Source organism: Nyctereutes procyonoides, unplaced genomic scaffold (genome assembly GCF_905146905.1).
Source record: "Nyctereutes procyonoides isolate TBG_1078 unplaced genomic scaffold, NYPRO_anot_genome, whole genome shotgun sequence".
NCBI lineage: Eukaryota > Metazoa > Chordata > Mammalia > Carnivora > Canidae > Nyctereutes > Nyctereutes procyonoides.
In genome coordinates, this window is record NW_026575041.1 from 11,285,968 (window position 1) to 11,430,146 (window position 144,179).

Below are 144,179 nucleotides of genomic sequence, written 5' to 3' on the forward strand. Positions count from 1 at the left end.
TTTCTACTTGTATCTCTTTAACATCTTTTTCACTTCTCTTTTTGTTTCCTTAACATAATGTGGCATATATCACTCGAGGTAGAGGCCTCAACTTGTAGATGACTAGAATAATGAGTAAGAAAGAGCACGGCATTTAAAGACTGTGTGGCTTGGGGTGCCTGGCTGGCTCAGTTGGTTAGATGTCTGCCTCTGGCTCAGGTCACGATCCCGGAGTTCTGGGATTGGGCTTTGTCTCGGGTTCCCCGTTTGGCGGGGAGCCTGCTTCTCCCTCTCCTGCCTGCTACACCCTCTGCTTGTGCTTGCTCTGTCAAATAAATAAAAGAAAAAAAAATAAAAATAAAAGAGCGTGTCTTATCTGCTGTATAGCCCTGGCAACTTCAGTTGTGTGAAGTTACAACTGTGTGACATTAACTTCTTGTAGCTTGTTTTTTCAGCTGTCAAATAGGGGATAATACCACCCACTTAAGGGGACTGCTGTGGAAAAACAAACAGAAAAACAGTGCGTTGATATTTATTATTTAGCATATTCCCTCTTGTATACTCACTGGCTATTATTATTCAACAAAATGACAATCACTAAGTTCAGTGTTGGTGAACACTGCTTTTTCCATTGCCTCATTTTTTTCTTTTAATTAAGAAAAACTGCATACTTTTAAATATACATGCATCTAAATTCTTACAGATTGACAAAATGGGAATTATAAAATTTGATTTGTTTTTCAAACACGAAGTTTATACCGACTCCTGACTAGTCCTTATATAACTAGTCTAGTTTGTCACCAAATACAATTTACTGAATTTAAGTGAATCATAAAAAAATAAAACATCTCTTCACTTTATGTAATATAAGATGGGTTTCTAAAAAGCAGGGATAAACTGGCTTTTGTCAATCAAAAAAATAAGTATATGTAATATGCAGAGCTCAAGACATAGCAACTCGAAGATTTCATACCGAGTGTCATACAGTTGCACTAGGGCACACATTAAAGTTTATTGTTTTAAGTCACTGCCAAAAAACCCAATCTCTATATATGGTACGTTGCCTTTAAAATCCAAATAATTTTGTTATAACAAGATTTTATTTCTATGAAAAGGTAATTGTGCAGTAGTTACCAGGAAAGCTGAATACAATAACATGTAGGCTTGGGAACAGTTTTTAAATTTGCAGCAGACATCAAAGAAATTCTATATGACATACATTTGTTCAAGCAAACACAAGAAAACTGGGTCAGTTTCTATGAACTATTAAAAGGATAAAGATAAAAGGCTTTTTTTTCCCCTCAAATCAGGTTTTGAAAGACAGCTTTTCAACATAATAAAGACACACAAATACAAACCTAAAACACCTCTTCCCATTCTAAAATATTTATTTTTAGTCCATATGTACTTTGAATAATCTTGTATTAAGTATTTGCTGCAACATTCACGGTCAGAGTGTATCCTGGAGTAGTGTTCTAAGAAGCCCACAGCAGCAGTAATAGGAGCATTGCAGTTTCTCTACTTCCATATTCTGTAAAATCCCAGTGCGATTGCCAGGCAAGTAAACACGGAGGCTGTGAAAAGAAGCCATATTATGAGCAACACATTTGAGATTATTTTGCGGAGACAAACACAATATTGTCATCTTCAAATTAAACGAGCAAAAAAACAAAGGAAATCCAACCAATTCTCTACCTTAGATGTTTTATCCCCAGGAAATTACGCTAAGGATGAAGTATATCCTTTAGAACAGGATTAATACCAATTCTTAAAAGCTTCCTGTATCTTAAACCAGAATAAGGATGACCATTTACAAGTTAAGTTAGAATCCATAAACAATGCTTAAAGTCATTAACATTAGCAATGACTAATTATGAAATCAATTCTAGATCTGATAAGTGGAAAAACCTTATTTGTATTAAAAAATGTAGTTAAGCTAGTAAAACAGACATGCATATCATCCATGAGAAGAAAGCTTTAATTGCCTTTTCAGCACATTTAAAATTTTCATGATTATAAAAAATTTATAAATGAAATTTTAATCAAAATCCTCTAAAAAATAATAGAAGAAAAGGCAGAACAAGTACCAGGCTTTTAATGTAGTTAATATGCCACCTACTCTGTTAGATTCTGGATAAAAAACTTTTTTGTTCTCTTTTTAAGAAGCTGAATCTGGGTGAGGCTTTTAGGGACTCTTTAGTTTCTAGTTTAAATAGCCTCAACTTTTAAACTAGAGACTCAGAGATGAATGGCAAACCTTTATGACGAAAGATGCAAGAAACAGCCTACTCTAATTCAAATACATAAATCTAGTTACACATTATCCCATTTGATCCTAATAACTAATTGAAATCTGGTTAATGGCAAGGTCATTTCCTTAATTTTTTTTCACTTAATTTTAACAAGTGGGATTAGGTCTAAGACACAGACAGGGAGGTTGGACATTTGAGGAAAAATAACACAAGTTTTTTGTCAATCATACATTCATCCATTTGATCCTGATAATATTAACCATGTTCCAGGGCAGTGTCCTGAGCAACTATACATTACCTTATTTAACCACAATTAAAACCACGTAAGATTGGTGATATTATCCCACTGTATAGATAAGGCAACAAGCCCAAAGTTATAAATTGCTGGCAAGTGGTAGAAGGACTCGACATATGTACTTGAGTCCAGTTATTGTTTAAAAACCATCTTGTTAATCTTATTTATTCCTCACCATCTGAAGGCTTTAATCTGATTTGTCATTTCTTGAGCCACAGAGGGCTGTGTAGGTGATTCTTGTTAACCCAAACAGCTGATGAAGTGAGTCTTAGATCACTAAATGAACACTTATTTCTTGTGAGGAAGGATGCATTTCATTCCTTTATAGAATTTACAACACAATGATTAAGTGTCTCATTTCTGCACTTGATCTTAGCCAAAAGGCAGAGAAGCGGTAAGTTTCTCATTTCTGTTGTTCACTGTTACTATGTCTTGGTGTTATTTTGCTATTCAAACTGCTTTCACATTTGCTGTTTATCGTCTATGACCTGTTGAGGACAATCCCTACAATAGGATGCTCAGGTGAGCAGGTACCTGGTACCCCTTAAGTACTCTGTAATGTTAGCTTATTACTTTGTTTAGAACAGAATGTGCCACATTGACTATAGAGATCAAGGGGACCTGCCATTATCTTACAGCTCTTATCTCCTTGGCAACAATGATCTGGGTCAAAGGGTGGTTGGTGTCGGACTCAAAATGGGCCTTCCCTGGGATGTTCTGAATTGGAAAAAAGGTAAGCGGTAATTTTTCTTGGTGAAATTGTAATGATAGGAGTCTGGAAGCTACTAGTAGCCATGTTTCCAATGTAGGGAGAAAGCTGGCGTAAGAGAATGAGGCAGATATTCAGAGACAATATACATAGTAAATTGGGATTCCAATTATACCTGAGGTCAAGCTATACCTCTACCCTTCCTTAATTCAATATGCAAACTAATTTTTTTATACCTTAGCTACTTCAAGTTGGATGTATGATCATTGAAAGTAAGAGTCCTGACTGATACATGCTAGAAAACCAAATAACCCAACTGCTTACAATTTCTAAATTGTAAATCTAAACCCTTTTATAAGGGTTTCTTCTCTAAGGGAAAAATCCAAGATCTTGAATGCTACGGGTTTATTAGTATCTTTTTTTCATTTTCTCTACTTCTTGATTGAATTCAGTTATGTGAAAAAGTGAAGTATTACCGTTTTATTGACATCACAGGTATCCTACACCCAATGGATCCACTTATGTTACCTTTCACTGAGATTATGGGATTTTAATTTCCTAAAAGGCTTAACAGTAAAAGTGGCAATAACATGTATTTGAAGGATAAAGTAGAAGAAAGAAAATGCTTTAGAATGGCTGGTTCCAAATCCTCAGTGAAAAAAGTAAAGGAAGGTACTCAGAAAAAGTATTTTTGTAAACAATGACTTGTTAATATCTTTTGTCACAGCCACTAAATCTTTTCAAGTCTGCCTAGTTCACCAACTACTGAAAGAAAGCTTTCTGGAGACCACTGCCACCTTCAAACTGAGAGCAAAAGGGACTTTATTTTTTGTTTTTAAAGATTATTTATTTATTTATTTGAGAGAGAGAGAGAGAGAGAGGCAGAGACACAGGCAGAGGCAGAAGCAGGCTCCATGCAGGGAGCCTGACGTGGGAATCGATCCTGGGACTCCAGGATCAGGCCTTGGGCTGAAGGCGGCACTAAACCGCTGAGCCAGCCACCGGGGCTGCCCCAAAAGGGACTTTAACTGAGATACTGATCTAATTTTTTTTTTTAATTTTTATTTATTTATGATAGTCACAGAGAGAGAGAGAGAGAGAGAGAGAGGCAGAGACATAGGCAGAGGGAGAAGCAGGCTCCATGCACTGGGAGCCCGATGTAGGATTCGATCCCGGGTCTCCAGGATCGCACCCTGGGCCAAAGGCAGGCGCCAAACGGCTGCGCCACCCAGGGATCCCAGATACTGATCTACATAAACATTCTAGAGGAAGCTGAGTGGAATCTGAAGCTCCTCCTAACCTCAGTTGCTCTGAGATATATTTTGAAAGTGAGAATGAACACTGCAAACTGGGCTATTTTGTAATTTCCCCTGAGTGTCAGCAGTGAACTGAAGATTTCTGGTTCCACAGACTTTGCTAGAATAGTGGTTTTCAAAACTTACTTTAAATTTATCTTTTTTTTTTTTTTTTTTATTTATTTATGACAGTCACAGAGAGAGAGAGAGAGAGAGGCAGAGACACAGGCAGAGACACAGGCAGAGGGAGAAGCAGGCTCCATGCACCGGGAGCCTGACATGGGATTCGATCCCGGGTCTCCAAGATCGCACCCTGGGCCAAAGACAGGCGCCAAACCACTGCGCCACCCAGGGATCCCTCAAAACTTACTTTAGCCTTAGAATTCTTTTTCAAATGAATCTTCAACAGAAGTTCAGTATTTTAAAAAGAAAATATTTTAGGGACGCCTGGGTGGCTCAGTGGTTAAGCGTCTGTCTTCTGCTCAGGGCTTGATCCCTCAAGTTCCACGTTGAGTTCCCCACAGGGAGCCTGCTTCTCCCTCTGCCTGAGTCTCTGCCTCTCTCTCTCATGAATAAATAAATAAAATCTTTAATCAAAAATATTTTAGAAGATTCAAGTTGAAGAGAGGAAGGGAGGTACGTACCAGCTGAGGCTGGGGGCTCCACCTTCATTCTTCCTGTTGTCACCTCAACAGAATTAGAGGCTGCCCAGAGAACTAGTTATGGTGTATAGATCAGCAGTTTTATTTTGGATGACAATTCAGTAATATAAACAATTTTAAATGTGTGTATCTCTTGGATTCCCGATTTCAGATGTTCATAAACAATGATATAGTACTACTTAGCATTAGGGCACAAAGATCTTTGTGTTTTGGGTACAACACTATTTATTTATTTATTTTTAAAAGATTTTATTTATTTATTCATGAGAGAGAGAGAAAAGCAGGCTCCATGCAGGGAGCCTAATGCGGGGCTTGATTCCAGGAATCCAGGATAACGCCCTGGGCCAAAGGCAGGGGCTAAACCACTAAGCCACCCAGGCATCCCTACAACACTGTTTCTAATGAGAAATTGGGCAGCACAATGTTTGTTAATAGAGGTCTGGAAAAATAAATTATGGCATTTTCATACAGTGGAATACTCTACTTTCTAGCAAAAAAATACATATGAATTGATATGCAAAGATAAAACATTAGGTTAAATCTGGAAAAAGTTGTAGCCTGTACAATACAATCTAGTTAATTATTTTTAATAATCTGCAATATTTATATACAGAAGAAAAAGCCTAGAAAGACTATACTCTAATAGTAAAACACATTTTTTTATACAAAGGAAAAGTTACTATGAAAGTAGGACATTCTTCTCACTCCTTTGGGCCCTGTAACTGGGTCAGGTTACATGGCACTTGAGCTCAGTATGTGACAATCTAATTTTTGGGTGTCTAATATTTGTGCTCAGCTGGATTCAAGGTAGAAGGTGGTTTTCCCCCTATGCTTGCTATCACTTTTGCCTTTACTTAAAGTCTACTCAAATAGGAAGAACATAGGAATAAAAGTAAAATTTTCATTTTTTTTTTCCATTGTGGAACAACCAATCTATCTTTGCATCATTCTGCACTTTTTTTTTTTTAAGATTTTATTTGAGAGAGAGAAGGAGCAGAGGGAGAGGGAGAAACAGACTCCCTGCTGAGCAGTGAGCCCGATGCGATGCGGACCGGACCCTAAGATCACAACTGTAGCCCAAGGCAGATGCTCAACCACTGAGCCATCCAGACGCCCCTGTACTTGTTTTTCTATATTTGATATCCATACGCTTTTCCTATGAGTAGGTTGCAGTTTCCCGTTAAACTTCTATCCTACACTGCCTATAAAACTCCATTCTTCCAGCGCTGTGATAATGGAAACATGTCCTAGCTCTTTTTTTTTTCTTTTGTGCTCCATGGTTACCCTGGGAGATAGGAGCCAAAAGATCTGAATATAAACGACAGCAATTACTTTCTCTGACAAACACTGTGTTGAAAAGGAAAATCACAGGCCCCAAAGGTGTCACTTAGGCTGAGTCCCCAAACTGGGGCCTAATACCTAATCTGATTGTACTTTAAACCTTAACGTGGTCATACCTAGACATAGAGTCGGCCACATGGGTCCTCTCTATCCCCCAAAAGAAGATGAAGTAATCTGCATAAGACTCCCTGCTCTTCCACTAAGGGAAAGTGACTTTGCCTGGAACAATCCTTTTCTTTTGCTAATAACTTACTTGCCCCATCCTCCTTTTCACCTTCCATTTTGGTTTACTCAGTTTTGTTTTTTAAAAAGAAAGATTTGGTGGCGGCAATGAGATCTGAAGTCTCTTGGCATCTGGGGACAATGAGCAACACAGGTGTGGCACCCTATAAAGGCTGAGAGTTCAAGGTCTGTCTTCCCATTTGAGGGCCTCTGGTAAGTCTCCCTCAGTTTCAGCTCTGCTTTTTGTGTTCAAGCTATCCATCTGACTGGCTTTCCAGCCCAGGGTTAATGAGTCAGTCTAACAAAGGAGGCTCTAATGGAGTCCCAGTCCTTAGCCTTTGGTTCCGTCTACAGTTCGACATTGGAATCCTTCCCCCATTTCCTGTTTACATGCCCCAGTTACTGGGGCTTACTGGTTTAGTTCTTTCCTCATTTCTAGTCCATAGTCCCTGAGTGAAGTCTGCTTGAGTCCAGTTTGGGAACTGCTGGTAGTATGCATGGCTTTCTGTTGAATAGTCTACAGTGATATATTTTGGTTATTGCTGGTGTGTTGAGGTGAGTGTTTGTCTTGTTTTGTGTAAATAAAGGCTACTACCTAGTGGGGATCTTGGAGACTGAAAAGGTGCCAAAATTGGTGGCTGAGGTTGACAGGAGCTATCAGCGTGCTTGACACCTAGCCCAAAGATTGCTGTGTTTGGATGAGATGGAATGGGGTAAGTTGATAGGTCATTGCCAACTTCAAGAAAACTTCTATTTAACGAGGCACACTGGTAAACACGTACAACCCCCAATGCAGAGGCAAGTCCCTCTTAGGTATTAGTTTGGCTCTGAGAAATCCAAAGGCCTAGCTAATGCAGTGAGATTCTTTATGTTCACAGAGTTGAGCATGCCACCTTCTGGCACACTTGCTTATTTTATGTCTAAAAACTATAGTCCTAGAAGTTGCCAATAACTCGCAAGATGGCAAAATTTTGCTGAAATCAATGTGGGATCACAATGGCGATTATGGGGAACATTCCAATTAGACAACATTCATTTAAGAAGTATACCTGAAAGCAAGGGTTCCCGAATTAGACAGAACCGGATACATGTTTTAATTGGCAAGCAGAAGCCTCCAAAAGGTTCCCAAATTCATTAAGTTTCATTAAGATTTACAACAAAAAGCTAATGAAAAAGAGAAAAGGAATCTAAAACAAGACTAATTAAAAAACATGCCTTAACTCCTGCTGTTCCTATCCTTTGAGTATTCATCCCAGTGATCCTCTGTTTAGTTAGTGGAAGGCTAAATTGCCTTTCCACTCTAAAGACAGTGTTAGGGGAGTTACCTTTAAAAGTTAAGACCACCCGAGGTTACAGAGGATCCCCTTCAGGTATCTTTCCCCCTCCTTGATAGAAGGCCAAAAACTAAGGGCCACAGGAAAGAATTTCTTAAACTGAGGGAAGATCTTCAAGAGTTTTTGTAAATTACCTCCTTTTTTTTTGATATATTCCAAAGGATTTGTTAAACACATCAGGCTTATCTGACATGCAAATTATATGGAAAGCTTTGTCAAATAATACTAAGCTGCCTTTACATTTGTGAGATGAAGCAAATGTGGAAGAAGGCTATTCTGCTTCTGCAAAAATGGCCCCTCACTGCCAGACTTCTGTCATCATTTTGAGAGGGAAATACAATTTCATATTGCCACTTCCTTTCTCAATCTAGACTCATTGATTACTGATCCTTTCTCTTCTGGGAAAAGCTGTTTCCTTCTTGCTTTGTATTTTTACATTCTAAATATGGCTTGGCTTCCTGCCCTGGGACTTGCAGGTTGTTGGTTCTTCCTTTTACCATATGTGGGAGTGACTCTCCACCTTGTGAAGATGGTATCATTTTACACCCTCCTTGAGGATGCCTCCCACCTCTTGGGCCCATGAAGTGCTTTAATGCTGCCAGAAATACTGTTTGTCCGAGCTGAAAGCTAACAGGATTTAATGACTCAATAATCAACAACTTAACTAAACTGAAAGCTGATATTGAGAGCTTGATAGGAATATTTTTAGGCCTTCTCCCCTTGGCTATATGTCCAGAGAGAAAGAAAACATTCTCACAGATGGATGGATGAGTTTGTCAGTTCTTTGCTGTCATTGTGGTGGCAGCCCAGTTCTCTGAGGAATTAAAAATAGCTGTCCTGTTTTACCCATCTAGTCTTTATAGGACCAGAACTGTGGTTCCAATATCGATTCAAAGATCATCAATCTTTTTTACCATCTCCTCCCCCTAACCGTCCCTTTTAATTTCTGCATCTGTATTTAATTATGTCTACATGTGTATTGTAATTATGTTATTTCTTACATCTGGATAGTATTACTAAAAGTAACTTATAAAAGAGCTCTATTTAGTTGGTTTCAGGGCAAGCACTTATAAAAATTGTGGATTCTGAAATTCTCAGAAAGATAAAAACTGGGGCACCTAGGTGGCTCAGTTAAGTGTCTGCCTTCGGCTCAGGTCATGACCTCAGGGTCTTGGTACTGAGCCCCACATTGGGCTCCTGGCTCAGCAGGGAGTCTCCTTCTCCCTCTGCCCCCTGCTCCTGCTCTTTCTCTTGCTCTGTCTCAAATAAATAAAACTTAAAGAAAAAAAAAAACTAGCCCAAATATTTTTCAAGTTCATGTGATTTGGAGAAATATTTGATATGAAAGCTAGTTTAAGACTGATGGTTTACAAGACATGTTTATGTCTTTAGACTTATCAGCATTATATATAAAACTTTTATTCTTCCTGAGTTTACTAGCCAAATAAGTTTACATTTCTTCTATGATCTATGAATAAAAATAATAGTTTAGGATAATGGCTGACTTTGCCTAAAGTTTTAATGAAGTTTTCATAAATAACTTAAATATAATTTTAAAGAACAAGTAGAGTAAAACTTTAAAAAGTTTCTCCAAATCTTTCTTTTTTTTAAGTTTCTCCAAATCTTTTTGGTAATTTGAAACCTTAAAATTTAGCTAATAAGTTAAATCCATTAAATATCTAGATTATTTTTAAATAAGACAAAATACTAAAACATTAATTACTAAAACATAGGTTTACTATGGTTTACATAGGTTTTACATAGGACTACTTTTGGTTTACTACTACAGGGAAACTAAAAAAAACATTTGGATATTAAAGCTACATTAGAAAATTTTAAAAGGTATATAATTCAAAAAATTTTGAAATGTATTCATGAATTTTCAAATTTAAAACTGGTATATTTACAATTGCTTACTTAGTTTTCACTGGAAATTAAGGTTTCTAAGGGTTAAGAATTCCAATTAATATATGTAATTAATGTTACCAAAAATAAGGGAAACATTTCCCTATGCCAGGAAAGTAGGATGTGTTTTCGTAAAAACAAAAACATGAAAAATGGAGATTATCTTTTGTTGAGGGGAAAGAGTAATCTTGTCCTAAAGTGAGGCTGGTTTTCTAAAGAGGAAAAAACAGACAAAATCAGAATGTAGGCAAAAAAAACTGTAAAAAGTTTGCGGATAAGGAACCTTAAATTTAATTAAAGTTTTAGTATCAAAAGTCACCTAGTACAAAATTAGAAATTGGTATTCCCTCTAAAAAGGACAAAGTTTTCTTAGACTGTTAATTTGCTTTTGATAAGACACTAAATTTCTTTACCTTTCATATTTGAATTTCATAATGATTTGTGATCCTGTCCAGCAAGTGCTTTAAAACCCTTTTCCTGGTACTTTGACATTTCTCCAAATCAAATTCTAAATGAAGACTTTTTGATATATTCCAAAGGATTTGTTAAACCAGTCAGGCTTATCTGACATGCAAATTACATGGAAAGCTTTGTCAAATAATACTAAGCTGCCTTTACATTTGTGAGATGAAGCAAATGTGGAGGAAGCCTATTCTGCTTCTGCAAAAATGGCCCCTCACTGCCAGACTTTTGTCATCCTAAGGTCCTTTTAACATGGCAACAGTGTGCTCCCGAATCAGAAAAATTAAGATGCGATCTGTAAGCAGTGGCTGTAAATAAGAGTCACACTATCGGAAAACCTAAGACAGCAGCTTGGTTCTTCCTGGCTCTCTGACAAACCCCATTTTCTGTTTTTCTTTTTTTTTTTTTAATACCTTCACCCACCATAGTACGTTTAAGGTGATTCAAATTATGAATAGACTTCAGTGTGAAGACTTGTGTAAAACTACAAAAACAGACTACCAGCAAGGCCTGACCTGTTTGGTCCATAATCCTGGAAAAATTGTTCCCAGAGGCTTCAGACCTCCTTCAATACCTGCTGCCAGACTTCAGCTATCATTTTTGTACGGGTTATCAGTGTTCTCTTATATGCATTTTCTGGAGCCTTTTCCAGCTGCGAGGCTTATGCCTCACAGTGAAAAAAAATGTAGAAAATATTTCTCATCGGAGTATACACCTTCCATGGTCTCTTCTGTAGTGATCAATGCTCTAGGTTAAACCCACTTCATTGTGCATATCTTAAGAGCTTATGAAAATCTTGCAAATTCTTGGAATTCTATTAGTATACAACCTTCCATTGATTCACTGTTGTCTCATGCTGGTATGACAAGCTATAGGAAGTTTCTAATGTCTTAATGTCAAGCCTGTTGTCAACAGATTCAAGAAGACCTCCTAGATCCTAATTCAAAGGAAACTGTCAGTCACAATCTGTAGTCTGGTGACTAGGTATTCTACAGACATCACCAGGGGAAGACAGCCTTGAGCCCTGGTGGAAGAGACCTTCCTTACCAAGTACTCCTGGCCACGGACACTGCTGCAAAACTAGAAGATGCTGGAGACCCCAAAATCAAATTGACGGTAAAGAGAAGTAGCTGACATCCAGGTAGAATGCTTCTGCCCAGGATGACATATCAAGACTTCACATTCCAAGTAAACATAAAAGCTTTTTCCTCTTTTCCTTTACTCTGTATTGGCCTGGGAAGAAATACACACTCACCTGTATCTCTCAGGCCACTGCTAATGTGGGGTAACCTCTGGAATTGAGACAACCTTTTACTTCAGGGCAGGAGAAAATCTAACTGTGCCTTTAACTTTTCATAAGCAAAATAAGGTATTTCATTGTTTCGACTCCACTAAATTTAAAGGATTTATGCCAGGATGCTTTTCTAATTCAGGATTCACTTCCTTTGGGCAGATCTCTATTTCCTGGTTTACGAATAAATGTAAATGAGGCTATGATCAATAACTTCTTAATTCTTAAATTATTACAAAATCTACTGCTAAAGAAATAGCAGCCCAACAAAGATCTTTAGATTCTGTAACCAAACTTGTCCTTGATAATAGAATAGCTTTTGATTATCTTTTAGCTGAGCAAAGCTGTGTCTGTGATGTGGTGAACATTTGCTGTGCCTAGGTTAACACTTCTGGGTAAATTGAAACTCAGTTACAGAAGATCAAAGAACAGGGATCCCTGGGTGGCACAGTGGTTTAGCGCCTGCCTTTGGCCCAGGGCGCGATCCTGGAGACCCGGGATCGAGTCCTACGTCGGGCTCCCGGTGCATGGAGCCTGCTTATCCCTCTGCCTGTGTCTCTGCCTCGCTCTCTCTGTCTCTGTGTGACTATCATAAATAAAAAAAAAAAACAAAACAAAAAAAAAACAAACAAAGAACAGGTTGCTTGGCTTAAAAAGGTGATTCCTTCTAGAGTCTCTGACTTAACGTGATTTTGACTAGTGCTTAGTGATTCTTGGTAAATTTGGTAGTAGAGTACTCCTTGGTTACCGATCTATTTCATCCTTTGTTTTCCTGTGTCTCTTATGTCATTTGTCATACCTGAAGTAAAAACTCTTGCTAAGGAACACATCTTGGAAGCCAAACCCACAAAATTGGTGGGCATGAGTTTGGCACTTGAAAGCTGTTAAGCACTTGCCATACCTAGCTCAAAGACTGCCATGTTAAGATAAGTTGGTCACGAATAGGCTAGGTTCACACAGGTCACTTGTCAACTTCAAGAAAATTTCTGGGCAGTAAGTACACTGTAAAACACACAATCCTCACAATCCACACCATAACCTCCCAGGTATTACGGTAGCTCCAAGAGACCCAAGGCTTAGCCACAAGAAAAAACTGGATGATTGTTTTCCTTTTGTCTTATTTTATGTCCTAAGAGCTTAGCTTTATGACCACTGAGAATATTCTTTTTATTCTACTACCCAGAGGGTGCACTTACCAGGGTACACCTTGATGACCAGTAGAATAGATGGGCTCTGAGTCTCTCTCTCCAGCCAAGCTCTCAGCAGACTTTTTTTTATGAGAGGTCCCAGGCCATAGGGACCTTTGTTGCTTGTTAGTGCTGGAAAGTCCCATTCCTAAGTGGCACTTGGCTCGTGTCACAGATTAGTGGGTTTGTGACAGGAGGAGTCTCACATTTTTGTGGGCGATTAGAGACACTGTTTTCATTGCATTATCCTTACAACCTATGCAATGAAGACTTTGCTTCCTTAGATTAATTTTGGGAGTAAACTTTTGGATCACGAGGGCTACATTATCTACACTCTTCTCTGGATGCCTCTTGTAGCTTTGGTTAAGCCATTTAAAAGGCTTTGATTTGAGTTACTACTGATAGATCTTATTTGTCAATGCCTAGACAATGGATCCTTTAAATTGATTATATTTTAAAAATATCTATTTTATAGAGAGCTCACAATTGTATTACTATAATAGCTATCACCTTAGGGACTCTCCTGATAAGATGAAGAGAAATCAGACTTCAGACAAAAAATCAATATCCACATCCAACATTAAATGCCCCTTCTTAACTGCTTGTTTTAACTTCCATTTCCCTATAGGATTCACAGAGAACTCTGGCCTAATGTCTAGGTTAAAAGTTGCTAATAGCCTAATGTCTAGGTTAAAAGTTGCTAATAAATGCTGAAACCAGACAATGAATGTTAACAAAAGGACACAAGACTGGCAGTCAGGCTCTCTCTGCTTCTATCTTCCAGGGGCTCTAATCCAGGGTCTGTTAGCTTCAGGCATTCCTATGTAATTCCTTTACAAGCAGATCTTAACCCTTAAATCATTTACATTCCTTTACAAGCAGATCTTAAACCATCTGCCACAACAGGAATCATGTTCCCTGGACAGCAGAAAATATTTTATAAAGCCCCTTTACCCCTACTTATAGAAGACTACCAAATTTAGAGAAGAATTAAAAAGATTAGTGACTATTCACAGCCCCCGCTTCAGAGAAGAACAATGACCAAAACTTCTCCTGGACCTTCCTACAAATGGTTTGCAAAAGGCCAATAGTCAGGGACTAACAGAAAAACCAAGGTTGAACTGTACACCCCCCAAAAAAGGATTTTGTTAAAGTTCTTTCTTCCTTTCTTTTTTCCTTCCTTTCCTTTCTTTCTTTCAAGATTTTATTTATACATGAGAATACACAGAGAGAGGAGCGAGAGAGACAGACACACAGGCAGAGGGAGAAGCAGGCTCCATGTAGGGAGCCTGATGTGGGACTCAATCCCGATCCTGGGTCTCCAGGATCATGCCCTGGGCTGAAGGTGGCACTAAACCGCTGAGCCACCCGGGCTGCCCTGTTATAGTGCTTTAGAAAGATTTTACAAAGGCATACAACTTTTGATCCCAGTTTTAATTAAAAATCTGATATAGGGGATCCCTGGGTGGCTCAGCGGTTTAGCACCTGCCTTCAGCCCAGGGCGTGATCCTAGAGTCCCAGGATTGAGTCCCACATCGGGCTCTCCTCATGAAACCTGCTTCTCCTCCCCGTGCCTGTGTCTCTGCCTTTCTCTTATTGTCTCTCACGAATAAATAAAATCTTTAAAAATAAATAAATAGGGATCCCTGGGTGGCGCAGCGGTTTGGCGCCTGCCTTTGGCCCAGGGCGTGATCCTGGAGACCCAGGATCGAATCCCACGTCGGGCTCCCGGTGCATGGAGCCTGCTTCTCCCTCTGCCTGTGTCTCTGCGCCTCTCTCTCTGTCTCCCTCTGTGACTATCATAAATAAATAAAAAAAAAATTAAAAAAAAAAAATTAAAAAAATAAATAAATAAAAAAAATCAGATATAAAGCAAATTTAGTTAGCAAAAAAAGGCCAAGCCCTTGATATTCAGGCCATAATCCAATTCTGTGGGAATTAGTAACAACTGTCTTTATCTTACAAATCTCTCTAAAACTAGAAATCCAACTCTAGAAAAAAATCAAAGCCCACCTATACCTCTCACAATGTCTGTAGATATTATAAAAGATCAGAATATTGGGACAAAATTGTCCTGCACTTAAGAAAATTTGTTTTGCATTCTTTCACTGTCCCTTGAAATTATCATGTCTTCAAAATGTAAATACAGCCCACAATTGCCTGTGACTGAAAATTAAAAATGCATATTTCTAAAATGGCTATGGTGCCCAGATTCTGGCACCTTCAATAACAAGCAGATAGGTCTATCTCCACCTTAGAGAAAACTTGGATAATCTCTCCATATCTTTGGGATGTAAATTTTCTACCCCCATCATCTCTAGGACATAAGAGCTATTCTTTGAGATATAAATATTAGAAGTATCTGAACAAGTATGAGTAAAAACAAAAGTATAAGAGTTTTATTTGCATCTTGTCTGTATATTTGTCTATATACTAGACGGTAATACTAAAATTTTAAAAGCTCTATTTTATTTGGTTTGAAGGCAAGTGCTTGTAAGGACTGGGTATTCTAAAACTCAGAAAGCTAGAAACTAACCCAAATATTTTTCAAGTTCATTTGATTATTTAGTATTAAAGCTAATTTAAAGATGTTGGTTAAAGACATGTCTGTTATGCAAGAGTTAAATAAGCTCATGTTACCTCCTTTGCAAAACTTATCAGAAAATAAACTTAGCACAGTGGTTGACTTTACTGCCTCATGAAGTTTTGTGGGTAGTCTAAACATGATTGTTAAAAAGTAAATAACATAAAAAAAGGTTTGTATATAAAGTTTTTTTTTTTTAAAGATTTTATTTATTCATGAGAGAGAGAGAGAGAGGCAGAGACACAGGCAGAGGGAGAAGCAGGCTCCCTACAGAGAGCCTGATGTGGGACTCAATCCCGGGACTCCAGGATCACGCCCTGCCCCAAAGGCAGGCGCTAAACCGCGGAGCCACCCAGGGATCCCCATTGTATGTAAAGTTTTAATTGCTTCCAAAATCTTTGGTAACCTGAGACTTCAGAAACTTCACTGTTTTGCTAAATTAAATAATGAATTAAGTGTATCTAGATTACTTAATGAATTTATCTTATGTCTAGTGCTTAATTTGGAAATTCTCTACTTTTATCTTATTACAGAGAAACTTTTGTGGTTTACTACAAAACAAGAAATTATGTTTCTAGAAATTATGAAATATATTCACAAAACACTTCACAATTGCTTACTACTTAGTTTTCACTAGAAATTAAAATTTCTAAGACTTAAGGAAAGTAATAAATGTAATTAAGACAGATGGAAATAAGGGAAACAACTCTGTATGTAGGGAAGAGTAAGATAGGTATTTTGGGTAAGAGATTGTACACTAAAACTGCAGCCAATGTTGGCCATCTCTGACCTGAGGTCTCAAGTGACCTCAAGGAGAAATCAAACAGGTAGAAGCAGAAGACTAGTTAAGCAATATTTTCAAATCAGATATGATAGAAACATATTAGGATGACCTAAGGGTCTTTATGGAAATCAATAAACCTTAATTTTAAGGACCGTAACAGGTTATACAGAATTCCTTACAAACACATAGACACCCTACCTTTTGTATCTATAATGTGGAAGGACTCTCCCAGGCTATAGCCCTCAGTAAGACCAAAAAAAAAAAAAAAGCATTTACTAACCTACTTTGGTTTTTTTTTTCAGATTGACAAAATACAGTTTTGCTGAGGGAAAATAAAATAATTTTGTCCTAAAGTGAGGGTGATTATTTAAAAGAGGGAAAATTTAGGACAAAATCTGAATGTAAAGAAGTTGTAGGTTCATGGAACAATAATTTTCTTTTTTTTTTTTTTTTGAATTTTTATTTATTTATGATAGTCACACAGAGAGAGAAAGAGAGGCAGAGACACAGGCAGAGGGAGAAGCAGGCTCCATGCACAATAATTTTCGACAAGAATTTTATGTGTGGTCAGTACTGGCGAAGATGTGGATGAATGTAAATAAGTAAATAAGTTTGTTTTCTCTTTGTTAAAAGGACAGAATTTTCTTAAACCATTGGTCTGCTCTAATAAGAATTTATAAACAAAGCCTTTCTTTACATTTAAAGCACAGATGACAGATTCTTTGGCTAAGTCATAATATAAAAAGCTACATTTTGCTCACAATGATGGAACCATTTTTATTTGCCTTTGAAATATTTTATTGTCATTTTGGTTAAATAATTAAATACTATTTCATAATAATTTGTGATCCTATTTAATCAAATGTTCAAACTTTTAAAATATATTTTGATATATTTCAAAAAATCAAATTCTGAAGTTTTTGGACCATAATCTAAAATTTAAAAGATTTTGTGAGAATTTGGTATAAGTCTTATCATGTTACTATTTCACTCTGATACTAATTAATGCAAATGTCTTCAGTGAGACTCAAGATCATAAAACTGAACCAGGTAAGAATTTCTGAACTAGTTAAAAAAACAGATTCAAGCAGAACAAGAATTAAAAAATCAGACTGAATGGAGAATTATTTTTATAACTTTGAAACACTGTTTTAAAATGTTTTTTTTTTTCCAGATTCTTAGGCTGATTTACAGCAATCAAACATTTTTCTTTTTCTCTTTATCCTATCCCTCCAGCATTCAGAAACCCAGTGAGTGTTCTATTTTCAAGGAAGTATGTTTGCATAATTTAAATAACAGTATATTCTCCTTGTAACAGGACACAATGGGAAAATTGGTAGTAGTATTAAGGCTTTTTAGACAGATTTACATAGACTCAGATGGGACCAGACAGTGTTAAGGACTTCTTTGAAGCCTATAAAGCCCCCTTGGAAATATTAGCCTAACATTGCCTACAGAGTTCCCAGCAGCTTTACCAGATAAGTAATGAAGATTTCTTGAGAAGAATTCACCCAAATATATAGGTACTTCAGGTGAAGTCTGATGGCAAGTAGTTGGCTTGGCCTCTAGCTTTGTTAACCTGGAAATTCCTTATGAATAGCTCCAGCATAGCAGGTTTAAAGAGCCTATATGGTCAACTGCTATTCCTGCTGCACTTATGTAACTTAATCAAACCAAGTTCTTTTGAAACTAAACTTATTTTGCAAACCAAGTAGTGTCAACTTGGCTATCTTTGGTAGAAACACAGATTATAGAAAGAAAAACACACTTGTGTTGGGCTGGCGAGAGGGGCACCCAAAATGGCGGACATCTCAAATTGGTCAAAATGGCTGATCTTCCCGCCAAAGCAGCAATGACCACCACATCATCTCCAGTAAATCGAAGCCTAGACAAGAAACCGAAACTTTCCATCCAGGACTTTCCAGCCAGGGACCACCCCCATCATCTGTACTATCCCCACCCCCAGCCAATCACCTAGGGACACGGTGTTCCCTTGCCTAATTTGGCAAGGGACCCACCCGGATCCGGACCCAATAAGGCTTAAACACCCCCACACTCCCCAACCCCGGTGCGACTTCTGTAACTTGGGCCACCTCTCCGAGTCACAGAACCTTGCCTGGGTGCGGTCCCCATTAAAACACTCTCGAACCTACTGCCTGGCTCTGCCGGTTTTTTTTTTTTTTTTTTTTTATTTCTCTGCCATTCATTTTGGAAAAAACCTAACAACTTGTATATTAGATTTTAATACTGTTCATCAAAAACTAGACTAGATCTGAATTATCTCTAGTTTCCTCCAGTGCCTGGCTACAACTCTCTAAACTAGCATTTTTTAATTTTTTCTCCTACCTTTCTCCCTTGGAATCATTTGAGACCTAAAACTGCCCCTTTCCCTGAAGGCTTGCCAACCAAATAAAAACTTGATGTAACCTTCAGAAGAATCACATTACCTCACATCTAGACAACCTTCATGTCTGTTTTAGGGGCCTCTCAAAAGATCAGACACATTTAATTATAAACCAGTAAAATCTGTGAGACTGTCACTGCTTGCTCCCACTCTAGCTGAAGATGATTTCAGCTTGACACCAACAAGTGACAACTGGCTACCCTCAGAACTCAAAAAATATTGATCCAGTCATTAACCATTGTTTTGTTTCTATCAGAACGAAACATCTGATTACTCATTTAATTAAATCATAGACCTAACTTTGAGAATATACCCACATGCATCATGACCTCCTAAAGAGTTTAACTGAGCTGATCTACTGCCAGTACTAACAGACTGGTTCAACAAGATGGAAAAATCTATCAACACTCAACTTTAAATGTGTGAAACTTCAGGGAAGTGCCAAGGGCAGGCTGCCCTAAGATGGGCCACTTAGCCCATGAACATTTCTTTGAGTTAAAAGCAATTAAAGGGGATCCCTGGGTGGCGCAGTGGTTTAGCGCCTGCCTTTGGCCCAGGGCGCGATCCTGGAGACCCGGGATCGAATCCCACGTCGGGCTCCCGGTGCATGGAGCCTGCTTCTCCCTCTGCCTGTGTCTCTGCCTCTCTTTCTCTCTCGCTCACTCTCTCTCTGTGACTATCATAAATAAAAAAAAAAAAAAAAATTTAAAAGAAATTAAAACCCAGCAGATTGAGGAAAAGCTCATTACATCCCCCATTAACTGCCTAAGTTTACATTTACAGAAAGGAAAGCCTATATCATGACAGAGCTATTAACTGAGATTCCTCTTTACCTAAGACTTATTTGCGTAACCGCAACTTTTATTTTCCAAATGGCTGTCCTTCCTTTTGTATCCACAGACCCCCTACCCTCCTTTCCTTAGCTCAGGATATCATATAAGCCTCATGTTGCCTGAATATCTTTGAAATTTCATATTTGTTTTCTCTTGTTAATCTGTCTCATGTCAATTTCCTAGTCCAGCCAGAAAGGCAGAGGACATTCTTTCTCCCCGATAATACCAGAGAAAAGAACAAAATAGCGGTAACTGAGAGTAGCACTAAAGCCTTAAATTTTGATCACATTTTTCAGGTAAGCTGAGATTGATCAGGGAGGTGTGGGAGGGGGAATGTTAAACCAAAGGCCCAAAATGGTGTCACTCAGGCTTAAACTTTCCCAGAAATGTAGTCTTAACTGATTAGTCGGGCATTGTCCCAATAGGGATAATGGGTCTGCCACATGGCCCTCTCCCTTCCCCCAGAGGGTAATCTGTACAACACTCCCTGTTTTTATCCTTATAGGAAAGTGACCTTGTTTAGAACAATCCTTTTCTTCTGCTAGTAACTTTCTTGCCCACCCTCCTTCCTATAAAAACCTTCCTGCATCAAGCTTCCATTCCCTCTACTTGCTAGATAAAAGGCTGCCCAAATCATTTTAAAAAGCCAGTTAGATCTTCAGATTAACTTAACCGAATTTTAACAAGATACCGAATTACCTTACCTGCAAGGTAACGAATTGTCTCAAGCTTGTTAGACTCCATCAGTGTTTTCAAAGAAGCAATTTCAGTGTCAATTTTATTACTGGTCTCAGAAATAATACTTCTGGTTTGGGTATCCTGCAGTAAATAAGAATGAGACCAATTTGGTTCCTGTGTATTATGGACACAAACATTTACATTAGAAACCTTTATTTATGGGCTAACTTTGTAATGCCGAAGTCTTAACTGGGGAAAGAGTAATGCACAGTGATAGAAAAAGCATATGAACATTACACACTGACAAAATATTCCTTCTACTTTTGATATGTGGAGATCCTTTCTTAGTATTCGTTTCTTTGGATTATCATATTTTGGGTACAGTCTACTAAAAGCCTCATAGTAAGAAATTTGAGACCTAAAATATAATTAACTAGGAAAGGAACTAGAACTATGAACACTTTTTTTTTTTTTGTAAAGATTTTATTTATTCATGACAGAGAGAGAGAAAGGCAGAGACACAGGCAGAGGGAGAAGCAGGCTCCATGCAAGGAGCCTGACGCAGGACTCGATCCCAGGACTCCAGGATCATTCCCTGGGCCATAGGCAGGCGCCAAACTGCTGAGTCACCCAGGGATCCCCTATGAACACTTTTATGTGTATAAAATCCTTAGGACATCACAGTTAAAACTTCTGCACAATTATTAAAAAAAAAACATTTATAATGTCAACTGGCACCAATATGAAAGGGAATGGCAGAAATGCTTTTGTTGGGTAAACACCAAATGCTATGTGTATAGGGGATAAGGGGTAGGAAGAGAGCTAAGATGGTACATGGAGCTCAGAAATTAGCTCTGAGAGAATTTGATTTTTATCTGGCCAAGAGGAGAAGAGAACAGAATACTTGGAAAGACAAATGAGACATTCCCTTCTATTTAATTATAATTAACAAAGAGTGATGTCTCACAGCACCTGGGTGGTACAGTCAATTAAGCTACTGACCCTTGGTTTTGGCTCAGGTCCTGATCTAAGGGGTCGTGAAATTGAGCCCTGCCTCTGGCTCTCAGCTCAGCATAGAGTCTGCTTAAGACTCCCTCCCTGGGATGCCCGGGTGGCTCAGTGGTTGAGCACCTATGGCCCAGGGCATGATCCTGGAGACCCGGGATCGGTCCCGTGTCGGGCTCCCTGCATGGAGCCTGCTTCTCCCTCTGCCTGTGTCTCTGCCTCTCTTTCTCTGTGTCTTTCATGAATAAATAAATAAATAAAATCTTAAAAAAAAAAAAAAGACCCTCCCTCCCTCTCCTTCTATCTCTCCCTGGCTTGTGTTCTCTCACTCTAAAATAAATAAATCTTTAAAAAAAAAAAAAAAAGGTGATGTCTCTTCTGTTAGAACATAGACCAAATCACTTTTAAGAAAAGTAAGCGGAGTCAAAAGCTGGGTTTTACTCAAGCCACAGAGATTAAACAATGATTACAATTCAGGATTAGGAGGAGATAAAACAGTTGTGGAGTACGAAGTTTAGAATCCAGGTTCACATTCCAGCTTCACCACTTAGTAGTTCTGTGACTCCAACCTCCCTGGGCCTTATTTCCAAATTGGTAAATGGGAATTAAGAGGGCCTACTTTAGAGGCTGATAAGGAGAATTAATAGAAGTAAAGCAAATAAAACAGTATCTTATATATAATAAGCACTTAATAATTATTTACTGTTAGTTTAAAAAACTTTAACGTATGTAACTGAAACTCTGCCCTCATTTAAACACTAATGGTGAATCCTTTTCTTTCAAAAAATAGTTATTTTGTATATAAAAATAATTAAGTTATAAAATATGTTACTTGGAAAGCTTGTTGCTGACAGAGATGACAATTCAGGTACCACACATAAGAGCAGTTACACAGGGCATGAGAGTGGTATAAGAGAAATTTTTACATACTAGTTTACCTTTCTGGTAAATTCTGTGGTTGCTTCCATAAGTTTCTTTTCTTGATCTGTAAACTAAAGGATATAATGAAGCAGGTTAAAAAAAAAATTTTAAAAAGGTGGGGCACCTGGGTGGCTAGGTCAGTTAAGTCTCTGACTCTTGGTTTTAGCTCAGGTCATGATCTTGGACTTGTGGGATCAAGCCCCATGTTGGGCTCTGGGTTCCGTACTTCATGGAGTTGGCTTAGGATTCTCCCTCTCCCTCTGATCCTCCCCCTGCTCACACTTTTTCTCCCCCAAATAAATAAATAAATCTTAAAAAAAAGAAAATAAAAAAGACTAGAAGGAATTAAAAAGAAGTAAGTTACCAAGAAAGCACATTACCATATCAGTTACTCTGCTCCTTTCTAGGTTGATGTCCAGTTTATTGTCTGCTCTAATTTGACTGGTTTCATTCTTTAAAGAAAATAAAAATATTAAAAAAGCAATCTCATGTTTAGAAATTAATAAACTATTTGAAAGTGAGAAAAAAACTTACTATCAGTTGCTGCTTAACTTGTTCCAATTCAGTTTTCATTTTCTAGGTATAAGAAAAATCACATTCAATTGCCATTTATACCAAATACCTACAGCATGATTTATTCAATAAATCTGAAACCTTGCAGTAGTAAAAGCCAGACAACCTCTACAGATTTCTAATCAAACATTAACTAAAACTAGACAAAAAAGGAAATAATATTTCATCATATTCAGAAAATACTTCATCATATTCAGAAATTATGGACAGTAAAAAAAGTATTTGTTCTAGTTTTATTTTATCTATTTATTCTACTTTTAAACCATGACTGATGTTCTAAATTTAAAAATATTTAAGCTAGCGAACAAAATTCCAACTGAAATACAGAAAATTTTCTTTTAACTGACAAAAAATTAGCACAGAATCATTTAAAATGGAAAATGTCACATTGCTTTAAATTCTGAGAACATATAAAATGTACAAGAAATTTTATATAACATTTAGACAGCTCAAAGATTTTCCCTTCCACATGATTTTTACATGTGTAAGGCACAACTCTTAACTCTGGTCAAGAAACTATGATTTATACATAGAAACATTAGTATGGTTAAGCATGTGTATACTTTGACCTAAAAACTTGGTAACTGAATGACCACATAAAATCATTATTTTATTAGGAATAAATTAAAACTTGTATCACCTGATTCTCTGCTCTTAGATTTGCAAATTCACTTTTCTCTAGGATTACCATGTCTTTCCTGATGGAGTCCAAATGAGACATTAGTTGTTGTACTGTTATTTCCTGGAAAACAAAATAACCTAGTGATCTGGAATGGCATTATCTCACACAGAATTGTTTTCACGTAATGTAAAAGAATCTGTTGTTATGCTACAAAATATAATCTTGCTTAGCTAACTAAACAAAACCAAACCATATGAAACCTGTATATCAAAATAAAGAGGTTCCAATCCAAGGTTGCCACATACGAGGACCCTGAACTCTACACCTATTTATAAAGCATTTCCTCCTAAACAACAACACTGGGCTAACTGAACAGCTTCTGCACAGCAAAACATATACCACATACAGAAAGGCAAGAGAGAGAGACAGTCACGAAGGGAACCCCCAATCCCGACAGAACTACAGTGGAAAGAGACTGTGCTGAATGACCATGAACAGATTTGTCTGCCCTGGGGATACAGAAAAAATGATGAGATTTTAAAGGGTAACTAGAATATAAAAGATCCAGCCCCAGAACTCTGCCAAACACTGTGGGAGCTGCTGCAATTCTCTGGTTCTCAGGCGCTGGTCAGCATCACTGTTTATCTTCCCCCTCCACCTTGAGAGCACAGATGGGAGCAGGGTCTGGGAACCATAGCTGTCCTACCATCTCAACGAGCACTAGGTCCCTAGCCCAAACCAACACAGTGTCTATGAAAGTAGCTCCAGTGTAACACACCAGAATATCCATGGTCAGTTTTCAAACAGCTAACTCACTGACATAGGTGCAAAGCACCCTAGAGTAATCCAGGCCCCCACCACTTCACCTCCAGATAACTTGCCAGGACACCCCCAGCTCAGAGCAGCCCAGGACCTACCAAATTAGCTCACCTACACAAAGGGTCTGGGGAAGCCCTGGCTTGCACTCATTTCACCATCAGCTGTTCTCCCATGGTACCCTCTGTGTGGAAAGTCCCTAACCCACTCTGGCCCATATTCATTTAAGATGAAGCTGTTCTGCCAGGGCACTAGCTCCATGGAGGGCTCCAAGACTGCCCAGAATGAAACCTCTTCAACTTCAGCTGTCTTACCAGGCAAGTACCCTGGGATTGCCTCCAGACAAAACCCACTATAGCACCAGCTGTCTGGCCTGGGTGCAGTCTACATGGAGAGCTATCAGATTATCCCAGTCTGTACCCACTTTGGCTCTGTATATCCCACCAAAGTGGCCCTACCATGAAGTGCCCCAGGACCCAAGCCCACAACATCCACATAGTCAGAAAGCCAGCTCAAGTCAACAGACACACATTCTCCACAAAGGACGATTAGATACAATATCATTCTACTTTTAAAAAGTAGTTGTTGCACATAATTAACAGAAACAAACAAGGTAAAGCAAGAAGGAACAAAGTAATCTGTTTCAAACGAAGCCAAAACCTCAGAAACCTAATTAAAATGGAAATAAGAAACATGCCTGACAAATAGTTAAAAATTATGGACATAAAGCCCATGGGACTGGACAGTAGAGTGAATAAACTCGATGAGAACTTGAACAAAAATACAAAATTAAAAAGAACCAATCAGATTTGAAGAACACAATAAATGAAATGAAAAATAAACTGAAGGGAATCAAGACATTAGAGGATGGAAAACAAGAGATCAGCAATATGGAAAAGAGGGTAATGGAAAGCACCCAAAGCGAACAGTAAAAAGAAAAAAAAAAAGAGGGGAGAGGTTAAGGGATCTCTTGGACAATTATCAAGTGAAAAAACATTTGCATTATAAGCATCCCACAAGAAGAAGGGGAGGGGGCCAGATGAGTTATCTGAAGAAATAATAGATGAAAACCTCCCTTACCTGGGGAAGGAAAGAGACATCTAGGTTCAAGAAGTGCAGAGAAGTACTAATTAAGATGAATCCAAGAACTCCACAGCACAAAATAATTAAAATGCCAAAGATTAAAAATAAAGAAGTTTAAAACCAGAGAGAAGCAATGAGTTATACATACAAAGGAAATCCAATACTATCAGCTGATTTCCCTGCAAAAACTATATAGGCAGGAAGGGAACAGTATGACATTTTCAAAGTGCTTAATGTTGTAAAAACTTAGAACCTAAATATCCTACCCAGCAAGGTTATCATTCAGAATTGATGAGTTTTCCAGACAAACAAAAGTTTAAAAAGTTCATCACCATTAGAGGTGATTTCTCTTATTTACAAGAAATAATGAAATGACTTTTTTTTTTTTTGAGGAAAAGAGGTCCAAATTAGAAGAAAATTATAAAATGAAAAACTTTCATGAATAAAAGCGAACATTAAGGTAGTTCAGCAAACACTTATAAAGTGAGTTTGAAGACTTAAAAGACAGAAGTAGTAGTCAGTTATATCTAAAAATCAGCTAAAGGGACTCGCAGATTAAAAAGATATAAAATAGGCAGCCCAGGTGGCTTAGCGGTCTAGCGCCGTCTTCAGCGTGGTCCTGGAGACCCGGGATCAAGTCCCATGTCAGGCTCCCTACACGGAGCCTGCTTCTCCTTCTGCCTCTCTCTCTCTCTCTCGAATAAATTAAATCTTTTAAAAAAAGATATAAAATATAACAACACACACAGAAAATGTGCGGGGGAGGGGGAATAAATGAATTTCTTTAAGCATGTGTTTGAACTTAAGTGACAATCAACTTAATATAAGACTGCTAAGGTCTTAGGATGTCATATGGGAACCATACGGCAACCACAAACCTAAAATCTGTAATAGATACACACAGAAAACAAAGCTAAGCAGAATACTAAAGTGACTGATCACAAGGAATGAGAGCAAGAGACCAAGAGAGGCATGGAGAAGAACTATAAGAGTGACAAAATGGCAAAAAGAACATATATGTCAATAATTAAATGAAATGGTCTAAGTGTTCTAATCAAAAGATATAGGGTGACAGACTAGATTAAAAAAAAAAAAAAAAGACCCATCACAGGGCACCTGGGTGGCTCAGTGGTTGAATGTCTGCCTTCGGCTCAGGTGGCGATCCTGGGGCTCTGGGATTGAGTTCCAGCATCAGGCTCCATACAGGAAGCCTCCTTCTCCCTCTGCCTATGTCTCTGCCTCTGTGTAGCTCTCATGAATAAAGTCTTTAAAAAAAAAAAAAAGACTCATCTATGTGCAGTTTAGGAGAGACTTATCTCAGTACTAAAGAAACATACAGACTGAAAGTGAAGGGATGGAAAAAGATACACTATGCAAACTGACATGGTGGGGGTAAAAAAAGCAAGCCTGGGTAGCAATAATTAAATCAATAAAAACTGACTTTAAAACAAAGACTGTAACAAGAGACAAAAAGGGGCATTAAATGATAATAAAGGGATCAATCCAACATGAGGATATAACAATTATAAATCTCTGTGCACCTGACACTGCAACACTAATAATAAAGCAAATGTTAATAGATAAAGGGAGAGATTGACAGTAATACAATCCTGGGAGACTTTAATACCCCTCTTACGGCAATGGGTAGATTATACAGAATAAAAATAAGAAAACAATGGTCTTTCAAACAACATATTAAACCAAATAGACTTAAAAGATATGTATAGAACATTCCACCTCCAAAAAATAGATTATACATTGTTTTCAAGGGAGCACATAACATTCTCTAGAACAGATCACATGTTAGGCCACAAAACAACTCTTACTAAATTTAGTAAGACTGAAATCATACCAAGTAATCTTTTCCAACCACAACAGTATAAAACTAGAAATAAAATGCAAGAATAAAAGTGGAAGAAACAAACACATGGAGGTTAACAACATGCTATGAAACAACCAATGGGTCAATGAAATCAAAGACGAAATAAAAAAATTCATGGAGACAAATGAAAATGAAACACAATGGTTCAAAATCTTTGGGACACAGTGAAGGCGATTATAAGGAGGAGATGCATAGTGAAACAAGCCTACCTCAATAAACAAGAAAAATTTCAAATAAATAACCTAACTCTACATCTCAAGGAACTAGAAAAAGGGCAGAATAAACCCAAAGGGGTAGAAGGAAGAAACTAATAAAGATGAAAGTACAAATAAAGGACACTAAAAAAACCAAAAGAAAAATAATAATAAAACCAAGCGCTGGTTCTTTGAAAAGATAACAAAAGTGATACATTTTTAGCCAGACTCATTAAGAAAAAAAAGAGGAAGGACACAAGTAAAATCAAAAACAAAAGTGGGGGGGATCCCTGGGTGGCGCAGCGGTTTGGCGCCTGCCTTTGGCCCAGGGCGCGATCCTGGAGACCCGGATCGAATCCCACATCGGGCTCCCGGTGCATGGAGCCTGCTTCTCCCTCTGCCTGTGTCTCTGCCTCTCTCTCTCTCTCTGTGACTATCATAAATAAATAAAAATTTAAAAAAAAAAAGTGGGGAAATAACAATCGACATCACAGAAATACAAAAGATTAGAACAGAATACTATAAAATTATATGTCAGCAAAGGGGACAACCTAGAATAAATATATATATTCCTAGAAATATACAAACTTTCAAAACTGAGTAAGAAATAGAAAATCTGAACAGACTTAAATTACTAGGAATGAAATCGAACTGATAATCAAAAAACTCCCAGCAAAGTCCAGGGCCAGTTAGATTCACAGGTGAATTCTAAGAGTTAATACTTGTTCTCCTCAAAATATTTCAAAAAGTAAGAGGACAGAAAACTTCCAAATCCATTCTATGTGGCCAGCATTACCCTGTTATCGAAACCGAAGACATTACAAAGAAAACAACAAGCCTGTATTTCTGATAAGCGCAGATGCAGAATTATTAAAAAATACTGACAAGCTGAATTCAACAATCCATTAAGAGGATCATTTACCATGATCATGTCTGATTTACTCCTGGGATGCAGGGATGGTTCAGTATTCACACACCAATTGATGTGGTATATCACATTAACAAGAGGAAAGGTAAAAACCATATGATCATCTTAACAGATGTAAAGAAAAGCATTTGACAAACAGCATCTGTTCATGATAAAAACTCTCAATAAAGTGGGTGCAGGGGGAACATACCTCAACATAAAAAAGCCATGTACGACAACCCCACAGCTAATGTCAGACTTAATGGTGAGTAATAGAAAGCTTTTCCTCTAAGATCAGGAACAAGATGAAAAGGTCCGCTCTCACCAGTTTCATTCAACACAGTACTGGAAGTCCTAGTCCACAGTACTGGAAGTCCTAGCCTATCAGACAACAAAAAGAAATACAAGTCAGAAATTGGTGAGGAAGAAGTATAAATGTCACTATCTGCAGATTACTTGAAACTATACATACAAAATCCTAAAACTATACATAGAAAACCCTAAGCTCTAAAACTCCACCAAAAAAAAACCCATTCTACAGCAAATAAGGGAAAGAATATAAAATGGAAGAAAAGATAATCTTTTCAATAAATGGTGCAAGGAAAACTAGACAACTGAGTGCAAAAGAATGAAACTGGACCACTTTCTTATCATACACAAAAATAAATTCAAAATGGATTAAAGACCTAAATAAAACCATAAAACTAGATGAAAACATGGGCAGTTATTTCTTTGTCATCAGCCTTAGCAACATACTTATGGATATGTCTCCTAAGGCAAAGGAAACAAAAAATATTGGAACTACTGCAAAATAATCTTCTGCACACAAAGGAAACCATCAACAAAACAAAAAGGCAACACAGTATGAGAAAACACATGCCACAAATGATATATGTAATAAGGATTTAATATCCTAAATACACAAAGAACAAAATTCAACACCAAAAAAATCCAATCAAAAATGGGCAGAAGATCAGAATAGGTATTTTTCCAAAGAAGATATACAGATCGCCAAGAAACCCATGAAAAGATGTTCAACATCACTAATCACCAGGGAAATGCAAATCAAAACCACAATGAGATCACCTGACACTAATCAGAATGGCAAGTATCTAAAAGACAAGAAAGAACAAGTGTTGGCAAGGATATGGATAAAAGGGAACCCTCATGCACTGCTGGTGCCAATTTAAAGTGGTGCAGCCACTGTGCAATATAGAATAGAGGTTCCTCAAAAAATGAAAAATAGAAATACCATATGATCCAGTAATTCCACTATTGGGTATTTATCTGAAGAAACAATAAACAATAAAAACTATAAATCAGTAAGACTGTTAAAATCAAAGGCCCCAAATGATGTCAGTTAAAATTTTCTGGGGCTTAATATCTAATCTCACGGCAGTTTCAACCTCCTCCAGAAATACAGTCTTAACTGGTCAGTAGGAAATTTTTGGATCGGTGCCAAAGAGTCTGCCACACGGGCCCACTCTATCAAAGAAAAAATGAGATTATCTGCATAAGATTCTTTGCTTTTACCCTAAGGGACAATCCTTTTTTTTTTTTTTTTTTTGCTAATAACTTTCTTGCCCCACCCTCTTATAAAAACCTATTTTGTACAACTCCTCAGAGCCACACTGTATTTGCCAAATGAGATATCCAATTTATGAATCATTTAATAAGACCAAGTAGATCTTTAAAATTTACTTCGTTAAGGGATGCCCGGCTGGCTCAGGTAGTAGAACATGCGACTCCAGATCTCGGGGTCATGAGTTCAAGCCTCACACCAGGCACAGAGATTACTTAAAAAAAAAAAAAAAAAAAAAAAAAAATTACTGGGTTGAATTTTTGTTATTTAGCCATTTGGTGGCAGTGTGGGAAACTGAAGCAAACATTTGGCAGCATTTAAGAAGAAGAAACACAGACGTGGTACCCACAAACCCTCTGAGTTCACAGTCTTTCTTGCTATTTCTGAGGGCTGTGGGTAATTTCCTCATTTCTGAGCTCTACTCTCTCTTTGGTTTTTGTTGTTTTTCAGTTGAGCTCCTGACCTAATTGGCTTTCCTTTACATGGCAGGTGAGCTTGAAATGGCAGATGGTTATGCCTGGAGCCCAGTTAAGCCGGCAGAAGGGTCTTCTAGGAGCCAAGGCTTTCAGACCACAATTCTCCATGCAGAAAACCCCAGCAAGGTTCTAAGGAATTGCTGATGATGCACACAGGGCCTTGTGGTCAGCTCACAGTACTTGCAATATGTTCAGGTGCACATTTGTCTTGTTTTATATAAATAAAGGCTACAGCTAGTAGGTATCTTAGAGGCCAATAAGCCACAAAAATTGGTGGACAAAGTCGAGTGTTTAAAGGCTGTTAGTGTTTGCCACCTCTAAGAAACTGTCACACCAAAAAACAATACCTTGGATAATGGCTGACTTTTTCTAACATTTAACAAAGTTTCTGTAAGTAATTTAAATATAATTGTTAAGAACAAGTAAATAAAAGGTTTAAATACCTAGATAATTTCCAAATAAGAGGCGGGGCAAGATGGCAGAAGAGTAGGCTCCCCAAGTCACCTGTCCCCACCAACTTACCTAGATAACTTTCAAATCATCCTGAAAACCTACGAATTCCACCTGAGATTTAAAGAGAGAACAGCTGGAAAGCTACAGTGAGAAGAGTTAGTGCTTCTATCAAGGTAGGAAGACAGAAAAAAATAAATAATCTAAGGGGGAGGGGCCCCCACAAGGAGCCAGGCTAAGGCCAGGCGGTGAGAGCCTCCAGGACAGGAAAGCCCAGTCCTGGAGAAGCAGGAACTTTACCAATCTTCCCGAAATGGAAAGGCGCTCGCAGGGAACTCGGGCAGGATCCCAGGAGGTGCAATGATGCCCTCAGGCTCCCAGGGTCACTAACAGAGGAAGTGCGCGGGGGGAGACCATGCCACACAGCGTGGGCCGAGCTCCCTAAAGGGCTGGAGCACATGGCCGGCGGGGCCCCAGGAGCAGCTGGGGGGCGGGCGGCACAGGCGGCAGCTCCGCCCAGAGGGGGCTGCGAAGTCCCGGCAGCAGCTCAGGGGCGGTTCAGGTGGCGGCTCCGCGCGGAGGCAACTGCGTGCCCCAAGAGCACAATTCCAGCAGCGAAGGGCCCGGAGCCCAAGGCGCTGGGGGACACAGCCCAAGATCCGGTGCTCCCCCTGGGACAGGCAGAGGCCGGGAGGTGACAGGGCAGCAAGGACGCTCCTGTCGCCAGACAGCCCTGAGCAGTGCAGATCCGCGCCCCCTGCCCAAGGAGCATCCAGGCCCCTGCTGACTGGGAGCTGCGGTAGTTACTGCTGGAGCTGACTCCAGGGCTGGAGACCTGGCCGCTACCACTGTTGTTGTTCATCTTGGTATCACCTTGTGCCTGGGACTGAGCAAGGCCACCAGGGAGCAGGGGCCTCACAGGATAAACAATTCCCACTGAACCGTGCACCTGGCAGGGGGCGGGGCAATTCCCCAAGTGCACACACCTGAGAATCAGCCCAGCAGGCCCCTCCCCCAGAAGACCAGCTGGAAGGACAGGGGAAGAGCAAGTTCTTGACCAAGCAGTGCTGGAAAGTTCCAGGGGAAGTCTAGGGACTTACAGTATATAGAATCAGAGGTTACCCCTCCTTGTTTTTTATTTGTCCCCCCCCTTTCCTCTTTTTCTCCTTTTTCCATTACAACTTGTTTTTAGCCACTCTGCACTGAGCAAAATGGATGAGAAGGAAAACTTACCACAAAAGAATGAATCAGAAACAGTACTCTCTTCCAGAGTTACAGAATTTGGATTACAATTCACTGTCAGAAAGCCAATTCAGAAGCACAGTTATAAAGCTACTGGTGGCTCTAGAAAAAAGCATAAAGGAGTCAAGAGACTTCATGACTGTAGAATTTAGATCTAATCAGGCCGAAATTAAAAGTCAATTAAATGAGATGCAATCCAAACTGGAGGTCCTAATGACGAGGGTTAATGAGGTATAAAAATGGGTGAGTGACACAGACACAAGTTGATGGCAAGGAAGGAAGCTGAGGAAAAAAGAGACAAACAATTAAAAGATCATGAGGAAAGGTTAAGGGAAATAAATGACAGCCTCAGAAGGAAAAATCTACGTTTAGTTGGGGCTCCAGAGGGCACCGAAAGGGACACAGGATCAGAAAGTGTATTTGAACAAATCATAACTGAGAACTTCCCTAACTTGGGAAGGGAAACAGGCATTCAGATCCAGGAGATAGAGAGATTCCCCCTCTAAAATCAATAAAAATTGTTCAACATCCTGACATTTAATAGTGAAACTTGCAAAGTCCAAAGATAAAGAGAAGATCCTTAAAACAGCAAGAGACAAGAGATCCTTAACCTTTATGGGGAGAAGTATTAGGTTAACAGCAGACCTCTCCACAGAGACCTGGCAGGCCAGAAAGGGCTGGCAGGATATAGTCAGGGTCCTAAAGGAGAAGAACCTGCAGCCAAGAATACTTTATCCAGCAAGGCTCTCATTCAGAATAGAAGGAGAGATAAAGAGCTTCCAAGATAGGCAGGAACTGAAAGAATATGTGACCATCAAACCAGCTCTGCAAGAACTATTAAAGGGGACTCTGTAAAGGAAAGAAGAAGCCTAAGGAAACAATCCACAAAAACAGGGACTGCATAGGTACTATGATGACACTAAATAAATATCTTTCAATAGTAACTCTGAATGTGAATGGGCTTAATGATCCCATCAAAAGATGCAGGGTTTCAGACTGGGTAAAAAGGCAAGACTGGTCTATTTGCTGTCTCTAAGAGACTCATTTTATTTTTTTTAATTTGTTTTTAAATATTTATTTATTTATTTATGATAGACATAGAGTGAGAGAGAGAGAGAGGGGCAGAGACACAGGAGGAGGGAGAAGCAGCCTCCATGCAGACGTGAGACTTGATCCCAGGACTCCAGGATTGCGCCCTGGGCCAAAGGCAGGCGCTAAACCACTGAGCCACCCAGGGATCCCCTATAAAAGACTCATTTTAGATGTAAGGACACCTACTGCCTGAAAATGAAAGGTTGGAGAACCATTTACCATTCAAATGGTCCTCAAAAGAAATCAGGGGTAGCCATCCTCATATCAGATAAATTAAAGTTAATCCCAAAGACTGCAGTGAGAGATGAAGAGGGACACTATATCATACTTAAAGGATCTATCCAACAAGAGGACCTAACAATCATGAATATTTATGCCCTGAATGCGGGAGCTGCCAAGTATATCAATCAATTAATAACCAAAGTTAAGACATACTTAGATAATAATATACTTATACTTGGAGACCTGAACACGACACTTTCTACAATTGACAGATTTTCTAAGCACAATATCTCCAAAGAAACAAGAGCTTTAAATGATACACTGGACCAGATGGATTTCACAGATATTTACAGAACTTTACATCCAAACGCAACTGAATACACATTCTTCTCAAGTGCACATGGAACTTTCTCCAGAATAGACCACATACTGGGTCACAAATCAGGTCTTAACCGATACCAAAAGACTGGTATCGTCCCCTGCATATTTTCAGACCATAATGCTTTGAAACTAGAACTAAACCACAAGAAGAAGTTTGGAAGGATTTCAAACACGTGGAGGTTAAAGACCATCCTGCTAAATGATGAAAGGGTCAACCAGAAAATTAGAGAAGAATTAAAAAGATTCATGGAAACTAATGAAAATGAAGATACAACAGTTCAAAATCTTTGGGATACAGCAAAAGCAGCCCTGAGGGGGAAATACATCACAATACAAGCATCCATCCAAAAACTGGAAACTCAAATACAAAAGCTAACCTTGTACCTAAAGGAGCTGGAGAAGGAACAGCAAATAAAACCTTCACCTAGCAGAAGAGAGTTAATAAAGATTCAAGCAGAACTCAATGAAATAGAGACCAGAACTGTGGAACAGATCAACAGAACCAGGAATTGGTTCTTTGAAAGAATTAGTAAGATAGATGAACCATTAGCCAGCCTTATTAAAAAGAAGAGAGAAAAGACTCAAATAAATAAAATCATGAATGAGAAAGGAGAGATCACCACCAATACTAAGGAAATACAAACGATTTAAAAACATATTACGAGCAGCTATATGCCAATAAATTAGGCAATCTAGAAGAAACGGACCCATTTCTGGAAAACCACAAACTACCAAAACTGGAACAGGAAGAAAATAGAAAACCTGGACAGGCTGATAACCAGGGAGGAAATTGAAGCAGTCATCAAAAACCTCCCAAGACACAAAAGTCCAGGGCCAGATGGCTTCTCAGGGGAATTTTATCAAACGTTTAAAGATGAAATCTTACCTATTCTACTAAAGCTGTTCCGAAAGATAGAAAGGGATGGAATACTTCCAAACTCGTTCTATGAGGCCAGCATCACCTTAATTCCAAAACCAGACAAAGACCCCACCAAAAAGGAGAATTATAGACCAATACCTCTGATGAACACAGATGCAAAAATTCTCAACAAGATACTAGCCAATAGGATCCAACAGTACATTATGAAGATTATTCACCATGACCAAGTGGGATTTATTCCCGGGATGCAAGGCTGGTTCAACACTGGTAAAGCAATCAATGTGATTGATCATATCAACAAGAGAAAACACAGGAACCATATGATCCTCTCAATAGATGCTGAGAAAGCATTTGACAAAATACAGCATCCATTCCGGATCAAAACTCTGAAGAGTGTAGGGATAGAGGGAACATTTCACAGCATCTTAAAAGCCATCTATGAAAAGCCCAAAGCAAATTATCATTCTCAATGGGGAAACACTGGGAGCCTTTCCCCTAAGATCAGGAACACAAAAGGGAGGTCCACTCTCACCACTGCTATTCAACATAGTGCTAGAAGTCCTAGCCTCGGCATTCAGGCAACCTAAAGAAATCAAAGGCATTCGGGATCCCTGGGTGGCGCAGCGGTTTAGCGCCTGCCTTTGGCCCAGGGCGCGAATCCCACGTCGGGCTCCCGGTGCATGGAGCCTGCTTCTCCCTCTGCCTGTGTCTCTGCCTCTTTCTCTCTGTGTCTATCATACATAAATAAATAAAAATTAAAAAAAAAAAAAGAAATCAAAGGCATTCAAATTAGCAAAGAAGTAGTCAAACTCTCCTTCTTCACAGATGACATGATACTGTACATAGAAAACCCAAAAGACTCCACCCCAAGATTGCTAGAACTCATACAGCAATTTGGCAGTGTGGCAGGATACAAAATCAATGCCCAGAAATCAGTGGCATTTCTATACACTAACAATGAGACTGAAGAAAGAGAAATTAAGGAGTCAATCCCATTTACAATTGCACCCAAAAGCATAAGATACCTAGGAATAAACCTAACCAAAGAGGTAAAGGATCTATACCCTAAAAACTACAGAATACTTCTGAAAGAAATTGAGGACGACTCAAAGAGATGGAAAACTATTCCATGCTCATGGATTGGAAGAATTAATATTGTGAAAATGTCAAGGTTACCCAAGGCAATTTACACATTTAATGCAATCCCTATCAAAATACCATGGACTTTCTTCAGAGAGTTGGAGCAAATCATCTTAAGATTTGTGTGGAATCAGAAAAGACCCCGAATAGCCAGGGGAATATTAAAAAAGAACCATAGCTGGGGGCATCACAATGGCAGATTTCAGGTTGTACTACAAAGCTGTGGTCATCAAGACTGTGGTACTGCCAAAAAAAACAGACACATAGATCAATGGAACAGGATAGAGAATCCAGAAGCGGACCCTCAACTTTATGGTCAACTAATATTTGACAAAGCAGGAAAGACTATCCACTGGAAAAAAGACAGTCTCTTCAATAAATGGTGCTGGGAAAGTTGGACAGCCACATGCAGAAGAATGAAACTAGACCTTTCTCTTACATCATACACAAAGATAAAGTCAAAATGGATGAAAGATCTAAATGTGAGACAAGATTCCATCAAAATCCTAGGGGAGAACACAGGCAACACCCTTTTTGAACTTGGCCACAGTAACTTCTTGCAAGATACATCCATGAAGGCAAGAGAAACAAAAGCAAAAAATGAATTATTGGGACTTAATTAAGATAAAAAGCTTCTGCACAGCAAAAGAAACAGTCAACAAAACCAAAAGACAACCTCCAGAATGGGAGAAGATATTTGCAAATGACCTATCAGATAAAGGGCTAGTATCCAAGATCTATAAAGAACTTATTAAACTCAATACCCAAGAAACAAACAAACCAATAATGAAATGGGTAAAAGACATGAACAGAAATTTCACCAAAGAATACATAGACATGGCCAACAAGTACATGAGAAAATGCTCCGCATCACTGGCCATCACGGAAAAATACAAATCAAAACCACAATCAGATACCACCTCACACCAGTGAGAATGGGGGAAATTAACAAGACAGGAAAAAACAAATGTTAGAGAGGATGTGGAGAAAGGAGAACCCTCTTGCACTGTTGGTGGAAATGTGAACTGGTGCAGTCACTCTGGAAAACTGTGTGGAGGTTCCTCAAAGAATTAAAAATAGATCTGCCCTATGACCCAGCAATTGCACTGCTGGGGATTTACCCCAAAGAAACAGATGCAGTGAAACGCTGGAACACCTGTACCCCAATGTTTATAGCAGCAATGTCCACAAAGGCCAAACTGTGGAAGGAGCCTCGGTGTCCATTGACAGATGAATGGATAAAGACATGGTCTGTGTATACAATGGAATATTACTCAGCCAATAGAAACAACAAATACCCCCCATTTGCTTCAACGTGGATAGAACTGGAGGGTATTATGCTGAGTGAAATAAGTCAATCAGAGAAGGACAAACATTATATGGTCTCATTCATTTGGGGAATATAAAAATTAATGAAAGGGAATAAAGGGAAAGGAGAAAATGAGTGAAAATATCAGTGAGGGTGACAAAACATGAGAGACACCTAACTCTGGGAAATGAACAAGGGGTAGTGGAAAGGGAGGTGGGCCGGAGGTTGGGGTGACTGGGTGATGGGCACTGAGGGGGGCAGTTGGCGGGATGAGCACTGGGTGTTATGCTATATGTTGGCAAATTGAACTACAATAAAACAAACAAAATAAAAAAGAATTTACATGGTATGTTGCCCATGATAAAATCCAAAGTTTCAAATAAAAATTAACCTTTTGGAAAAAAAATTCCAAATAAGACAATACTAAATCGTTTATTACTAAATATAGGACAGAATTGGAATGCAGAAAAAATAATTATAGAAGGTTTGTGAAGAAGACATTTTTTCTTTTTTTTTTTTTGTGAAAAGGGAATTTTAATGTGTGGTCAAACTGTTTAAGATTAAAATAAGTTTATTTAAAAAATTAGTCTTACTATGAAAAGTAAGCCAGTGCAAAATTAGAATTTAGTTTTCCATTAAAGGGACAAAGTTTTCTTGGACTTTTGGTCTGCTTTTGATAAGACTGTAAAAGTTCCTTTCTCTTCTAAATATTAAGCTTCATAATAATATGTTATTTTATTTAGGCAAGTGCTTTAAAATTTTACTTGATATTTTTGGGGTGCCTAACTGGCTTAGTCAGTTAAGCATTCCACTCTTGATTTTGGCTCAGGCCATGATCTTAGGGTTATGGAATTGAGCCCCAAGTCCAGCTCTGTGCTCAGCAAAGTCTGCTTGAAGATTCTCTCTCTCTCCCTTGGCCCCTCCCTCCATGCTTGCACATGCATATTCCCTAAAATAAATAATGTTTAAAAATCTTTTTTGGTATTTTCGAAACTTTTCCAAATCAGACTCTAAATGAAGTCTTTTTGGGGATCCCTGGGTGGCTCAGCGGTTTGGCGCCTGCCTTTGGCCCAGAGCGCAATCCTGGAGTCCCGGGATCGAGTCCCGGGATCAAGTCCCGCGTGGGGCTCCCGGCATGGAGCCTGCTTCTCCCTCTGCCTGTGTCTCTGCCTCTCTCTCTCTCTCTATTATGAATAAATAAATAAAATCTTTAAAAACAAATAAAAAAACAAACAAATAAAGTCTTTTTGACCTGGCATATTCCAAAAGATTTGTTAAACCAATTAGGTTTGTTTGATACGCAAATTACATGGAAAGCATTGTCAAATACTTAATACTAAGCCTTCATTATATTTGTAAAATTGTGGCACACGTGGACAAAGTCCATTCTGCTTCTGCAAAAATAGCACCTGCCAGACTTTTGCCATCCTAACATCCTTATAACATGGTAATGGTGTATTCCTGAATTAAGAAAAATTAAGATGGGCAAATAATGGTTGTAAACTGAATAAACAGATGGGTGCATGGGAAGACCAAGACAGCAGCTTGGTTCCTCCTGGCTCCCTGACAAAACTCCATTTTCCGTTTTTTGTGTACTTTCACTCACCACAGTACGTTTAAGATGACTCAAATCAGTAAGCATTGGTGTGAAGACTTATGTAAAACTATATAAACAGACTACCAGCAAGGTCTGACCTATTTTGTCCATAATCCTGGAAAAATTGCTTTTGTTTGCAGACTGCCTTCTGCATCCTCTGAATACTAGCAGCCAGATTTCATTCACCCACCACTTAGTATGGGTTATCAGTGTCCTTGTTATTGTGTGTTTTCTGGATGGGTAAAAGCCTTTCCCTGCTGCAAGGTTGATGCCCTCACAGTAAAAAACAAAACAAAACTCTTTAAAAAAATGTGTCTCTCACTTGGGGTGTACTTTCCACTACCTCTAATGATCAAAGCACTCATATTGTTGGGACAGATCATAGGAGGTATAGCACAAAACTTACAAGCTTCTTGGAATTTTATTAGTATACAACCTTCCGCAGATTCCTATTGTCTCATGCTGGTATGACCAGCTATAGTAAATCTCCCTCTAATGTTTTATGGTCAAGCCTGTTATCAACAGATTTTTTTTTTTTATTTATGATAGTCACACACAGAGAGAGAGAGAGAGAGAGAGAGAGGCAGAGACACAGGCAGAGGGAGAAGCAGGCTCCATGCACCGGAAGCCCGATGTGGGATTCAATCCCGGGTCTCCAGGATCGCGCCCTGGGCCAAAGGCAGGCGCCAAACCGCTGCGCCACCCAGGGATCCCCTGTTATCAACAGATTAGTCTTCCTGGATCCTAATTCAAAGGAATATGTCAGTTACGGTCTAGAGCCTACTGACAGGTTATCCTAGAATATCATCAGAAGAAGACAGCCTTTGAGGCCTGTGGAAAGGAACTTTACCAAGTACTCCTGACCACTAACAATGCTGCAAAATTAAAAGATGCTAGAGACCTCAAAATGTAATTTCTAAGGAGGAGAAGTAGCTGACATTTTTTCCTTTTCTCTGGTATTGGCCAGCAAAAATAATGTACCTCCTAATACAGTTGCTAAGGGGTGGTAACCTCTTTTGTTTTGGGCTAAGAAAAACATGCGTGCCCCTAACTTTTCACAAGCAAAATGACATTTCATTGGTCGACTCCTTTGAATTTACATTATTGAGTTAAAAAGGATCTACCACTGGGGAACCTGGGTGGCTGGTTTAGTTGAGCATCTGACTTGATTTCAGCTTGGGTCATGATCTTGGGGTTGTGGGATTGGGCCTTGTGTCAGGCTCCATGCTCATCACAGGGTGTGCTTGTTTCTTTCCCTCTGCTCGTCTCCTCCCTCATTCTCTAATAAATAAAATCTTTAAAAAAAAAAAGGATGCCTTGTGATTCAGGATTTACCCCTTTAGGCAGATCCCTATTCCCGGTTTATGGATAAATGTAAATGAGCCTATGATCAAGAACAACTCCTTAATTCAGAAATTATTATAAAACCTGCTAAAGCAATAGAGCCCAACAAAGATCCTTAACTCTGTAGCCAAACTTGTCCTTGATAATAGAATAGCTATTGATTATCTTCTAGCTGAGTAAGGAGGTGTCTATGCTGTGGCCAACACCATCTTCAGTGCCTGGATATAACACTTCTGGGGAAGTTAAAACTCAATTACATAAGAACAAGCCACTTAGCTTAAAAAAGCGACTCATTTAAAAAAAAAAAAAGGCGACTCATTCCACTGGTTCTTTCTTTGACCTACTTGATTTTTATTGGTTTGGGTCTAGAGACCATGGCTCTAAAGTACACTCCAAATATTGGAAATTATCCTTTTATAGTATACATAATAATTTCCCTGGGGTATTATATTCTCTCAAAAGCTTTAAAATGTATGCTTGCAGTTGCTAACCACTTGGCAAATGATCTGAGACTGGAAAATGTATGATACAAGCAAACAAAAAATAACCAACTTAAAGAATGTGAACTAGAAGACATGACCTGTGAATATCACAGAGGTTAAATAAAAATGTCATGAACTATGGATTCACAAAGAAGAGCAACAAAAACTGTGGGAACTTGAGAGCAGTGGCTGAGAGTGGTGCCAATGCCCTAAAATCTGATCACTTCTCTAAATTGAGTTCAGAGTCTGATCAACATGGAGGAATTGTTAAAGAAGCAAACAACAACAAAAAACACCCTGACAGGCCCCAAATGGTGTCAATTGAACTGAGTTCCCAAAATGGGACTTAATACCTAATTCAAATGCAGTTTCTACCTCTCCCAGAAATAGTGGTGAGGAATTTTTGGGTCAGTGCCAATTAATGAGTCAGGCCTGTGGGCTCACTTCAACCCCTAAGAAAAGATGAGGTAATCCATATAAGACACCTTGCTTTTCCTTTAAAGGAAAGCAGCCTCGGCCTGAAATAATCCTTTTCTTTTGCTAGTAATTTTCTTGCCCCACTCTCCTTCTATATAAAAACCTTTCATTTTATACAGCTCTTTGGAGCTCTCCCTCTACTTGTTTGATTGGATGCTGCTCAATTCATAAACTTAATAAAGTCAATTAGATCTTTAAAATTTACTTACTTGAATTTTTATTATTTAACTAGATCTATGCCCCTATGTTTACTGCACTATTTTACAAAAGCCAAGATGTGAAAACAAATCAAATGTCCATTGACATTTGGGATATGTGAATGGGATAAAGATGTAGTACATATAAATATATTTATTTACATATATATATATATCTGTGTGTGTATACATATATATAAGAAATGATGTAAGTGGTAAGAAAAATGGTATCTTACTATTTGTGACAACATGGATGGACATAGAGGATATTGTGCTTAGTGGAGTGAGAGAAACAAAACACCATATGGGGAATCTAGAAAATTTAGAAAGGAACAAAGTAAACAGAAATAGACTCATAAATATAGACGACTGGTTGTTATCAGAGGGCAGGGAATGGGAGGTGATGAGGAATAGAAGAAGAAAAATGTTCATCTTTGGCCCTGAAGGCTGATCTATAACCTGCAGTTTTGATAAAGATCAACTATGTGGCGGTTGATAAATCCTTAAAGGTCTCATGACTGCCTGTATAACTCACTGATAGTTAATATTAAACCAAATGAATGATAAACACTAGAGAAGTCTTACAAAGGTAGTTTTAGGAGTAGAAATTCAAAGACATTTATGATCTAATACTCCCTCTCTGTCCCCTCTCCCTTAAGTACTAAGCATATAACCACCAGCTTTGTACAGTAAAAAGCGCAGCCCTTTGTGCCCACAGGTCCTGCTCCTTTGTTACTTAAATAAGTTTACTAAGTTGCACCATACAACACCTCAGGAATTTTCTCTTGGTCCTTGTGCTCCACAGCCCTGGAAGGGGGAAGGAGTGGGATGGGCAAAATGGATGAAGGGGAATGTGTATTAATTAGCATTGTGTGGTGACAGATGGTAGGTACTAGCTACACTTGTGGGGAGCATAGCATACTGTATAGAGAAGTTGAATCACTATCATGTACACCTAATGTAACATTGTATTTCAACTATACTCAAATAAAAAAATCCCATCATAATATAATAAAGTATTTTTACTGGTACAAGAGACATCCCTGACTCTACTGCCTTCCCTAACAACCCACATCTATGTTCTGGGGAGGTGGTTCATTTTCTTTTACGCAGTTTTGCTTGGAATACTCATGAGAACTAGTTCAGAAATCATACAGAAGTAGTTTCTAGGGGATATCAGTACAACTCCCCCAAAATGTCTTTATAAAGGAGCTCTAAGACATTAACTATAACGTTATTCAAATCTTTAGTAAAAATGTTATTTTATTACCAAGACTACTTAGAAAGAAGTTGAATATGTAATTATAGATTTCTCATGAAATCTGAACTTGAGAATAAGGAATTGTACTGTGGCCCCAACTGCCTCTTTTTATTTCCCTTTCTTCCTTTAAATATAGTCTGTAACTCAAAAAGCCTAGCAGCCCAGGTGGCTCGGCAGTTTAGTGCCTGCCTTCAGCCCAGGGCATGATCCTGGAGACCTGGGACTGAGTCCCACATCGGGCTTCCTGCATGGAGCCTGCTTCTCCCTCTGCCTGTGTCTCTGCTTCTCTCTCTGTGTGTGTCTCTCATGAATAAATACAATCTTAAAAAAAAAAAGCCTACAGAACAGCACAGGTGTCCATCTTCAAGTACTATTTGAAAAATATAATCCACTATCAACTAGTCAAATCTATTGTGTTATCTTTTTAACTATTGTGAAGAAAATGAATATAATTCAGTTTTTACATGAAATGAGAACATAACTGAGTTCTTGGATTGAGCAGACTTGACATAAAATAGTATTTCTGAAGTGATCAAGTACAAATTTTGTATGCCTGATGGCCCTAAGCCTCAAAGCCATCTTTCATGACATCTTTGTGCCTTAGTCTATGCTAGAGGTGGAGTCAGCAATTGGATTAGGCTCCATGATCTTAATTTCATATACTAGTAATAAAAACACCAAAATTTAACATTTTGAGTGTAGGATTAAATAGTTCTGCCAGTATAAAAATTCTGCAAACCAGTTTTAATTCACTGATTTTAAGTAAACTTAAAAATCTGATTTAAGAATAGATTACTTTAGGGATGCCTGGGGCTCAGAGGTTGAGCGTCTGACTTCAGCTCAGTCTGGGATCGAGTCCCACATCGGGCTCCCTGCAAGGAGCTTGCTTCTCCCTCTGCCTATATCTCTGCCTCTCTTTGTGTGTCTCTCATGAATAAACAAACAAAATATTAAACAAAAACAGATTACTTTATTAAAAATGTCAGTAGCTAAGACTTTCAGGGAAGATGTCAGAGTAGGAGGACCCTAAATTCTCATCCCACGAATATAAAACACTCACATCAGTGCAAATAACCCAGAAAATGACCCAAAGATTGGCAGAACAAACTCCACAAGTAAATGTAGAGAAGAGGCCCCATAGAAGAGGGGAGAAAAGGCAGAGGTTGTAGGGAACTGAATCCCATCGGTCCCCTGCCATAGGAAGCGAGCTGCGGGCAGAGAGAGAGAGGGGGGTAAAAAAACAGACTAGAAGGTCCACAACAAAACACACAGTAATTAAAATGACAAAAAGCAGTGATAAAGAAGGAATTTTAAAAACAGCAAGAGAAGACAGTTACATACAAGGGAAACTCCATAAGGCTTTCTGTGGGTTTTACAGCAGAAACTCTGTAGGCCAGAAGAGAGTGGCATGACTGATATTCAAAGTGCTGAAAGAAAAAAAATATGCATCTACGAATACTCTATCTAGCAAGGGTATCATTCAGAATAGGAGAGATACAGAGTTTCTTGGACAAAAAAAAACTAAAGGAGTTCATGACCACTTAACTAGCCCTACAAGAATTAATAAAGGAAACTATATGAAAAAAAAAAAAGGGAACTATATGAGTGGACCAAAAAGACCATACGTGAGAGTATGAAAAAAGCAAGAAACACAAAAGCAGTAAAAATAAGTAAAAGTCAGTCAAAGGAATCACAAAACAAAAGGATGTAAAATATAACATCATATACCTAATATGTGTGGGGGTGGGTAGTAAAAATTGGGTCCAAACTTAAGTAACCACAAACTTCATATAGACTGGTGTATGGACAAGGTGTTATATATCAACCTAATGGTAAACACAAATCAAAAACCAGTATGTGCAGAGAATAAAGAAGAGAAAGGAATCCAAGTTTATCCAAGTTTATCGCTAAAGAAAGCCAGCAAACTGTGAAATAGAAGGGTGAGAGAAAAACTACAAAAACAACCATGAAACAAGTAACAAAATGGCAATAAAAATATCTATCAATAATCACTTAAAATGTAAATGTAGTAGGGGGCATCTGGGTGGTAAGATCGGTTGAGTGCCTGAGTACTGGTTTTGGCTCAGGTTGTGATCTCAGGGTTGTAAGATTGAGCCCTGCATCAGGCTCCATGCTCAGTGTGAAGTATGCTTGAGTATTTTCTCCCTCCACCCCTCCTGCTCCTGCTCTCTTTCTAAAATAAACAAATCTTAAAATAAATACATAAAGGCAACCCGGGTGGCTCAGCGGTTTAGCACCACCTTTAGCCCAGGGCGTGATCCTGGAGACCCCAGATGGAGTCCCACGTCAGGCTCTCCACATGGAGCCTGCTTCTCCCTCTGCCTGTGTCTCTGCCTCTCTTTCTGTGTCTGTCTCATTAATAAATAAATAAAATCTTAAAAATAAATACATAAATACATAAAATAAATAAAATAAATGTTAATAAACTGATCATCCCAGTCAAAAGACACAAGGTGACAGAGTGGATAAAAAAAACTTATTTTTTTAACTTATCTATATGCTGCCCATAAGAGACTCCTTTCAGACCTAAAAACACCTAGACTCAAAGTGAGGGGACAGAGAAACATTTACCATGCAAATGGATGTCAAAAGAAAGCTGCAGTAGTAACATTTATGTTAGACCAAATAGACTTTCAAAGATGGTAAGAGACAAAGAAGAACACTGTATCATAATAAAGGGGACAATCCAAGAAGAAGATATAATAATCGTAAATACTTATTCACCCAAATAGATAAAACAGTTAAAACAAACATGTAGGACCTAATCAATAGTAATTAAAAAAAGTAGGGGACTTTAACACCCCACTCTTTAGATACTGACTTTACTAAAGGATTTTGCTTTTTTTCTTTGGACCCTCTGTAGAGAATAAGATAAAGCTGTGTTTAGGAGGTTGAGTGGGTAGTTGGAGATGCAGTATAAAAAAGATCATCAGGGCAGTCCCGGTGGCGCAGCAGTTTAGCACCGCCTGCAGCCCAGGGCGTGATCCTGGAGACCCGGGATCAAGTCCCATGTCGGGCTCCCTGCATTGAGCCCGCTTCCCGCTTCTCCCTCTGCCTGTGTCTCTGCCTGTCTCTCTCTCTCTCTCTAAATGAACAAATAAATAAATCTTTAAAAAAAAAAAAAAAAAGATCATCTGATGAAACTGTCAGAACTGGTAATAATGAAAATATTACCTGTTGAGCTCGAGTAACCATCTCCTTGTAGATACTATCCAGGCTGACATTTGATAACGTGGTTAATGCTGATACAATTGTTTCTGCTTGTGCTTTGTCAAATCCTGTATACAGAAAATATGTATTTATGCTTTTTTAAAAATGCATATCCACAGCAACATAAACAGCTAGAATAACTTTCCTCATCAAAATGGCAATGCATTGTTATTTATATTTAAAATTTCACGTTTTCAGTCAAGAAACTTTATTATTGCCTAAAATTTGCCAATTTTTCTATAAGATTACTGAATTTTTTAATTCTATGAACTCTTCGTATATTAAAGCAATAGATTGTCATGTATGTTCCCAATATTAACTTTATGAATGATACCCTTTGATATATAAATTGAAGTATTAGTCACTTCTGTCAGTCTCCTCTGCTTTTGAGTTTTATGTTTTGCTTCCTCAATCTAAAAGTCTTAAAATAGTCTGTATTCTAGTGTTTTTAGTAGCTTTTCTTTTTTTTTTTTTTTAACATTTGACTTTTAATCAATCTGGAACTTATTTTTCAGTATGCGTATCTTATCTATTTTTTCAAATGGCTAGTCATGTATCCTATCAATTTGTTAAACAGCCCTTCCTTTCCCTAATCTGTAGTGCCTTCTTTATTGTTTGCTAAAAGTATCTGTATCTATCTATCTGAATGCCATTCTATTCATCAACTTTTCTATTCCTATACTATCACATAATTTAAATTACTGTTTTGATATCTGGTAATCTTTTGTGTTCTTTTTCTTTTTTGCTATTCTTAAACAGTCCTTGAACTTCCATGTGAACTTTAGTATCAGCCTAGAAACTAGTTTTTCTTTTCTACATGATTGAAATCATACATGTAATTTTATATAAAGTTTTTTTTTTCACTTAATCTGGAGTATTTCTCACATTAGTAAGTATTCTTCAAGCAACACCAAATTTATGACTGTAGAATATTCCCCTGTATGGATGGCACTTGTATTTAAAGGGACTCTTAATTGTTCATAATAATATTATCTTCACTAGGTAATTTACTATGACTGTTGTTAATATTCCTCCTCCAAGAGGTATTTGTTTCTCACCATGAGTTTCCAAATCCTGAACCAGTGCATGGGTATCAAAAGTTAATTTCCTTTGTTCTAAAGGAGTTATGTCCACTCGCCTCATATCATATCCTTCCTTGGTTGTGGTGGTGACGAAGTCTAAAAAAGGAAAACAGATTTTTTCCTTTTAGTAACCAACACAAGTATTACCCTCTACCTTCTAAAGCATTTCTTCTATTTACCATACAGTTCCAGCTCTTAGCAATTCTGTAATTTTTTTTTTTGCAATTCTGTAATTTCAAGGAAGAAAACAGATTCCTCTGAGCAGCCCACCATTTTATCTGAAAAGTTCTAACATTATTCTGTACATGGCAAACATTCAGTAAATGTTCTCTTTCTTTCTTTTAGTATTCAGATATGCTAAGAGTCAGTAAAAGTTGTAATATACATCAAAAGTTTTGGATATCACTGCCAGATCTCTCATTACTAGAAAAGTAGAAACCACTCAACTCTCCTAGGGGCTCAGAAGTCTTTCATAGAGCTACGGTAATTATTTATACCTACATCCCTATATAAAGTAGGTTTTTTTTTTAAAGATTTTATTTATTTGAAAGAGAAAACAAGAGACAGCATGAGCAGGGGGAGGGGGAGGGACAGAGGGAGAGGGAGAAACAGATTCTCCACTGAGCAGGGAGCCCAACATGGGGCTCTGACATGGGGCTTGATCCCAGGACCCTAGGATCATGACCTGAGCCAAAGGCATACACTTAACCAACTAAGCCACCCAGGTGCCCCTGAAGTAGTGTTTTGAATGCCCACTCTCTTACATATCCATTTTATTTCCATCATAGTTCTCAGCTCTAATCTGACATTGGTTTGTCTCTCTGAACCAGAATGTAAGCTCCATTTTTCATCACTGTGCCTTCAGTACCTAGAATGGTGCTTGACAAATAACTGGGCTACGATATTTTATTGTTGAAACAATCAATGAATGTGATTTTAAATCCTGGAATAAAGGGGCACCTGGGTGGCTCAGTGGTTGAGCATCTGCCTTTGACTTGAGTCATGATCCTGGGGTCCTGGGATCGAGTCCCACGTCGGGCTCCCCAGAGGGAAACTGTTTCTCCCTCTGCATATATCTCTGCCTCTCTGTATCTCTTACGAATAAATAAATATGACCTTCAAAAAAAAAATCCTGGAGTATTTACTACTATCAACATAAAAGCCCTAGCAAATTGGCTCATTTTTGCAACGAATGTCCCATTTCAATAAATTTCAAATTTTTAACATAAACAACAGTATGGTCCTTTTCCATATATTGTGATGAATTTCATTAAAACATATTCTCTTTCAGAAAGAACTTTGTCTACATATAACTTCATTACTATTATGTATTAAATACAATAACAGCTAATTAGTATAACTATTAAACACTAGGTACTATACTATTTTTTTTTTTAAAGATTTTATTTGAGAAAGAGAGAGAGCGCACAAATAGTTGGAGGAGCAGAGGGAGAAGCAGACTCCCTATTGAGCAGGGAGCCTGACCCGGGCTTGATCCCAGGATCCTGGAATCATGACCTGAACTGAAGGCAAATGCTTAACAGACTGAGGCACCTAGGGTGCCCCATATACTAGATATTTTATATACTATGAAGGCAAGGTGGTATCATCCACCTTTTTAAGAAAAAACAAAACTTTCTTTCTAATCTAGAAAAGGTAAAGCATTTTACCTAAAGTCACAGAGTCATTGGCAGAAGAATTCAGATTCAGATTTTCTGACTCCAATGTTCATGCTCTTTCTTATCTTAAACCACTTAAGATATCTAGACACTTAAAAGACACATCTGCAACCTCAGATATTACTTTTCTGCTACGTAGTGGAGGGAAACTGTGATTCTTTCCTGTGTATTTTTTTTCAGCCAACAAATACTTGAATGCCAGGCACAGGGGATGACGAGCAAAACCAGATAGAACTGATATCTTCACTGACTTTGTGGACTAGTAGGCAGGAAAGAGATGTTTAAAAACAGTACCTAAATATAAGCTCTAAAATGATGAAAAAGTAATGACCAGTCCTTTACATCAATTCAAATATTCAGATAAATTCTATTTAGAGATAATAGGGATAAGATGTAAAGGTGGATCTTGCGCGCACGTGCGCACACACATTAGCACAGTGGTCAGCAATCTTTTTTGGCTTTGAGTGCCATCTAGAAGAGTTAAGTGATTAAGTGATGTGCCTTTGTGTGTCAGTATTAGACCTGAGGAAGAGAAAAGAAAAAAACCAGAGGGAAAAAAAGGGGCAGATTTCAGTACTATTTCCAGTAACAATTGCATTCAGAATGATTTGTATTCATAGTTACTCATCCTTGAATAGAAGTTTAGTATTTTATTTGGGGTTTACTGCAGGGGAGGGGAGTAATATTTATATAACACGGTACCGCATTCACACCTATTATTTATTCTTAAAATTCTGTTATAGATGAGGAAAACAGGTTCAGAAATGTGAAATAACTGCCTGAAATCTCATGGTCTCTGAGCTATGCAGATGAGTGCTCAATTCTTCTTCCTTCCACAAAGGGAAGCTTCCTACTGATAATGGGAGATCATATAAATACCCAACACTGGCTGCAAATCTCTGCAGGGTGCCCCTGTGGTCTCATGTCCCACCGTGCTCATTTTTGGCCCTCCACTCTCAAGGACTCTTAATTCTTTAATTCCCTAAATAACTTGAGAAAGCTCTCTTTTTTCTTGCTTGCTCATATTTACCCTTCAAAGTTCAGTTTCAATGTTTCCTCCACCAGAAAGCCTGCCTAAAAGTGTGTGTGCTCTTTTAGGACAGGTGTTTCTTGTTAGGGTTTCTCACAGTATCCTAGAACATTATTTTGCCACACCTCACAACTTACACATTTATAGGATGGTTAACTTTTCACCTTTCCTACTAGGTCAGGGATCAGATCAGCAAACCACAGTGTGGTTTGCAACACAGCCATGTTCATTTACTTATGAATGAAAACCATGAGAATTTTAAAAACAGTATCTACATATAAAGTCAAGTTCAAATGATGAAAAAGTAATGGCCAGTCCTTTATACTTATGGTGCTTTCAAGCTACCATGACGAGAGTAGTTGCAAGTGACCATATGGACCACAATGCCTAAAATACAACCTGGATTGTTACAGGAGAACTTTGCCAACCACTATATTAGATTATAAAGTCCCTGTGAGCAGGAACTACACCTGTTCTTGCTCATCATGGAATCCCCAATGCCTAATACAATTCCAGGTGCTCAGTAGGTACTTGCTGATTGATAAGAACTGTGTTAGGTGTTGTGGGTACAATGAAAAGCAAGGCTGTCGTTTTAAATCATGTGCCATCAAGGTATATCCATTAGGGAATACAAAGGAGAGACATTTGGCCCTCAATGAGAATAAAGGGGTAAAAATAGCTATTTGGATGAAATCTTACCATTTGCAACGACGCGGATGGAACTAGAGGGTATTGCGCCAAGCAAAATAAATCAATCAGAGAAAGACGTGACTTCACTCATATGTGGAATTTAAGAAACAAAAGAGAGGGTCATAGGAGAAAGGAGGGAAAAAGTAAAATAAGATGAAATCAGAGAGGGAAACAAACCATAAGAGACTCTTAACTCTAGGAAACAAACTGAGGGTTGCCGGAGGCGGGGGGGGGGGGGGGGGGGGGGGGCATGGGGAACTGGGTGATGGGCATTAAGGAAGGCACCTGATGTAATGAGTACTGGGTGTTATATGCAACTGATGAATTCCTGAACTCTACCTGTGAATAATACACTACATATTATTTGAATTTAAATAAAATATTTTTTAAAATGGCTATTTGGAAAAGATACCAATTATAGTAAATTTTAAAGAGGAGTTAATAAGGCACGAGGAACAGGATGAGCAAAATTCACAAAGGCATAAGCTGCCTTTGCTACTTCTACCTTGGGCTCTATTTACTCTGGGGATGAGGAGGGTGTGGAGAATACAGAACGATCTGTGAACATTCATTCCTTAGGTGTATTCGTATAGTTACGTAATCTTTGGCTAAATCCTTACAATCCTAAGAGGTAGGTGTCAACACCCTCCCCTTCAGTAGGACTTTCAGAGTACTCTTCTTTGGAGGGAATAAGGAAATGGAATTTGATATCCACAGTAGGGCTTCATAAATAACTCATATGCACTTTTAAGAATAAGTCTTTGCAAGCATATTAATAGGTAGAGGAAAGGAAGTAACCAGAATCACCGTTTTTAGCTCAGGGTGGGATAACAGGTCCTTAAAAGTTCCCAGAACTTCCACAACTGTACAAAACCCCAACCCTCCTTTTCATACATACTATGTTGTGGTTTTCTTAAAGTGAGAAACAAACTCACGGTTGAAAGGCTTAACCAGCATCACAAAGCTGTTCAAATTGTATATCCTGAATTAGCACTCTAGTCTACCTTGCACCAAGCTGCCTCTTTGCCAGAAAAGGCCAGATTTTACTTTTGATTAACACATGTAAAATGCTGTCTCATTAAATCTAAGCCACAAGTTGTTTTTTTTTTAAGCCACAAGTTTTATATTAATTTAGTGTTAACTTTAGAATTGTAACACTTCAGTGACATAGCTGGTTATTAATATAAATTTCTATATGCTGTTCTGTTGACATATGCTTTGCTAGGTACATCACAATTACCAAAATTAATAAATAACACAGAAATCCCTGGGCTCCACCCTTGAATGCTGACTCAGTAGTTCTGGAGTAGGGCTTAAAACTATGTATTTTTAAAAAGTACCCCCAGGGTTTCTATTTTGCTAAATTTAGGAAACAGTAATGAAATAGGAATCCAACACTATTAAAACTTAGACAAATTGCCTCACCTTCCCATGCCTTCTCTTACTTATCTTTAAAAAAGAAATTGGACTAAATAACAGATCCTTCTGTGGGTAGAGTTCAGGGTTTTCAAATTCCTTGATCACTGACATTATTAGGCAAGTTTAAAATACACAGCAAGCATTCAATTAACATTTGTTCAGTGATGATGGACACAAATCATATTAGGTGTAAAGAGGCACTTAAGATTTTTTCCAGGGTGCCCGGGTGGCCCAGCGGTTGAGCGTCTGTCTGCCTTCAGCTCGGGGTGGAATGCTGGAGTCCCAGGATCGAGTCCCCCATTGGGCTCCCTGCAAGGAGCCTGCTTCTCCCTCTGCCTTTCTCTCTCTCTCTCTCTCTCTCTCTCTCATAAATAAATAAATAAATAAATAAATAAATAAATAAATAAATAAATAAATAAATAAAATATTAAAAAAGAAAAAAAGACTTCTCCAAGAAAGTGAGATTCAAGCAGGGTAACTCAGCAAATATGTAAGACATCACTGTTTACTTATGAAGTGCTTTCTAGTACTTCAAAGTTCATTCTCCAAAACTGTTTAATATACTTTGCTTACATACTCAAATGAAAACACATTATCTCTCAACATTTACAAAGATAAGTTTGAGAATGGGGTGATTTCCCAGGATTCAAAAAAAAATGCTATCTCCTTTTTGTAAAGTCCATCATAAGGTGTATGCGGAGTAAACACCTAAAATATGTAACGAAGTATCTTGTGACAGACACTGGAAGCTCAACAGCAGGGTCTAATAGGCGGCAGATCAGCTGCAATCTTCCTGAGGTAAAATGAAGCAACTAGAATGGCACCACGTTCAGTGGGCACTGGGTGGCTCACCTCACACAGCAATGAAGATGTAAGAAAGTGAGGGATCCCTGGGTGGCGCAGCGGTTGGCGCCTGCCTTTGGCCCAGGGCACGATCCTGGAGACCCGGGATCGAGTCCCACATCGGGCTCCCGGTGCATGGAGCCTGCTTCTCCCTCTGCCTGTGTCTCTGCCTCTCTCTCTCTCTCTCTCACTGTGTGCCTACCATAAATAAATAAAAAATTAAAAAAAAAAAGATCTAAGAAAGTTAACAGAGAATGCCAAGGTTAGTACGAAGTGCCTATTCTGTGGACAGCCTTAGTTTTTATAACGGGGTGTGTGTGTGTGTGTGGGGGGGAGATCTTGGAATTGTCCCTCAGCATAAAGCCAGACGTCCTTCAGGACACAATGCCGAGAGTTGCCAACAAGTTCGACACTTGCAGATTCCAGCAATTCACGTTTTGTTCTGAAGGGCTGCTACATGATTGCAGACTACTAGAAATTACGACGAAAATAAAGCCAGCCTGACCTGAGATGTATGCTGTTGTCTACGAAAAACGTGGACTCGAGACAGCGCCCAAATACCACGACCCCAGTTCGAACAGGCAACTCCCAGGACACAGACCGCCCCCGAGAGAGCTCCGAGGGGGCGGGGCCTCAGTAGACAGGCGGGAGCAAACAAGAGCTGAGAAAGCAGCTTGGGGGGGGGGGGGCTCGCACTGTGGAGGCCTGGTCGGTACCCCAGGCTCTCAGGGGCTCGGTATCGGAAGGGGAAGGCGGTCCTCTACTCGGTCCTCCCCCTTCCCGCCCCAAAGCCACCAGGCAAGACCCAGTGGCGGGGTCGCCAGCCAGGGCGGGGCCGGGAGGGGCGTGACCCTCTCGCCTAACCGCGCGGCCGAGCAAGCAGAAACCACTGGCTGTCTCCTCAGAGAGCACTCAGGCATTGGTGACAAGTCGCCCTCGTCTCACCTCTTGGCAAGGCCAGCGAGAAAGGCCCGCCGGGGCTCCAAACCCGGCGGTCCCCACGACCCTCAGATCGCAGGAGCCACCAAACACAGCGACTCCACATCTCCTGCTTTCGCGCCGGCGGGAGGAGGCGAAAGGCTGGCTGAATCACGCTCAGGATTTCGGGCAAGGTAGTTCTGGCACCGCGAGGATGCTGGGAAGTGTAGTTTTCCGCCCGCCGCACAAGGGACCGCCAGCGCGGACTCCAACCGCCGTCCTGCAAAGATGGGCCTCTTCACAGACGGACCCACAATCCAGGAGCATGGTTCGCAGCGGCTCCGCTCCTCTCACCGCCCCTTCCCGACCGGCGCACGACGTTACCGCCCTAAGAAAGCGGGACCGCGTCTGAGAACCTTCTAGCAACCGTTTCCTAGCAATGAGGTACAGCTCAACAGCAAGAGATCCCTGAGAAAGCCTGCGGCCGTCACGCGCGCCTGGCTGAGAGACGGAGTCACATCCTACCGCTCGGAAACCTGGGACCTAAATCCTCGTCCGCGGAGCATTCCGGGAGATCGCGCAGAAACCTGGGAAATGTAGTCCAGGGAGGGCCTCGTTCATGCGGTTTCACGGCCTACTGCTTCGCCCTCTTGTGTACAGGAGGACGAACGTCAGTCCCTGTCTCGGCGGAAACCCTTTGTTGCCACAGTGGACCTGATTTTCACCACTTACCCAGTGAGGCCTTTTACTACAGACTTTGTTCCACACAGTAAAAACGCTGAAAACAACAACACACAGTAGTTGTGGGGTCCAGATATGCTGATATGTTCTTCGTAAATTCTAAAGTGGTCACAATCGTTAGGTTTTAGTGGCTTAATTATTCTCACAAGGATGTAAACAGTTAGCCCTGGATTTTTCTACCTGTTTGTTTTCAAAGCTTTGTGGGCAAGCTGCATAACAAGCACCCTTCTGGGCACGGGGGCACATTAAAGGAGCAACACTTAGTTCCTGCCAGCAAGGGCTTTAACAGGCAATTTATGGAAAGGAAATATAAATGGCTATTAAAGATTGAAGGGAAAAAAAAGAACAACTTAATCGCACCAGTTAAATGAAAGCAAACATAAAGAGCTACCAGCTTTACTTATTAAAGTTAAAAAAAAAAAAAAGAGAATTACTGATCCTAGCAAATATGTAATTAGATAGGGTCATTCACACTGCTGGCAAGAGTATAAGCGCAATACGTTCGAAAATTAAATAATATATATGAAATTTAAAAAGGTGGATAGCCAGAGGTTCCCTTCTAAAAATTTTATCCTAAGGAAAAAAAAAATCATATCTGTAGCTAAGATTTTTAAAAACTACAACCCATGATATGTTATTTATAACAGTAAAACATTAGAAATAATCTAAATATTCAATGTGATTTAACGACTTGCACTAATGTCCCAAATTGGAATACTATACAATCATATAGTTGCAATTATTATACAAATGAGAATATTATACAATCATGGAATACTATATAATCATTAATATGACATAATCATTTAAAAAATTCTTTATATAGACACACGTATATTAAAGTAATGATATATACATATGTGTATGTATACCCAATATGATTGTAATTCTGTCGATTAAGGGATGATCACTGTTCTGGAGGAGTTCACAGACTACTTGGAAGATAGAGACCAGTAAGTGGGACCACGATATTTTTAATTACCTTAAGTAATGATTCTGGAAAAAGTATACCTTTGAATATATAAACTATTCACACGTCCTGATTATTATTTACATTACTGTAAACCTCCAGGACAGAAATAGCTGATTAGTCACGTGACCAAAGAAGGGCCAATCCTATTTTCTTTCATGGATCACCTGCAGCAAGCAGCCCATGTCCCTGCCGGTGCACTTGTTCTTCTTATTGTATCCTCCGTGATGGCAGACTTATCTGTCACCGTTTTCTCCAACACCTGGCATAACTCCTGGCCCAGAATGAGCCTTCGGTAAATATGTGTTGAATGAATCAGTAAATGTTCAAAGTATAGTCACAGTTTGGTGAGGAGACCTGATAGACCGGCACATTGAAGTCATTTGGAAGATGGAGCAATGTTGGGGGAGACAACACTGAAAACAAGAATAAAAAAGACTAAGGAATTGGGTTTATACAATAGACTCCAGGAGATTTTGAATGTTTTTAAGCCCAAACTGGTAATAGCTAGATTGAGTACCTTTCCAGGAAATACTACTTGCCGGTCACTAGTACAGGCTTATGAATCAGTGCTCCTCCCAATGCCTGATGAAGTGGCCTGGCCATGAGAAGTGTTCTCTCCCTGAAAGCAGCCTGATTTATTGACAGGCCAATAGCTTAGCGGGGAAGTGGGTCCTAGCTTTTTCATTGTGAAGGGCCACTTTTATTCCTATGAGCCCCAAGTTTAAACATATCTTACACTCTTTATCAATCACATGTATGAATCATTGCTTATTTTCCTAATTTTTGATTATTTAAGACATGGATAATTACCATTTGGTGAGTAGAAGATAGACAATACTGATCCACCACCACACTGATAACATTCAGCTGAAGGTAAAAGTACTTGCCAGTTTCTCTGGTGGTTTTCAGTTTCATCTCCAGTGATGGTACAATTTCTTCAGGCATGTGAAATTCCAGGTCCTTCATGAGGACTTCAATACTTTTTCTTCTGAGGTGCAGAGGTCTGGGAATCCAGGTTGGACATAATTGCAAGAGATGGTCAGTGGCCTTCTAGCTCTGAGGATGTAGCTCTGGTGAATTCAAGGAGAGAAGATACAGCCCGGACCGCTCCTCACATTGGTCGTTTTTGGTCGGAATAGGTAATATGAAGAAATCCTAATGTATTTTTCAAATCAGGTGAATGAGGCCTTGAGAGACAGATGGGACCCAATGGGCTCCTTTTCCTTCCTGTTTTAAAAAAGCTTCTATTTATTTATTCATGAGAGACAGAGAGAGAGAGAGAGAGAGAGAGGCAGAGACACAGGCAGAGGGAGAAGGAGGCTCCCACGAAGGGAGCCCGACATGGGACTCGATTCAGGGTCCCCAAGATCACACCCCGGGCTGCAGGCGACACTAAACCGCTGAGCCACAGAGGCTGCCCAACTTTTCCTTCCTTAGTTTACTTTGAGTTTTTGACACTAGGGGGAGTATGTGGACAGAACAGAAGACAATCATTTGTCCTTAATTCTGCAACTAATTTTATAGTTTTTATATAATCCTTGAATCAGAGGAGCCCATTGTCACAAAAGTTTTGGCTTGTTTTTTTTTTTTAATATTTATTTATTTGAGAGAGAGAGTGAGCACAGGGAGGGGTAGGAGGAGAGAGAAACTTCAGCAGACTCCTTGCTAAGCTTGGAGCTTGATGTGGGGTTTGATCATTAGGCTTAACCAACTGTGCCACCCAGAGGCCTTTGTACTATTTTATGTTAATATCACATTTTTCGTATCTTGAAAGGGACCACTAACCCCTCATCCCTCACAGTTCTGGGGCCTTTTTGTCCTGATTGTACTAGGAAGCTGGCAATGACAACCAATTACAAGTTTGCTGATTATAGTGAATCAGGAAAAAGATTAAAAGGAAAGAAAAAGAAAACAAAAGAATTGTTAAAACATCATTATATTTTGCAATGTTACATCACGCCTGATAGTGTCTCTCACTGATGATTCATTTAATTTATTCCTTCAATTCATCCTTATTGAGTACTATTTATGCTATCAGGCACTTTGCTAAGCCGTGAGGATCCAGACATAAGACATAATCTGTTGCCCTCAGATTGCTATCAATACTATAATACTATTACTAGTTGTAAACAATACTATGGTGAAGGAGAAGGGTGCCAAGGGAATGTGTAAGAGAGGCTTGTACTATCCAAAGCAGGGAGCTCTGGGAAGTCTTTTATTTGCAAGGATGAGTAGTTTGGTTAAGTGGATTTGGTGGATGGTGGTATGGGCGTGCAAAAATCAACACTGCTTGCAAAAGCCGGGAATTTTGTGTGAGAGAGTTTGGTTCGTTTGAGAGAATGGCTGGAGCAATGGGTTGAGGATAGAGGGATTCTGAAGGGGAGGGTAGGAAAGGTGGGGCTGGCCTTGAAGTTCTCTTTGACTCCATCTGTGCATAAAGAGGAATTGCTGAAGGGTGTTAGGCTGGGGACTGGATTAAAAAGAAAGGGTCTCTGCCTGTTATTTGCTTAGTCCTCTTGTCTAGAGTTAATGAGTCAGGGCCATATACTTCACGGAGGTCTCCTGTCCCAGATACTGACCTGGAGGATCTTCGAGAACCTCTTTCCTGGCAAGAAATAATCCCTTACCTGGCAGAACCTGATCAGAGAAACCTTCCTCATGGGACAGTAGGCTGCCTTGGATCTCAAAGAGACCTGCTGGGAAATAGGATTTCAGGGCCTCCTCATCTTCAGGGCCCAGTTTCTACACTGGGGTAAAGGAGAGCTGGCAAATCTCACCAAAGCCTCCTGTGGTCCAAGTGCTCCCCTCCCTAACCATAGAGTGAGACATTCTTCTCAAAGAACTCCTGATACATGGGAGTTGCTTTATCTCTTCATGTGAGCTCATTCCTATACATAAGTACATTCGAGCTCCTTAGCAACTCCATAAGTTGGGTATTATTGCTTCTATTTTACAGATGGGGAAACTGAGTTTCAGAAGGGCGAGGTGACCTATGTCCCAGGCCACAGAGCAAGTAAGAGGTGGCGATCAGAACTGAACATACTGTGCTTGGGACAGAGAAGTCACACTGTCACCCCTCCACCGTTTGTGTCCATTGAGCATGGGGCATGGGTTGTGAGATCATGGCTACTATGAGGGACACATGACCTCTCATCCTCCAAGAAGCTATTCCACATCTTTTTTTCATTTGTTCAAGAAAACAGAGTTTCTCAGAGGAGTGGTAAATAGGTTTCACCTTCATGACAAGTCTCTCCGACCGATTGCTTGGAACAAAGCATTGAGTTGTATGAGGCCACATGGGAAAGAATACCCATTGTTGACTGGCAATGTCTGCTATGGATGCAGAAGAGGGAAGGGGCAGCACATACGCCATTTCTCATGCATCAAGATCCTGCGCCAGTCATGACATTTCCAATGACACCCACCTCCACCCATTTTGCTCACTTTCTCTTACTCCTTCCCTACCCTGCAGGGAACTGTTCTGAATGCCCATTTAATAAGAGCTTTGATTTCCTGAGCAGGTAATGGGTGCAAGAGCTGAGGGAGGCGGAGACCCAGAGGTGGAGAGGAGCCAGTGCGGGGTGGCAGGCTCCCGATTCAGGCCTTCACCTGCTGCCCTGCCTGGCTCTTGACAGGAGCCCTGGACTTTGTGCAGAGCTGACCTGCACCACCGTGGGGAGTTTTGGCGGGCTCTTCGTTATTTTTATACTGTTGTTCTTACCCTGTTTTCAGCTCCTACTGTCAAGATGGTCTTTCTTTTACTGGTAGCTCTTTCTTCTGTAACTTAGCCTCTTTCCTTAAAAAAAAAAAAGTTTTTTTTCAGGTGAGATTCATATAACACAAAACTAAACATTTTGAAGTGAACAATTCGGTAACATTGAATACATTCACGATGTTTTACAACCACCACCTCTATCTAGTCCCAAAATGTTTCCATCGCTAAAATGGAAAACCCTTTACCCAGTAAACAGGCTCTCCCCACTCCCTGCTCCCCGCAGCCCTTAGCTCCCTCCAACCTGCAGTCTGTCTCCGTGGGTTTATCTATTTTGGGTATTTTATATAAAAGCAATTGGATGTACAACCTTTTATGTTTGCTTCTTTCATTTAGCATAATGTTTCAGAGGTTTGTCCACACTGTAGAAGATCAGTACTTCATTTGCTCTATGGCTGGATAATATTTTTTTTGGATATATATAACATAATTATCTATTGATCCACTGATAGACATTTGGGCTGTTTCTACCTACATTTGACTATTATGAACAGTGCTGCTATGAACATGTGTGTACATGTACTTGAGTATCTATTTTCAATCTTTTGATATATATCTAGGAGTGGAATTGCAGGGTCATATGGTAATTCTGTTCAATTTTTTGAGGGAAGACCTGTTTCTTTTTGAAGTGGATGGGGAATTCCTTGTGAAAGGGGTAGACATTTGCTTTTGGAAGACCCAGAGATGCAAAGGAGTATCCTCTACAGATGAGCAGAACAGGTGTGGCTAGATATAAGAGAATTTGAAGTGGAGAAACTTTAATACTTCAAAGTGCTATTGGCAGGAGTGAAAAGTGGCCTGGAGTAGAAAGGCTCTGGGTGGTAGGAGTCTCCTGAAGATGGCACTTGACCTGGAGGTGGTGCTCCTTCCTCTAATGCCCAAGGGATACTTGTGACACTGCTCAGCTCCAAGAAGCTGCAGAAAGCTCAGCAGGATTGTGAACCTCGTTAAATTTGAGCTTTTTGTGAGTATTTGTCATATTAGGAATTATGGCCATAAATGAACCAGAGAAATACTGTTATAGTGATTCTATCAGCACTTAAGGGATGAACTTGGAAATACTACAGAAAGAGAGACTGAGAATTCTTAAAACCTCAACACTAACAGGTGGCCATTAAAGGCAGGTATGTGTGGAACATGGGCTGTGTGGGCCTAGGAAAGGATCATAATGCAGAATCAGGATGACAAATGAAGACCTTCTAGACAGGAAGAGGGCAGAAATATTTCTTTAGATATACCTGGCTAAGGATCAAATGGTTTCACCATTCTTGAAGATACGTTCCCATCCCAGTGTGGTGGTTATAATTGGTTTTATGTATACTTATGCTTTAAAAATTTACATAATAATTTTTATATGTTTTATTTGTTGGGTCAGGTTTGTTTATTCTCAGCTTTTTTGTGGCCATGATTAAGGTTCTAAACCTTGAATCATGCAGATAAAATTCTGATGTCCAGAATGGGCAGACCAGTTATGCAGCTTATAGATACAATATGTGATCTGAAGACTGGTTTTTTTTTTTCTACATTTAAAGCCTTGATCAAACCACTATGTTGCCACCTTGGTCAAGTGGATACCAAGATGTCAGTATAATTTCTGACAAGATGGCCAGCTCTTAAGTTGATGGGCACATGGAAAGGCCTAGCTCTTCTGGTTTAAATTACCCGGACAATTGCCTTGGCTCATTCCTCAATACAGCAGCACAGTACAAAAGATAAATATCAGAAGTTATGTCCTTTTAGAGAGGCAGGCACCTTCACATCTGGATCTGAAATCTGAAGCCTATGGCCCTGGAACATAAGCAGTTTCTTTACAGAAAGTTCCAACAAGGAGGAAAAAAATCTTGGAACCAATCTCGCCTTTGCCTACAAAATGATCAAACTGTAATTATCACATTTAAGGGGTAATTGTTCCAATTGTACCAGAATGGGATGCTCCAGCCCTCTTTTTTCAGCTGACACAAATAGAATTGCTATGAAGATGGAATGGTACTTCCAGAACAGCCTGCTTTGAGCTTGTTCTTTTTATAGTGACTCTAGGGTCAGGGAAAGGTGCTGTGTGGGCTGGCCCAATCAAGTCTGCTGGGGTGTGAGCCTCTGAAGCTCTGAAGCTCTTCCCTCTTCACAGCTATGTTCTCTGATACCGACCTGCAGCCACACAGACCCAGACCCCAGACTAGCACCCACATTGACCTAAAACATTAGGATTTGAACCATTCTTGTCAGATACTAGCACTTGTACAGGAGGCCTGATAGTTCTCAGATATGCCACAGGGAAGATGAAGTAGGGGTCTGTTGTGAGTTGCCTTCATAAGGGCAGGATGAGGACAATAGCATTTCAATAATAGGAACCCCAGGAGATGAAGAGAGGGAAAAAGGAAAGATAGTATCACATGCTGAGCAACTACTATGTTTTAGGCACCATCCAGGGCACTTTCTCATACGTCATTTTAATTAGCAAATCTCTGGTAGTTGAAGCACAGAAATGTTGGCGGTACAGTGTTTGGAAGTCAGCCAGGTGAGCCGTCCTTTTTTGGGAGTGCTAATGTCTTGAACTTCTGCCTTTGGCATTCAGTCTCTGGAGAAGATAGTAGCAGGACCGAAGCAGACACCAATCATTGCACACTACTTGTGAGCAATTGGGGTGAGCTTAGATAAAATGGTGGTGGGGTTGGAAGAGCACACAAGAGCACAGAAATTCATTTTCCTCTTTCTAGTTGTAGATCACATGGGAAAGGGGCAGGGAAATGGTGAGAAATGAAGCAGGAGCAAGACCCTGAAGGACCCTGTATGCTACTAGAGAAGTTTTGACTTTCTCCTAGGGCACTGGAAGGATACTGGTAGGTTTTAATAATATGATTTCATTTGGACTTGGAATCGCACGTGGGTTGTCCAGTCGAGTATCTTACTGAGTTGTCTAGGAAGATTTAGAGCAAGAGGGTGGTGGACACCATGCTACATGTTGGGGAGACACTATGTTTGTCAGGAATTTTCTGGTTGCTAGTGGCAGAAACTCACCCTGAGAGCCAACCATGAGTTGGTTGCACATGTCCTCCTCTACCCACACAGGGCAGAATGGTTCCGTATGCAGCCTGGAACAGCTGGAATAGGGTCTTGAAAATGACCAGGTCTCTTGTCATCTCTTATTTTTATTCCCTGATGCCTGCCAGCTCTACAAGGTAGAGTCGTGGTTATGATGATGGGCTCTGGAGCCAGTTGACCTTAGGCTTTGTTACTTGCTAGCTATGTGATATTGAGCAAGTTACTTAATTTTGCTTTGCCTCAGTTTCCTCATTCACAAAGATAATCATATTATTTACCTCTGGGGGTGTTATGAATTAATGCACATAAAGGGCTTGGCATGGTGCCCAGTACATAGAAGGTGTTTTAAAAGTGTTAGTATTTATTACTATTCTTCAACTACAGTCTGGCTTCTCCCATATGGCAGAAAAACAGCCTCTGACAGCTCTGAAGTTTACATCTGACTTTGGCTGCCAGAGAGAGAGAGAGTGACTGAGTTTTCTCTGGTCTCATGTCCAAACATCCAGAGGGAAAAGTTTCATAGGCCAGCTTTAATTTGAGTTTGCTCCTGGACCAATCAATGTGGTCAACTGGACAAGTGCTATGTCTGCCCCACTTTGATCTGTGGTTCCATAGAGAGCAGGAAAGACCATCAAAACAAAGTCACTGGCCTGTCTATTGGAGAAGGTAGGATCCCCAGCTCCCCCAAGTAATGGGCACCATGATGGAGGCATTCACCAAGTCCAGCAGACCTTCACATTTCATAGGGTACTTACCAAGGTCTTTGAGACGTCTGTACTTGAGGAATCCTCTATCGCTTCATACTATCCCACAGAATTCAGAAAACATATAACAGAAATATTGTGATCCTATCAGGCTCTATTCATAGATGTGACAAAGGACTATGGAAATACAATTGAAGTTAGGCTCTTGGGTTCCTGGTCAGCTCTCTGGCCCTAAGGATTTGAGCTTCTCCCTGACAACTGTGCCTGACTCCTGATTTCCAATCAGCAATGCTTTGGTCCTGCTCCCATGGTCCTTTGGTCCTTGGCCATCCGCCCCACACAGCCTTCCTTTTTTCCCTTCTTTGAGAGACTAACTTGCATCTCCTGAAGCCCCTAGACCCTTTTACTGGGGTGCAGGGACTAGATTCCAGTCTCTTGTCAATTCTCTTACAAATTCTTTTCTAACAGAGTAGTATAACGGTGATGGTGGAGATAGGAAGAGCCACCATTCTCTATCCTCTTTTGTTCTCCAGGGTCTTGTCTATACAAAATCATCTCACCATCCTTTTGGCTCAGTAACACTTTCCTGTATACCAGCCCCAAAGCAACAGTGATTTAAACTCTCTCCTTAACAAAATTCCAAATTAGCCCAGGTCTTCAACCTTTAGGGTGATTTGAAAATGCTTAAAATGGGGCAGCCTTTTCAGCGGTTTAGCACTGCCTTCAGCCCAGGGTGCGATCCTGGAGACGTAGGATCAAGTTCCATGTTGGACTCCCTGCGTGGAGCCTGCTTCTCCCTCTGCCTGTCTCTGCCTCTCTCTGTGTCTCTCATGAATAAATAAATAAAATCTTTAATTAAAAAAGAAAACTCAAAATGGAGAATGTTAACATCTGCATATGTCAAGGATCTCCGTACTCAGTTGAGCCAGGTATAATTTTGACAAGGCAGGAGAGCCCTAGGAAGGGTTAAAGAGGGGGAAAGGCACAGGAAATAGGGCAGGTCATGTTTCCAGGATGGTGAAAGCTGGATGTTCCCAAGCCTCAAGGTAATTAATAGGAAAGATTACATCGGAAAGATTCATAGGAAATAGGATTGAAATGGTACAATGTGGCCATCAGAATCTCCAAGACAAGGAGCATTCTTTTTTCAAGCAGCCACATGTGGGTAAGATCTTGATCTCTTACTGTTGTAAGCAATGAACGGAAGCCTATATTATGAAGAAACAGGGTAGAGTTGGTGGGGCATGTGTGTGTTTTGTTGTCCTTCTGGAAGTCAGCCTCATTATAGTGAGCAAATGTTTTCTCATAGTAGATTTAAAAATTCCTCACCTCATAAAACATTTACTCATCTTTATTTCACTTTCCAGAAGATGCTCAGAGTAGTTGCAGTGAACACTTGTGGATTGGTGAAAGGCTGCCTTCCAAGTGAGCTTTCCGGAACATAAGTATCTCTCATATAAAACCTTCTGGGAGTCCCTCTCTTTGATGGATACATATGTGGTTACATAATTAGTTGCCTCACTAGACTACAAACCCCTGGAGGACAGTGACTAGGCCAATCCATGCCCATGACTCCAGCATCTAGCCCAGGATCCTGAGCCGAGCAAGTTCTTAGTATGTCTTGGGTAAACTGATCCATGATGAAGAGTGTGAGTCTGAGTCTGAGGAATAATTTTGGAAGGTGAAAGGCCAGGAGTAGTCTGAAAGGGTATGGGGGGTCATAGTTAGAAATAACAAAATCTGTTCACCTGTTTGGCACAAAGGGGCTTGGAGAAAAGCACTTATGGCTCTCAGAATTGCTGGGAGGACCAAAGAAACAATATCATTCAAGCTTCCAGGAATGATTCCCTCAAATCACACTGTAGAGTTGCTGCCTTTGCCCAAATCAGGAAGCTGCTGCCACAGTTGTTGCCTCTGAATCCAAGGCAGGTCTGACTCTGTTCTACCCTGAGAACTCATGCTGTGTGTCTCTCCCCATGCAACTCTGTTCTGAATTTAAGTTTCAGACCAGGGCATCTGATGAGAGAAACTAAATCACATTTGGAACTTCAGGCAAAAGGAGTTTGGGCAGTTCTGTTTTTAGTTTTGCAGCCTCTGTCCAGAGCACTCTACAGAGCCCCACATAAACCATTTCACCACCATGTCTGCCACAGGGGGGCTGCTGGGAAGGCTGCTGGGATGGGGATGAGACAGAGGAACTACACTGCCTCATTCATTCAGCAAACAATAAATGAGAACAAGCTCCGAGAACCTGCTGTGTTTAGGGCCTGAGCTGGGAGAGGTGCAGAGGCATGGGTCCTGCCCCTGGGGTCAGTGCAGGTCCTAAAGAATAGCGCAGAGATGCTGAGGTTGAAACTCTCAGGCCTGCCTCTGGATGGGACTAGCTCTAGGCGCCAAGTGAGCATAGTGTTGCAGGCAGGAGTAAAGTAGCAGCCCCAGCACCCAACCACTGGCAGACAAGAGAGTATAGATCCTGGCAATGAATCAGGCTAGGCCTACCATCATAAGATTATCCTTCCAGGCAAAAGCCACTCTCACAAAAATTCTCAGAGCTGAGGGCCTTGGAAGTTAGCTGGTCTGATGGTGGTGATTGCACAGGCTTCCTCTTCTCTCACATCCCTGAAGAGTGATTAAAATCATTCTTAGCTTTATCTAGACTCTTGGTTTTATCTTTTAGTTTTTAGGTTCTCATTTTGTGGGTCAATATGTGGCAGGTTGCCTCCTAGATGTAATATGTGAGCCAGTGTAAGAACAGAAAATTAAGTAACAGCAAGTGTAAAACTGTTAATAAAATCAGGTCAGGAAGGAATAATAAGAACTTGGTTTTCACTGTACCTTAGTTACTGTGGTAGATACTTGAGGCTGGAAATGCATATGTGAGGCTGCACTGTAGGTCCTTTCTGAAGGGTAGAGGATGGGAAAATCATCATCACAGAAAGAGCTGGAGAGTATACTACTGAAATCAGAAGGACACATATGTGAATGAGCTTCCAGGGCCTAAATTGCTCAGATTTCATTTATTTTGTCTCCTCAATAACAGTGTGGGGTCTTCTGGCCCAAATCTGAGTCTATGTCTGAGCAGTGATTTGTCCTACCCTCCTTCTGAAGGACCAAGCACTAAGCAAATAGTGACCATAGCAAAGTGTCATGCCAGCTCCATGGGCTGTCAGGAGTGTGTGAAGACCTGCTCTCCAGCCTCTTGGGCATTGAAGTTGGTGTGAGAACAAGAAAATGGAACATTTCCTTTTTTTTTTTTAACAGATTTATTTGCTTTAGAAAGAGAGAGAGAGAGGGAGCACATGAGAGGGAGGGGCAGAGGGAAAGGAAGAGAATCTCAAGCCGACTCCACACTGAGCACACAGATTGAATAGGGCTCAATCCCACAACCCTCAGATCATGACCTAAGCCAAGACTGAGAGTCTGTCACTTAACTGAATGTGCCACCCAGGTGCCCCAAGAATGGGGCATTTATTGAAGAGATATGTAGTAGTAAGGAAAATGGATGTGTGAATCCACCCTTGGAGAGATGAAAGACAGGCCTTACCTTGGGGGAAGGGAGATATCCTGAACACAGGCATAAAGGAGCCCAAGAGGTACAGGGGATGCATTATGAGCAGGAGGTGCATTAAGGATCCAGAGCCTCAGAAGCAGGGTTGTACATATATATTGAGCATATATACTCCTGTAGTCTAAGTATTCATCCTTTCCTCTTGTCTTCCTCACAGTTTCTCACATAGTGTTGGATGCATGATACTTTTAGGGTCATTTCCATCAAAAAAAAAAATCAATGGTATAATTTATGCACTGCTAGGCCTGGCAGTTCAAAGACAACTACAGCACAGTCCCCATCCTTGAGGAGCTCAGGGTGCCGAGGGAGGCAGATCATAGACAAGTACAGTGTGCTGAGTGTCATGATAGAGCTGAGCTGTGGGAACTGTGCCTAGCCTAGGGATTCAGAGAAGTCGGGTTGGGGTAGGCAATGCTGGGTTGGATCTTGAGGGATGAGTAGGAGCTGGCTGGTATATGAGGTCAGGCGGGTCATTGTAGGCAAAGGGAAAACATGAACATAGGTTTGGAATAATAGTGCTGATGGTACTGCTGATGGTAATAAAAGCTAAATATCTGGAGTGTTTCTCATATACATGCTCTAAGAAAAACACGTGCATTATGCCATTTTATCCTTCCAAAATCCCTGTGAGATAGGGCCTCTATTATTCTTGGTTTACAAATTAGAAAGCATAAACATAGAGTAATTAATGAACCCAGTGAAGGTCATAGAGCTAGCAAGTGGCAGAGCATGACAGGATGGCCTTTAATTCCATGCCAGGAAACTTTTTTTGTGTGTGTGTATATTTTTTTTATTGAAATTCAATTTGCCAACATATAGTATAACACCCAGTGCTCATCCAATCAAGTGCCCCCCTCAGTGCCCATCACCCAATCACCCCAACCCCCACCCACCTCCCCTTCCATTACCCCTTGTTCGTTTCCCAGAGTTAGGAGTCTCTCACGTCCTGTCATCCTCACTGATATTTCCCACTCATTTTCTCTCCTTTCCCCTTTATTCCCTTTTACTATTTTTTATATTCCCCAAATGAATGAGACCATATAATGTTTGTCCTCCAACTGACTTACTTCACTCAGCATAATACCCTCCAGTTCCATCCACATTGAAGCAAATGGTGGGTATTTGTCGTTTCTAATGGCTGAGTAATATTCCATTGTATACATAGACCACAGCTTCTTTATCCATTCATCTTTCGGTGGACACCGAGGCTCCTTCCACAGTTTCATGCCAGGAAACTTCAACTTTATTCTGTACTCAGTAAGAACCAAAGTGCTTTCAGTAGAGCTGTGGCATGATCAGATGAACAGTTTGGAGATCTCTGTGGCTGCAGTGTAGACAGTGAATATGAGGGGAACAAGACTCGAGGGAGAGATTAGCTATAGGCCTGTTATCCTTTCTAGAGCTGGTTCCAGAGTGAGAGCTGGGAGAACTTGCTTCAGATTCCCTCATTACTCCCAAATAGCTGAAACCCAGTCCCCCACCCTGAATAGATAAGCTCCACTCTCCCCTTCATATCAATAATGCCAAGAGCCCAGAAGGGGAAGGGAAGCAGAATTTGTGTGACTGACTCTATATCAGTTCTTCGTGTTACTTGGGTAGTGTGTGGGGGTGGTATTCTCGTCAGACCCTGCTGCCGCCTTATCCTGTCCTTATGCAGGAAGAGCATCGCTACACATCGCTCATGTTTGCACGTGTTTTGTGGGATGAGGGAGGGGAGCATCCACTGGGCTGAACCATTTAAAAATTTTATTTTTAAGGGGTGACTGGTGGCTCATTCGGTTAGGTTTCTGCCTTCAGCTCAGGTCATGATCTCAGGGTCTTGGGATTGAGCCCTGAATTGGGCTCCCTGCTCGCTGGAGGGCCTGCTTCTCTTTCTTCCTCTGCCCCTCTTCCCCATACTGTTCTATCTCAAATAAATAAATAAAATCTTTTCAAAAAATATTTTATTTTTAAGTAATCTCTACACCCAACATGGGGCTCAAACTTAACAACCCTGAGATCAAGAGTTGCATGCTCTGGACTGAGCCAGCCAGGCAGGCACCCCTGTGTTGAACCATGTAAAGATCTTACATAGAGCTGCTTTCCTAGGATCTTCTTCTCCAGTGTTTCCTGCTAAGGGAATACAGCAGCCCCCTGCCTCTTGCTCTCTCGTGTTCCTGGAACACCGTGTTCCGTGCTGGGTAAAGGTGAGACAGGCCAGCAGCTGTTTTTCCTACCATAGCCTGTGAAGCCCAGAGCCCTACTACCTAGGCAGGCCTGCAAGATGCCCTCTTGCTCTGGCTCCTGTGTGCGCAGGCTCTTTTGTTGTCCAGGGCCCTTTCTGCACTGGTCCTAGCTCTCCATGTGAAATACAAGAGCTGGGATTCTCCAGTGGGCCAACAGGGAAGGAGCAAGGGAAGCCACTCAGTCAGCTTTGAACCCCCCATCCAGGCTGTGTAGACAAAGGAGCCCTCCATGTAGCTTAATCTGCATTGGCTCTCATGGCCTCCTAGTAGTAAGGGGTGTTCTTTTGCCGGACTTTGTTTCTCACTTACATATCCCTCAAGAACCCTGTGGGTTGTTAGGAGGATGGGATACTGTACTGGGTCCAACCATCTGCTTTGCAAGGTTCTTGTAATCACACCTTTTCTCACTTACTCCTTCCAATACAACACCTCTGTAACTCAGTATTTTCATTCCCACTTCACAGATGAAAGAACTAAGGCTTAGAGAAGTTAAATTAACTTCCTCAAGGTCTTATTTACTGTCAGAATTGGGTAAGAGTCCCAAGTGAGATTGGAGGGTCTCTTAGACCCTTTCCACCATAGGGAGCACGTGGAGTAAGAAAAGCATAGAAGCTGTTTGGGAAGTTATTCCTAACGAGATATCACCCTGGCTGTCCTTTTAATATTTTTATCTTCTTCTGGTAAAAATGGCACAGATTTATAATTTCAACTGCAAGATCTGTTCCCAAATGAAAATAGCCATGACATTTTTTTTATACAAGTATATATGCATTCCTCACGAACTGATATGTTTTTACCATCCTCCAGAAACTGGAGTAAAGTGGTTTTAGGAAAATTGTTTTTGGCAACACTTGCTTTTGAAATAAACGCATTATTGTGATTTAAAAAATGCTTTTGATAAAATTTCTTTGTCAAAGCAGAGATTCACTTAACTGAATTTTCCTGCAGAGGTGTTAGGTATTTCTGCAACTGTAGCCTCCCAGAGTACAGCAGAGCACCGTCACCATGTACTCTTCCAGATAGAGTGAAAAAAAAAAAAAGAGTAAAAGTAATTCCACTATCTCAACAAAACATTATTTACATTTTGGTGTATTTATTTAGTTCTTTTTATTATGAGTTCTTTCCTTTAAAACATACAAAAATTACAGTACAAAAAATTAACAGTGTACATACAACTTTATAGCTTACTTTTTAAAAAAACTTAATAGTAACTTTATTGCCTGTTTAATAGGAGTTGTACATTATTGCCATTTTCTCATGTGCATACAGAGGCTTTTAAACCATTATGTTAGACCATTTAGATTGAATTTTTAAAGCCAATCTCTTATTGTTGGAGATTTGAGTCTTTAAATTTTAAAAAATATTTTATTTATTTATTTGAAAGAGAGAGCAAGTGAATGGAGGGGGGAGGGGGGCAACAGGTAAGGGAAAGAGGGAATCTCAAGCAGACTTTGCTGAGTGCAGAGCCCGACGGGGCTCAGTCTCAAAACCCTGAGATCGTGATTGTAGCTGAAACCAAGAGTTGGATGCTTAACCAACTGAGCCACCCACATATAAACAATATATGAGGCTTGAGGCTTCTTTTATAAACAGTATAAAATATTTTCCATTTTTAAGACTGACTTCAATTTTTAAAACTGACTTTATTGGATAAAAACATAAATATTATTGCTTATTTTATATATTGTCAAGTTGTTTTATAAATAAGTTGTATAAATTTATCCTGGTATTTGAATTCTCTGTGCCCTTACCAGCACTGAATGTTATTGTGACAAAAACCTCCTTTTCTTTACTAATTTCATATAGAGAATGGCACCTCATAATCACTTTCAGTCTTTATTGTTTTGATTATTAATGAGGTTATTTCTCTAGATGTTTGCTTACTAGTTGTAAATCCTCTTGTATGAATTTTGGCCTCATATCTTCTGTCCAGTTATGAATTGGGATCATACATTTTATATAATTTTTTTAAAAAAATTATATATTGTAGTGTATGGTATATAATTTTGTTGCATTTATATACTGGAGAAATAGTAATCCTTCCTCTAGTTTCTGCTGTGAATATTTTTTTCATAATCTTTTTTTTTCTATGTTGACTCTTTAGTAATACATATCATTTTAAAAGAAACATACCCAAGTAAGAAAGAAAGAAAGAAACCAAGAAACAGACTCTTAACTGTAGAGACCAAACTGATAGTTACCAGAGTGGGGGGATGGGTGAAATAGATGATGGGGATTAAGGAGCACACCTGTAGTGAGCACTGGGTGGTGTATGGAAGTGTTGAATCACTATATTATACACTTGAAATAATATTACTCTGTTAACTAACTGGAATTAAAAAAAAACTAAAAAAAAGAAAAAAGAAAAAGAAAAGAACCAGTTACAAATGGCATTTTTGACAGAATAGCTCAGCCCATGACATTGCAAAAAATCATGTCAGAAAAAATAGGATTGAAGGGACAGTGTAGTTTAATTTGGATGAGACTAGGGGAACAGGATTGCATTCACATATGTACAGGGCTGGTGCATAGAGAAATCAAACTTACTTTAAAAAAAAAAAAGGAATTCTGCTTCTCCTTTCAAGTATTCCCATTCAGTCTTCGCCCAAAAATGAGAGGTTTGCCATAAAAGGGAAACTCTATTTAGTACCTGAAATAGTCTGAGGGAGGGGTCCTGTTGTTAGGTTGTATGAAATATTAGAATTGTCTTTGAACACAGAGACAGTATGGCCTTTTTGGAGTTGAGTAAATTGGATGCTTCTACTAGGAAAAGTGTGGTGTAGTTTTTATGCACATGCTTAATTAAAAATGAATGAACAAGTAAGAACCAGCTCTAACTGTGGGAAGGGGATGGAAGGGGAAACACAATCCACACAAGTTGTTTCCAAGCCAGAGCATGGAAGAAACTAGCAGAGAAGTTGCTTAAATCTGAACAAGCTTTTTAAAAAATTTTTATGGATATTGTGGGGATCATAGCATCCTTCACTGATTCTAAAAAAATTTTTCCTTTTCAATTTAATCAGTTTTGATATTGGGATGTTCAGATTCAATGGTGGAGATTTTTCTGGTATGTAAAGAAATGGTACTTTTCATGACTGAAGGTGTCTCATACAGGAATGGACAGAATGAATGAGTTAATATCTACCGTATGCGTTCATACAGAGGGTGAGGTATGTAACAAGTGTCAAACATACCATTCTTTATCAGTATAATGAATTTTATTTCTTTTTTAACGAAATAGTTCAACAAGAGAAAGCTAATTACTTATAGAAATAAAGAGAAAATAAGGAAGTGGTGCTTCTTAGCTAGAAAACACAAGTTTTATAAAGAAAATGATAAGTAAAGGTGATATTTGGATTGAAATGATTTAAAACTTAAAAATATTTTTCAGTGTATTCCCCATTCTTTCCAAATTCTCTTAAAAAATCCAACTGATGGGCAGCCCCGGGGGCTCAGCGGTTTACTGTCGCTTTTAGCCTAGGTAGGGCCTGATCCTGGAGACCTGGGATCGAGTCCCACGTCAGGCTCCCTGCATGGAGCCTGCTTCTCCCTCTGCCTGTGTCTCTGCCTCTCTCTCTCTGTGTCTCTCATTAATAAATAAATAAAATCTTAAAAAAATCCAACTGAAATTATTCTTGGAAATGAGTTCTATTTATAGATCAGTTTAGGGAGAAACTGATTTTCAATATTTTCATAATATCAAGCCTTTTAATTCAGAATATGGTGTATCAAAACCTACTGTGTCAGTAAGTTTTATTGTTTTTTTCATATTATTAAGCTTATTTTGGGGTATTTTATAGCTCTCTGTTGCTGTTGCCTTTGATTTATTCTCTAAAGATTTAATTGAACTCTCTAGCAAAACTGTCTAGACTTGCGGTCTTTTAAAAGGGGATATTTTGAGATTCTTCTAAAAAAATCTTCCCTGTTTATTGATAGTTAATTCAGAAATTCTCCTTTTTTTCTTGAGTATTGTTGGCAATGTCTATTTTCTAATAGAGTGGTATTTTTCATCTAGACTTTAAATTTATCAGAAAAAGCATTATTTTCATATTTTTTCTCATAATTTTAATAATCTTCTCTGCATCTATAATATCTCCCTACATTTAGCTTAACACTCGTTTTGAGGGTCTGCTTTTTTCTTTGACTAAACTTGTTAGACATATACCCTTTTCCACCATTTAAAGCAGAAACAAAGGACACATCCAAAGAGGAAGATTAGATAAGGCGATTTACCAATTCATAGAATTCACTCAGTGGTTTTCTCCTTTTCCTTTCCAAGGAGATATGTCCCTGTCTGCCTTCTGCAGGCAGTGACTTGGTAGGCCAGCTTCTGTGTCTACAGAATTCTCTCTCGTGGTTGACCCTGCCCAGGACCTGAATAGGGGAATGAGGGGGATGCCACTCTAAGTGAGGGTGGAGGATTGTTTCTGCAGTTAATAGATGTCCCTGCACTTCATTTCTTTTCTTATTCCAGTCTGGATGATGCAGCCTTGAGGGGACAAAGAAGCAGAGGCAGCTTTTGATGTCAGAATTCTCCACCTACCTGCCTCTTGCTCAGCTCCATCTGCCCCCTCTTCTTCCTCCTTACTTTCCCCCACAGCCACCAAGTTTAAGCAGAAGGGACTTGATTGGTAACCGGGAAGGATCATCAGTTAGAGCTGTGCCTCCTTCATGGAGCACCTGCAGTAAAGCAGGTTCTAGCTTTTCTAGCCTGTGATAGGCCCAGGCTTTATCTTTCAGACCATCCTGTCAGAAAGCTGGAGAGGTGGTGGGGAGGCTTCTGCTAAATTTTTTTTTTTAATTTAAAAAGGTGTATTTTATTATAAATGTATTGCTTGCTTGGAAATAAAAATGTTTGGAAATCTAAAAAGTTCAGAATAAAATTGTTCTCTAATACCATTTCCTAAAGATAACCACTATTAACAGTTGGGGTATTTCTTTTCCAGCATGCCACAACTTGCTTTTCTCACTGTCATGTCTCAGACATCTCTGAATCAGTACCTACAGGTCTATTTTATTCTTATTAATTGCATAGTATTACATGGTATAGGTTACACATTATCCTTTTAGCTGATGTTCCTATTAATGGAACTTAAATTGTACCCACTTTTTTTTTTCTGTTATGAGTAAAGCTGCACTGAATATTCTTGTAGGTATTGCTTAGTGAGTGAACGTGAGAATATCTATAGGCAGAATTTCTAGAAGCAGAATGGCCAAGTCAGAGTTTGCACATTTAAAGTGTTGAAATATTTTCCTATATTGTATTCTAAAAGGCTTCACTAGTTTGTATACTCTTAGGACAGTCCTTAACTGTCAGTAGTTCTTACCAGCATGAAATATGTGCATTGCCTCAATCAATAGCTCCTGAGTCCTCCAGAGATTTGGGCAATCCTCAGTAACTCTCTCAGGGCAGGTCAACACACTTTTGTGTGCCTGGTATGGATCGTAAGGTAGGCATGGGGAATTCAAGGATGTCTAGAGGTTGATTGACACTCCATCTTAGAGGGATTTACAAGCGGGGAAATAGACAGGTAAATGAAAATTAAAAGGTAATGTGCCAGATATCAGGATATAAATAAAATACTGAGAGCACATGGAGGAGGGAGTAACCATCTTGTTCTGGGAGCTCTTGGGGAAGGCTTCCCAGAAGAATTGAGCCTTGAAAGATGAGTAGGAATTCTTCTGGTAAAGAAGCAGAGAAGGGCCTTCCAGGCAGAGGGACTAGAATGAGCAAAGCCCAGAGGTGGAGATGTTCATGTGCTATCTGGGGAATGGCTCCATTGATCTGTAGGTGATCAAGCAAGGAAGGATGGGTGAGAAATCAGTCGGGTGTGTGTGTGTGGGGGGTGCACATTGTGAAGGACATTGAATGCCACAGATGGGAGAAATGTTGAGACCAGGTGCAGAAAGGGCAGAGGGCAGAGAGCGGAGACTGGGACAGTGATTAAGAGACTGTGCAGAAGTTCAGGTGGAGGTGATAAAGGATGGGATCAGAGTGACTATGCTCAGGACAGAGAGGAGAGGGCTGGAGGTATGGACAATATTTAGACACATTCCTTTGGGTTCTCAGACTCAGCCTAGACTCAGCCTAGAGGCTGTCATCTGGGTCAAATTTATTACACTGGATGGCTAATAAAACTGTATTGATTTCATTTTGTTTTGCAACAAGAAATCTCTCTGCTGGGAGAAGTGTCAAATCTGATGTGTCTGAGAGGAATGAACAATAGAACTGCTGGCTGGTTCAGCTGAAAACTGCTGTCTCAGGACCAGGGCTGCTTGAACTATTTGATAAGCTAAAAGTGGTAAGTAAAAGTGATAAGCTTGCACTATTTGACATTGACCTGGGCTAGAGGTTGAGGACAATAGAGGGGAAAAAACAAAAGGTGAAAGCAATGACCTTATGAAAGAAAACCAGTAATTAGTATGGTCATATATTAATCAATCAATTAACTCATGAAACCTGTATAAGAATTTACTCTGTGCCCAGCAGAGTGCTGGCCAGTGGAGACTTAAAAAAGTTCCTGTTCCCCAGGGATCTGGTCTAGGACCAGAGCCCAAAACACTTGCAAATGGGTTGCTTTGGCATGGTCTGATCTCATCTTAATAAAATTATGGAGTTTGAGATATTTGTCCTCTCTACTCCTCCTTTCTACATCTAGTCCCACCCCAGGCTTCCTTGTGATGGTAGGCTCATGTTCTATTCCTGTTCTCAGCTGATTGCCAGTTTATCTCCATTAAAGCAGCAAGTGATGATCAGAGCATTTCTAACAGTAGCTTAAGGCATGATCTATCCTGAGCTTTCTTTTCCATTGTGTGAGAGAGATAGCCTGGTTCCAGCTGGTCCCAGCCTGACTGCTCACTAGCTTTGTGACTTTGGAAAAACCATTTAGCTTTTCTTTCTTTTCTTCTTCTTCTTCTTTCTTTCTTTTTTTTTTGTATATTTTTTTATTGGAGTCGATTTGCCAACATATATCATAACACCCAGTGCTCATCCTGTCAAGTGTCCCCCTCAGTGCCTGTCACCCAGTCACCCCATCCCCAGCCCACCTCCCTTTCCACCACCCCTTGTTCATTTCCCAGAGTTAGGTGTCTCTCATGTTCTGTCACCCTCACTGACATTTCCCACTCATTTTCTCTCCTTTCCCCTTTATTCCCTTTCACTATTCTTTTATATTTGCCAAATGAATGAGACCATATGATGACTGTCCTTCTCCGACTGACTTACTTCACTTAGCATAATACCCTCCAGTTCCATCCACGTCGAAGCAAATGGTGGGTATTTGTCGTTTCTAATGGCTGAGGAATATTCCATTGTATACATAGACCACATCTTCTTTATCCATTCATCTTTTGATGGACACCGAGGCTCCTTCCACAGTTTGGCTATTGTGGACATTGCTGCTAGAAACATTGGGGTACAGGTGTCTCGATTTTTCACTGCATCTGTATCTTTGGGGTAAATCCCCAGCAGTGCAATTGCTGGGTCATAGGGCAGATCTATTTTTAACTCTTTGAGGAACCTCCACACAGTTTTCCAGAGTGGCTGCACCAGTTCACATTCCCACCAACAGTGCAAGAGGGTTCCCCTTTCTCCACATCCTCTCCAACGTTTGTGGTTTCCTGCCTTGTTAATTTTCCCCATTTTCACTGGTGTGAGGTGGTATCTCATCATGGTTTTGTTTGTGTTTTAAATATTTTATTTTTATTTATTCATGAGAGACACAGAGAGAGAGAGAGAGATGCAGAGACAGGCAGAGAAGCAGGCTCCATGCAGGGAGCCTGATGTGGGACTCAATCCCGGAACTCCAGGATCATGTCCTGGGCAGAAGGCAGGCACTAAACCGCTGAGCCACCCAGGGATCCCTCATTGTGGTTTTGATTTGTGTTTCCCTGGTGGCAAATGATGCAGAGCATTTTCTCATGTGTTTGTTGGCCATGTCTGTGTCTTCTTTGGTGAAATTTCTGTTCGTGTCTTTTGCCCATTTCATTATTGGATTGTTTGTTTCCTTGCTGTTGAGCTAAATAAGTTCTTTATAGATCTTGGATACTAGCCCTTTATCTGATACGTCATTTGCAAATATCTTCTCCCATTCTGTAGGTTGTCTTTTAGTTTTGTTGACTGTTTCTTTTGCTGTGCAGAAGCTTTTTATCTTGATTAAGTCCCAATAATATATTTTTGCTTTTGTTTCCCTTGCCTTCATAGATGTATCTTGCAAGAAGCTGCTGTGGCTAAGTTCAAAAAGGGTATCGCCTGTGTTCTTCTCTAGGATTTTGATGGATTCTTGTCCCACATTTAGATCTTTTATCCATTCTGAGTTTATCTCTGTGTATGGTGTAATAGAATGGTCCAGTTTGATTCTTCTGTGCATGGCTGTCCAATTTTCCCAGCACCATTTATTGAAGAGAGTGTCCATTTTCCAGTGGATAGTCTTTCCTGCTTTGTCACCATTTAGCTTTTCTGAGCCTCATTTTACTCACTTGAAAGGATGAGGCACCATAATTCCTGCTTTGCCCTCTTCATGGGATGGTTGGGAGGCTCAAAAGATGTGAATGTGCTTTGAAAATTGTTGGGTGTAATACAAAAGCAAGAGTCTGTAATTACTCCCTTTTGCTCAGAGATGGAAAAACCTAGATTGTTATTGTAGGGTATTCACAATTTATAGGCCCCCCTTTCTGTACCCTAACCCTCAAGGGAATGAACAGATCACACTTTGGTCCACCTCCTCCCATTTAAAGATGGCAGGTTCTGAGCTTAGTAGGGTTGGACTAATTTTTCCCAAAAAGATATCTGTGAGAAGGGGAAGGTGAGTGAGACTTAAAAAGGAATTACTGAAGATTTGTGTGCAGGTGCCAGGATAAGAGTGATTAGGCTTGGACTACAGCAGAAGAGTTAGTTCAAACACTGGGAAGAATAACATCATTTTATGGGTGGGGAGACGCTGGACTCTGTGACTTTGGAACTTTCTAAGACCTGAATGTTGCCCTTTCTGACCAATTCTGCAACTTTGGGCCAGTTACCAAGGTCACTGAGTTACCATTTACTAAGCTATCGAAATCTCTGGGACTCAGTCACTTCCTAAAGGTGGTATTGAGGTAATATAGTATGTGTGCCCAAATGTGAGCTGATTAAATCTCCTTTTCTGGAACTTGTTCTGATATGAAAGATGGAGGTGGCTCTTTCTATATAATTTGTGGGGCAGGAGAATAAATTAAGTAACTAGAATCCTAGTATTCTGCAAAGCCCCTATGGAGAATTCACATTGCAGATAGTATAAAAACTTTGTGAAAATTTAGTTAGTAATTCTGAACTGAATGTAGCTGTTCAGCAGCTGAAATGCTACAATTAGTGCTCCATTGGAGGAGATAAAAAACATATTTAGCAGCCTGTATGTAACCATCTTGAGCTTTCCTCTATAAGACATTTTGCAAAAAAAAATTTATTTAATTTTATTTTTATTTTTATTTTTTATTTAATTTTATTTTTTACTTAATTAGCCAGGACAAAGAGAACTAGTAAGGAGTTAAAGAAGTTTAAATATGAGAAATCTGAGTTTACTTGCCACTGATAAGTATATCTTTATGGAAGGAAAATGAAGGTTTCAATTGACTATTCATGTCCTGTCTCTCATCAGGAGTGTCTGTGCTGAGATCTTCTCAGGTCACAGTCATTGGGTAACATAATTGAGGACATGATTGTGAATGATGGTGACAAAGATAATGATGGTGGTGTTGGCAGCTGATGTTCTTTGGAAATGTGCCATGTGCCTGGCTCTGTGCCAAGTGCTTCACATGGATTATTTTACAGAATTCTCATCACTACCTGATGCATCATTATCCTCACTTTATAGATGCAGAAACTGAAGTTAGTGAGGGTAAATTCCTTGCTCCACATTGCCTCTCTAGGGAATGAGTAAAGCCAGGCAGTCTCTCCCAAGAGCCAACAACTAAATATATTATTTCTTAATTTGAATTATTTCTAGCTCCTGCTGTAATCACTACCATAAGTTATAAGATATTTGAATTAAATTGAAACCATATATGGAGATTTCCTTTATTTTAATGCTGCCAGATGGCTGAGTTTTAAACCTCTTTGAAGAAAATCTCTGAACTTTTAAGACAAGGCATCTTATTGTTTCCAAGATACCTTACTGATAATTTTTGGAACAATCTCACAAGGTAGGTACTATTATCTCATTTAACAGATGAAGAAATTGAGGCTCAGATAATTTAAGTCAATAGTCTTCAAACTTTAATGTATATATAAATTATCTGAAGATCTCATTAAAATTGGATTCTGGTTCAGTAGGTCTGGTGTGAGGCTTGAGATTCTGCATTTCCAACAACCTCACAGGTCTTGCTGCGGCTGCTGGTCTGAGGGCACACTTTCAGGAGCAAGTAAGTCACTTACTCAGGATCTCAAAGCATGAAAGAAGAAGATCCTTAAAGTCTAGTGTCTTAACACTATCAGTGCTTCTAACGGGTGGTATTGGTGGCTTTGAAAATGCATGATTGCCCTTTTTTCTGGTGGGACAGGTGGTAGCTGGATAGGAATCTAGAATTGATCTGGCTCTAAAAGCTCTACTTCTGGTCATGCCCTACCCTTTCTCTGAGCCTCAGTTTCTCTCACTATACAAAATTGGAGGTGAATTACATGGCTTCTAAGATCTCTGAATACCAGGATAAATCATAAGGAGGCCTCTATATTAAGGTCCTTCTGTTGAAATGCTTAGAGTGTTTTCTCTTTTTCTGACCAGACCCAGACAGATACACAGATGGATGGATCTGTAGACATGATCTGATTTTCTTGTTGGCTGAGAAATGTTTTAGATCCTTTTGTACAAAACTTATCACCCTTCCTGTTATATATCCTCTTGATATATAACACATGATTCAGTAAATCTTAGACTGTACAGTTTTTCAGAAAGGCCAGATGGTATGTGATCTGAGAAAAGACAGCAGTAAGTAGGGACTTTTACTCTTTTCCCTTAATGCTCACCTTTGGAATCTGGCCACTGAAATCTGAGGAGATGCACTTTTTCTATATAGCTCTATACTCTGTTGCCTATTATGAAAATCCAATGCAAATTAGAGTAAGGAAAAGAGAGATAATATATTGTCCATGTACTGGAAAATCTAAGAGCCTAGCTAGCTTTAGGTACTGCTGGATTCTGAAGTTCAGACATATTAAGACATAGTCCTGTATATCTGTTGGATTTTGCCTATTGGCTTAGTTCTCAGCCAGGGATTTCCTATGTGTTGGTAAAAATGGTTATAGACTTTGTTCTTTGAATATTATGTCATTATGATTCCAAAGAAAAGTGAGACTCAATCTCCCATCATCCGTTTTCTAATCTCATAAACATTGAGCTCATTATGCCTGGGCCACATGCCCATTTGTCAACTAATTACTGTGGCTAGAAGGAAAGCATGGGACAACTGGCTGGGTCTGGTTATACGCCCATCTACCCCTAGTTTGGAGGACCAGGAGATACAGATGGAGAAAGAGGGGAATGATGATAATAATAGCCATTCTTATTTATCTCATTTAATACACAAAATTACCCTGCGATGGTCTGAATGTTTGTGTTCCCCTAAAATTCATAGTGTTGAAACCTAACAAAAGGCCAATGGAATATTTAGAGGTGGGGCCTTTGGGAGGTGCTGAAATTATAGAGGTGGAGCCCTCATGAATGGGATTAATGTCCTTATAAAAGAGACCCCAGAAAGCTCCCTAGCTCTTCTATCATGTGAAGACACAGCAAGAAAATGCCATCTATGAGCCAGGAAATGGATTTTCACCAGACACTGAATCTGCCAGTACCTTGATCTTAGATTCCCCAGTTTTCAGAACTGCAGAAAGAAATGTTAGTTGTGGGCAGCCCTGGTGGCTCAGCGGTTTAGCGCCTCCTTCGGCCTGCGTGTGATCCTGGAATCCCAGAATCGAGTCCCACATCGGGCTCCCTGCATGGAGCCTGCTTCTCCCTCTGCCTGTGTCTCTGCCCCCTCTCCGTGTTTCTCATGAATAAATAAATAAAATATTTTTTAAAAAAGAAATGTTCGTTGTTTATAAGGCACTCGGTTTATGGCATTTTGTTATAAGAGCTTTAATGGACTAAAACACTGTCTGTGGAGTAGTTATTATTAAATTTGTTTTAACCCAAAGTCCCTGCTCTTCTCATTCTGATAAACTGCTTATTCTATAAAACCACATTCAAGAGGGTCACACTGGAGAAGTCATATTTGTTTTTAGGTCCTGCAGGTTTGACTTTGGACCTAGAAACAGGAGACAAACTCAAAAGGAATAGAGAAGAAGTGAGGAGTCAAAGTGGGAATGAGATATGGGAGTCCCGAGCTTTAGCTGTGCATGTGGCTAGGATGCTCAGAAGTCTGAACAAAGACTCTTGATGTAAAAGGCACTTTCCAGATGATGTGTGCCCAAGAGGTACCAGCGAGTTGCTTAGTTTGGAGTGAGCTATTGCTTTTTGGTTCTAGACGAAGTCACAACTTCATGAAACTCTGGGTTTATTTTCACTCCAAGATACCTACATGGAACTCTCTTCTTCCACAGAGGCTTTCCTCCCTCTGACTCTCTCTGCCCTCATCATTCATCTGAGCATCAGGATGAAATGTAATTCTCTTGGAGAGTATGCATGTGTGGCTTCCTGAGATGTGTACAGGTTAAACACAAGAGATATGAACTCTGTCTCTTCTGGACAGAGTGGACTTTGTTGGATAGACTCACTCAGCCTGATTTTCGACAGTTCACTATAATAGGTTCAGGGTTAAGTTTTGATACAAGGAAGCTCTGCTTCAGAGAAAAGAATACACAAGAATAGGTGTAAAACCTAATCATCATTTAATCAGAAAGTATCAGTTGGGTCCCTAGCATGTATCCAATATTCTACTAGCCCTAGGATGGCTGAGGGTAAAGAGGAGAAAGAACAACAAAATAGTAGAAGGCCAAAAAGAGTCTTTCTACCTAGCTGATGACTTCAGCACAAGAAAAACTGAGAGAATGCGTGAGATTGAGATGATTAAACTTAATGGCAAAAGTGCCCATTTGCTGGACCAATCTTTATTAGCTGTCTCCTACACACCAGGCACTATGCCAAGCATCAGGTAAACCAAATGCACAATTATTTTTCTCATTTTTAAAAGAGCTTAAATCTAGAAGGAGATGTTTACAAACCAGTAAAAAGGTCATTACAAACATTTGTTGGGTGTTTGCTTAGTGATGGGCACTATACTGGGCTTTGTCTTTTGAACTGAGAATACAAAAATAAATAAAGACAAAAATCTAATCTTTTAATAAGATTTTATATTAATGGTGATGACAAGCATATAAATAGACACGTTATGTGTGTATGAAATGTGATTGATAGAAGTATTAACCCAGTACCATGGGAACTTAGCAAAAGGAGAATGTAACTATGTACGGTACATGGTGTGGGTGGCAAAATGGGCATCATCAGGGAAGAAGGGAAATCTGGGATGTGATAGTGGGGGAGCAGACATTTGCCAGAGGAACAAGACATTACCAGCATAGGGAGCAGCATGTGAACTGTCACCACAATGTGAAAAATTCATGGAGTGCTTAGCACCTGCAAGTAGCTATCCAGGTTTGGAGTGTGTAAGATTAAGAAGAAGGAGATGAAGGAGAAGTAGATAGGGGCCAGATCTTGAGAGGTCTGTAGGTCATGATTCAGGGAGTTTGGATTTTATCTAGAAAACAATGAAGGATCCCTGAAGCATTTTAAGATGGGAAAAGAGTTCCAAAATGTAAGAGGAGGAGGCAAGAAGACCTGTTAGGTGGCCATTTTAATATATCAGGTAGGAGACATTTGTTTGGTGGTAGGCATGGGGATGAGGAGGAAGGAACTAAGTCTAGAAATATTTAGGAGTTAGTGTTGGGTATGTGGGATGAGGGAAGAGAAGGGATCTAGAATATTTCATATTTTTTACTTGGGCAGTTGTGTGCATGTCATTTGCTGAGATTTGGGATATGGGAGATGTGATAGTTAATTTTATGTATTGACTTGGCTAGTCAGTGGTACACAGTTACTTGGTCAAACACCAGTCTGGATGTTGCTGTGAGGGTATTTTTTAGATATGATTAACAGTTAAGTCAGTAGACTGAAGATTACCCTCTAAAATGTGGATGAGCCTCATTCAATCCATTTGAAGCCGTCAGAGAAGAGACAGGTCCTGTGAGAAAGGAGAAATTCTGCCTCCAGATGGCCTTCAGACTCAAGACTGCAACATTAACTCTTCCCTCAGTCTCCAGCCTGCCAGCTTGTCCTGCAGATTTGGGAGTGCCAGCCCCCACAATCGTGTGAGCCAATTCCTTAAAATAAATTTCTCTTTCTCTATATATACAGCTTATTGATTCTGTTTCTCTAGAGAACTTGACTGTTACAGGAGAATGTCTTTTTACTCAAGCTTCTGATTCAGAAATGTTTTGAGGAAGCAATGGTTCAGAATTTTTAAAAGAGAAAGTGAAGGCTTATTTTTGTTGTTTACGCCAGGGGATATTGTGGTTCAATATCAATGTTGTTTATTTACTCCCTTGAGCTATTGGACAATGTCCTTTCTAGGCTCTGTTGTTATACAATGGAGAAAGTGGGATATATTTGTGTAACTCTGACCAGTAATAAAATCCACTACACACAATAACTTCTAGTTATTTTATTGAAGCCAGAGTTATTGTCTGGTGGTTTCTTTGGAAGTTATACAGTTGATTTGTACCTATAAAGACATGTTGGAAATGCTTCTCAAAATGTGCTTCACTTGAGATAAGGTTCTAAAAGGAAACAATTTAAAAACTATTATTTTACTCTGATTACATTTACGGGAGGAGAGGTGGGTCCTTCAGTGGGTCATGGGAGGCAATAGAGTGGATTAGATTCTCCTACACAACTACAAATAGAGAGATCCTGAATAGGGAGAATTTTGTATGACTTCTTAGAGCTTTATTATTTTTTTAAGATTTTATTTATTCATTCATAAGACACACAGAGAGAAAGGCAAAGACACAGGCAGAGGGAGAAGCAAGCCCCATGTAGGGAGCCCGATGTGGGACTCAATCCCAGGACTCCAGGATCATGCCCTGGGCCATAGGCAGACCCTCAACCGCTGAGCCACCCAGGCATCCCAAGCTATACTATTTCTTAATTCATTTCATTTCCACTGAAGCAAAGCTTTGAAATCAAACAAAACTAGTCCTTCATTTACTATCTCTGTGATTTAGGACAAATAAATTATTGCTTTGAGCCTCAGGCACAACATCTATAAAGCACACCACTTACATTTTTTGCAAGGACTCACTGAGAGGTTATTTATAAAGTGTCCCATTTAGGGGCTGGTGCACTCAAGCAATAGAAGTTATATTTATTATTCTTTACATTTATTTGTTCCCACATAGGCTCTCAAATTCCAGATTACCCAGGATAGTTACATATAGTGGGTCTGTTGGACCCTGTGAATTTTCTCTTGTCCAAATGGAAATTACAGACTCTTAATACCTAAAAAATTCTCAAGAATGAAGGGAACTGCCAGGGAATAGAAACAATATCTTCATTGTCAAAAAAATTCAAGCAGAATAACAAACCTTATTTCGTATGGAACAAAATTGTTCCTTCATGCTTCTCTCCTCCTTTCCTTCTTTCATGTGAGAAGTTGCTACTCATTGTTCAAAACTCAGGTCAATACCACCTTCTAGTGGAGCCTTTCTGTCCTTGCCCAGCACTTCCTTGTATTTTAGCAGTACTTTTGGTCCTCTTAATGCACATCTCTAAGGAACACAGTCAATTTTATTCTATCAATAAATAGCAGTCTATTTATTCTATAGAATTGTCCAGTGGGTGGCCCTTGTGTTTATAACAGCACTAATTATAGTGCTTATAATCATCTATTCTTTTGTTTATATTAAATTCTAATAGGGAGCACTTTTAAGGGCATGGACCATATTCAACTTTCCAACCTACAGTGTCTGGCACAGTGCCTAAGACATTGTCTAAGGAAAGAACGAGTGGATAAATGGATGAATGAAAATCTGCAGTGAATTACAATGAGGATAATGTGATAGATAATATTTTCCATTACCACTGTTCCCAATCACAACTTTGTTTTCCCCAAGTACTACTGAGGGCACTGCCATCTGACTGTAAAGTTTATGACATTTAAGAATTCTGCAATTCCGTCCTCAGGCTCTGCTCATCACAGTCAGATCCAATGAGGCAGCTTCTGTGTGCAAAAGTAGAATGAGGTAGAGGGACTGTGAGTAGAGATTGTGATGAGTTTTTAATGAGGCTAACTGTTCTGAATATCAAATTGGCTTGCATTCTCATTAGCAATTCTCATAAATTGTTTGAAATGCTCATAACATCTGGAATGCAAACTTAGAGATGAATCAATTATACCTTGGCTTCCTGTTGAGTGGAGATTATTAATTGCATCCTTTCTCATCAGAGCTCCCCATACCACTGCAGCCTTTATTTTTAGACCATCCCCTGTTGCCAGCTCCTATCTGAAGCAACTCCACTGTAGTCTAATCAGGGCATGTGAGGCTAAAACTAGGGTAAAGTGAAAGAAAAACCTAGAAAACGGAGTTACCAATCTTGTTATACCTGGGTTCAATACAACAATTTTGCAAAGAAGTCATTGTAGGGGGGCTACAGCAGCCTCCCAATTAGCAGAGCCTATAACTCCATCTCTCTTCCCAACTGGCTCATTTCCTATGCTCTCTCACAAGTCCCAAGTGGGGATCCTGCCTGCAGTGGCTTCAGTAAGCTTTTGTGCCAGAATTCTGCTAGTGCACCAACTACTCTATCACTTTCATACTGTGGGTCCCTCCTCCTCACAGAGGAGCCACCCTTCAGAATCTGTGTGTATGACTCTTTGCTTTTAGTTACAATTTTAGTTACTGGTAAAAAATGTGTATTAGTAAGCAATATAGTGTTAAGTTTGTTAGGATTTGAACTTTAGGAAACGTATCAAAATGAATGTTTTGTTCTGTGACTCATTTCCTTTCATTCAGCATGCTTTTGGGATTCAACCATGTTGATATGCAGCTCTTTCATTTTCATTGCTAGTAGAATCCCACTATATGAGTATGCAGGTCCTCAGACTTTAGTAAAAATCCCTGGGGCCAGATATGTTTCCAAATACAGCCTGCCTGCCTGCCTCCCTTTCTCTCTCTTTCATTCTCTTCCTATCTTTCTTAAGCTCTGTGCTCAATGTGGGGCTTGAACTCAAACCCCAAGATCAAGTGTCTCATGCTCTATGGACTGAGCCAGCCAGGTGTCCCCCAAATAAAGTCTTTTTTGCTTGTTTTTTAAAAGGTAGTAAGATATATATTCCATCAATTACATAACATTCCCAGTAAGGTCTTGATTGACATTTGGTAATCAAACACGTGAATATTTCTAGTTAAAATGTAGAAAATGTTCACTCTAAGTGGAATAATACAGATACTAAGCAGCTTCATGTTAGTTCATGTCAGGCTCTGCTGCCAAATAAGTTATGAAGTCACTTTTAGTTTCCGAAGTTTAGGGGTTATGGGCCTACTTCTTAATTATTTTTCCATTTTATCTTTAATGGAGACATTTGGTTGGTTTCCAGTTTTTTGTTAACACAATGCTACCAAACCATCTGTATATGGCTGCCTCCACCTCCCCCTACCCCCCACCCCCGGGATCTTTGAAGACAGAAGCTAGTTCTTACTCATCTTCATGGCTTAACCCAGGGCATCAATAAATGTGTGTTTTTTTAAAAAAAAGATTTTATTTATTTATTCATGACAGAGAGAGAGAGAGAGAGAGAGAGAGAGAGAGAGGCGGAGGGAGAAGCAGGCTCCATGCAGGGAGCCTGACATGGGACTCGATCCCAGGTCTCCAGGATCACACCCCGGGCTGAAGGTGGCGCTAAACCGCTGGGCCACCAGGGCTGCCCAATAAATGTGTTTTGAATGAATGAGTAAGTGTTCACTTTGCTCTTCTTGAAAACTTTACAGCTACATTAAAACCACAAATATGAATCCCAAAGTAAGAGCTCAGTTCACTAATGCCATTTAACAAGGTGCTGGAATAAATAAATAAAATCTTCAAGCAACTTTAGGAATATCTTCTTCAATTGCTGGTTAGATAGAATGCTCACACGTGGTCTCTGTATTATGATAACATTATGGGTCTTTTAAAAACATTCTATTACTTTTAAGTATAATCTTAGTACAATTTACAATGGCACCTCGAATCCACTTCTCCCCCTGAGTCCAGGGGACATACATAGGGTTTAAAGAGTCAAACACAGACCAAAGGATGAGGAAATGGGAAAGTGGCCTCTCTGCATTTATCAGAGAGAACCTCACACTCCATCAACGACTATCTCTACCTCTAGTTCATGTGGCTTAAGAGGAATAGGAATGGTAGAGGAGGTGCAGGCTGTGCCCCGGGATTAGTTTGAAAGTCCTTTCTGGATGTATTTCCATTTCCACTCAGAGGTCTTGAGGAAGGGCCATAAGAGGATATATCACATGTCTCAGCTTTAGGGATGGCCATGACACACCCTTTCTCATTCCTGGACAGAGACTTATTTTTCTCTTAACAGGATTCATTCCTAACATTTTTGCCTACAGGTCCAGATTTTCCATCAATTCCTAAATAGAATACTAATACTTTATAAAGAGTATTTGAGGGTGCCTGGGTGGCTCAGTCAGTTAAGTGTCTGTCTTTGGCTCAGGTCATTGATCTCAGAGTCCTGGGACTGAGCCCCCAGGTTGGGCTCCCCAGTCAGCAAGAAGTGTGTTTCTCCCTCTGCCCCTCCCGCTGCTCATGCTGATGCTGTCTCTCTCAAATAAATAAATAAAATCTTTAAAATATGGTTATTTTGTAATCTACTAATAAGTCAAAAAGAAATGTGTGGGTCATACTACACTGGATGTTTCAAGTCTCTGAGACAACAGAAATCCTGTCTATTAATTCTTTGCTTGCATGCTGAGGACATCAAAGACAAATGTGAGGCAAACTCCCTGTGATAGTTAATTTTATGTGTCAACCTGTTTGGGCCATGCGGATCAGATATTTGATTAAACATCATCCTGGATATTACAGTGAGAATGTTTTTGGATGAGATTTACATTTAAAGCAATGGACTTTGAGTAAAACAGATTGCCATCCCTGATATGGGTGGGCCTCATCCAATCAGTTGAAGGCCTGAATAGAACGAAAGGCTGACCTCCTCCCCTGATCAAAGGGAATTCTCCAGCAAACTGCCATCAGACTTCATATGTGGCATCGCCTTTTTCTGGTCTATGGCAGCCTACCTTTGGACTTGAACAGCAACTCTTTCCTGAGTCTCTAGCCTGTCATCTCCCACCCCACACCCCATCAGATTTTCAGCTTGCTAAGTGTTGACAATAACATAAGCCAATTTCTTCAAATAAATTACTTTCTTTCTCCATATACACACATCCTGTTGGTTCTGCTTCTCTGGAGACCCTGATTAATGCAGTTCATATTCACCAGCACCTCATCCTCTCTGGAAACAGACATGCAAAGAAGCAATTCTATTCCAGTATGAAGATTACCCTAAAAGTTGGTTGCATGTATGAAATATGATGAGAGCACAAAGAAGCATCTGTACGCTTGTGAGAAGACTTAAGGAAGACTTTCCAGGGGTTGTTTTCTAGGAGGGCTGTGTCTTAGGCAGAGAGATCAAAGTGTAAATGTCCAAAGATGTGGGAAAACAATGTATTCTGAGGACCACTGTGTAGGGGGAAGTGGTGCAAAATTGAATTTGAGATGTAGCAATTGAATAATATGCTCAAAAGTTAAGAAAAAGCAATAATATGCCTGTGCACCCCTCTGGATGGACAGATGGTCCTTGGGGGCAGAGACCAGAAAGGATCTCATTTTGTGCTACAGTCCAGTGCAGAAAACAAGGCAGACAAATGCTAAGACAGCACTCATGTCAAACTCAGTGAAGCTGGCCTGCCTTATAGAATCTGAGAGCTGGAGGGAGCTCTGAGTTCATGTAGTGGCCTGCCCGTAAACACCTATGACTAGAATGACCTTCTCTGTGTGGCCCCCAAGGGCAGACTCTCACAACGAATATTTGCTAAAAAGCCCTGACATTTAATATACTTTGCTCCTGTCTCAAATGCATTGGTGCAGGGTTTAGAGAAGAAAGGGCTTGTTCTTGCAGCTATGATTACATGATATAAGTAAATAGGCTTAAAAACAAGAAAAAAGCAAGAGAAACAGGAGTCCATTAAGACACAGAGTCAGCTGAGAATTCTGCCCCATTTTCTGAAAGAAGTTGAAGAGAAAAAGCTAAAAATAGGAAATGAGAAGGAAAGGAGAAAAGTGAATCACACAATCCGTACCTCTGTGCTAGAAATTGATGAGGATCGGGAGTAGATACACTTAACCTAATTGTGATGAGGTGTCTGTAATTAGGCTAAGGGAAACTTAGAATAAAAACATTTCAAGGATACCCAGACCTTCATTAATTTCCCAAGTGGAGATGTTGAATAGAGAGGGAATATTGCTTTGAGAGTCTTAGTCATCATTATGATAGGAGGGAGCCTGGAGCAGAGGCTGGGAGGGGCATTCTGACTTAGTCTGGTCCCTTCTGAGCTCTTACCCACCATCCCTGGGTCTGTTAGCTTCCCTACAGCCTTACATTCATCACCTGTCCACAGACTGTCCCCAAGCTGAGCCCTCTGCCTTGCCTGGTCTCCATCCATGGCCTAAAGCAATGACAGCCCATCAGCTACAGCCACAACCCAACAGACTTTTCTCAATTCCAAGACCTGTACTCTGACAGAAGCAATTTTTAATGGCATTTCAAAGTAAATTGAATGGGGCTTGTAACAGCAACACTACATGATTGTACCTTGTGTAGTCATGTTTCCAGAGCCTGTGGCATATGGAAGAGGGATTTGCTTGGTAAACTACATCTGTAGAAATGTTGAGGAGAAAATTCAGTATGCCTTCAGCTGTGAGCACCAACAGTATCTGTCATGCCTACAACACACAATGAAAGTTCAAGCTGCATAAAGAATCCATGCTCATCTTAGACTAACTCTGTGTGTGCATGTGTGTGTGTGTGTGTGTGTTGGTGAGACTGAAAATGACTCTGGGTATATGGGTACCAACTTCTCATCAAGACATCATAGGGGAAGATGGAAGTGCTGGCCATTAAATATAACTTCATTTTGTCTGTATGAAGATTGAGACTTGGTGACAAAAAGTTTCGCAACTAACTGGCTGTTTTGGTCTTAAGCCACTGAATGTCTTGGAGCCTCTGTGTCTTCATTTGTAAAGTGGGGATACAGGAATTGCCTACATAATAGGGTTCTCTGAGAACAGAAAAGGCAACATTTGACAGAAGGTTCAGACAGAACCTAGTCTGGCTTTCAAAGTTCATCATGAGCTGGCCATTAGGACCATCTCTTGTCTTGCGTTGTTCCCCTAAACAACCCTTTGCTCCTTCCAAACTGGTGTGCACAGGAAACCTTAGACACACCATGCCGTTGCTCACTTGGTTTTCTCCTCCTGTGGTGCCAGCTTCAGGTTTTTTTATTTGTCCAAGGAATATAAATTTTTTAAAACTCAGCCTGAATCTCACTGGTTTCAGGAAGCCTTCCTGGATTACCTTAACTTTGACGACTGGTCCTTTCTTGAACTCCTTTGAACGTTAAGCACCTTATCAAGCATGCTTAACCCCCTGGGGCAGCTTACTGCTTTGTCTGTGTAACAGACGTAATATTTTCAAAATAAATCCTGCTGCATTTTCACCTCTTTTTAATTGTTTATTTTCCCATAATTTTTTTCTCTCATAAGATTAGACCAAAAGGCTGGAATGAGGAGTCTATGACATAAGGCATAGACTTCCAGGAGGGAAGAGGAAATCAGAAGACCCTTCAGAAGGTTCTGGGTGTAGGAGGGGAGTCAGGAAGGGAGACAAAGTGCAGATAAAAATGACCTTCCTCTCTCTCTCTGGGATCAGATATTGAGGATGGTGGTAGACCAGTGGACAGGATGATAGAAGCATAAAGATAGAAAACATGATTTGGTGCCCTGCTTTCCTCACACTGGACCCAAAGACATTATAAACCCCAAAGAGAAGTCCAGAATTTGGCATAGCATCCCTGGCTACAAAGCACTCAGATGGTAGAATAGGAATTGCCAAAAGGAGTGGCCAAGAGTTTGGCTTTAGGTTTCTGTGGTCCTAGGGATCCACCCACACTGATGACCTCAAAGCACTTGCAGATGCCTTGGAGGACCAGTGGTTCCAGTGAAATCCAGGGTAGAGTCAAGCTAGCGAGGAAGACCTCAGTCTCTAACTTTGGTGAGAAAAAGGAAGGCCCACAGGATGCTAGTCATGGAACAATGAACAGCAGAGGCAGCAGGAACTAGAAGGAAACAGAGAGAAGCAGCACATCTTCCCCTAGGTTTTGAGTTTTCCAACTTCCCCTCACATCCTCCCCCATCACATGAGTGGGATGAGTGCTTGAGAGCAAGGTGAAAGAAATTATAGGAAATGAGAGCTACAGGATCCTTTTCTCTCTCTCCTTCCTTCCTCCTCATTTTCCTTTGCACATCTGATAAGTAGCGAGCAAATTCTTGCCTACTTCTGTGTATCTTATCTCCTCAAATAGATTAGAAGTTGCTGAAGGGAGAGACAAAGTTCTAGAACTGTGCTTGACATTGTGTTCTGAATACAGTGGGTGCTTAGTCAATCTCTGTTTTGCAGTTTGAACAAGTACCTTACATCTTTATCTGCAGAAGTGGTAGTGGTGGTAATTATAATTGCTCCTCTGTGTTATAAGGGAGACATATAGAATGGTAGATAAAAAGAAGGCTCTGGATCCAGACTGTCTGGGTTTGAATCCTGGGCCTGCAACGGACTAGCTATGGGACCCTGGGGGGAAATCACTCAACTTCTTTGTACTTAGTTTCTTTAGCTGTAAAATGATGACAGTTCCTAGGATTGATTTTCCTGAGGATCAAACATATTCATACATATAAATTTAGATGGTGCTTGGATCACATGAAACCATCGGAAACATTTTAATCTCATGTGCCAGGTAATTTCAGTGCTGCTTGGTCTCTGTTTTAGAGATGAGGTGCAGAAATATTAAGGGAGGGGCACCTGGGTGGCTCAGTTGGTTAAGCATCTGCCTTCGGCAGGACCCTGGGATCATGACCCACATCGGGCTCCCTGCTCAGTGGGGAGCCTGCTTCTTCCTCTCCTCCCCACTTGTGCTCTCTTGTTATCTTTGTCTAGCTCTCAAATAAATAAGTAAAATATTAAAAAAAAACAGAAATATTAAGTGACTTGCACAAGAACATGCAGCTAGGAAGAACCTGGATTCCAAGGCAGGCAGTCTGAGTTCACAGGCCGCACACATGCATTACCCTCTCTGGTAGAGAAGAGGTAGGACAGAAACCACTCACTTTCCTAGTAGTCCTCAAGGGCTCCACTTTGTGCACACTTACTCCCCTACCAGGGACATTCTGTTAGTGATTCCTTCTCTTCCATGTCACTTAGATAGTGACAACCTACAGCCTTTAAGAACTATCCATCATACTCGGTGTATTATGGTGGAGAAAAAGAGAAATATGAGGTTTCTTTTACTGCGCTTATTCTCCTTTATTTAAAGATTCTTTTTTTTATTTAAAGATTCTTAAAATTAAAAATTTAAGTTCCTATTATTCTCCCAGGACATTCATAGTTTTATTAGAATGAAAATTTTATTTGGGGCCATTTAGGAAATTTAGATATAATAAGTTAAGCTGAGAATATCAAAAGGTTAGATGCCATTTATTAAGCATATACTGGTGACAAACACTATATTGTGTCTAGTCTTCACAATGACCCTGAAAGTTTAGGATTACTATTTAAAGGTGAGGAAGCCAAGAGTCTTTAACATAGGGGGACACCTGGGTAGTTCATTCAGTTAAGCATCTTACTCTTCATTTTGGCTCAGGTCATGATGCCAAGGTGGTGAGATCTGGCCCTTTGTCTGGCTCTGCACTCAGTGTGGAATCTCCCTCTCCCTCTGCTTCTGCCTCTTGCCCTGCTCATGCTCACTCTGTCTCTGTCTCTATAAATAAAGAAATAAAATCTTAAAAAAATGTTCATGATTGTGAATATATGATGACACACTACTAATTTCATCTTCTGGAGGCCACATCAATATGCTACCTAATTCAACTTTGAAATCGGCATGGAGCTAACCTGGTTATTTCCTGGAAGGACCCTTGCAGAACATGCTGTAAGGCAAGACAATAAAATTAGGAAGAAAAATTAAATTACAGACCTTGAGCTTAGAAGGTCAGGGTTCACAAACACACTGAAGAAAAGGGTAGATATCTTATGTAAGTGTTTGCTGGGGAAGCTCTATTTTAATTTTTTTCCCTAAAGTTTCAGATGTGGGTTTCAGTGTCAGACTTAAGCATCATTTTCACACTATTCTGCTAGAAATAGAAGCAGTTGAGTTCAAGGATGCTGGGTCTTACTCAGCTGGGCTAGAAAAGGGGCATAGTCTTGGGAAGACAATGATTTAAGACAGTATTTCTCAAACTCTGCCTTGTATCAGAAAAACCCGGAGGGCTTGTAAAAACAGACTGCCAGGCCTACACCCAGGGTTTCTGATATATGTCCACTGTGGGGCCTAAGAATTTCCATTTCTAGTAAGTTCCCAGGTAATGCTGGTGCTAATAATCCAGAGACCAATCTTTGAGATACAATGATTTTGGAGAAGCTTGATGCCTTTATCCATTTTTGGTAAATTTCCTTTCTTCTTCTCCTTACTCTCTGCCTCTTACTCTTTTCAGGGTCTCCTCCTTATCAGGAATGGAACACCATTCGCTGCCCTCTCTGAAATTATCTGGGCTCTGGTTTTAGAGACATCATCAAAGTATACTGGAGAGATTACAGATGGTGGAGAAGGGAAGGCCTGCGTATGAGTCTAAGACCTGTCATTTACTACCTGCATGACCCAGGACAAGTCACTGAACTTCTTTAAACTTTAATTTCCTTATTCATGGAATAGGGAAAATGATGAGTGCTCCTTCTCTATCTAATGAGATTGTTGTGAGAGTGAATCAAGGCACAAGTATGACAACACTTTGTAATTTTTTAAAAAAATTTATTTATTTATTTAAGAGAGGGAGAGAGAGGGAGGGAGGGGCAGAAGATAAGGGAGAGGCAGATTCCCTGCTGAGCAGGGAGCCCACACAGGGCTTGATTCCAGGATCCCAAGATCATGACCTGAGACAAAGTCAGGCACTTAAATGACTGGGCCACGCAGGTGCCCTGAAAACACTTTGTAAATCATAAGGCTGTTTGGTGTGGTATGGCCTTGAACAGACCTGTGTTTGAATATTGACTTAGTTCATTGCAATGTCTTGGACTAATTTATCCTCTCTGTGTATAAAATAGTGGGATAAAATATGTATCTCATAAATTTATTGTGAGGATTAAATAATATTAATAAAGCACCTACCATATATATTTTAATAAGGCTCAGTTAGGGCTAATTGCTGCCCCCAACTCAATGAAACTGACCACTCTCTATCCAACTGCTGAAATTTCAAATGTAGGAATCAATCTTAATTACTCTCTTTCCCTCATACTCTACTTGTTTTATTTACTGCTATATCTCTAGCAAACAAAATGTGGACATAATAATAGGCACTCATTAATCTTTATTAGACAAAGGAATAAAATTCTGTTAGTTTTGACCTTCAAAATATATCCTGAATGAGTTAATTTTTCAACAATGCCCTTGGGTCCAGTCCTATCCAACCATCTCTTAACCTGGACGACGTCACTGTCTCTTAGCTGCTCCTACTCTTCACTCCTGCCAATCAATTCTCATTTTCTTGTAGGCTTGAATACTTTTACTTGATCTTTAATCTTCACAAATTTTACTGAGCTATAGTAGTATGTTTTTAAAAAATCTTGCTTGGTCCTTGAACTTTTGAAGTATGAGAACAAACTGGATTTGACAAAAATTCAATCATAATTTTTTTGAAGATTTTTCTCTCTCCATTTATTTTAATTTCTCCTTTTGAACATTCTATTAGATCTGTGTTGGACTTTCTTTTGGTATGTATTCTCCATGTTTTTTTAATGTTTCTCTTATATTACTCATCCCTTTGCTTCTCAGTGCCACATTTTGGTTAATTTAAAAAGTTCTGTCTTCTGATTCACAAAGTCTTTCATCTGTGCCTAGACTACTATTTTTTGGCTTTGCTTTCTGTTTTTGGTCTAATTTTTTTTTTAATTTTAAAAATTTCCATTGTATTTTTTTCGAAGACTTTTTGTTCCCAGGATATGTGAGATTTACCATTCTTTTCTCCTTTTGAAGGATACACTGCATCTTTGTTACTGGGTTGTCTAAATATACTGTTATTACATTTCTATTTCCTTAGGAATGGGTTAATTATTCACCTGGCTAAATCTATTGATTTTCTTTATAGTCTGCTTTAACATTTTTGTTCCAAAGTTCAACTCGCTTGGGATTTTTTTCTCCTCATGCCCCTCTGTCAGATAGTTGTGTGGCACTCCAAGATGCATAGCTTTCAACCAAGTTTACATCTGGGGTCAGAAGTTATCATTATGCACAATTTATGACAAGTTCTTATTTTTTCCAGAATAGTATAGTGGAGGAAAAGGTCATGGTCACTGGAACCAAACCAATCTGGGTTTGAATCTTGGCTCTGCCCCTTCCTGATTGTGTGGCCTTGGCCTCAAAGTTCCTCATCTGAAAAAAGGGAAAAATAATAGTACTTGCTTTCTATCATTCCTTTTGGAATCAAGTGGGAGGAAACATTGAATGTACTTAGGTATGCAGTAATAGACAAATATTCTTGGTGGAGTTGGTAACAGTGGTCAACATAAAACAAATCTCCAATGGTTAGAATTTCACCTACCATATTTGCCCTATCCTCCAAGTTCTGTATTTCTGATAGGCTCTCAGTTTATTCTGATGGTGGATTGAATTCAGCTATGTGAAGATGAAATGTTAGGCTTATGTCTTCAAGGGCTATGCGTTTAAGCTTCCTGCGTTGCATTTCCACCAAGCAAAATAGTTCCCTGCTTTGCATTTACTCTTTCTTTATGTCCTTGCTGGGCTCCCTTCTGATCCTTCTTGCTTCCCTCCTGATACAATGCAATTGTCTTAAGCAGCCCATGCGTTAGAGCTTTTGGTAACCGGACAACAACCCTAGGGCTTGTCAATCTCACACCCTTACTGAGGACTGTTTCATGGCTGGAGTTTCTTAATTAACAGATTATCAGACTGGTCCAGGGACTTAAATTTAGGGGCCTACTTTGTGTTTTACTAATATAGATGTAGTTGTCTGATTTAGGAATGAGTTCTGGCCATTTTTGACATTTTCCCAAGGCCAAAGTAAAAATTCTAATTTAGAATGACCAGCTTCAAGACACTGTAGACACAAACAGTGGCTCATGGCATTATTTACATTTCAATACAACCATTGATGTAGCATGTTCAACACAATTAGGCCTCTGGGGACACATCTAGCCAGTGCATCCTTTAATTCAAGTAAATTGAATCAATATACAGTGAGTTCCTGTATTAACATGCAGCTTAGGAGGCATTTATGCTCAGCTAAAAAATCTAATTAGTGGTTTCCTGTTTGGGGTATAGTGACTGTTTATTTCATTTCCAGTTCACCTGGGCCTATAATACGTTCTCATGCTTGATTTCCATTCAGATGGTGACACTTCGCCTTTCATTCCCAGCCTTTTCACAAAAGACCCAGGAACCCGATGTACCAGAAACAAATGGCAGAGAGGATTAAAAACAAGGACTTTTGATTGAACTGGTTAGGTCCCCACATCATTAATACAAAGGAACTAATAAAATTCATTGTATCAATCAGAAGAGGACAATTGCAATGGACTTTTCTAGGATTTTTTTCTCTTGAAATGCCTGATTTTATTTCTCGTCAAGGCCTGGCTACTTTCTTTCTATGGCTCTAAGCATCCTCTAAGACTATGAGTAATAAACTGCTATTGTTCAATTATGCTTGGGTTCACAGAAAATGTCATAATTCCGCCATTGGCTCAACTAAGTCCTGCTAATGTCTGTGGGTGTTAAAATTTCTTTCTCAATATATTTATCTCTATGAGATTATTATTTTTTTAAAAAAATTTTATTTATGATAGTCACACACAGAGAGGGAGAGAGAGGCAGAGACACAGGTGGAGGGAGAAGCAGGCTCCATGCACCGGGAGCCTGACGTGGGATTCGATCCTGGGTCTCCAGGATCGCGCCCTGGGCCAAAGGCAGGCACTAAACCGCTGCGCCACCCAGGGATCCCTCTATGAGATTATTTAAAGCTGGGTTAATATGCCTAGGGGCAGGATTGATGGGTATAGGAAGTTGTTGTACAAATGGCTGTAAACACCATGTGGTCACCCAGTGGGTAGGCATGGGTTGTTACCTGTGAAGCATATTTAAAAAAACAAAACAAAACACACATTGAGATTTCTGATGCACCCAAATAACCGGGCTTTCAGAATACAAGATATTATATTTGAATTGTATAGCTACCTGCTATAGGAAAATTATTCAATCTCAGGGACTTGCCTTTTAAAAAACAATGTTGATAACTCAGTACAAAGCATGCCTAATGGCCTCTCCACATGGTAAGTGCTTAAAATCATATTCTCCTATTTAAGACCTAAAACTTCATGGTCCTTGTTTGTGATGAAAGTTTCAATGGGGACAGCAGGGTTATATATTTCTGTCTAAAAGCATGTTTGACCATGCATACTTCTCTGTGACATTAGCAGTCACTGATGATCATTGACAACTATTACATCAACTGAGATTACAAAATAGTGATTTCTCATAGTATTATTGCTTCTTCATCTATTAGTTGGAATTCTTCTATAAAGAAACACTTCTTATCAACTCTTCAGTTATTTTTACACAGTGTGTACACTTCCAAAGGTGACTAATAAAAATTTTAATGTGTCATAACTCAACTTTAAATATATATGACACATCCCAATCAATTATAGATATTATTATTTTAAAAGATTTTATTTATGTATTTGACAGAGAGAGAGAGAGAGAGAGCACATACATGTGCACAAGCAGGCGGAGCAGCCAAGGGAGAGGGAGAAGCAGGCTTTCTGCTTAGCAGGCAGCCTGCTGTGGGGCATGACCTGAGTCGAAGGCAGACACTTGACTGACTGAGCCACCCAGGCACCCCTAGATATTATTTTTATTTATGCTAAAGTGGTTCCATATGTGTCCAGTGGGAGCTGCTTCAAGTTGGCTCCTGATGCCTTTTGCCACAATCTCATTTCAGAGGAACACTCCCTCACCCTAAGCTCTACAGGATTCTAATAGCAAAGCCTGGTTGGAGATGAGCTTAAGATCACAAACTTTAAAATCCATAATAAAGCAATGAACAAAAATCCCAAAATGAACAAAAATGAGAGCATTCCAAGAATTTTATAACATAGAATGGTATGAGAGACTGTAAGTATTTTTAAAAGATAGCTGAAGAAGTACAAAAATGAAATTGAAATTCCAAGAAAAGAAAGGCACTGTGCAAAAAACAGCAGGTGGATTTTAAAAGTACCAGAGGATTTATAAAACTAAAGCAAAAAAAAAAAAAAAAAAAAAAGATTTGTGCCTCTAATAAAGGAGAGCTGTGATAATTTTTTAAAAGTCAGTAAATGGGTAAAACAGATTCTTTAAACTGCTTTTATTTAATTTTTTAAAAGATTGGATTTATTTATTTGAGACAGAGATAATAACAGAGATAGTGAGAGAGCCTAAGCAGGGAGGAGAGGGAGAAGCAGGTTCCCCACTGAGCAAGGAACCTGATGTGGGGCTCAATCCCAGGCCCCTGGGATTATGACCTGAGCCGAAGGCAAATGTTTACCTGACTGAGCCACCCAGGCGCCCCTTTAAACTGTTTTTTAGAACCACTGAATCTAATTTATGAGCAAAGAGAAAATGAGCACTGAGAGATAAATATATTGAAAATATAGTGAAATATTAATAAATAGGGAGGATAGAAGTTTAATAGGAGTTCAATGGACACCTGGGTGGCTCACTTGATTAGGTACCTGACCCTTGAGCTCAGCTCAGGTCTTAATCTCAGGGTGTTGACCTCAGGGTCATGAGTTTAAGCCCTACATTGGGCTCCCATTGGGCATGGAGCCTACTTAAAAAAATAGGATCTTAAAAATAAAAAAGAGAAGAGATAGGGGTACCTGGGGGTCTCGGTCAGTTAAGTATCTGGCTCTTGGTTCTGGCTCAGGCTGTGTTCTCAGGGTTGTGGGACTGAGCCCCATCCGAGTCCTACATGAAATCCTGTGTGGAGCCCTGTATTGGGCTCCTCACTTAGTGGGGAGTTTGCTTCTCTCCCTCTCCCTCAATCCCTCTCCCTTCCTCTAAAATAAATCAATAGATCTTAAAAAAAAAAGAGAGAGAAAGAGAGAGAGAGAGACAGAGAATAGGTAACATTAAAAAATAATGGCTGAGGATTTTTTGGAAGTTATGTAAGACATCTTCAGATTTAAGAACCCCAAGAGTCCCAAGCAATATTAAAAATAATAACAATAATTTAAAATATATACTATAGCTACTTTATAGTAAAAATGCAAAATACCAAAAAAAATGCAAAATACCAAAGATAAATTTTTTAAATAAGATATCTTAAATATGGTCAGAAGGAAAAACAGAGAATCCACAGACTTCTCCATGTCAACAATAAAGGCCAGGAGATGGTGGAATAAGTATCTTCTCAATCCTGAGAGAAAAAGTAACTGCCAACTTCAAATTCTATACATAGTTAACTTTTCATTGGACAGGGAGGGAAAAATGAAAACAATTTCACATAAAGGATGAGAAAATGTATCACTCATAGACCCTTTCTGAAAGAACCTCTAAAGGGAGTACTGAAATTGAAATTAGGGGGAAGGAGTGGGGTGCAAGGAGTCATAACTAAAAAAGAAACTGGTAAGGAATTGTAAAAAACACATTATTAAATAATTTATGGATTAAGTGAGAAACCATAATGGAGATGAATATTTATAACAAAATGACTATAACATTTTTTTTGAGGTTCAGGTAAATCAGTAATTAGAGAGACATTTATAGTATTAACTTTTGTAATAAAGGAGAACTTAATGAACTAAATGGCCGATTTTAGACTAAAAAAAAAGGCATATACTCAAAAAGGAAATAATTGATGTGAAAGTACTTTGTAAAGGGCATGAAAGAGCACATACTAGTAACTGCCAGAACTTAAAATACTGTCCAGAAAGTGATGTTCTGGGGTGCCTGGGTGGCTCAGTGGTTAAGTATCTGCCTTTGGCTCAGGTCATGATCCCAGGGTCCTGAGATCAAGTTCCACACTGGATCCCTGCAGGGAGCCTGCTTCTTTTTCTGCCTATGTCTCTGCCTCTCTCTCTGTGTGTCACTCATGAATTTTATTTACTTTTTCATGAGTGACACACAGAGAGGGGAAGAAACACAGGCAGAGGGAGAAGCAGGATCCTCTCTGGGAGCCTGACATGGGACTCAATCCCAGGACCCCGGGATCATGTCCTGAGCCGAAGGCTGACACTCAATTATTGAGCTGCCCAGGTGTCTCTAAATAATAAAATCTTAAAAAAGAAAAAAAAGAAAGAAAAAGAAAGTGATGTTCTGTCTCTGTGAGTAGGAGATAATGGAAATTCAGGGATATGGAATAAATGATGTTTGAAGACCCCTACAATCCTTACAGAGAGGCTGAGTCTTGTTTTCTTGACCAGTGTCCTTGTCAATATACATGTTTGAGAGCAGAGAACTGGGCAATCTGAAGATTTCTCCAAACTTATCAGGACTTGAGGTGAGCAGAGCATTGATATAGAAGACCTACTGCAGCTACTTTTGTTGCGCAAAGTCACAGTTTGTGGGTCTTGAAGAAAACTTCCACTCAAAAGCCATTCTGTGAATAGGAAAAGGACTCCCAGAAAGCCAAGGAGCTGAGAAATGACAGAGTGGTTCTTATATATTTAGCTTCTGCTACACTCATCCAAGAAGTGTGAGTGAAGCAAATGTGTGGCCTAGGTGTTAGCAGAAATGACATGCAAAAGAGCTACTCTAGCCATCAGGAGTCACCTGGAGGTCCAGCTTTCAGAATTCTGTTCACAGGTCATTGCTGGAGCTAAATAACTTGTGGCACTCTGGTAGCTGTTAAACTGTCTTTGTCATTCCTGTCTCCTGAAGTAACCTACAGAATCTTGCATCTGGCGGACGATAAGGAGATGGGAAAACAAGAAGAGTTGGGTTGATGGTGGGAGGGATGTAAGGATATACCACATTCTGTTTATCCCTTCATCAGTTGATGGGCTGTTTCCACTTGTAAGCTAATTATGAATAATGTTATCGTGAACATTCATGTATAATTTTTTACATGAACATGTGTTTTCATTTCTCTTGAGTATATAACTAGGAACAAAGGTATATAATGGGTTGTATGGTATGGTAATGCTATATTCAAGTTTTTGAGGAAATGCCAGACTGTTTTCCAAAACAGTCACACCATTTTATATTCTTGCCAGCAGTGTATGAAAATTCCAGTTTCTCCACACTCTCCCTAGCACTTGTCATTTATTTATTTTTGTAGTAAAGCCATCGTAGTATATGTGAAGTGGTACCTCCTGATTTTGGTTTGCATTCCCCTAATGACTAATGATGTTGAGTATTTTTTCATGTGCTTATTGGCCATTTGTATATCTTTTTCTGGAGAAGAGTTTATTCATGTCCTTTGCCCACTTTTTTTCCTCTAAAGTTTTTATTCTTTGCAAACACTTTATAGCAACAAACATATGGGAGAAAGTCACCCACAGCCTACCCCAATGTAGCAACTGTTTTTGTGTTTCCAAGTTTCTTGTCTATACACATACTTTTCTTAACCATATTTTAAAAATTGTGACCAAAATATACATAACATAAAACATACTATTTTAACCATTTTTAAGTGTACAGGTCAATGTCATTAAGTACATTCACATTATGGTACAACCATCACCACCATCCATCTATAGTTCTTCCCAAACTGAAACCTTATATCCAGTAAAGATTAACTCTCCTTTGTTTATTTGTCTCTAGCAACAAAGTCAGAAGGTTGAGAAGTTAGGCCCTAAGGGCCAAATCTAACCTGCAGCCTGTTTTTGTAAAGTTTAATTTGAACACAGTCATGTTCTTTCATTTCATTTCAATGGCCACTTTTATGCTACAAAGCTGAATAGTTGCGAGGGACCCATATGTGATCCACAAAGCTTAAAATATTTACTATTATTGGTCCCCTACAGAAAAAATGTGCCACTTCTGCATTAGATAAAGCTTTTAATCATCCAGTTACCTCTTCCAGGAAGTTCATAATGGTTGCACATTTTGGCTCTTCTTTAAATTAGAGATGGGGTACAGAGAGGTGAGGAGAGGTGAATAGAAACAAATAATCATAGGCCATTGCAAACTGAGAATCAGAGAAGTTTTTGAGGTTTATTTTATTTTTTTTTGTTTTTGAGGTTTAATAGCAAATTATCTATATAGAGGATTTTATGATTGCAAGCACAAATATGGTAATGTTATCTCTTTGTCTTTGAGCCATAGAATTGGAAGGATCCTTAGACACTGTGGATCAGACTCTTTCCTTGAAGCTGGACTCTCAGTTCCTATCTCAACCTACCTTTTTCTCTGGAATGCAGTGTGGGAAAGAATACAATCTAAGCTCTAGAAGACACCATGAGATAGTTGGAGAGAACTCACAGGCTTCCTTCAAAGCTAAACAGATTCAAGTTTGTATTCTGGCTCTACTGCTGACCAGCTGTGAGACCTTAAGCAAGTTAATTTTAAATTAATTTAATTTCTCCACATTTTAGCTTTCACGTCCATAACATGGAGGAATGATAATATTGTTATGATGGGGCTATTATAAGACTTAGAGATGAGAAATGCAGAACACCTGGCATGTAATGGGAACCATCATTATGATTACAGCGTCCTGCAAAATAGTCATCTGGCTCTGTTGGACCTTCAGAGATGAGAAACCACTTAAAAATGCCTCCTAGAGCTCCCAGCATCAGGAAGTTATATGTGTTCTGCTAAAAGATGCCTGGGTAATTATTTAGATAAGTTGCCACCTGGGTAATTATTTAAATTGTCTCATCTGGAGGTGGGGAAGCTGGAGTATTTTTCTGGGCTCTCATCTCTCATTGGTGGAAGACTGTCCTTGGATGATACTTCTGGGCTACCTTGTAGGCTGAACATATTTTACGTCCTAGGGAAAGCCCACAGATGGATGCAGGGTCAAAGCTGTAGTGTCTTGGAAACTCTGTATTGTTGATGGACTTAGATTTGGACAACGGGTGTGTGTGTGGGGTCTCAATGGTGCCGATCCTAGGGCATGACCTGTATCAGAGCTGCTTTGCTGAGCTGTCTCACTTTCACCTCTTTTAAACTTTGCAAGTTACTCCTGGCTACAGCACTAATCATGGGCATGGTTTTCCTGTTATTGGGACAAATATCTGCTAATGTGATATGTGGGAGAAGGTAGGAGGATAAACTGAACTCTCATTTTTAAGTGAAGGAAAAGCTGCTGAGACTCCAGAGAAGAAAACTCAACAGAAGAATCTGGTTTCTTTGGATTCAGTTTGTTTCTCAGCTGCCAGGACCAAAACAGTGTCTGGCACAGCTGGGCTGGTGACCGCCCCACTCTTGGCATGGTTGACAGCAACATAGGCACCATGTTGTCTGTTCTGGCCTTTTATCATCGTTTTCCTGCCTGTCACTCTGTCAGTACCAGCATCCAGATCAACTGGACCAATACTCAGATAGGCAGACGGAGGCTCTGTGTGCTGAAAATGACAGTGCGTTGGGCTAGGAGTTGGGGGATCTGGGTTCAAGCCTCCATTCTGCCACTAGCTCTCAAGGCCTTACTGTCCTTGTCCACAAAGCCAGAGAGTCACACCAGAGATCTCTGTCTCCTCTTCCCCATCAGGAGGGTATACTTTTCTCATTTGATTCTTCCCAGGGAAGGAGATCTGAGATTGAAGTTCTGCTCTGAGAAAAGGCTTTGTCACTGACTACAGATCCTACTTGGGCCTCACTGAGGTTGCTTTCTGATCTATAAAATGGGGCCTCTAAAGCCTGCTTTTCCTTTTTTTCCCTCAAGATTTTATTATTTGAAAGAGAGTGAGATAGAGCAAGCATGAGCAGGTGGAGGCGCAAAGGAAGAGGGAGAAGCAGATTCACCGCTGAGCAGGGAGCCTGATATGGGGCTCAGTCCCAGGACCCTGGGATCACGACCTGAGCCAAAGGCAGACACTGAATCAAATAAGCGCCCCAAGCCTGTTTTCCTAACTCACAGAGTTTTAGATAGAAGATCAAGTGTGATAGTGATTATAAAAATGTTCTAGGGATGTGCGGGTGGCCCAGTCAGTTAAGCATCCAACTCTTGATTTTGGCTCAGGTCATGATCTCAGGGTCCTGAGATCGAGCCCTGCATCAGGATCTGTACTTAGCAGGGAGTCTGCTCGAGATTCCCTTTCTCTCTCCCTCTGCCCCTCTCACTCATGCTCTCTTGCTCTTTAAAATAAATAAATAAATCTTTAAAAAAATGTTCTATAAACTGTCATTCATTTTTTTCATTCCTTCATTCATTTGTCAAATGATAATGAGCATTTATGTCTGTTAGTTCCTGAAAATCTAAGGATAAGATATTTGGTTCCTGCCTCCTGTGGGATTTTCATTTTGATGCAGATATCAACAAATAAGCACACAATTAAGTTTTGTGACTCATCCTAACATTAGCAATTATAGGTTACCATGCTTTGCAAACAGGGAAGGCTTGGTGGCTCCCAAGGGCAGGATGACACACACACCTAACAAAAGAGGGATATATTATCTAGTCACCACACATTTATAGAATTCCAGCTCACTCCATGTGTATCTCTCTTCTGGTTGAGGCCTGAGCCTCCTTGATTTTTATGTTATTGTTTGTTCTCTCTGTCCCTAGTCACTTGACATGTCTGCTTTTGGCATGCCTTTCTTACCAGGCCACAGGGGCAGACCAGGTCTGTTGTCTTCTTGGGCAAGCATCCCATAGAGGGAGTGGGGCCAGCTTCCCAGGAAGTACAGGCTGTTCTTGCATGCACATGGCTTCAGGGACCAGGGGTCTGCCAAGCCTAACATGCTTCTTTGTGTATATGTTATTTCTGAAGGCATGGCATGCCATGAACAATGAGCACAGGGATCCCAAGTCTCCCCCTTCCTCCATAAAATGCAAAACTCCCTTCTATCTGCCAGGTATATACAGAGCTGTGACCTGGCAAAACTCCATGTCTACCACCACCTCCTACCAGATGGCAGGAAGCGAGCCTGCAGGAGATCAGAGGAACTGTCTCTTTAAGAACTGCTGAGTTTATGGGAAAGGCCAGATTGGTGGTGACAGGCAGGTGGACTGCCCACTGCCCACTAGTCCAAGGAGTGCTCAGAAGAGAGGAGCTCCCCAAGAAGCATTTCTGTATCTAGCCTTGGTCACCTGTGGCAGTGCTGCTGTATCTAGTCTACATCTTTCTTCCCAAAGACCCCAAATGCATCCCTGGACCCTCTTACCTAATCTTCACATTACCACCTTCCCAAGTCAGTGTGGGCTCTGGATTTCCTCTGCAAATGTTCTCAGTGACACCTGTGGAAAGTGGGGTTCTTGCAGTTCAGAGGTTACTGTGTGTGTGGACGTTTACTCCCACTAATTGAGTTGCTAGTTATCGGTTACTATTTAATGAGAGTTAGTTCCACATGGTCCTCACCTGTTCATTCCCACTGTGGTGGTGGTTACTATATAATTCGATAACATGGGATATAAATTGATGAAATATGAAACAGACTTATTTGCAGAAAAGTTGAGTTGCATTTTTTTGAAAGCTTCAGTGGAAGTGAGAAGTTTATAAAAAGTGCTGTCAAAGGTGTAGGAGAGATGAGTGGACAATCGTGTGAGGGAAGGTGCACAGGCTACCGCTGCTCACATCTCCCTGCATCTGCCCACCCTTTGCCTTCTGCCTAGAATGCTTTCCCCATCTTGTCCCCCTACAACCTTCTACTCATCCCTCCAGGCTCAGCTCAAATGAGCCTTGCTCTGAGCATGCCCTCCCAACTCTGCCCCAGGGCGAACCTACCTTTCTTGCCTTGTGGGACCCAGGAAATCTAACAAAAATCCCCTACCCCTGGACAAGCAGAGCAGGACTAACTCCATTTTGTGCTAGACCTGCCATCTCACGTAAAACCCCCCACACGAACTGCCTATTGTTTAAGGCACTCCCTCACCCTAGTTTAACTATTAAGCCCAACCTTATCAGAAACCAGCACACATAGGAATGCGGGACCTCTGACCTTTAACCGACAAGGAATGAAAACCCCTCTTTTGCCTGCCAAACCTGCACGCCAATTCTAACCAGAATAATAGGCTAGTTCAAATGGTCACTATAGGGTGAATCGTAATTCAATTGGCCACCTGCGTGTGGACCAACATGACTGTGCAACTTTCTGTGTATGTTACAATCTCATTGGCCACGGACCCCTATAACACTACTATGCTTCTTAGTCTTGGGGTCCAAGTCCCTGCTCTGCTGTATGGAGTATACTTGGACCCAAGCTCGAGCTTGTAAATAAACCCTCATGTACTTGCATCAGTGTCGGCTCCTTGGTGGTTTCTCGGATTCGCAATCTTGGGCACAACAGCCTTTGGTTTCCAAGCACTTTATAGATTCCTCTAGAACACCACTTATTGCTATGATTGTTACAAAACCATAATTCAAAACATTCACCACATCTATGGACACATTCCTGGGACAGTGGTTGCTGGGCTTTGGATTATGACTTTGCAACTGTGGTCATCATAACTGAGAACTGTTCATGAGGGAGGCCAAACACTTCTGGGGTGACTTAGGAAAAGGGAGCCATGAGGGAAAAGTCCTTTCTGTTGAGAAATTTGAATGCAGGGTGTGGTTGTTGAAGAGACTCAAGGACAGGCACAAAGTCAGTGACAGAAGGCAGGTGGCTGAGGGAGGAGAAAATGAGGAGTGAGAAGTTGCCAGAAGGAATAGAGATGGATTCAGAGGTGTCGGGTGCTGTTGGATCATAGGACAGTTGTGCAGTGAGTGTGCCTCAGATGGTTCCCTCTGCTTCCTTAGCTCCCACATGGCAGTTTAGATAATGTATGAGCTCACTGCAATTTATTTAACAGACACTGTTCTAAGCATGTTATAGCCCTTATGATATAGGCACTGTCATTATCTCCACCCTATAGGACAGGAGGAGAGAAGATAAAATGACTCTGTCAAGTACACACCAGTAAATGGCAGAGCCGGCACTTAATGCAGCCTGGATCAGCGTCAAAGGACTAAACCCATAATGCCATCATGCTTCTTAGAGGCAATAAGCAGTTTTTGAGCTTGTACCATATGTCACCCCCCCCACCAGGTACTCTAGTATTTAAATTTCAGCTAATCCTATACACATTCTCTCATATAATTCTTGCAAACAACTCTATGAAGTACATATCAAGATACCTATTTTACAGATAAGAAAAAAGAAGGCTCAAAAATGTTATAGGCATTATCCAAGGTCAAACACTGGCTGGAGGTAGAGCCAACCATGCCTACCTGGAATGGCAAAGAAATAGCTTTCAGCAATTCCCCTCTGAATGATGGAGTCAGTTAAGCCCCCAGCCTTTGGATCTGCCATTCACAGTGACAACCTGTACACTATCTGTCATTTCAGGAACTGTGAAATGTGAGATGGAGCCTCAATATGTTAAGAACTCACAGGCATTTCTAGAGGGTGCAGCTAAAGTGGGGTTTGGGGGAAGGGAAGAGACCACGCAAAGAATACAGCTTGCTTTAAGTTTAAAATGAGCTATTTTTTCCTCTCCCTTCTTTTGTGCTTTCTGCTTAATTGCTTTATGGAGATAAATAAAGCTGGGGAAAATTACTTTTGGCAGCCTTCAATAGGGCTTGAATCCATGGCTCTTTTCTTTTGCTAATGGTAGATTTAACTGAGTTCTATACTTGTATTCTTTTTTTGGATTTTTTTTTTAAGAAAATGATATGCAAGTGATACCATAGGCCTAGGCAAACAAACAGATGCATAAAAACATTTGCATAAAAATATGCAAATAGAAAATAAACCCCTGGGCGAACTTAGCCTGCTTGTCGGAAACCATTTACTTAACCTGTCTGGGTTTTTGTTGTATCATTCATAAATTGGGAGATAAGAAATCTAGCCAAAAACAATGCAGTTGCTGGAAAGATCCAGTAAGATAATAATACTTCTTTGATTTTCTTTAGGCTGTTGTGTTTTCAGGTTTATATTTTAAGTTCTCTCACTGGGTCCGGGAGGTTGGACAGTTTTATCCCCATTTTACACATAAAGAAATAAGGTTCGAGATATTAGGTAGCTGAGCTGTCCCCACCAGCTAGTACATGGCAACATCAGGACTACAAGCAAGTCCCTGTCCGGGGACGAGAGGTTGTTAAATTTTTTCCAAAAACAATACTACACTTAGAGGAGGTCACATTATTTATCTTTTTCTCTCAGCTGGTTTTTCTGGTATAAAATTTATATGAATTCATTGTTTTGTATTCAAACATGATAGAAACACATATCTAAGAAAGTATCTTTTAATCTCATGTTTTACATATAAATACTGCTAACAGTTTGCTGTATATTTTTCCAGATTTTTTCCATAGACCACCACTATTAACAGTAATATAGTTAAGTCATATTCTGATGGCACAGTATAGTTGCAAAATGCTTTTACATAAATGATCTCAAGGCACGCATCTCTATCATAATTTCCTTTTCCAGTGATTAGCAGGGATGTTGAGCCAGTGCCTTTGAGGACACTAAAAAGCCAGTGAGTGAGATTTGTATCTGCCTGAGGTCATAAGAGTAAGCATTTTAACTAAACTGACTGTTCCCTTCAGACTGGGGAATTGGCTGCCCTCTCTTCAATCAGCACTGATGAGCTATTTGACAGAGCTCAATGGTTATTTTGACATCTCATAGACATAGCCTCAGCTGCTCTAGACAGAAAAAAATCAGCCATCTACCAAATTCTCAACAGCTGGGATCCACAGGTTTATAATAAATTAATTTGCAAATATTTGACTTTAACTGAACCAAGATACTGAATATTCTAAGAAAGTATGCAAAGTGAAGTCATAGACTGTTGACACTAGCAGGGACCTCAGAAATTACCAGGTCTAGTCTATATCTTTTATTTTATAGTGAAGTAAACTGAAGTCTAATAGTGAGAAGAGCTTTAACTTGTATATATATAGTTTCATCTGGTTGGAAAAATGCTTTCTGAGTGACAATTATGTGTTAGATTCGCCAAGGTGCTTGGGTTAGGTCTGTTTCCAGCCTTCAAAAAACTTCAAAGAATCATGACAATCCATGATTCACTGTCCAAATTACATAAAAACACGAAGAGAAGTATTCTAAACATTTCCATGAAAAGAGGTGAATCCAATCTCTTCCTGTAGTTTTGAAGTATAACCAGAATGAAAGAACCAATTCAATAACTGCCTTCCAGATACTATCTTCTGTAACCTCCACCCCTTGAAAGTCCTCTCTCGCTGGTGATCTCCCCAAGCCTTTCACTGAGACCTTGTCTGTAACTTATGAATTCTCCATCTCACATCATAGTACCTTCCCTCATCAGACTGTGGCTAATTCCAGAGCAAAGGCTGTGTCATGCTGATATTTTATTCCTAGTGCCTATCCTGCCTGTTGAATAAATGCTTGCTAATTAATAAATTTCTGCCCCTTTAAGATTGTACTTTTCATGGTGTTACACCTGTCTTCCTATATATAATTATAGGAAGAATATATGTATCTGGAGTGTTAGGTTGGATAAGTATAGAAACTTGGGAATAGATATTTCACACTTTCTCAGGCTAAGAAAGACTCCTCTCACCTAAATATTGAATTGGAATGTAGTTGATGGTCTTCCAAACTCAAAGTCAGAAACTGGAGTTCTCACTTCATGATAATATCTGAGAACTAGGATCAAAAAAAGAGAAAAAATTGAATGGAAAATTTCTAGGAGAAAAAAAAGAAATCAAAGTTCAGATCTGTATAGTTTACAACCCAAATAGATTATATCTGAAATATGGCTCAGAGTGACTTCCTCTATCCAGAGAACCCATGGAGAAGCCAAGAAGTAAACTGTCTTCATCAATAGCTTCTTTTTTTTAAAAAAAGATTTTTATTTATTTATTCATGATAGACATAGAAAGAGAGAGAGGCAGAGACACAGGCAGAGGGAGAAGCAGGCTCCATACTGGGAGCCCGACACAGGACTCGATCCAAGGACTCCAGGATAGCACCCTGGGCCAAAGGCTAAACTGCTGAGCCACCCAGGGATCCCCACCACCAGCTTCTTGATTGCCTATCTGATAGCTTCCATGCCACCAATAAGCTGATTGGGGTTTTAAACATGCACTTGGGGTACAAACTGGCCTCTGTTGAGATGAAAAGAGACGGGACCATCAAAGAAAACTCTGACATCATCATCCAAGCCATGATGAAAATCCAAAAGGAATTGCAAAAGGTTGATGAAGCCCTAAAAGATAAACTAGAGCCAACACTTTACAGAAAACTTCAAGATATTAAAGGAAGGGAAACAGAGAAAATTGCAATAATACAAAAGGTCATTTCAGTCATCCTGGGAGAAGCTACTTCTGCAGCCAGTGCAGTCGCTGTTAAACTTGTAGGCTCAACTGTCACAACTGGCATAATTAACAAGTTGATCACTGTGTTAGTTCAAATTGGTGCTTCTCTCCTTGGTAGTATAGGACTTGCTGTTCTTCGTCTTGGCATAGATATGATATTCTGTGCCATCCTGGGAGCAGTGGAGAAAACAAAACTTCGAGCAGCCATTAAAAGTTATGAGATACATCTGGTGGAATTCAAGTCAGCTTCAGAAAAATATCATCATGCCATTACTGAGGTCACCAACACAGTGAAACAGCAAATGAAATGAACAACCACTGTGCCCCTGGAATATTTTTCTACATCTCAATATAGTGTTTTGCTCCTTTGATTAGGTTCATATTCTGTACGTTTCCAACATGGATAGAAATACAGTTAACAATTTGGAAAGATGGTTTAAGAGATGCTAAAATTAGATGACTCCAGAGTTTTGTATCAACAACAAATGCCTACATTGGTTGGTGCTAGAGGTAAAAGATTATATCCCAGGATCCCTTCTTACTCTGCCCTACCAGATCAACTTTAGGTTAAATGCTATGGGTGTGGGGGTTACCTTTTCCTTTTCTAACTCCCCAAATCATTAAAATTTATTTGAATGAGGAGACTTTTATTTCTGCCACTAGCTTCAGACATCATTTAGTTCTAAGGGGATGTACTTAGTAACTTCTGCCTAGACACTAACTGTGGACTTTGAGTGAAATAGAAATACTACCATAATTTTGACCCTCAGTTTTTAAGGCTAATTTTCTTTTCTTTTTTTTTTTTTTTTAAAGATTTTATTTATTTATTTATGAGGTACAGAGAGAGAGAGAGAGGCAGAGACACAGGCAGAGGGAGAAGCAGGCTCCATGCAAGGAGCCTGACGTGGGACTCGATCCCAGGTCTCCAGGATCATGCCCTGGGCCGAAGGCGGCACTAAACCACTGAGCCACCCGGGCTGCCTGCTAATTTTCAATAAACTGGAAGACCCTGAAAAAAAAAAAAGAAACTTGGGAATATAATACAATATACAGGCATACTGATCCCACATCACATTCTGCCTTCAGAGTGCAGCCCGTACATTCATGCTCTGATTTTTGGCAATGTGCTTAGTGTCACCTACCAAGAGCACATCTGGCACTCTTCTTTACTTTTTAGAGTGACTATAAAAGCAATGTGTGGTCTATGGTCTGTTGACCACTGCTAAAGTGTGTAGGTTAAGTCCCTGTAGTGCATATTTCTGACATTCATGCTGCCTCACATCTAAACACCTTGAAGGAAGTCCATGTGAAGAGATAGGGAAAAACAACCACCTATAAGCCAAGGAGAGAGACTTCAGTAGAAACCAACTCTGCCAACACCTTGATCTTAGACTTCTTCCATTCTTGCGCAATTCTGAAACAAGACACTTCTGTTGCTTAAGTCACCTGGTCTATGGTACCTTGCTATAGCAGCCCCAGCAAATGAATGTAGGGATAACAAGATTCATCTCATGGGGATCTTGTGAATATTCAGAAATAATGACATAAAGCATTTGTCAAATAATAGGTGCTCCCTAAGATGTTAGATATCTTCCTTTTCTTTTCCTTGATTTTCCATATTTTTTCTTGTTAACTTCTGTTTCATCCAACCCTATCATATACCTATATTTTAAGTGGGAGAGATTTCTAGTTAAACAAATCTAAGAAATGTTTTTGCTTTCAGAAATCTGGGTCTTTTTCCTGAGGAAAAGATAAGGAATATACGATGAAAACCTGATCCTTTTAAAAACATTAAAAAAAATATGATATCTTAGAGGAATAGTACGAGTCTTCTGAATTTTTTGCTTTGTATCTAATGGCCTACTAGTGACTTTCCTCTGTGTTTGTTGTCTATTTCTGAATGTGGAATGTCTTCCCCTGATACTGAGTTTCACTGCAATGAGTATCACCCACTGAAACTGACTATCAGTTTGATATCTCACACTTACTCTAAGAGGGAGTTTACTCTTATCAGTTTGATATCTCAGTTTGATATCTCACACTTACTCTAAGAGGGAGTTTACTCACAGTAAAATGGGTTAAAATCATGCTCTTGACATTTTTTTGTTGTTGTTGTTAAAAGTATCACTGTGCCATGGACTATGTGTTGACTCAGACAAGAAAATCACAGGATCATCAGAAAAATCTAAAGGTAAAATCCCTTGAAATATGTATTGACTAATAGTCCTCAGAAAAAAAACATTGAAAATTAAATCATCTGGTCAGAAGCCAACCAAAGCTCTGAGTTATTTCTAGAAACATTTTTTTTTTTTTGTGATTTTCATTCATGGGATGGGCAAAAATTTAAGTTTGTTAACACCCAGTGTTGGTGAGGGTGGATAAAACACACACACACACACACACACAAAAAAAAAAAAAAAAACCCTAGGCACTTTCATATACTGATAATGGAATTGTACATTGTTGCATTAATTTAAAGAGGAATTTATTAATATTCATAAAAACTTCAAATATACATACTTTAAACTACAATTTCACTGCTAAGAATCTTTCTATAGACTTAACTGTCTTGTGTAAGTCATTAAAGCACTATGTTTAATAGTTTTAAAAAAGAAGGAAAACAATTTAAATGTCCAAAAGCAAGGAACTAGTTAAATTATGATACAATCACACCACTGACTACAAAATAACCATGAAGGTAGGTATACATGGGCTAGTAAAGGAAGATCTCCAGGGTGAATTAGGGGGGAAAAAATTAATAGTATGAGACTGAAGTGCTTCCTACTGTGCTAACAAGGCACCTAATAGTATGAATAATTTATTTCCATTTGTATACATGGAAAAGGACCTATGTGGTATGTGTGTAAGAAACTGACTCCCTAGAAAGATTAAAAATGTGTTAGGGGTGCCTGGCTGGCTCAGTTGGGTGAGTGGCCCACTTGATTTTGGCCCAGGTTATGTTCTTGGGGTCCTGGATTTGAGCCTTATGTTGGGCTCCATGTTCAGTGGGGAGTCTGTTTGAATATTCTCTCTCCCTCTACCCTTCTCCCTGCTCGCAGCTCTCATTCTCTTTCTCTCCCTAAAATGAATAAATATTTATAAAAATTTATTAATAGTCATTATTTCTGAGGCACCTGGGTGACTCAGTGGTTGAATGTCTGAATCTTGGTTTCAGCTCAGGTCATAATCCCCTGGATCGTGAGATTGAGCTCCCAGTTAGGCTCTGTCCTCAGTAGGGAGTCTGCTTGAGATTCTTTCCTTCTGTCCCTCCTCATGCTCTCTCCTTCTCCCTCAAATAAATAAATAAATCTTTAAAAAATAGTCATAGTTTCTAGAAAGTAACACTGGGATCAAGAAAAAAATATCTTTTGTCTTTAATTCTGTATACTCTATTTTTTTTTAAAGATTTTATTTATTTATTCATGAGAGACACAGAGAGAGACAGAGAGAGGCAGAGACACAGGCAGAGGGAGAGGCAGACTCCATGCAGGGAGCCCAACGTGGCACTTGATCCCTTATCTCCAGGATCATTGATCCCTTATCTCCAGGATCACGCCCTGGGCCAAGTTGGCGCTAAACCACTGAGCCACCCAGGCTGCCCTACTCTCTATATTTTTAAACACAAGTGTTACTTTTATTAAAAAAAATATATGCTCTATTTATATGAAAGCTTCTTAAACTCAAGAGCTCTTTCACATGAGAATCCATCAACATCTCTTCGAGTCATACAGATCTCTATTTGGAGGATGAAAAAAGGTAAAAAAGTTGAAATCAACATTTCAGATATCTGTTCTAAAAAATTCAAAATTAGGATGAAACATTTGTTTGGCTTTTTTATGTCCAAAATGTGAATAAAATATGATTAAGGAAGAGAGGTTTATTGATTATCTGTGGCTGCATAACAAATCGCCCCAAAACAAATCGCCTCCAAACAACACTTATTTATTACTTCACAACTTCTGTGGGTCCCTGACTCCAGTGGGTGGAGTATTCCTAACCACTTTCATTTTGGTGCTGCCAAATAGAACTGATTTTTGCTCAAATAAACTATTAAAAATTTCAATATGTGATTTGGTTTAGGATAGGCAGCCCCCAAATATGCCACTTTGGCATACTGATTATTTTGAGTTAAAGCTACTTAAGAAATAGCCAGTGCAAGAAAATTTTCTGTCCTCTGAGAGCAGGAAATAAATTTCCTATGTGAAAGGTAACCTCCCTACACCTGAGTGTAGAGGTAACCTATTGCCGGAGAGAGAACTCAGGGATGAGAAGACTGTATACATAAATCTTCTTACTTCTTCATTAATTTGCTACAGCAAGCCCAAACTTCTTTGTCTTGTTAACTTGTCACAAATTTATTGTTTCTTTGTCTAAAAGGGTTAAAAGCTGCCTGCTTTGGTGACTTGAGTCTCATTTTTATGAGATCACTTACACATGAAATTAAGTTTGTTTTCCTCCTATTTATCTGTCTTGTGTCATTTTACTTGTTAGGGTCAGCCAAAGAACCTAGAAGGGCAAAAGGGAAAAGTTTTCCTCCCAACATATGCCTCAGCTTATCTTTGAACAGTGTAAATGGGGAGATGGGAAGTATACTAAAGCTTACTGAGAGACTTTGTGCACGAAGTACTACCTTCATTACTGAGTCTCCTAATAACCTTGTGAGGCCCAATGGATGAAGACACACAGGCTCAAGTGGGGTAATTAAAATAACTCCTCAAAACTCAAGGCTGCTAAGTGGTGGAGGCTGGCTTTCCCCCCACATCAGCTCCAAAGCTCTTTCTTATGGAGGCCTATATCATCCAAATTTGGCCTCCCAGCACCCCACAATCCTTTTCCTGCTTTATTTTTCTCAACAGCACTTATCACCATCTTATATATTTGCTTTTTTTTTGTTTTCTGTTCATCTCCCCATCTAGCGTGTGAGCTCCGCAAGAGTGAGAGTTTTGTCTATTCTGTTCATTGTCATATTCTCAATATGTACAATGGTGTCAGGTGCTCACAGGGCACTCAATAAAGATGCGTTAAATGAAAACTTTTTTTTTAAGCCTTTAAAACATTTTGCAGTTGTTAAGCAAACAGAGACACATTTCCAAACTGTGCTTACCTCTTGTGGTAACTCAGTAAATCTACTTACATTTTCTCTAGAGAAGATGTAGCTGCATTGGTTGCAAAAGGTCTTTAAATAAACCTAGGATAATTTGCCTTTTCATTGAAGTTTCTGAGGCTCAGGTTTTCAGGCCACTGTGTTTTAGCAGAACCGAACCTCAAGTCAGAGAGACCTGGGATGAAGCACCAATCCTGCCTCTTGCAAAATCTGTATCTTCTGAGTAAGTCATAAACCTTCACTGAGCAAAGTTCCTCATCTGCAAAATGCTGATTGTAATACATACCAGAGTTTCTGCAAAGACTAAAAACTATAGTGCCTTAAAAACTGCAAAGTGACTTGTAGACTGTAAGGTGGTTTTAAACTGTAAGGTATACAAAGCCCTGTGGAGGCTTTGCAAAGCGCCCAGACTGTTAATTCTGCATCTGAATGATATGCCTTTTTCTCCTTTTTATGTTATCCACTGAGAATAGAAATCACCTAATAAAGGCTGCCTGAGTGACTGACATTGAGAAATCACAGGAGTTGATAAAGGAACAATTGAGTATTCTCTGAGAAGATGGCGTCTCATTTGAAATTCTAAGTGAGGCTGAGCTGGGAACACATAATCCTTCAAGGGTTTATGAAGTTTAATTGGTTTGTCTGAGGTGACTAGAGCTATAAAGAGAAAAATCAAAGGAAAACTGAGAAAGGTTAGGTGTCGTCATATGATTCAAACGATTCAGATGAAACATATAATTGAGTGATTTAACAGTTTCCTGCCTATTTTCCCTCTTCTCCAACTCCCACCCAACATTTTAAGAATTTGACCTTCAGGGACAGATAAGAGAGTTAAAGAGAAGACTCTAGCACATCTCCCTTTAAAGGGTAAATGTGTTCCTGGATTGCCACAAATAGATTGAATTTTTATAGATTGAACACCCTAAATTAAGTCATATTTAAATGAACTTGGAGCACTGACTCTGGAATAATATAGATATCATTTATCAAGTTAACTTTTGAACGTGAGCCCTTTATATACATTATCTTAGTCTCACAATAACCCCTCAAGATAGGAAAATTGTCATTATACAGATGATGGAATTGAGGCAGGCAGTTTAAGAAATCTGTCCATTACTACACAGATAATAAGTGAGAAAGACAACATTTAAACTCATTTCAAGTCCTGCCTGCTAAAACAGCTGCCTGGAAATAAGTTTTTGAGAAGTGATTAATTTCCCTCTAAATTTTAAAGAAAAATAACCAAGAGTTTTGCCCATTCAGGTGACTAGGAAATTTCCGTGAGTTTGCATCTGATTAGCCTTCATTCTCTTTCCCTCCCACGGAGATCCAGGATCTAGCAGGATCTCTCCAAGAGCAAGTGGATGGATTACTTCCTCACTTCCTCACGCTGGATTCTCACTGCCTATAGCATTCTGTCCTTTCTGATTTCTTTCAAAGCCTTTAGGATCTCCTCCTCCTGACCTCCTATCTCTCTGGTCCTGCCGCTTCTACTCCTCCATAAATCCCTAACTATCTGTGGTTTCTTATGTGCTCTAGGCTCCATCTCACCTCTGCCTGGAGAGATTTCTTCCCCTCATCAGTCTGGTCAACTCTTCATAAGCCTTACCTTGAAGATTAAGCTCTAACATCACCTTCCCTGGGAAGCATATGTGACCTTCCCACACAGAAGCACCTTCCCTTCAGTGACACCTCTGTTTGAGTCCTCATATCTCTCCCGGGTCACTGCTGTGTTCCCTCCAGACCATCTGCAACTTCAAGAGGATAAGAGGGCTAGTCCAATTGACTAGTACCCAGGGTAGTGCTAGAGTGAACCAGTGACTCAGAAACCCTCCCAGAGCCTATCACCAGCTCTGTGAACTCCATCACTTCCATGAGGTACAGAGAAAAGAAATCCTTGCCTTTAGGGCTTCATCCTAACCCCCAAATTTCATTTTTTTTCTTCCCCTCTAGAGGCCTGGCAAGTCTTTTTGTTAATAGTAAATACTCGATATTCCTTGGATACAAGGATGAATGATTGGGCTGCCTAGATGTTCCAGAATTCCTGAGCTGGCCAGTGTAGACTGACATTTTCCTCAGTCCCTCTCCACTTACTATATGTATACATTCCTTATCTTTCAAACAAATGAGAAAATCAAAGTACTTTTTTTCCAAGTGTCTCAAATGCGATCAGTTTTCACCTCCCTCTTGTTTGAGGTTGCCCTGGGTAGCTCTTAACCTTATAAGAGTCTCCTATTCTCTAGCCTTCTTCTGCCTCCCAAGATAAAGGAGAAAACCAGCTATTAGGCTGGTAGGTGCTTCATACAAAAAAACCCTCATTTTATTGTTACCATCTTTTCCTTTTTGTAGATAAGGAAACTGGAAGGTTCAGAAAAGTTAAGAAACTTTCCTAGGGGGAATCCCTGGGTGGCTCAGCGCTTTAGCGCCTGCCTTCGATCCAGGGCATGATCGTGGAGTCCCGGGACCGAGTCCCACATCCCACATCGGGCTCCCTGCATAGAGCCTGCTTCTCCCTCTGCCTCTCTCTCTCTCTCTCTCTCTCAATCTGTCTCTCATGAATGAATAATAAAATAAAATATTAAAAAAAAAAAGAAACTTTCCTAAGATCTCTGGACTTCTAAAGGGTTGAACTAGAATTTGTCCTCAGGCTCCTTGATTTCAAAATTCATGCCTTTCCCCACTGCATCAATAATATTGTTCTGATCTCAGGGGCTAATGGTGAAAACCAGGGGGATAATGAGAGTGGAATTGCTGTGGAGACTGTAAAATGCTACAGAGATGTAAAAAATATTCATCCACATATCGACAACATGCAATACTCTATACAGAGTGTTAAATCCTAAGTAAAATCATCCCCTTAAAGATGAAAAAACGTCAATGAAAAATGATGTCTTATAAAAAACAAATTCAGCAGACAAAACAAACCAGCAAGTGACCTATGACATTTAATGTGCCTTACTTAATCCTCTGTAAGCACCCAAAATGAATTCCAGGTTTATAAAATATAGTTTCAGCTGGAAGAGACTCAAATGGTCAGAGAGCCCAAATCCCTTATTTTATTGAAATGCAAAGAGAGAAGGTGGCTTGCACAGAAAGACACCTATCATACAGCAAGGTCTGAAACTAAAGCCCAGGAATTTTGACAGGGAATCTGTGCCTATTCACGTGAAGGACTCCACTTAGAGGACTGTGAAGTGAATCTGGTCACCTCCCCAGCCAAGCATGGCTCAGCGTGAACTGTAGGAGTGCCCTCCCACTTTGGTTTTCAATTATAGCCGACTGAGCCCATGTCTTAAGTTTCAGAAATGTGAATATGAGTGTACTGCATCTTCCCTTCCCAAGGGCAATTGTCTCCAAATTGAGTTATTGCTTATGAAAGTATCTTGATTCATAGTGAGAAAGATACTCAGATGGTTTTGTACCTGGAGCAAAAGAAGTATGGCAGCTTGGAATGCTAAATTTCATCTCCAAGAGAGAGTGGCTTGATGTTTTACTTAGTTGCATCTGCTTTTCCCCATTATTCCTCTGCTAGTCAAAAAGCCTGCCTTGAGCTAATTTCTTTCTAAATAAAATCTTTCTAATCAGATTTTCCACCCTATATGGATTTAATATGAAAATGATCTGTATCCTGAAAATTAAAAATATTTTTCCCTGTATTTCAATGTGCTATGGAGCTAACAGCCTAGAAGGCCTTCAAGCAAAAGACAGAATGACAGCTGATTTATTTGAATTTGTCACAGCAAACAATACCAGAAAGTCTGTTGTGTATTAGACATGCTGGGGGGCGGGGGTGGGTGGGAAGAGGCAGGAAACAAGGGTCTTGAACTAAGAGCTCAGGATTTGAGATCAGGTTTGAGGCCATGTTTCAGAAGTACTACCACCAGCACTGTTACCTTAGGCAAGTTCTTTAACTTCTCTGAGTCTCAGTTTCCTCTTTTTAAAAGATTGAGGATGATCAATCTCATAGGGCCATTGTGAGGAATGCAGGGGAATAAAAGTGGCTAACATTTAATAAGCACTTACTATGTACCTGGCATAGTATTAAGTCCTTTACGTGCATTGTCTTTTAAGCCATCACAATTTTCTTAGGTAGGTCCAATTATGTTCTTAGTTTTACAGATTAGGAAATTGAGGCTTAATTAATGTGCAAGTTTGTACTGAAATTATGAGTAAAGATAGGATTTGAACTTGGATCTGTTTTTTTCCAAAAAACAGCGTGCCACCCATTTGCAAGTTTGTACTTATATCTTTATTTACATTTACTAGATCTATTCGTATCCATACCTATGTCCATTTTCATGACCCAGATATATCTGTCCCACTATCATCCCTCTACCTTTCATATCTGGAAAAGCAAGTGCATAAGTAATGTAGAAGCTAATATGGTGCTTGCTAAAAACCACATTGGTAAGTGTGATAAGTGTTCAGAGAAGGGTGAGATCACATTGGGCCTTGGTAGTCAGAAGGGCTTCAAGGAGGAGATGAAAATAATGTTGAGTCTTGCAGGCTGGTGTGATCAGCACTGTTAGTTCACGTTTCCCTTTCTCTTCAGGAACAGAATGCCCTGCGGAATGACAGAGTTGCCAGCCTCCCTGGCTGCTAGTCGTGGCAACTTGGCATGACTAAGTTTGGTCAGGGATGTATAAAAGGGTATGTAATCTAGTAATTCTAGAAAGTTTCTTTTTTTTTTTTTTTAAAGATTTTATTTATTTATTCAGAGAGATACAGAGAGAGGCCGAGACACATGCATGGAGCCTGACGTGGGACTTGATCCCAGACCTCCAGGACCACGCCCTGGGTGGAAGGCAGGTGCCAAACCGCTGAGCCACCCAGGCTTCCCCTAGAAAGTTTCTTAATGAAGGGGAATACACTATTCTCCATCGTTTTGTTTAGGACTCGGGCATAGTGGCTGGAATTCCAGGAACTGCTTCAGCTCTGCGGATAAGGGACACACCATAAGAATGGCAGAGGAGAGAGTTGGTTGGGGCATGGGTTGCTGATCACTCTGAAATTGCCATGCTAGCCCTGGGCTGCTGCATCTCTAGGACCTTCTCTCTCTCTCTCTCTCTCTCTTAAAAAATATTTTGTTTATTTGAGAGACAGAGAGAGCAAGGGCAGGTGGCAGGGTGGAGGGGAGAGGCAGAAAGAGAGGGAGAGGGAGAAGCAGGCTCCCCTCTGAGCAGAGAGCCCAATAGGGGCTCAATTCCCTGAGATCAGGACCTGAGCCACAGGCAGATGCTTAACCAACTCTGCTATGCAGGCACCCCTCTGGGATTTTCTTTTGTGAAAAAAAAACTAAGGTCCAGTCATTAAGCTATTAGTATTTTAGGTCACATGCAAACAAACTGCTAATATAGATGAGAGGGCTTGCTAAACTGAGGAATCAGTGTGAACAAGGTGGAGACAAAGTACATTTTGGTCAGTTCTTTACAGACCTGGGTTTCGTGTAGAGGAGATTATAACTGGATATATCTGAGTTGAAATTCAGCTGCTACTTGTTACTTTCTATGTGATCTCAGATAAGTCCTTTCATAAAAGATTCTGAGCACCCATTTGTGTTTCTCACACCAACAAGAAATTCTCCAACACGCTGAATTTTCTATAATTCCACTCAATTCTGATCCTATCTTCCTAGAGATAGCATCAGATTCCACAGGCTAGGGGCTCAGTCCCATAAACCATCCTCCAGATGCCAGTCACAAATCCAGGTTTTTACCTGTACTTCTGACCAACTGGCTATAAATCACAAGTTTCACAACCCCCTCTTTGGGTTAGATTAATTTGCTAGAGTAGCTCATGGAACTCAGGGAATCTGTTTACTCACTGATGATTTTATTACAAAAGATATTAAAGGATACAAATCAACAGCTAAATGGAAGAGATGCATAGGGCAATGTATGGAGGAAGGGTGCAGAACTTTGATGCCCTCTTCAGGTGCATCACGCTCCTGTAAATCACCACATGTTCACTAACTTGGAAGCTCTCTGGACCCTGTCATTTTGGTTTTTTTTTTTGGAGTTTTTATTATATAAGCATGATTGGTTAAACCAGTTGCCATTGGTGACCGAACTCAATCTCAAACCCCTCTTCCCTCCCCAGAGGTCCCAGCGATAAAAGTTCAAAAGTTCGGACTCCCTAATCACGTGGTTAGCCCTCCTGGCAACCAGCCCCTTCCTTAAGTCCAAACCCACCTCATTAACATAACAAAAGGCATCTTTATTGTTTTCATCATTTAGGAAATTCCAAGCGTTTTAGGAGCTTTGTGCCAGAAACAAAGACTGAATGTATATTTCTTATTATAAATCACAATATTGCACTTCATCTGTCCTCAGTTTCCCAATCTGTAAAGTAGGACAGTCATATCCACTCTATGGGATTTTTGTGAGAATGGGAGAGCCTTTACCTTTCCAGCTTCTTGGACACAAAGTTTCAATAAATGGTGGCTGTTGTCATTATCCTCTATGCTGACCATATCTTCTGTGACTAGGGATGTATAGAAGTGCTGGCAATGCTGACTGCATCTCTGGCCCTTGAACTTATTTGTCTGAGCAACGTCCTCCTTCAGGGCCACATGTTCTGAGCCCCTTGGGTTAATGTATGCCGCAACCAGGATGCAGGAAGGCTTATTCTGAACTTCCCTCTCGCATACAGAAGGCACCTCTTTAGAGGACTACTCTTTGACTTCACTGCAATGCCCCTTGTCCTAAAGAAGCTGTAGATTAAGGTGTGGATTTTGTGGAGAAGAGCCCCATAGCACCTGGGTCAGATTGTCACCCGCCCCAGCCCCCACTGTCAGTAACCCTGAAAAAAACTGTGTGTGTGTGGAATGGAGTCACCTCATTTTTCAGTCTCAAACTGCCTTCTCAGTTTGGAGGATACTTTACTGCCCCTCCTCCACCTTGTAACAGAATGAGTAAAATTTTAGTACTTGGGACATTGAAATTGTAATCAGATCTAGAATAATCTCTTTCAACTATTTCCTTGCTACTTAGCTTCGGACAAGCCACCTCTTTGAGTTCAGTGTCTATCTGCAAAATGGGCACGGTAACCTGCCTCTCATAGGTCTTTGCGAGAATTAAATGAAGTAAAGGTGAGAAGTAGGAAGGGCTTTGAGAGGCAGTGGTTGTCCTTACAATCCTGGCACCTTGCATTCTGCTAGGGCCTGGAATATCCTGAGGTTCTGCTGTATTCAATCAGTTGGATGTCGACACCAGCTCCAGACAGCCCTAAATTCTCTTTTAGAGTTGAGAGCTTGGACTGCCCATGAGGCCCTGATACATGGCTGGTTCCAGGAATCCCATTTTCTGTAGGCATATAGTGCTTAGTAAGATCTCACTGGTCTTATTTGACTGTGGACTTAACCACTAGTGGTTAAGAGCACAGACTTTCAAATCAGACATGGCTTTAAATCAGTCTTGTCTTTCTAACTTCATGACCTCAGGAAATCCTAATTCTCTGAGCTGAGATTCGGTTTCCTCATCTGTGAAATAGGGATGACAGCAATCGCTTTCCCTGGTTGACGTGAGAATCAGCTGAGCTGGTCTAAGTGGAAAGCGCCCTACAAATGCTGTATGTTACACTGAATATTATTTCCTGGTGTCCCCCTTTGAGTCAGCTTTTATTAGGACTCTCTCTCTCGAATTTACCAGGAGTTAACCTGCCTATTCCAGGGCCGTGGGCACAGAGAGGGAAAAGCCTTCTAGCCCCCTGCTGTTTCTATAGTAACTATCTGTTAAATCTCCAGAGACCTCAGAAACAGACCCAGGAAAGAAGAGTCCGCTAATTGGGGAAGACAGATCATATCATCTGCCTCTGGGAAAAGGGAGGGCCTTGGGAATCTCCTAAAGCCTCATGCATTCAGGGTGAAATTCTGCAGATTTGGACTAACAGAATCTGTGGTTGCCATAGGAACTGCTTGGCATTTGATGTCTGTAGAAGCCACTCCTTTCTACACTGTGGAATAATGGTGTTTGAAGTCTGAAGGAACATTAAAGATCATGGAGCACAAATGGGGAAGCTAAGGCCAAAAGAGGGAATATATTGCCAATGACATTCAGTTGCTCAAGTTCTATGACGCTTAGTCTACTGCTTCTTCATCAATGTATTCTTAGAGCAAATACTCATTGAGCACTTACTATGTGGAAAGCCCCATCTGGATATGGAAGATGCAGAGATCAATGACATACAGTCCTTATTATATAACTGGGGTCTAATGGAGAAAGACATAGGCCATGTGAAGGGAAAAAACTCCCCTACACCTTTTACTCACCGATTAATGGAAAACTCCTTTTTTTTTTCCTTCAAAAGTTTTCTTTCAAAACTTTTGACATCAGATGTTTGGATTTTCCAGATCAATCTATTTTCCCATTCTCAGTGTACACTGATTATCCTACAATTTAACTCAATTCTGGTGCGATCCATCTGCAGTTAGAGTCATATCCCATAGGTTAAGGGCTCAGTCTCACAAGGCTACCCCATTCCCCTTCAATACCAGTTACAAATTCCAATTTGTCACCTGTACTTCTGACTGACTGGTTATATTATTGGAGGTTCCCACAGCCCCTCCTTAGGTTTGATAATTTGCTAGAACAGCTCAGAGAATTCATGAAACAGTTTACTTATTAGATTGCCAGTTTTTTTTTTTAAATAAAAGTATACAATTTAGGAATAGCCAGATGAAAAAAATGCATAAGGTAAGGCAAGTGGGCAGGCCTGAGAAACTTCCCAGCCTCCTCCAAGCACAGCACCCTTCTAGTATCTCCACCCGTTTACCAATCCCAGATGCATTCTGAACACTCTCAGTTGGGGTTTTGTATGGAGGCTTCATTATGTAAACATGATTAAATCACTGACCATTAGTGACTGATTCAACCTCTAGCCTCTTTCCCCACCACAGAGGTCAGGGATGGAACCGAAATCTCCGACCCTCTAAACACCTGGTTTCCTCACCTGGCAACAAGGTCCTATCCAGAAGCTTTCTGGGAGCCCCCAGCCATCTCATTAGCAGACAGATAATTAACCCTTTGGAGACTCCAAGGATTTTAGGAGCTGCATGCCAGGAAAAGGGGGGGTGGGTGGGTGCAGAGACTAAATTTTTTTATTATGGCACACTGTGTTTTAAGAGCTCTGATAGAAGCACCAGGGGAACCATAGTGGAAGCTCCAAGGCAGCCTGAAGGTGTCAGCAATACCTGAAAGAAGCAGAAGATATTTAAGTTCAGAAGCAAAGTACACACAAGCGAAATGAAAGTGGATGGAGATAAAATGTACCAAGTAAAGTGAACAGCGTGTACAAAGACCCAGAGGAAGGAGAGAGAAACCTGAATGTTGGTTCTAGAATTTAAAGCAGTTCAGCATGGCTAGAGAACAGTATATAAGTGGAGGGGCAGCAATAGATAAATCCAAAAAGGAAAGTTAGTAAGATTCAGATCACAAAAGACCTTAAAAACCTCTATCAGGGATCCGGTTTTCACTACAAGTAGGCAATAGAATGCCTTTTTTTTTTTTTTTTAAAGATTTTTATTTGAGAGATTTAAGATTTTCTTTTATTTGAGAGAGAGAGAGAGCGTGCGAGAGCATGATGGGGTGGGTAGAGAGGGAGAGAGTCCTCGCTGTGATTAGAGCCGAGATGGCTCTATCCAATAACCCCAATATCAGGCCCCAAGACCACAACCTGAGCCGAAATCAAGAGTCCAACTGCCGGAGGTGCCCAAGTGCCTCCAGAATGATTTTTTAATAGCTTTGCTTTAGCTGTTTTTTTCTCTAAAGACTGTCTTTTTACTTAATATGATAGCTATCTTAAAACATCTAGAATCTTTATAGATATAAAGCAAATATGGCTAGAAATCAACAACCTAACATTTTTCTACTTAGCTTGTATATATAAAAAATGTTCATTATATTACTATTTGTGTAACTTTTCTTTATGTATGAATTTTTTATAATAAAAAAGTTTAGGGAAAAATGGTTGCTCCACTATGCCATTGATTGACTTGGGCCAGTTAGCTAGTCAATGCACAAGTAATTTGTGCCTAATATCTTCTGCAAACAATGTGACCAGTTATTTTTAACTTGAGTTGTGTCTGACCTTGGAACCCATGACTTTTAAATCCAGTAATTTCTCTGTTCCATGCAATAATTATTTCTTAAGCACCATCTCTATTCTAGGCATAAAAACTAAAACAAAAAAATAAAGTATTGCTGCTGCTGGTCTCCTGCTATTTCAGTCTAGGAGGAGAGGTAATCAAATAAACAGATCATTAGAATTCAGTGGAGTAAAACATAGAAAAATGTTCTAGCTGCTGCCAGAACATATGGAAAGAGGACCAGGTGTGGAAAATTGACATGACTGGAGCCACTTGAAAATGGAGTCTGAGTGGCCATAGTAGAGAAAGCACCCTACTCACCTTTGTTGGAAGTGGCCCTAAACTTTTGCACTGTGTAAAATAGTGACTATTTTAAGCAGAGGTTTGAGAAGTCAGCAGAGGGACATCCTGATCCTGCCCACAAGACTGACAGTGTGGGGAGCCTGGGTGGCTCAGTGGTTTAGCACCACCTTCAGCCCAGGGCCTGATCCTGAAGACCCAGGATCGAGTCTCGCATAGGACTCCCTGCATGGAGCCTGCTTCTTCCTCTGCCTGTGTCTCTGCCTCTCTCTCTCTCTCTCTGTGTGTGTGTCTGTCATGAATAAATAAATAAATAAAATATTTTAAAAAACAAGACTGATAGTGACTTTCTGAAGATAATATCAGCAGTTTGCTACCGAGGGTAGCTTAGCTCATTTATACCCACTGAAATCGTACTAATACCCATAGAAAAACTTTTTCTTCCCTTCAACTCAGGTATTTGCCCCCTTTCTTTTCCTCACAAAAACTCATTTTCACCCAGTAAGTAGGAACACTATTTGGGCATTTACCTGAATCTGTGCTCCCTGAATAGCAATTCTTTGATCCCAAACTTTCTTTTGTCTCTCATGGTGGCTCATTATTTGCAGGTTGACATTCCCAAGACTACACTGATTAAAATTTTTTTAAAAAGTAAAAAAATAAAAAACCCTTTACTCCTTTCATGATCTTTGATGCAGAGACTCTGGGTGATCGAATGGGGAGGGACATACATCGAGTGCTGTCAGTGACTAAAATTGAAGTGGGTAAATAGCTCTGAAATTTGTGAAATTTGTGAGCATGGAGGTCATGAAATGAGATGGTCTGCATTGAATTGATAACCCATTCCTCCCACCCAGAAAAAAAATTCCCCCGAATAGTAAACTAGCTACTTCCGCTGTCATTCATCTAATGATTTCTCATTTTTACGGGATGTAAGTTGTTATGGCGATGTAAGCTGGGTCTGAATTGAGAAGGGATTGTAGAAGATACTTACACATAGACAGGGATTTGATTATAAGATATATATATGATGTTTTAAATCTCTGTATCTGGCCTACAATGACACCCTGACTACTCCAAAGTCCCTAAATGCTTGTTTAGGACAAAACCGTTTCCTAACTTGCCACCAGTTAACAGAGATGGGAACAGAGGTGTAGAAGTGGGTAGAAGAGATGACACATTAAAACACTTCTTAATCCCTACCTGTGACTGCCTCTGGTGGCAATGTTAAGTTTTTTAGAAAGTTTTCATCATTATTTAAAGGGAAGGATAAAAATATATTTTTCTTATAGTTCAAGAAATTTTCTTTTTCTTTTTTTAAGTGTTTATTTTTTGTTTTTTATTTTTTAAATAAATTAATTTTTATTGGTGTTCAATTTACCAACATACAGAATAACACCCAGTGCTCATCCTGTCAAGTGTCCCCTCAGTGCCCGTCACCCATTCACCCCCACCCCCCGCCCTTCTCCCCTTCCACCACCCCTAGTTCGTTTCCCAGAGTTAGGAGTCTTTATGTTCTGTGTCCCTTTCTGATATTTCCCACACATTTCTTCTCCCTTCCCTTATATTCCCTTTCACTATTATTCATATTCCCCAAATGAATGAGAACATACACTGTTTGTCCTTCTCCGATTGACTTACTTCACTCAGCATAATACCCTCCAGTTCCATCCACGTTGAAGCAAATGGTGGGTATTTGTCGTTTCTAATGGCTGAGGAATATTCCATTGTATACATAAACCACATCTTCTTTATCCATTCATCTGTCGATGGACCCCGAGGCTCTTTCCACAGTTTGGCTACTGTGGACATTGCTGCTAGAAACATTGGGGTGCATGTGTCTCGGCGTTTCATTGCATCTGAATCTTTGGGGTAAATCCCCAACAGTGCAATTGCTGGGTCATAGGGCAGGTCTATTTTTAACTCTTTGAGGAACCTCCACACAGTTTTCCAGAGTGGCTGCACCAGTTCACATTCCCACCAATAGTGTAAGAGGGTTCCCTTTTCTCCGCATCCTCTCCAACATTTGTGGTTTGCTGCCTTGTTAATTTTCCCCATTCTCACTGGTGTGAGGTGGTATCTCGTTGTGGTTTTGATTTGTATTTCCCTGATGGCAAGTGATGCAGAGCATTTTCTCATGTGCATGTTGGCCATGTCTATGTCTTCCTCTGTGAGATTTCTCTTCATGTCTTTTGCCCATTTCATGATTGGTTTGTTTGTTTCTTGGGTGTTGAGTTTAATCAGTTCTTTATAGATCTTGGATACTAGCCCTTTATCTGATACGTCATTTGTAAATATCTTCTCCCATTCTGCAGGTTGTCTTTTAGTTTTGTTGACTGTTTCCTTTGCTATACGAAGCTTTTTATCTTGATGAAGTCCCAATAATTTATTTTTGCTTTTGTTTCCCTTGCCTTCATAGATGTATCTTCTAAGGAGCTGCTGTGGCCAAGTTCAAAAAGGGTGTTGCCTGTGTTGTCTTCTAGGATTTTGATGGATTCTTGTCTCACATTTAGTTTTTCATCCATTTTGAGTTTATCTTTGTGTATGGTGTAAGAGAATGGTCTAGTTTCATTCTTCTGCATGTGGCTGTCCAATTTTCCCAGCATCATTTATTGAAGATATTGTCCTTTTTCCAGTGGATAGTCTTTCCTGCTTTGTCAAATATTAGTTGACCATTGAGTTGAGGGCCCATTTCTGAGTTCTCTATTATGTTCCATTGTTCTATGTGTCTGTTTTTGTGCCAGTACCACACTGTCTTGATGATCACAGCTTTGTAGTACAACTTGAAATCTGGCATCGTGATGCTGCGGCTCTGGTGTTCCCTTGGCTATTCGGGGTCTTTTATGATTCCACATAAATCTTAAGATGTTTTGTTCCAACTCTCTGAAGAAAGTCCATGGTATTTTGATAGGGATTGCATTAAATGTGTAAATTGCCCTGGGTAGCATTGACATTTTCACAATATTAATTCTTCCAATCCATGAGCATAGAATAGTTTTCCATCTCTTTGTGTCTTCCTCAATTTCTTTCAGAAGTGTTCTGTAGTTTTGAGGGTATAGATCCTTTACCTCTTTGGTTAGGTTTATTCCTAGGTATCTTATGCTTTTGGGTGCAATTGTAAATGGGATTGACTCCTTAATTTCACTTTCTTCAGTCTCAGTGTATAGAAATGCCACTGATTTCTGGGCATTGATTTTGTATCCTGCCACACTGCCGAATTGCTGTATGAGTTCTAGCAATCTTGGGGTGGAGGCTTTTGGGTTTTCTATGTACAGTATCATGTCATCTGTCAAGAGGGAGAATTTGACTTCTTCTTTGCAATTTGAATGCCTTTAATTTCTTTTTGTTGCCTGATTGCTGAGACTAGGACTTCTAGTACTATGTTGAACAGCAGTGGTAAGGGTGGACATCCCTGTTGTGTTCCTGATCTTAGGGGAAAGGCTCCCAGTGTTTCCCCATTGAGAATGATATTTGCTGTGGGCTTTTCATACATGGCTTTTAAGATGCTGAGGAATGTTCCCTCTATCCCTACACTCTTCAGAGTTTTGATCAGGAATGGATGCTGTATTTTGTCAAATGCTTTCTCTGCATCTATTGAGAGGATCTTATGGCTCTTGTTTTTTCTCTTGTTGATATGATCAATCACATTGATTGCTTTATGAGTGTTGAACCTGCCTTGCATCCCAGGGATAAATCCCACTTGGGCATGGTGAATAATCTTCTTAATGTACTGTTGGATATTATTGGCTAGTATCTTGTTGAGAATTTTTGCTTCTGTGTTCATAAGGGATATTGGTCTATAATTCTCCTTTTTGGTGGAGTCTTTGTCTGCTTTTGGAATTAAGGTGATGCCGGCCTCATAGAACAAGTTTGGAAGTATTCCATCCCTTTCTATCTTTCAGAACAGCTTTAGTAGAATAGGTACGGTTTCTTCTTTAAACGTTTGATAGAATTCCCCTTGGAAGCCATCTGGCTCTGGACTTTTGTGTCTTGGGAGGTTTTTGATGACTGCTTCAATTTCCTCCCTGGTTATCAGCCTGTTCAGGTTTTCTATTTCTTCCTGTTCCAGTTTTGGTAGTTTGTGGTTTTCCAGAAAAGGGTCCATTTCTTCTAGAGTGCCTAATTTACTGGCGTATAGCTGCTCATAATACGTTTTTAAAATCATTTGTAATTCCTTGGTATTGGCTGTGATCTTTCCTTTTTCATTCATGATTTTATTAATTAGTGTTTTTTTTTGTTTTTAATAAGACTGGTAATGGTTTATCTATCTTACTAATTCTTTCAAAGACAAACTCCTGGTTTTGTTGAACTGTTCTACAGTTCTTCTGGTCTCTATTTCATTGAGTTCTGCTCAAATCTTTATTAACTCTCTTCTGCTTGGTGTAGGTTTTATTTACTGTTCTCTCTCCAGTTTCTTTAGGTGTGAGGTTAACTTGTGTATTTGAGTTTTTTCCAATTTTTTGAGGGATGCTTGTATTGTGATGTATTTCCCTCTTAGGACTGCTTTTGCTGTATCCCAAGGATTTGGAACAGTTGTATCTTCATTTTTATTAGTTTCCATGAATCTTTGTAATTCTTCACTAATTTCCTGGTTGACCCTTTCATCTTTTAGCAGGATGGTCTTTAACCTCCATGTGTTTGAGTTTCTTCCAAATTTCTTCTTGTGATTGAGTTCAAGTTTCAAAGCATTATGGTCTGAAAATATGCAGGGGACAATCCAATCTTTTGGTATTGGTTAAGACCTAATTTGTGACCCAATACATGGTCTATTCTGGAGAAAGTTCCATGTGTACTTGAGAAGAATGTGTATTCAGTTGCATTTGGATGTAAAATTCTGTAAATATCTGTGAAATCCATCTGGTCCAGTGTATCATTTAAAGCTCTTGTTTCTTTGGAGATGTGCTTAGAATATCTGTCATTTGCAGAAAGTACCATGTAGAAGTCTCCCAGTATTAGTGTATTATTATCTAAGCATGTCTTAACTTTGGTTATTAATTGATTGATATACTTGGCACCTCCCACATTAGGGGCATAGATATTCATGATTGTTAGGTCCTCTTGTTGGATAGATCCTTTAAGTATTATATAGTGTCCCTTTACATCTCTTACTACAGTCTTTGGGATAAACTTTAATTTATCAGATATAAGGATGGCTACCCCTGCTTTCTTTTGAGGACCATTTGAATGGTAAATTGTTCTCCAATCTCTCATCTTTAGGCTGTAGGTGTTCTTAGGTCTAAAATGAATCTCTTGTAGACAGCAAATAGGTGGGTCTTGCTTTTTTTTTCCAGTCTGAAACCCTGCATCATTTTAATGGGATCATTAAGCCCATCCATGTTCAGAGTATCTATTGAAAATATGAATTTAGTGTCATGATAATACCTATTCAGTCCCTGTTTTGTGGATTATTTCTTTGGGTGTCCTCTTTCTTTTACAGAGTCCCCCTTAATAGTTCTTGCAGAGCTTGTTTGGTGGTTACATATTCTTTCAGTTTCTGCCTATCTTTGAAGCTCTTTATCTCTCCTTCTATTCTGAATGAGAGCCTTGCTAAAGTATTCTTGGCTGCAGGTTCTTCTCATTTATTACCTTGAATATATCCTGCCAGCCCCTTCTGGACTGCCAGGTGTCTGTGGAGAGGTCTGCTGTTAATCTAATATTTCTCCCCCATATAAGTTAGGGATCTCTTGTCTCTTGCTGCTTTAAGGATCTTCTCTTTATCTTTGGAATTTGCAAGTTTCACTATTAAATGTCAAGGTGTTGAATGGTTTTCATTGATTTTAGGGGGGAACCTCTCTATCTCCTGGATCTGAATGCCTATTTCCCTCTCCAAATTAGGGAAGTTCTCAGCTATGATTTGTTCAAATATGCTTTCTGGTCCTCTTGGCACCCCCTGACGCCCCAATTATATGTAGATTTTTCCTTCCGAGGCTGTCATTTGTTTCCCTTAACCCTTCCTCATGGTCTTTTAACTGTTTTTCTCTTTTTTCCTCAGCTTCCTTCCTTGCCATCAACTTGTCTTCTATGTCACTCACTCTTTCTTCTACCTCATTAACCCTCGTCATTAGGACCTCCAGTTTGGATTGCATCTCATTTAATTGATTTTTAATTTTGGCCTGATTAGATCTAAATTCTGCAGTCATGAAGTCTCTTGATACCTTTATGCTTTTTTCCAGAGCCACCAGTAGCTTTATAATTGTGCTTCTGAATTGGCTTTCTGACATCGAATTATAACCCAAATTCTGTATCTGTGGCATAGAGTACTGTTTCTGATTCTTTCTTTTGCGGTGAGTTTTTCTTTCTAGTCATTTTTCTCAGTGTAGAGTGGCTGTATGAGTGGGCTGCATCAAGAATATCAACCACAAGCTAAGTAAATTTCACCCTAGGTGATTCTGCCAAGGTCAGAGACCAGAAATTGAAAACAAAGATCAGAACAAAATAAAAGGAACACTAAAGTGAAAAACAAATTTTAAAACAAAGCAGTAAAAAATAAAGGCCAGGAATCCTAAATAAGAAGAGGGGGAAAAAAAAAGAGGAAAAAAGGGGGTTATTGGGAGATGGTGGTGGTGAAGAAGTTGTAGTGGAGGGAAAGTGTAGTCTAAATGAGGGGTTCTAGAGGGTGATCCTCTTGGTTTTGAGTATATTAAGTTCTGTATGTTAGATGATTCTCAGTCCCAAATTTATATAAACCAGAAATACTTGTAGAGGGTTCCAACATTGACAACCAAAACATAAATGAGATAAAAGAGGGGGGCAGAATGGGAGTGAGGAATCTTACAGAATGAACCAGTACGGTATACCACTTGGTTCTGGGTGCATACTGGCCATGTTTTAGATGGTATTAACTTCCGCCATTGTAGAACAAAATGAGGCAGAGGAATCAAAAAACACAAAACAAAAAAACCATATCTTGTACATCTCCCAAAATTAAGTTGAGTATGTTGAAGGGAATCTAGAAGTGGAAAATATATTTAGGACCTGTAATATGAAAGTCAAAAAGGAAGAATCTTAAAAATCAAGAGGTGGAAAATATATTTAGGAAGAAATATGAAAGTCAAAAAGGAAGAATCTTAAAAATCAAGAGGTGGTAAAATATTGTCATTAAGGTGGGAAAAGAGAAAAAAAATTGGAAATTTACAGTCTAATATAAAAACAAGTTGTACTGGAAAAAGCAATTAAAAAAAAGGAGGGGTGCCCTCTGGTTTTTTTTTTAAAGATTTATTTATTTATTTATTTATTTATTTATTTATTTATTTATGAGAGATACAGAGAGAAAGAGAGGGAGGCAGAGACACAGGCAGAGGGAGAAGCAGGCTCCATGGAGGGAGCCCGACGTGGGACTCGATCCGGTTCTCCAGGATCAGGCCCTGGGCTGAAGGTAAGGCTAAACCGCTGAGCCATCCGGGCTGCCCGCCCTCTGGGTCTACTATATACTGTAAATCGCTTGACTTCCCCTGGAACTTTCTAGCCCTGCTTGGTCAAGAACTTGCTCCTCTCCTGTCCTTCCAGGTGCTCTTCCGGGGAAGGGCCTGCTGTGCTGATTCTCAGGGGTGTGCACCTGGGGGAGCTGCCCCACCCCACGCTGGGTGCTGGGCTCAGTGGGAGCTGTTGACCCCGTGAGGCCACTGTCCCCTGAAGGCCCCGCTCCATCTCAGGCACAAGGTGACACCAGGAGGAACAACCCCAGTGGCTGCGGGCAGCTCCCCAGCCCTGGAGTCAGCTCCCGCAGTAACTCCCGCAGCTCCTAGTCCCGCAGGGGCCTGGATGTTCCGCGGGCGGGGCCTGGATCTGCACAGCTTGCCAACCCCCCCCCCCCCGTGGCAGGAGCATCCTCGCTGTCCTGTGCCCTCCCGCCTCCACCTGTCCCGGGGGAGCGCAGGATCCGGGACTGTGTCCCCCGGCGCCCTGGGATCCCGGGCCCGTGCTGCTGGAATCACGCTCCCAGGCCCGGCTCCCGAAGGCAGCAGGCGCAGCCCCCCACCCGGAGCCCCCGCCCAACCCAGCGGCTTCTCCCGAGGCCCCGCGGGCGCGCGCTCCAGCCCTTTACCGAGATCAGCCTCGGGGCGTGGCGCGCTCTCCCCCGGGCGCCCCTCCGCTGTGAGTGACCCCGGGAGGCTGGGGGCTCCTCTGCCCCTCCTGGGATCCCGCCCGAGTTCCCTGCTGAGCGCCTTCCATCCGGGAAGAATCCAGTGCGGATTTTTAAAGTTCCCGCTTCTTCCGGGCTGGGCTTTTTTTTTTTTTTTTTTAATTTATTTTTATTTATTTATTTTTATTTTATTTATTTATTTATTTATTTATGATAGTCACAGAGAGAGAGAGAGGCAGAGACACAGGCAGAGGGAGAAGCAGGCTCCATGCACCGGGAGCCCGATTATTTTTATTTTTTTATTCATTTGTTAATGTCAGAGAGAGAGAGAGAGAGGAAGAGAGAGAGAGACACAGGCAAAAGGAGAACAGGCTCCATGGAGGGAGCCCGATGTGGGACTCGATCCCCGGTCTCCAGAATCTGGCTCTGAGCCAAAGGGACTAAACCGCTGAGCCACCCGGGCTGCCCCGGGGCTGGGCTCTCCTGTCCTCGAGGCTCTCGCGCCCGTCCTTAGCCCGGCTCCTCGCGGGGCCCTCCCCTATTTGATTCTTTTTTATTTTTATTTTTTCCGCCTTGTTAGAAGCGAAAGCCCTTCTCTTTGTAGCATTCCATCTCTTCTCTCGTTAAATCTCAGGTCAAATTCATAGGTTTTCAGGATGATTTGAAAGTGATCTAGGTGAGTTGGTGGGGACAGGTGAGTTGGGGACCCTACTCCTCCTCCACCTTGCCCCGCCACCCCCCACCCCCAATTCTCTAGAAATCCTTTGTTGAAAGAGGCCCAGAAGTCACAGAGGAGGAAGAGAGGTAGTAGGCTGTGTGTGCCGCTAGAGGGTGAAGAAAGTGAGTTATGCAGGGATAATACAGTAAATAATCAGGACAGACCTTTGCAAGAGAGCCGTCTAAATCAACAGCAATTATTTCTGTGTTAAAGTTTTGAAAAGAAGGCACAAAAACTGGGAAGATGGGTTTCACAAAGTGAGAAAGGGTATCTAATGGAGAATGTCACACATATGGCTTTGACTTAGCTTCTTAATGTGTTTATTGCTGCTGAATCCTCTAGTTGGGTCAGAAACCTTTGCTTGAAAGATTTGTGTTGAAAGGGAAGATCCTCTTCTCAGGAGAGAAAACTGCCTTCATAGCTATCCCTGTGGATCTTTCTCTTTTCTTTTTCTAATTTGTTTTTATTGAAGCTCAATTTGCCAACATATAACACGCAGTGCTCATCCCATCAAGTGCCCCATGGATCTTTCATCATTCCTCATCAACTAGCCCAAGATCAATAAATATATGGTTCATTGGGGCTAATTGTTCAGTGAGTGTACCAGGCCATCTGATGGTTGTTTCTCTATCCTCCAGGAGGCTGCCTCGAACTCAGCCAGATGCCCACTCAGAAGTTTTGGCTGTTCTGACAAGAGTCCTAGAATGTGGAATGGTTCCAGATAGACCATGAGTGTCCACTGAAGGGTGTCCACATGGAATGGGGGTATCAGGCCTCAGACTGGCCATTAGTTTCCAGCTGGATGGCTATAGGAATGGTCTTCTTTTAACACCTCCTTTCTGCTGGTTCTGTCCACCCCATCCCTAGCTAGAGAAGAATGACATCATCTCTGTAAGAAGGTAGAACACATGACAGGATGTCATGCTTGAGGCCTGAACAATCCCAGCCTGGGCTCCATACATTAGAAACATTACCAAATGGAAGCAGGAATGGTCTAGAATTGATTCTTTGGTTCAAGCTGGTATCTATCCAGGTGGTTTGGGGTGAGCCATGGGGACCTAGATACCCACCAAGTAGTTCCATCTGTTGGGTGGGGAAGACCACGCCTAGGGATTAGATCAGTTATACGAAGTATTTGAACCACATACCTTCTTGCTCAAAATCCATGCTTATCACATATTCTCATTATGATTCAGGTCACATCTGGGAGCCAGGGGGGGTGAGCTAGTCTGATGATCTTGTCCTTGAAGCAGCTATCATTTTTTAAAAAGATTTTATTTATTAATTTATTTGAGAGAGACAGAGAGTGAGAGAGAGAGAGAAAGCACAAGCAGGGAAGAGGGGCAGAGGGAGAAGGAGAGCAGACTCCCCTCTGAGCAGAGTCTGACATGGGGCTTAACCTCAGGACCCTGGGATCATGACCTGAGCTGAAGACAGATGCTTAACCAACTGAGTCACCCAGGTGCCCAATGCAGCCTTCATTTTTTTTTAATAAATTAATTTTTATTGGTGTTCAATTTACCAACATACAGAATAACACCCAGTGCTCATCCCGTCAAGTGTCCCCTCAGTGCCCATCACCCATTCACCCCCACCCTCCTCCCCTTCCACCACCCCTAGTTCGTTTCCCAGAGTTAGGAGTCTTTATGTTCTGTCTCCCTTTCTGATATTTCCCACTCATTTCTTCTCCCTTCCCTTATATTCCCTTTCACTATTATTCATATTCCCCAAATGAATGAGAACATACACTGTTTGTCCTTCTCCGATTGACTTACTTCACTCAGCATAATACCCTCCAGTTCCATCCACGTTGAAGCAAATGGTGGGTATTTGTCGTTTCTAATGGCTGAGGAATATTCCATTGTATACATAAACCACATCTTCTTTATCCATTCATCTTTCGATGGACACCGAGGCTCCTTCCACAGTTTGGCTACTGTGAACATTGTGCAGCCTTCATTTTCATCACCACTATTCAATTCCACATTTCTACCAACCCACACTGCAAGCCTCCACCTGTTACAAGTCACTTCCAGTTTCTCCCTCCTCGCAGCCCCTGACACCACAGATCTACTTTCTATCTCTGTGAATCTGGCCATTCTGGACATTTCACAAAAATGGAATCATACAATATGTGACCTTTTATGTCTGGCTTCTTTCACTTAGCATAAATTTTTTGAGGTTCATCCATGTTGTAGTATAGATCAGCACTTCATTCCTTTTTATCATCTAATAATATTCCATTGTATGGACAGATCACATTTATTAATCCATTCATCAGTTGATTTTTTCCCCTTTGACTATCATGAATAATGCTGCTATAAACATTCATGTACATGTTTTAGTGAGAACACATGTTTTCAATTCTCTTGGGTATATGCCTAGAAGTGGAACTGATGGGTCATATGGTCATAACTCTGTATTTAATATTATTTTAATTTTCAATTAATGAACTGGCTCTCTCATCACCTATCAGTCTCTTATGAGCTTATTTGTTTGAATACATATGAGAGAGAGGGCTTTCTGGTAAGCTGACAAAATCAGGCCCTAAACCTCCAAGCTAGAGTCCCTAAGTTCTCCTGGCTGCCAGCCTTGTTTTCTGGAAACTTTTATAGGCATATTGAAGATTATCACGTTGCCCACAAATTGCCCTTCATTAGAAAGAGACTTTAAGACTCTATTTGTTTCCATGGAGATGCAGCAGCCAGATTTAGCTTTGCGCAGAGATGCCCTTGAGTGGATGTCTGAGGAGGCTTCTCCAGATGCTGTGCTCTACCTTCTTACAGAGGCAGATGTGACCTAGAACATCTTGCTGTCATTTGTTACCTAAAATGAGTACAGTCACTTGCTTTTCTTTCATACCCTTGCCTTGCCCTCTGCATAGCTGCTACTTATTGCAACCACCCCCAATGTCTCTATCTTCCCTGGAAGTACAGGGTGTTGGCAGAGTTAGGCCAGTGGGAACAAGTGCTGGTCAGAACAGAGGCTAGGGATGGGTTGAGCTGGTGAGGCTCCATGGTGAAGCTTCAGGAGCCTGGGGAGCAATTGAAGGCATCAGTGAGTCTGAATGGTGAGGTCCTTGAGCATCTGGGAGCCATCAGAGACCTGCTCATTATCTGGGTCATGTGGCACTTATTTTTCTTAATTTTTAAACCTTTTACTTAAAATAATATGTAAAGAAATGCAAAGAGAAACAAAAACAAATCATCTAGCTCCAGAGATAAACAGGTCTCATTTTTTTTCCAGGTGCATGCTTTATCTCTCTCAACAAGCAGGATTATGTTGTGACATTCTACACAATTTGTATCCTGCTTATTTTGTTGTGAACATTTCCCCACATTGCTCAGTGCTGCTCAAAAACACCATTTTTAGTGGCTGCATTTGAAGGGCTACTATTCAAAAGATTTATTCTCCCTTCCCTGAGACCTGGTAGTCTTCCCCCATTCTGATTTCAGACATGAAATTCCAACCTCTTTGTCCTCAGTGGGGGCAAAGGAGACTTACTGAGTTTAACACAACAGACACACACAATAGAGGGTAAATTACCACCAAAGTAGTAATCCTGCTTGGTTCTGCTGGTAGCCTGGCCTGACTTCAGCCTCCCTGATCCAGCACCACCCTCCCATCTCCTAGCCCTGGGTCCACCCTCCCAGATTGCAGCCAGAGGAGGAAAGTGGAGACTGAGTCTCTCTTCATGTGCAACATGAATCCCCTGGTCTTTCAACTAGACAACTCCAAGAGAAACATAAGCATTCCTATTTAATGATATCTGCTAAGGACTGCTGTTCAAAATACTTGCCTTCACATTTTGGCCAAATTGGCTAAGAGCTCTGGACTCCACAGTACTTACTGTGATGAGATGCATCTATGAAAGCAAGAGAGCTCCCAACTGGTCACCTCCCCCTTGAGCAGGTTCCACTTGCCTTTTTATTTTTTTATTTTTTATTTTTTTTAATAATAAATTTATTTTTTATTGGTGTTCAATTTACCAACATACAGAATAACACCCAGTGCTCATCCCGTCAAGTGCCCCCCTCAGTGCCCATCACCCATTCACCCCCACCCCCCGCCCTCCTCCCCTTCCATCACCCCTAGTTCGTTTCCCGGAGTTAGGAGTCTTTATGTTCTGTCTCCCTTTCTGATATTTCCCACACATTTCTTCTCCCTTCCCTTATATTCCCTTTCACTGTTATTTATATTCCCCAAATGAATGAGAACATACACCACTTGCCTTTTTAAATGGAGAATCTGGAGGAAAAGGGAAGAGAGATTCCTAAGAAGTACATGGCAAGGAGGCAGATTGGAATTAGAGGGAAGTGTCATAAAATATAGAAGGATTAGCTGCTAGATGGGAGGCAGTGGCTAGGCCAGAATGAAAAGAGATTTAAAAAAGGCTCTGACTTTGTGTTCCTTTCATGGTGTTTGAGCTTTACAAGTAAAAAAGTTGCATTATTTTGAAATTACTTTTAGTAGCATGGACTGTGTTTCTTCACAACATTTTGCTAAAAGTGAACCATGGAATTTTATAAATACCACAGAAGCAAATAAGGAGTGGTAAAGAAGTCCATTACCAGTCAGATAAGAAGAATCCAAAAGCAGGTGAGGTTTGGGGCTGACTACTTTGATATTGTCAGGGTCCCAGAAGAAAGATAATAAAATCATCAGTATAACATAAATATGCAAGTTTGGCCTATTTGTATACTTAAAAAGTTGGGGCCAAATTCCTATCTCCTCTCATTTTATTATCTTGATAATTGTTTTGTTCCATTGTTTAAACATCCATGAGTGAAAATTTCCCCTTGATGACTGTTATACCATGTATCAGCATGCATTAAAAACTGTTTATAATCTCTTTCTTCTACTCTCTTGTAGATTTTGCAGTGAAAGGAATGATGGCTTAAGAGTCAGAAGACCCAGGTTCTATTTGGCTCATTTCTGGTATAATCTTAGAAAGATTTAATTTCTCTTTCTGACTCTAAGTGCATAGTGGCTATGGGCTGCGGAGTCAGATAGCCAGGGTTCAAATCTTGGTTCTGCCACTTAACAGCTGTGTGAATTTGAGAATACTTTAACTGTTCTCAATCTCAATTTCCACATTTGCATAGTAGAGATCTCCTGTATTTTACCAGAGGGGGGGATGCTGGTGGTGGTGGTATAAGGATTAAAGGAGATAATGCATGAAATGTTTAGCACTATGCAAGTTATACAATAAGCACTCATATAAACCTGTTATTGTTATTTAACATGAGAAAGTAAGGTTAGATAATCTGAAATAATCATCACTTTCAGCTCTAACATTCCAGGATCCAGAGGCAAAGTAATTAATGTAGAAGCAAAGAACCATGACTTCAGGTTTTGAGTTTTGGCCCTACCACTTTTGGTTTCTGATTTGGGCTCTTATTTGAGCTTTCATTTGCTCATTTATAAAATGGGGAAAGTTATATCTTTTATAATCCTTGAATCAAGCAAACATGACATGTGGCATATAATCAGATATAACTTAATTTTGTTTTCCATAGTTCCTTTAACATTTATTTAGTAGATGATATGCTTAGCTTTTCTGCTGGATGAAATCTGGTCAGGTTTTGTAAATGTTATGCTCACTTTTAGACAATAGAAAGTCCAAAGGTCACTTTAAGCCAAAAAAACATGATTTCTATTTGGTAATTAAAAATGACCAGTCCTAGAGAGTAATCCAGTCCATAAATTTAAGTTAAATCTTCTCTCCTACTTGCAACTCAGTCTGAAGTCGAGGTAGCTGTTTGGCATGTTTCTTTCCTTCTTTCTTTCTTTTTTTAAGATTTTATTTATTTGAGAGAGAGCATGAGCATATGAGCAGGAAGCGGGGAGGACAGAGGGGTAAGCAGGCTCCCCGCCTGAGCAGGGAGCCCGATATGATGCTGGGGCTTGATCCCAGGACCTTGAGATCATGACCTGAGCTGAAGGTAGATGCTTAACTGTGCCACCTGGGCGCCCCAATGGTCTTTCAGTTTCTGTTCACCATTTCCCTTTTCCTCTGGCATCTATTTCAGTCCCCTCCTGAGTCAGATGCAGCGGGAGAGGGAATAGAAGGAAAAGGGAACATGGCCGGTACAGCTGTTTCTTTGGCATCTCTGAATTGCCAGGGTGTGATTACTGATTCTCTCTCTCTCTCTCTCTCTTTTTTCCCCCCGATTCTTTCTCTTGTGGGCCATTTCTGTGGGCATCCGTGGAGGCTCTCCTATTGACCTCTTTCATATGCAGCCTTGTTTTTCAGACTTTGCACTCCAACAGACTAGTTGGTGGACACTTCATAGTCTCTAGGATGTTCTCTGTGAGAACCTCCACATGTGAATGCCTCCCAATGGCATCTTCTGCATGGTTGCCATCTGGTACATAGGAACTCCCCACTCATCAAAAATCTCAGGGAATTTGATCTGACCTCAGAAGCTCTAGTTTTACCATCTCTGCTAACAAAGGAGTGCAGCAGCCCCCCTCTCTTGGCTGCTCGATTCCCTGGGTGGGACTCAAATGCTAAGTCCCTGTGGCCTCCAAACTCCAGAGGACAAAGCTCAAGACCTGCATATTGTTATACTTAAGCACTTCTTATTAATCTTGAGTTGAGAGAGCAAGAACATTCCCTCTCTGTCTCCATGGAGGGGGCTCTCAGCGCTCCATTACTTCAAAATCTTCCTCACAAAATCAGTATTCAAAATCTTGTCTCTCCTTCAACAACCTGGTATTTGATGTATGCAAGTTGTCTAACAATTACTTGGCTGCCAATTTTGAAAATTTCTCCTTGTGGGGGGTCTAGCACTATTTTGTATCTGATATTTATCATCTTGGTTCCTTAGTCAAAACTTTGATTTTAACATACTGCTTTACATTCTTTTATTTTGCTGATGAAATAATCTATGGAAAGTACAGAGAGGCACTGAGAAATTATTAGCTCCCTTCCTACCTTCTTCCTTTTTAAAATTCTATAATAAACAGTACTGGGCACTTAAGAGAAATGAGGATACATCCCCTTAACAGATATTTATTGGTTGTTGATCACAGTTCTGCTCTGTGGGGTTTGTCATCTAGTGGAAGAGACAGACTGTCTTCCTCCATTAATGATAGTACATTGCACACTAATGTGCAATTTATTTACATGACTCTTCACTGAACGCTGGACTCCTTGTGAGAAGGATATTCAGCAAAACACTTAAAGTTTTGTCAAGTTGAATTAACAATAATTGAGAATATTAACTGAGCCCCTGTTATGTACCAGATATAGCATTGTTTTACCAGATAGGATATTTCCCATTTGTTGTTCTATTTGATCTAGTCTCTCCTCTATCCTACTCTCTGTTCCAGGAGACTAATCTGTCCAGGCTCCTTTGCCATCTGAGATCTGAGTGGCCCTCATTGGAAGGAGGTGGGAGACTGAAGCAGTAGAAGGGAAGAAGAGAGTGAGGTCAGGGATTGACACCACTGGCTCTCCTCTTCAAACATCACTTTGGGTTGGTGGTAGTCCCTGACCAAAGAAAGAGGTTGTAGTACCTTTGAAATGTACTTCATAAGTTTCTCTTTCCAAAATCTGGATAACTGCTTTTTCTCATTGTCTTTTTGGACCTAGAGTGGTGATAACAGCCATTGGCTACTGTAAGATTCCTCTTGAGTTCCCTATACATGCTCCTGCTGGAAATTATTTTAACACCCAGGTTTCTGGGGCAGAGGAAGTAGGGGGAGAAAGCCCTGATTTATAGCATTTGCCAATTTCCATGGTGTAAATATTCCCACCATGACTGATTTCAGAGTACTAATGGGATGTCATTGTGCATGAAGCTGGGAAAAGATTCACTGTAGCTAACATTATATATGTTTAATATATATTATATATATATTGGGATCCCTGGGTGCTCAGCAGTTTAGCACCTGTCTTAGGCCCAGGGCATGATCCTGGAGTCCTGGGATCGAGTCCCACGTTGGGCTCCCTATGTGGAGCCTGCTTCTCCCTTTGCCTGTGTCTCTGCCTCTCCTCTCTGTGTCTCTCATGAATAAATAAAATCTTTTAAAAAAATATTATATAATTACATTATATAATATAAGGAATATTACATAATATTCCTACCACAAAGATATAATACATGTTAAATATCTGCAAGAGCATTTATGATAGAATGTAATAAGATAATTAGGAAGTATAGATTTTCAGTATTTATTACCTTTGTTCTAAATATAATTTATTTAAATTTATGTGATTTTGTTAATGGCCATGTAATAACTGGCTTGCAAAAAGTTCCTGAAAATGTAACTTTTACAGCTTATGAGCTGGCAGCAGCATACTACTTCCTGCTCTGCCCTCCTTTCCCAGAATTATTATTTTTTTTAGGTTTATTTATTTATTTTAGAGAGAGAGGGAGGGAGAGAGGGAGAGAGCAAGAGCAGGGGGGAAGGACATAGGTGGAGGGGGAAGAGTCCCAAGCAGACTGCAGGCTGAACATAGAGCCTAACTCCAGTCATGAGAACATGACCCTGAGCTGAGACCTAGAGTCAGATGCTCAACCTACTGTGCTATTCAGGCACCCCTCCCAGAATTATCTTAATATGCTTGTATGGTGTGGTTGCTGTTGGGACCCTAATTCACTTCTGATCACTTTCTTGTTTATACAACATGGTTGTGAGGAAGCTGAGATTTATTTATTTATTTTTAAAGATTTTATTTATTTATGAGAGACACAGAGAGAGGCAGAGACACAGGCAGAGGAAGAAGCAGGCTCCCTCTGGGGAGGCTGATAGGGACTTGATCCTAGATCCCGGGACCATGTGCTGAGCTGAAGGCAGACGTTCAACCATTGAGCCACTCAAGTACCCCAAGGAAGCTGAGTTTTAGAGAGATAAAGTAACTTGCCTATTTTACACATGTAAAAAATTCTGGAACTGAGGGCACCTGGGTGGCTTGGTTGAGCATATGACTCTTGGTCTTGATCTCACTGACCTGAGTTTGAGTCCCATGTCAGGCTCCATGCTGGGCATGGAATCTACTTAAAAAACAATTCTGGGCCTGAAATAGAAACCCAGGCTAATTCCAAAGTTGGTGGTTTTCACCAGGATAGCAATACAAAGCAGAATGCTTTAAAGTGGTTTAAGAGTATTCAGAGTTGGGAGAAAAGGAAAGATGGCGGAAGAGTAGGGTCCCCAAATCACCTGTCCCCAACAAATTACCTAGATAACCTTCAAATCATCCTGAAAATCTACGAATTCGGCCTGAGATGTAAAGAGAGACCAGCTGGAATGCTACAGTGAGAAGAGTTCGCGCTTCTATCAAGGCAGGAAGACGGGGAAAAAGAAATAAAGAAACAAAAGGCCTCCGAGGGGGAGGGGCCCCGCGAGGAGCCGGGCTGAGGCCGGGGCGAGTGTCCCCAGGACAGGAGAGCCCCGTCCCGGAGGAGCAGGAGCTGCACCAACCTTCCCGGGGGGAAAGGGGCTCGCAGGGAGTTGGAGCAGGACCCAGGAGGGCGGGGATGCCCTCGGGCTCCCGGGGACACTAACAGACACCTGCGCCCGGGAGAGTGCGCCGAGCTCCCTAAGGGCTGCAGCGCGCACGGCGGGGCCGGAGCAGCTCGGAGGGGCTCGGGCGGCGGCTCCGCGGAGGGGGCTGCGGGGCGGGAGCGCGAATCCCACAGCGCAGGCCCCGGAGCACAGGGCGCCGGGACACAGCCCAGGATCCGGCCTCCCCCGGGACAGGCAGAGGCCGGGAGGGCCCAGGACAGCGAGGACGCTCCTGCCCCGAGCTGAGCAGATCAGCGGCCCCGCCCCGGAGCCTCCAGGCCCTGCGACGAGAGCCGAGAGCCCGAGCCCCGTAGTTCC

General features: G+C 40.3%; 2 protein-coding genes across 2 annotated transcripts; one reads left to right on the forward strand and one right to left on the reverse strand.

Moving 5' to 3' along the window:
• Window positions 1-972: 972 nt before the first annotated feature.
• CCDC90B (coiled-coil domain containing 90B) lies at window positions 973-53,783 on the reverse strand. The gene is made up of 9 exons (XM_055320425.1): window positions 53,272-53,783; window positions 46,642-46,761; window positions 45,548-45,651; window positions 23,357-23,458; window positions 22,678-22,719; window positions 22,524-22,595; window positions 22,161-22,214; window positions 20,244-20,358; window positions 973-1,553 (listed from the first exon to the last, which is right to left on the reverse strand). The coding sequence occupies exons 1-9, from the start codon at window positions 53,369-53,371 to the stop codon at window positions 1,498-1,500; spliced, it is 765 nt and encodes a 254-aa protein (XP_055176400.1). The 5' UTR covers window positions 53,372-53,783; the 3' UTR covers window positions 973-1,497.
• Window positions 53,784-109,494: 55,711 nt separating this feature from the next.
• On the forward strand, window positions 109,495-110,367 carry LOC129506630 (single-pass membrane and coiled-coil domain-containing protein 3-like). Its single transcript, XM_055320401.1, has 2 exons — window positions 109,495-109,563; window positions 109,759-110,367. Exons 1-2 carry the CDS (start codon window positions 109,495-109,497, stop codon window positions 110,365-110,367), a joined length of 678 nt encoding a protein of 225 aa, XP_055176376.1.
• The last annotated feature ends 33,812 nt before the right edge of the window (window positions 110,368-144,179 follow it).

Coding starts and splice junctions, on each gene's coding strand:
- CCDC90B (XM_055320425.1), bottom strand. CDS start 53,371: ATGTGGAGTCGCTGTGTTTGGTGGCTCCTGCGATCTGAGGGTCGTGGG. Junction 45,652..46,641: donor TCAGGATTTGGAAACTCATG/GTGAGAAACAAA, acceptor TTCTGTATACAG/GATTTGACAAAGCACAAGCA. Junction 22,596..22,677: donor AAGTTAAGCAGCAACTGATA/GTAAGTTTTTTT, acceptor TTTTCTTTAAAG/AATGAAACCAGTCAAATTAG.
- LOC129506630 (XM_055320401.1), top strand. CDS start 109,495: ATGGCTCAGAGTGACTTCCTCTATCCAGAGAACCCATGGAGAAGCCAA. Junction 109,564..109,758: donor AAGTAAACTGTCTTCATCAA/TAGCTTCTTTTT, acceptor GATCCCCACCAC/CAGCTTCTTGATTGCCTATC.